The sequence below is a fragment of the Pseudorca crassidens genome, chromosome 10, assembly GCF_039906515.1.
Source record: "Pseudorca crassidens isolate mPseCra1 chromosome 10, mPseCra1.hap1, whole genome shotgun sequence".
NCBI classification, from domain to species: domain Eukaryota; kingdom Metazoa; phylum Chordata; class Mammalia; order Artiodactyla; family Delphinidae; genus Pseudorca; species Pseudorca crassidens.
In genome coordinates, this window is record NC_090305.1 from 73,674,734 (window position 1) to 73,818,912 (window position 144,179).

Consider the following 144,179-nt stretch of genomic DNA (forward strand, 5'->3'; position numbering starts at 1 on the left):
ATTTATTTCTGCTCTCATCTTTATGATTTCTTCTACTAACTTTGGGTTTTTTTTTTGTTGTGGTTTTTTTGGGTTTTTTTTTTGCTGTGTTGGGTCTTCGTTTCTATGCGAGGGTTTTCTCTAGTTGTGGCAAGTGGGGGCTGCTCTTCATCGCGGTGCATGGGCCTCTCACTATTGCGGCCTCTCTTGTTGTGTAGCACAGGCTCCAGACACGCAGGCTCAGTAGTTGCGGCTCACGGGCCTAGTTGCTCCGCGGCATGTGGGATCCTCCCAGACCAGGGCTCAAACCCGTGTCCCCTGCATTAGCAGGCAGATTCTCAACCACTGTGCCACCAGGGAAGCCCTAACTTTGGGTTTTGATTGTTCTTCTGTCTCCAGTTCCTTTAGGTGTAAGGTTAGATTGTTTATTTGAGATTTTTCTTGTTTCTTGAGGTAGGCTTGTATTGCTATAAACTTCCCTCTTAGAACTGCTTTTGTTGCATCCCATAGGTTTTGGATCATTGTGTTTTCGTTGTCATTTGTGTCTAGGTATTTTTGGTTTCCTCTTTGATTTCTTCAGTGATCTCTTTGTTATTTTTTAATGTATTGTTTAGCCTCCATGTGTTTGTGTTTTTTACATTTTTTTCCCTGTAATTCATTTCTAATTCATAGTGTTGTGGTCGGAAAAGATACTTGATATGATTTCAATTTTCTTAAATTTACTGAGGCTTGATTTGTGACCCAAGATGTGATCTATCCTGGAGAATGTTCCATGCACACTTGAGAAGAAAGTGTAATCTGCTGTTTTTGGATGGAATGTCCTATAAATATCAATTAAATCTATCTGGTCTATTATGTCATTTAAAGCTTGTGTGTCCTTATTAATTTTCTGTTTGGATGATCTGTCCATTGGTGTAAGTGAGGTGTTAAAGTCCCCCACTATTATTGTGTTACTGTCAATTTCCTCTTTTTTAGCTGTTAGCCGTTGCCTTATGTATTGAGGTGCTCCTATGTTGGGTGCATATATATTTGTAATTGTTATATCTTCTTCTTGGATTGATCCCCAATCAGTATGTAGTATCCTTCCTTGTCTCTTGTAACATTCTTTATTTTAAAGTCTATTTTATCTGGTATGATTATTGCTACGCCAGCTTTCTTTTGAATTCCATTTGCATGGAATATCTTTTTCCATCCCCTCACTTTCAGTCTGTATGTATCCCTAGGTCTGAAGTGGGTCTCTTGTAGACAGCATATATATGGGTCTTGTTTTTGTCTCCATTCAGCAAACCTGTGTCTTTTGGTTGGAGCATTTAATCCATTCACATTTAAGGTAATTATCAATATGTATGTTCCTATTACCATTTTCTTAATTGTTTTGGGTTTGTTTTTGTAGGTTCTTTTCTTCTCTGTGTTTCCCACTTAGAGAAGTTCCTTTAGCATTTGTTGTAGAGCTGGTTTGGTGGTGCTGAATTCTCTTAGCTTTTGCTTATCTGTAAAGCTTTTGATTTCTCTGTCGAATCTGAATGAGATCCTTGCCTGGTAGACTAAGCTGGGTTGTAGGTTCTTCCCTTTCATCACTTTAAATATATCATTGCCACTCCCTTCTGGCTTGTAGAGTTTCTGCTGAGAAATCAGCTGTTAACCTTATGGGAGTTCCCTTGTATGTTATTTGTCATTTTGCCCTTGTTGCTTTCAATAATTTTTCTTTGTGTTTAATTTTTTTCAATTTGATTACTATGTGTCTCAGCATGTTTCTCCTTGGGTTTATCCTGTCTGGGTCTCTCTGTGCTTCCTGAGCTTGGGTGGCTATTTCCTTTCCCATGTTAGGGAAGTTTTCGACTATAATCTCTTCAAATATTTTCTCGGGTCCTTTCTCTCTCTCTTCTCCTTCTGGGACCCCTATAATGCAAATGTTGTCACGTTTAACGTTGTCCCATAGATCTCTTAGGCTGTCTTCATTTCTTTTCGTTCTTTTTTCTCTATTCTGTTCTGTGGCAGTGAATTCCACCATTCTGTCTTACAGGTCAGTAATCTGTTGTTCTGCCTCAGTTATTCTGCTATTGATTCCTTCTAGTGTATTTTTCATTCCAGTTACTGTATTGTTCATCTCTGTTTGTTTGTTCTTTAATTCTTCTAGGTCTTTGTTAAACATTTCTTGCATCTTCTCTATCTTTGCCTTATTCTTTTTCTGAGGTCCTGGATCACGTTCACTCTCGTTATTCTCAATTCTTATTCTGGAAAGTTGCCTATCTCCATTTCATTTAGTTGTTTTTCTGGAGTTTTATCTTGTTCCTTCATCTGGTACATAGCCCTCTGCCTTTTCACATTGTCTATCTTTCTGTGAATGTGATTTTTGTTCCACAGGCTGCAGGATTGTAGTTCTTCTTGCTTCTGCTGTCTGCCCTCTGGTGGATGAGGCTATCTAAGAGGCTTGTGCAAGTTTCCTGATGGGAGGGACTGGTGGTGGGTAGAGCTGGGTGTTGGTCTGGTGGGCAGAGCTCAGTAAAACTTTAATCAGCTTGTTTGCTGATGGGTGGGGCTGGGTTCCCTCCCTGTTGGTTATGTTTGGCCTGAGGCGACCCAACACTGGAGCCTACCTGGGCTCTTTGGTAGGGCTAATGGTGGACTCTGGGGGGGGTCTTATGCCTAGGACTACTTCCCAGAACTTCTGCTGCCAGTGTCCTTGTCCCCACGGTGAGCCACAGCCACCCCCCACCTCTGCAGAACCTCCAACACTAGCAGGTAGGTCTGGTTCAGTCTCCTATGGAGTCAGTGCGCCTTTCCCTGGGTCCCGGTGCGCACACTGCTTTGTGTGTGCCCTCCAAGAGTGGAGTCTCTGTTTCCCCCAATCCTGTCGAAGTCCTGCAATCAAATCCCGCTAGCCTTCAAAGTCTGATTCTCTAGGAATTCCTCCTCCCGTTGCCGGACCCCCAGGTTCGGAAGCCTGATGTAGGGCTCAGAACCTTCACTCTGGTGGATGGACTTCTGTGGTATAAGTGTTCTCCAGTTTGCCTGTCACCCACCCAGCAGTTATGGGATTTGATTTTATTGTGATTGTGCCGCCCCTACCGTTTCATTGTGGCTTCTCCTTTGTCTTTGGATGTGCGGTATTTTTTTTGGTGAGTTCCAGTGTCTTCCTGTCGATTGCTCAGCAGTTAATTGTGATTCCGGTGCTCTCGCAAGAGGGAGTGAGCGCATGTCCTTCTACTCCGCCATCTTGAACCAATCCTCTTTCAAAATAAAAAAAATTTTAAGTCATGATTAGATGGCTACTACATTCAAGGTATTGCACTATATGCTCAAGGCCAAGGGACATTTGCAAAGATGGAGACTATCTGTTTCCTGTTCTCTAGGTGTCTTCAGTTGGGAAGAAGAAAGCCATAAACATGGAGAGAAAACCCTATCTATCAAAGTAAAATGTATTAATTATGCATTCCAAGAGAAATGCTTTAGAAAGGTCATAGCCACTAGACCAGTGCAATAAGACTATAAAACATATTCCTCCAGCCTCTTTCTTCTAACAAGACACATTCATCCCAGATTGAAAGATATGGCAGCAGGGTCTCCAGCTTGAAACTTTTCAATGTAGTCTGATCCAGAGAAGGTGGTCTCAAATTTTGGATTCTCCAAAAGTGGTTTTGGTATAGTTAATAGAGATGCTACCAAAAAACCTAAAATGGAAGATGTGCCCATTGTATCCTTTGTTTATTGACTATCTACTATGTGCCATGTACTGTGCAATTCGCTGGGAATATCTTTGTGCACACAACAGAGATGGCTGTTGCTTTTCTGCAGTTTCCAGGGGGTATATTCTGTAAATTGGCCTCCATTTTGGCACTAGTTAACCTTGTTTTCCATTTCCCTGATCTTTCATACTCGTGTTTTCTTTGTTTCATTTTTTTCCCATATTATATGTTTCTTTGTAAGATGCCATAAATTCCTAACACAAGCTGGTTATAAACAACAGAAGAATGTTTCTAGTTAGTCATGTGCCAGCATTTTTTGCCTTGTACTTGATTAGCTACTTGAGGACAGGGTTTCTGTCTCCCTAATTAGAACATGGTATTTCTTTTTGTATTTGTCTTAATACTCAGCATTGTATACAGTATACTTCCCAATAAATGTTTGTAGATATAATTTGTCCCTCTAAAATAGTTTCTATAAGCACTGCCCCTGATTAAAACAGCAGTTCTGCAATCACTCAGGCAAGAGGCTTTGAAATATCCAAAACAATGTATTTGCACAGGAAATCTTGGGTTTAAAAACTCTGCTGGATTGTGAATAGATAAGACTCACCCAAACCAGCTAGATTTTCAGGGAACAAACAGGTGGTTAATAGTTTATTACAATTACTGAGAACCAAGAAGAAAATGGTCTCACTCAAAGAAGAAGTTTTACAGACTCCAGCTGAAGTTCGGGATCAAGAGGAAAAGTAAGGCTGTTGAAGGAGTGAACTGGATGATATATCTTGCCCAGTTTCCATTTGACACCCAAAGGGAAGGAAATTAGAAATGAAAAGGTTTGGCTTTTCTTTGGAAATGATCCTTCCCTGGTTGGACTTTGCAGGGAGTGTTAATGAAGTGATTCCAAGTGGAAAACACAGGCGGCTGACCCAAGACCTGATCAACACAGTATGCATTCAGTTTGATGCAGTGAGCATTTCCCCCGTGTGTTCTGTATAAGACAGTGCCCCAGGCAAGATGAGAATGTGAGGGAGATAGAAGAATGTGGGGGAGGCAAAAATGAACAAATGCACAAAAGAGATGTATTCTGGCCCTAGGAATTGGGGAGGAGCTCGTGGAGAAGGCTTTGGAGGAGGGGTGTCAGAGAGCCAGGCAGAAATGGAAGGATGGGTATTATTCCAGGAGGAGGAAACGTTGAGTACAAAGGCATGGTGATGGAAAATGTGTTCTGTGTTTGGTAAGGGGGGTTGTATGGCTGGCCCATTGGGGTGATGTCAAATTACCAAAGTATTAAAATATTTGGAGGCATATGGGTGACTGAATTACATGCTCTGGTTCCACAGAGATGTTTGGAGTTCTGATACAGCGTGATCCAGACCAGGGAACCTTCTCTCATGCATTACATGTGGGTACTAGGGGACCACATGGAAGTTCATCCGTCTCCACTCCCTCCCCCTACCCTCAGCTAAGCCAGGACTGTTTCTACAAACCTCCTGGGAAGGAGAGAACTAAAACTGTGATGTCATCCATATGGATGAGTGGTTCTCAAGATACATTCAGTGAAATCCTAAGGTTCCTTTGGAAACATCTCAGGGTTCCCCTGGAATGCAGAGACATAAATAAGCAAAATGGGGGTGAAGTACAAGCAGGCACTTATCCTATTTCAAAGAGAGCAGATCTACATTGGTCTATTTTATATATTAGGCCGCTGCATAAGACTTCATTTGGAAAAAAAAGAATTCCATGCCAACAAAACAAACAACAACAATAAAATACTTTTATATCTGAATAATCAGAAAACCACAGCAAACCTGTGGAAATGGGAGGAGGCATGGTAGGTGTCAAGGGCGACGGACATAGAAAGGCAGGCAGTGATATTAATTATCAGAATAATTGCTTTTTTAAAATATCAGGCATTGATTTGAATTTGCTTGGAGGGGAGAAATTTCAAATCTATAGCTAAGTATAACTTGGAATTGTATGATTTTACCTTTCTGAAAGAAATGAAAGAACCCACTGCATGGAGAGAGAAGATATATTTCTCTTGGCATGGGCAAGCCATTATAGGCAAACTTCAGTAATAATATCTATATATATTGAGAGCTTACTCAATGCCAGCCACTATGCTAAGCATTTTTATGTCCATTCATATCTAGTCTTTACCTCAAATCTATAAAGTTGTCATTGTTTTTATCTATATTTCTTCATAATAAGGAAACAAGGCTCAGAAACTTCAGTAACATCCCTCAAATCGCACAGTTAATAATAATTAATAATGGGGTAATTAATAACAATAGGAGTAGCTGATGGAGACCATGTAAGGAGTTTCCAACTCATCCAAGTCCAATTTCAAAAGCAAACACTGACTATGGGACCCAAGATCACTTGGTTATACTGGAAAATTCCACAGGAAGAAATTCATCCATCTGCCAGAGCTACTGCAATCTTTGGATCTTTTGTTTTATGACTCTTTCTTATCTCTTGTCTCCTTTCCCCTCATGGACTATAATATAGTTTCTTAAGCAATGAGATGGATGAGATATACCGAGCTTTTATTTGCAAAATATGTGGTTTATGGGGTTGTAATTATATTTTAATTATTATCAAAAATTTCTTTCTTTATGACAATCACCCTCAAAGCTGCAAATAAATATATTAAAGTTTTTATCTTAATTCTAGTACAAATCAAATATTCCATTCCAGATATTTCAGGGCCAATATCTCTTTCTTTCTTTCTTGTGCCTAATCTCTTAGCTTCAGTAACTCATTGTTAAATGAAAATAATCAGGCCTGTCTTAAAGAGTGGCATGACAATGAAAGATAATGTCTATAAAATGTCTCCTTTAGGGCCTGATCCATGATAGGCACTTTGTGTTACAATGTTGATAATAATATTAATGCACGTGTCTTTCCTTTACTTGGAGAAGCTGTCCTGTTTAATTGAAAGTTATTTCACTGGATTGTGTCTGTTACTTTGCAGGTACTGTATACATTTGATGATCTAGGATTTAAGTCCATGGCCCTTCCATTACCGAGAAGTAGAACGGAGGCGGCATGGGGCTTGCTGGTGCAGACATCTCATAATTCCAAGCAGTGGTAGCCACCAAGAAGAAAGGAGATGAGAAGGTGAAGCAAAAAAGAAGGGAGGAAGGGAAAGAGGAAAGGTACAGATACACAAGAAGCTAAAGGGAAGAGCAGAGCCAACGAGGGCTTTCCACTCTTCACCGACAATGGCAAAATGCCTTCTCATCTGAATGGCTCCCACGCTTCACTCCATTGGAGAACTTCCCTTCTCTCACCCCTTCAGTCTACACTCGGGCTCTTTGCAGGTACCTCTTCTCCCACCTCCTCTGCCTGCCCCAGCTGAGCAGAGTGCCCCTCCTGTGCATTGTGCATTCTGCCATACTTTGTTCTGCCCACTAGGCTGGATCGTGTGGCAGAAGCCCCATCAGTGTCTGCTGAGCTGGACTGCTAAAAGGTTCTGCACCTCTCACAGATCCAGGGTGTAAACTGAAGAGTATATACTTCCTGGGGATGAGTTCACATCACCCAAGTCTATGCAACTGACACAAGCACACTGGTTGAAATACGTATTGGTGATATCTTTGGCATTGCTCAGAACAGGTACAGCAGTTGTTAAAAGCTGTCTTTTGCTTGCTGTGTTGTGAATTGGTTCGGTCAGGGCAGAACTGAAGCACACATCCCAGAGATGTTTGTGGAAAGCACCAGATCTCCTTATGAAGATCACCTTCTAGCTCCCAGGGCCCTTGTCCTGCTGATCTGCCAGGTCAGGAATTCTGCAAGTTGTCAAAAGTGAAACCTCAGTGGCCTGGAGCTGCAGTGCAGCTCTGGGTAGTAATCCTGGGTAGTAATCCCTTGTCAAAAGGCAGCAAGGTGGGCGGGGAGGGGAGCTAAGCACTGTTGAAGTGGACAGGCTTCTCATACAATGTACCTGCTGCCCTCTCACTGTCTGCCTTACCTCCACACCTTCCAGAGTAGGGACCAATCAGATCACGGCTCTCATTACCCGCCCAGTCTCAAATGCTTTACATTGTGACAATGTCCCAGGCTCAGCAACATCTAAGCAGTTAGCAGCATTAGGGCAGGGGACATAAAGAACTTGGCCTGAGCCTGCTTTGTTTATGGAGGAGGGGCTTATAACCTGTGTCCTGCAAATCTGCATGTACAGCAACAAGATATATTTCAAAGGTCCACGGGTCATCTGACCACATAGGTAATTGAGTCCAAAGGGTCTTTGAGCTGATAACTGTCAAAGGAAAGCCTCTAGGAATAACTTCTCTAGAGCTGCCCTTTAAATTAGGAAATCTGTCTATAGCAGGTTTTCTCAAACTCTCAGATAATGCTTCGTCACGGGGGCTGTCCCACGCATCGTAGGATGTTTGGCAGCCTCCCTGGCTTTTACCCACTAGATGCCAGTAGCCTCACCCTCTTCCTCCCAGCAGTGACAACCAAAAATGTCTCCAGACACTGCCAAGTGTTCCGTGGGGAGGAAGATTGCCCCCAGTGAAGAACCACTGGTGGTAACTCACATGTCTAGCTATGAAATGAAACCTCACTCAAATACAGTCTGAGCTACCCTGATAACCCTGAATCTAGTTGTGCTTTCAAATGACTTCAGATTGGTTACACTTCTCCCCAAGCCCGGTGCCAGTGCAGCAACTCATTCTAAACTATCCAAGCTCACTGAATCCAACCAGCCCAAGCTCTCCCTCGAGCCAGTGTTGACATACATGAGAACAGCTTCTTCAGGTTCATTCATTAAATCAACAAATATTTATCAAACAATATGCCAGGTTATAGAGTTTTGAAAAGATCCACCTGAAGTTTCTCATGAGGTAAAGTCCCTTTCCTGTCTCAAAGGAAAGAAAAACCATAACAATATTTTTAAGCTGCCAACTTCTGTGCTTCTGTACTGTTTCTGGACAATTTGATCACTTTTTATCCTTGGGCCCAATTATCCCTCTGCCTGTTTATGGCTTTGCTTCCCACCTCTGTAGTAACAGGAGCTCACCATGATGCTTTGCAGTTATCATCACTGACAGCCTTTCCCCAGATAGCGGCATCCAGAAAACCAGAAACAAGGGCAAACCAGTGATGGAAGGCCTATGGCTTGCCAGATGCTACTCTTCTGCAAGAGCAACACACCAGCAATGATTTTGATCCAAAGGTAGCATTAGACATAGACAAAGAAACTGTAAATGTAATCATACAAAATAGGAGAAAAATACATGCAGAACGAGATGGCCACCTGGGAAGGCAAAGGACGGATGTTAAATAGTCAAGGGAGGGCAGTAGATAAAATATTTAGAGGACACGCCTACAGTTTAGGGTGACAGTGTATTTCAATAATCTGGGAAGTGATCCTTTGCCCTTAAAAGTTACTCTTTTCTTCTGCTGCATCATCTTAGCACTTTAGGCGCAAGTCTGCTATGGCCTTTACCCATGTTGCCTTACCTTACCAAGAGCTTTTCTTTGTTTTCTTCCCCACCAGTCCAGAGCGGGCCGTTGCTTATCCATCTCTTCATGTCCCCAGGAGGCAGTTCTCTCTGCGCACCTCTGACACTTGGGACTAGAGCTGGCCTCCATTTGGCCAGTAGGTAAGACACATTTTACTCATTCTACTCACTGTGATTTCCCCACTGATAGTGTTTGACTCTCAGCTTCCATCCTAACTAGGGCTAGTTCCTCAACCATTCTCTCCAACTTGGTAAATCTGTGCCCTAGAGAGGAATACATTAGAATATATAAGCTTGACCATTATTTCTTAGTTCAGGGCCAGTATTAATCCTAATAGGCATTTCGTCATAACATGCTTCTCAAGCAGAGAGTCTGTTGGTGTGACTGGGAATCAGAGGGTCATCACAAAGTCCTCAAGAGAAGGATGATAAATAAAGTGATGGACAGAAGACAGAATGCTCACACCTGGTCCAGGCACCAGTCCGGTTAATATCCTGCCTCGTCTTTCACACCATGATTTGTACTCCCTATAGAGACATGAAACAGCATATGAGGGAAAGTACCTTGGGTCAAATAAAACAGCATGGATAAAAAGTCCTCCTGTGTGTAGAGCCATTCTCCTCTGAGCCTTGACTATAAATCCAAATAACAGCACCTGCATCTTTCCAATGCAAAAGGAAGTTGTGACGGTCAGGAATCAACCTGAGAGTTTTAACCTCAAGAGGCCAAAATGTTACTACTTGGAGTATTATTGTCTTACTCATATAGTCAACAGTTATTTCTCAGTAGATGGTATTCTGGGGGCATAGTGCTAGGTGGGCATTAAGGAGGACACACAGGTTAACGAGACCCTGCCCCTACTCCTGAAGGGCTTACCGTGAAGCTACTCAGAGGGGGCTGCATGGACTGTGCCTGGCCTGGGGGTTGTTTGTGACCCTCCACAATGGATAAGAAGAAAAACCGAGAGCAAGCGTTTAGAAACTTGTACAGCGAGTAATATCATGTGTGTTGAATCTGATAACAAAAATTCAAGTTTGCCTTTTATGTCTCATTTTTAATTCATTTTCAGTACTGATTATGTTTTATAAAGGTAAGGGTCTACAACAGATTGGAAACTGAAAAACAACTTGTCCTTAACTATTTCCTGTTTGAGAAGCACTGGTCAAACACACACATGACTAAACTATAAAACAGGCAAAGGATAAATGTATAATATTAAAAAGCTGAAATAGTTTAATGTTACAGAGGGGGAGGAAGATTCTGAAAGAGATGGGTCCAAAGGTACAGGAAGCCTAGGAAGTCACAAACTTCCCCTTTCCAAGCTGAACAAAAATTAATTAAAAGAAACAATTATTATTGACACGAGTAGGAAAAATAATCTCCTCATGATGAATGACATGATGAACTAAACTTTATGACACTTTAAATATACAGAAATATTTAGATGTGAAACTATTGGGACCAAATGTAAAGAAGATCCTGGAAATCTAAATAGAGTTTTTTTCTGGAAGAAATGAACAGAATGGTTGAAAACAAGCAAGGGGATTCTCAAAAATACCAATGTCTCAAGCTAGAGAAGTATTGGATCCGGGGACACTGGAGACCCCAGAGTAAGTTCCTCAGTGTGCCTTCCAGAGCCACCGTTCTTCTCTCCATAAACAGTATTCTGAGACCACAGGAGTGGACGTGGGGCAGATAAACTTAGTAATAGTTTTCTCTAGTCTAGCGGATGGCAGAAGGCAAGGAAGTAATAATATCCCAGCAGCAAGTGTTTCAACAAAGGCCTGGCAGCAAAAGAGGTGGATTCGAAGGAGGAACATGCCTGTAGCCACACCAAATCGAATGCTTGCTAGCTACAGGGCTTCTCTGTAACTTTACCTCTGTAAAGGAGTGTGCTCACACCACAGATGGGAAAAATTGAAATCTGAAGGATACCTTCCCTTTGGGATGGAATCCACTGCTTCTTCAGTGAGGGGTTTTCTGGTGTAGAAGTTCCAACAAAACCGGAGATTAATCAAACAGAAGCAAAATGACCAACGGCCTTGGCTGCCTTTCCTGGGAAGCTGAGAGATTATCAACATCTCACGCCGAATCTCATTATATAAGAGTTCACACATTTGGGGTAAACATTATTTTTCTGGCAAACAGGAAGACAGACTACCTGCCTTTTAAAAAGTGAACAAGAAAAAAAAAAAAAAAGCAAGAAAAATTGGCATGTTTCCAACATGAAAGTTCTGTCCCCAGTCCTCCCTTCCCCCACCACAAGAAGGAAAGGTTGAGAGAGAGGCTGAACAGGTATGGAAAAGAGGGAAAGAGGAGGGCTTCATTTTAGAAGAATTTCAGTTGAAAACAAACAAACATGACAACTTTTACTGAATTCTCAAATAAATTTTAAAGTACATGGATTGAAAAAAAGTGCCCAAAATATGGTAAGAAAGCATGATACAAGGAATAGGGATTTAGCAGAACTTAGGAAAGAAATTGAGGAGAAAAGCAATGCTTTAAGACATAAAACTGCAATGATCAAAGCAGGGAGCAGAACCATTGCCACAGGAAACAGGATTTGGGAAGTACAGGAAATGCAGCCTATCACGACAAACTAAAAATGTTAAAAGCAAGAATGGTAGGTGTGGAGGGAAAGGCAGTATATATAGATATGTGTATTCTGTATATTAAGTATATATGATAATATGTTATATACTTATAATCTGACAAATGGATAATTCATGATCATAAAGAAAAGTAAGAGTTCTACTACAATAAAACAAATATTTGGATAAGGAAGACTTGAGTCTACACACTGAAAGGGGTCACAGAGCCTGGAAAAATCGGTAAACATCAACCAATGCTGAGAAAAAATTCAGTAAAATTATTGTACTACAATGATGAAGAAACCATTATGCAAGCATCTATGTAGAATAAGCAAGTTACTTAAGAAAATAAAAGAGACCAGGTAGATTTCTCACAGAATTAGATACCAGAACATAATGATAGCAGCAGGTTAAGGCCATGGGCTTTGGGGACAGACACACCAGGCTTGTCCATTCACCTGCTGTGTGACCTTGCCCTTGTACCAGTTACTTAAAGTTTCTGATTCTCAGTTTCCTCATTTGTATGGAAAGATGACCCAATCATATAAAATTAGCCATTGCATGCTTTTCTAACTCCAGAGAGGTCATGAAGAGGAACGAGACAGACCATGTATCAAAATATAAAAGTCAAAGAAATAACCTCCAAGGCACCACAATATACAGAGTGAGAACTACTGGAGCTCTAGGAAGAAATCCTGAGAAGCATAATAGGGAGGGTGACTTGATAAATGTTTCTAGTCCTCATTAGGACAAATAGAAAACAAATCAATAAGGCAGAAGGGCTTTAAATTGTATAATCAGTTAAGTAAATATCTGTTTTATGTCTTACAACCGAGAATATATATTAGTGAATTCAAGAGGCATTTACAAAAATGTTCCAAACTACTTCCAAAATTATTCCTATATATATATATATATATATAAAATAGTATAGGCTGAACCCTTTAATCACATGCAACATGACACAAAATATATAAAAGAACAAACATTGGGACTTGCCTAGTGGTCCAGTGGTAAAGAATCTGCCTTACAATGCAGGAGACGCGGATTCGATCCCTGGTCAGGGAACTAGGATCCCATATGCCGTGGGGCAACTAAGCCCGCACACCACAAGTACTGAGCCCACACGCCACAACTAGAGCGCCTGCGTGCCGCAAACTACAGAGCAGACGCGCTAGAGAAGTGCCACAAGGAGGGAAGAGAAAACCCACCGCCACAACTAGAAAGAAGCCTGGGGCTTCCCTGGTGGCGCAGTGGTTGAGAGTCCGCCTGCCGATGCAGGGGACACGGGTTCGTGCCCCGGTCCGGGAAGATCCCGCATGCCGCGGAGCGGCTGGGCCCGTGAGCCATGGCCGCTGAGCCTGCGCGTCCGGAGCCTGTGCTCCGCAACGGGAGAGGCCACAACAGTGAGAGGCCCGCGTACCGCAAAAAAAAAAAAAAAAAAAAAAAAGGAAAAAAAAAGAAAGAAGCCTGCGCGCCACAAGGAAGAGCCGGCGCCACAGTGAAAGATCCCATATGCCACAACCAAGACCCGACACAGCCAAAAATAAATAATAAATAAATCTCTTTTTAAAAAAACAACAAACACTACCAACAAACTCCCTGCCCAACAAATGACAATTTTTAAAAAATCTCTACAACATCTCTAATGTTAAAGAGAACATCAAAACCACAAATGCAAAACATGGAAAACTAAATGAGAATATTTCACCCAAAAATCTCTAGGATATAGCAAAAATTAACAAGGTAAAGAGTCACCCTCGCACACATTTGTTATTAAAATGAAAATGTAGAAATAGTAAGATGAACATTATCCTCAAAAAATACAGCAAAAACACTACAAAAATAAATAAGGAAGCAGAAGAGAGGAAGTCATAAAGGTAAAATAGAGATTGATATAGTAGAAAACAGAAAAAAAAAACGAGGGACTTGCTAAATCCAAGAACTGGTTCTTTGAAAACCCAGTAAAACAGATAAATCAGTAGCTAGTCTAATCCATGACCAAAAGCGAGACTGCTCAATACTCAAAACTAGTAATGAGAAATAGAAATTGAACACAAATTTAGACTATTAAGAACCAATAAGTACATGAAAAGATGTTCATGCTCACAAATAATTACATTAATACAAATCAAACCAACATTGCAATAACATTTTTAGCCATAAGATTGGCAAAGATATGTCACCATCCAGCTTAGGGGAGGATGGTGGGTAATGATCCTTTTTTTCGAATTGATGAGTGTGAAACTTCGTATATACTTCCTGGAGAGCCCTTTGGTAATCTTTGTCAAACCTGTGAATGTGTATAGCCTTTGACCAAATAACTTCACTTAACGGCAATATGTTCTGAGAAGATAATCAGACACACACATGCACACGTGTGGCACAAACAGCAAAACAGTATTCTATGTCCAATAAAATGCATGCCTTTAAAAAATTATGTTATAGATTTACATTGATTGACTTGAAAAGATGTCTACAATATGTTAAGCAAAAAGGAACATGTTAATGGGAAATTATAAATTCAAAATCAAATATTCTGAATACCTATTCTATGCCAGACACTCACCTAGGCAATGTGGTAAGCAGCAGTAAATAAGATAGGAAAAGTTCCTGCCCTCATAGAGATTAGAACAAAAGATAAACCAACACTATTAGGTAACACACATCTGAGGAAAATGGTCACCATGTGTGAACAGTAGTTATCTGTGTTTAATGGGATTTAGGGTAATTTCTACTTTCTTCGTCATTTCTCTGTAGTGTTTGAAAATCTTTAAATGAACATATCTGATTATTTTAATCAGGAAAAATTATTTTCTGAGAGGTGTAGAAATTAGTTGTGGTTGAGGGCATGGTATATTTGGCGTTTAGGGGGTGCTAGAAAATAAAGGTAGCATTTGCATTATTCAGACTGCAGTAATATTTCCCATTATGATCAATATATATCATTATTTATCAAATTTAAAAATAAGAACATATGCCTATTCATATAAACACACAAAGACTCTCACACAAAATGACATGTCTAGATTTAACAAATCCAGAAGTCTTCTGAGTCCTCATCTTCCAAAGATGAATACAAAAATCAATTAACTACAGCTCTTGTGAGGCATTAAATGGTCAAAATTTCTCTGAGATGAAAGAGCCAATGGCAAACTCCTGTGTGGCTCCAGGTGGCGGTAACTCTACCACAATATTGGTAATTTGTTAGATTTTCCTAACCTCTTCCCATTTCAAACAGTGGTAAAATGTTTGAACAAGAAAAGAATGCATGTTTTAGTTCAACTTATTTTTCATGTTTGACTTTAATTTGGGGTCTACACACTCAGTATTTTGATATTGACATCTGTTTTATGTTTTGATTATTCTTAAATGTGCACTTCAGTTGATGTGAACTCCTCCACTTTTGGGTGGCGTCTGTCATTTGAACTGCAAAACTGTCTGTGGCTTCCCCAGGAGCCCATCACAGGAGTAAGGGGGTTCACTGCCTTCCCTGGTACCACATTCATTTGTCTTCTTTATAAGGTTGACATTAGTGCTGGAATGCCCTGCCTGCTACTGTCTTCTGGAAGCCGTCTGAATCTATTTGGCCTGGGTCAGCAGTTTAGCTCAGGGTAGACGAGTCTCAATGGCATCCATGTCCCTGTGCCCTACCAGAGCACCTCTGTTCTACCATTTGAAAGCAAGGGGCTCACATTCAACCCATCTGTCTGTTATGATAGAGCTTCCCCCATTCAGCCTTAGAAATAAAAAAGAGTGTGTGTAGGAGGGATGCCTCTCATAGACGCTTTGGAGTAAACTTTGAGAGAGGCATGAAGACATAAGCTTTAAAAACAATGAATTGTGTTCTAATATAACAGTGAAGCTTGACTAAAAGGAGCTTAAAAAGAAGGACGTTTTATTTTCAAATAGATAAGAAATTGGAAGCTAGAGAGTCTAGGCACCTAGACAAAGTCATCAGGCAATATTCCATCATTCCTAGGGTGGGCCCTTGTCCTCATGGTACAAGAGGGCTTCTGGAGTTCTAACCATCTCATTAGCATTCTAAAGAGCATTAAAGAGACCTTTTCTCCCTTTTTGGAGACTTCCTACAAATCCCACACAATACTGCTGTGTAAATCCCAGTTTAGTTGCTTGGCTGCCAATAGCTACAAGGTAAACTAGAGGAAGCAGGTTTGTTTTTCTGTTTGTTTGTTTTTTACCAGGTGGTAATGAGCAAGCTAAAACTCACGGTCCTTATTAATAGGAAGAATGGGAGAATGGATAGGATATTAGAAGGAAACATGTAAGCACACACCAGGACACGTGTACATAATTTTAATAACTGTTACCAAAATTCTTCTTAGAGAAGGGGCTGTTACTACCAAGTACCATGAGGTATTACTTGGGTATGAGAAGATAGAGCTTAAGTCAGGATCTGGAGAAAGGGGGCAGGTCTGAAGTAGGACTGAATTTCAAATGGGAAGATTCTGACTTTTGTAGTTGTGCCCAAGAAAGGACTGAGACAGTTAAGTGGAGAGAAGAGAAGGCACAAAGGATATGTGAAGGAGCCAGAGAACTTGGAGAGGTGGTGCAGTGAGTTTTTAAAAAAGAAGTGAAAGAAGGAGGGAAAAGGAGGAGAGGGGATGGAAGGATAGAAAAAATACATCAATGGTAGCCATAAAGTAGCCAAATGGATTTCTAGAACAGGAATGGCCAACATCCAAACCCACCTCCATCTGCCCAAACTTACTATATTCACAAAGGTCATGTGCTGTGGGAGGAGAGTGTACGTCTAGAAAAAAGGCTAGGAAGGATCCTTAGCCAGTCAGTGTACCCCACATGGGGCAGCAGACATGAGGTAACATTAAGTGGAAGCAGCAGTTTTGAGACAAATGTGATTGTGAACAAGAGACCTGCACTGGAAGTCACAAACATTTTGGGGGTCTGAAGAACAGACATGTAAGTCATGAGGTGGATGCTGAGCCAGTTCTCTCTGGAGCTTAAAGGCCACTTGCTTGTGAGTTAAGTTGCTATAAAACTTTGTCCCCTCGTGTCACTCTCCCAATGTAAGGAGGATGCAAAAATGTTTATTTGAGCTTTAGTAAAACATAAGCTTTATAATATAGAAAAATGAAGTTAAATGCCCTATAGCTGGTAAGTGGTTCAACCAGAACCAGAGCCTGTACTTCTCATGGCCTCCTGCCTTAGGAAGGAAACATGTGTCGTTATCTAGTCAGCTGAGAGAGAGTCTGGAGTGATGTGCTCAGATGCATGACTGAGTCTAGGCTTGGCAGAACTGGTGCCCTGATTCATTAGTAACGTCTGCTCTGTGCTTTGGATGTGGGGCGTCAGCTGCCATGCACTAGATCTGTTGTCCTCCTTTTAGACCATGATGACACTCTAAATTGCTGAGATTTGCAGTAAGGCCATTTGGTGTAATAGATGTAAGAAGTCATGACTGTTCAGACTTTCCAGGAAAAGGAATTTTTAAGTTGCATAATTTTTAGTTAACTTGTGACTAAAGTGAGACAGAAAAACCAGAGAGACATAGACTCTATGGGTTGAAGATACCCTAGTTTATCTAGTTCATCCTACGATGTGATACTTCAACTTCTTCTAAAACAGTCTGTATAAAATCCAGCCATCCTTGGGATTCCTCATGTAGCTGGAGTAATAATAAATATGGCAACAGTAAATAACATGGGCAAGTCTCCTACTATGTGCTGCATGTTATGCTAAGCCCTTCACAGAGCACTACCTTACCTAATTCTCTCAGCAACCTACCAGGTTCAAAGCTACCATTATCCTCATTTTCTAGATGAGAAAACTGACATCATAGGTTAAGAATTCCGCCCAAGGTCCTACAGCTGGTATGTGTTGAAATTCCTCCAAGCAGGAGGCCTCCTGCCATGGATTGAGCTGGTAACCCACATCTAGGAGTGAGCACAGGGAGGCCAAGCAGAACCTCACCAACTCCCAGGAACAAGAAAAGATTTTCATTCCATGTCTGAGTCCCAGAAACCAGCTCAGTGCCGGGATGAATTAATATCCTTAGAAGCAGCTGGGAGAGTAGTGAAATGTTTGTTCTCAGGCATCTTATTGATTTGGTTCCTATTAAGAAGGAAATCTCGTAAGTGAAATCTGGAAGAACAAATATTTTTCTGAAAATATTTCCTTCCCCACAGCACTCCAAGAAAGAGACCCAATGTCCTTAGACTAGAATTGGATTACAGTAATAAAGGCCTCTAAACAAACAACCAAGGTACTTTCTCTCCGAGAGACAAATTAGGAATTTACTGATGCTTCCCCTCACCAGTGTTTCAGTCAATGGGACACCATTTTGTCACTGGTGGAAATTTTCCAGAGTGATTAGTGCAGACAAATCCATGGACCCCAATCAATGGGAGGTGACTGGTCTTGGCCAAGGGGAGGCATGAAGTCTTAGGGTACATCCCTCTTCAACTCTAGACATGGTGGTGTAGGTAGATAGGAAGTGCCTGTCATCTATCCCCTACCGCTATGCCCTCACTCCTTCATTCATTCCTTCTCCCTCTCCCCTAATATGACAGATGGCGTATGATGTGCCAAGCTCTATTTTAGGCACTGGGGAGGCATCAGTGGATGAGCCAGGCTATCAGAGGCTCACACAGGTTCATTGAAGGAGATGCAGACAATACACAGTGACTAACGTCACTAAAAATAATTTCAGATGGTGAAATAGCCACAAAGTGGTAAAGTGACTCTCCGAGGAGCTCAGAGTACCTCTACAACACTCTATCCTCCCAACTGGAGCATTCCTCAGCATAAACTCCAACAAGGTCATGCAAAGCCCATGAATTGTGACACAACCCTCTTCCTCTTAAAAGTGAGTCGCACGCTATAGGATCCACGATCCACGGTTTCACACAGTCTCTTCTCCACCCCTGACCCAAAAGGAAGAAAGCCTCCATCTGGCCTGGCATTTTTAAAAAATGATGCAGTCATGAAGAATGAGAAGACAAAAATAATAAACTCCAGAGCCTGCCTTGAGAATAACGTTTTACCAACAGGATGTGTCATAAATATGAAATGGCAAAGAAAGATGTTCCAGGATTTGTCCTTTGTCCTTTTTTAGCCAGACAGATAATAAGTTACCATCATGGAATTTTTTTTCTCATTTGAACATGAGCTACATATAACTTCCATACTTCTGTAAAAAGGGAACCCATAAATCACAAGTTATTGTTTCCTAGAAACTGGGATTATACGAGGGAGAGCCAAACAAAAGCCTTTGTTTCATGAGCTTGCAACTTTTTAATTAAATACCGCTTTAAACTCACACATGCACAAGCCAAATGTTCCCAATCCTTTCTGCTTTCGAGCCTGGTGTCCAAGCTCCCCCTTCCATCACTGTTGCTGTGGTGGGAGCAGGATTCCTGCATTTATTGGTTTCTAATTTTTCCCTTTATCAATTTAGGTGGAATGAGAAACACGGATCACAGGACAAGGACTAGTTCTTTACGTTTCTTTTGTAGACATCATGACCAAGGACTGCGCTCTACACGTAAGACTATAAACAAATAAAAAGGGAGGGAAGTAGGGAGGGAAGGAGGAAAAGCAGGGAGGGAGGAAAGGAGAAAGGATGGAGACTCTGGCCCAGGAGCTTGTAAACTTCAAACACTTTATCTGATCCCCATAGATCATTAGGCAGAATCTGGTTGGTTCTTCACAATATCCCTCCTTCCTTCGTCTTTAGTACGCTTCTAAAGTGCATTTCCCAATTTCACAGAATGTGGGCAGAAGGGATGTGTGCCACTTCCAAAAATGCCCCCTAAAATCTCCTGCTCTGTTCCCCACGTTTCTTCCTCTGCTTCCTGCTGGCTGCCTGCATAGGACCCAGTCGAGGTCTCTGAGGCCCTGGAGGATGGTAGAGCCACACGATGAAAGCGACTAGGTCCGTGCATCACTCTGTGGAGCATAGTGCTTCCCCCACACTGGCCTGGGATGTGAGAAAGAAAGGTAAGAACCAATATATACGGGTTGTTTCTATACGGTTAACCAGGCCTGAATGACACACTCCTGTCTTGGTCTCTCCGGGCTGCTGTAACAAGATACCATAGACTGTGTGGATCAAACAACAAACATTTATTTCTCAAAGTTCTGGAGGGTGGGAAGTCCAAGGTCAAACTATGGCAGATTTTAGTGTCTGGTGAGAGCCCACTTGTTGGTTCATTGACGGCAGTCTTCTCACTGTGTCCTCACATGGCAGAGGGAGCTCTCTGGGGTCTCTTTTATAAGGGCACTGATCCCATTCATGCAGGCTCCTCTCTTGTGACCTAATCACCTCCCAAAGGCCTTGCCTCCAAACACCATCACACGGGGGATTAGGATTTCGTCGGGGATATAAACAGTCTGTAGCAACAGCCTTGCTCCCTTGTTCCATCCATGGCAGGTGACACTAGTAGATACCTTGTAGATAACTTCTCTCTTACGCTGTCCTCAAACGTGTATGTGGTGCCCCAGATATCCCTCACTTCATGTTCAGAGGACATCCAGAGATCTTATCCAGGTACTTTAAATACTAAATTTATATTTTTAGCCAGTATGTAATCTACCCCTCACTGTAATTCCTATTTTAAAAGGCCTTTAAAGAATGAGTCCACGATTCAAGTCAAGATGAGATGTTTTCTAAATCAGGGGTCAGCAGTTTTTCTTCTGTAAAGGGCCAGATAGTAAACTTTTTAGGCTGCTTGGGTCTCTGTTGCAACTACTCAGTTCTGACACTGAAGCACGAAAGCAGCTGTAGACACTACAAACGAATGGGCGTGGCTGTGTTCCAATAAGCTGTGATTTATAAAAACAGGCAGGAGGCCAGATTGGGCCCGTGGGCTGTAGTTTGCTGACCCCTGTTCTAAATCATTCTCGCATTTTCACTAAATGGGAAAGAGGCCACGTGTTAATTCCAGTATCCATTTCAATCCCTGAGACACTGGTTTATATTTATTTGTTTGTTTGTTTGTTTGTTTTAAACATCATGCCTTAAGTAACATCAGCTATGACAAGTGAAGTTGTAAGCAATATTTAATTCTTCTCTGAACCCCAGGACTGCACTGTGCTGGCACAACGTAAACTGCAATAAATTTTTGTTCCTTCTACTTTCCTTAAAGCTTGCCCTTGAAGGTTAGACTTGAAGTCAGACCTGAATTTAAGTCCTGTTTCTTAGTCTGTGGCTTTGGTCAAGTCACTTTCTTTTTGTAAGCCTGGGTCTCCAAAACTGTAAAATGAGGATAACATTATATAACACACAATATTTCTTGGAGGGGGAACCAAATAGAATAATGTATATATTTTGTGAGCCGCAGCGCACGGTACAGAGATAAGAGACTATTACTATAAGCTGCCTCTCCCTTCCTTGATTCTGAATTTATTTCTTCCTACTCCAAGAGTGGATTTTTTTTTTCCCTGACAGTTCCCAAGGAGGTCCACTAAACCCCTATTTAGCCCAGGCCAGGAGGCTGCTGGTGTCCACAGGCCAGCCCCACCTGTGTTCCGATTGACCAGAAACCTGAGCCTCCTTTACAGCCACTACCTGGATCCAGAGAAGGCAGCTCCAGCTGCCAAGAAGGGTTGCTGCTTTAAAGAGATAAAATGCAATAAAGGTCTTTCTGTAATGGGCACTCTCAGTTTGGTTTGACCAGCCAGTGACACAAGGCACTTGGCCTTGGACCCGATGTTATTTGAAACGAACTCTGGAATTGAGGTCCTGTTCTCATCAAAAGAGCCATACCCTTAGTAGTCCACAGCTAAGACCTTCAAAGAGTAAAAATCAAGACTTTTTTTTTTAGTCATATATTAAAATGGTGAAAAAAAATTGTGGATAGAATATTTATCCTCTTGTTGCAAATTTTCATGGCTGTCCCATTCAACTAGAAGTTGCCATGTGTATAAAACTTCAGATTCTAGAGTAAACCCTAGACTTCCCACCTGAGGACATCTGTATACCATCTAAGAAGAGGAGACATTCACTACTCTAAAAGAAACAAAATCCTTTTTTCTCCATTGAGGATGCTTGCATGAAAACTTGAAGGAAAACATTGCAATTGGTTCTTGTCAATTAGTCATTCAACATGCCTTGACAGTGTCTAGAACAGTACCTGGCAAGGGCTTCAACACAGATCTGCCAACAGGCTGAGCCCTGTGAGCTGGGCATTGTCCTATAACTGGTAAGGCAGGAATGGCAAATATCTAAAAACTGTGCCATAACTTCCCCAGCTGTGGTCATGGCAGGCATCAATAATCACTTAGGGTGGAATTTTCCTGATGACCCAAAACAGAGCAACAGTAACATCTTGGTGAGGGCAGCTTTTCTGCATAGTCATACCTCCAGGGTGATGGTTCCTCAGTTATTATTTTTCCTCTCCCCCCTCAAAACGAGGTCTTCCTGCAATCTTAGCTAACCTTAGTAAATTGATCTGCATATCCACTCAAGACCTCAAGCTAAAAACCTGGTAACATCCTTGAAAAACCCACTAATATCTAACCACTCAAGAAACTCTATGAACTCTAATGCCCAGAATTGCTTCTCTTCAGCTCCATCATTATGGACCTGGGCCATTGTTGGTCTCAACCCTTTCAGGAGCTTTTGAAGTGCTCCCTAAGCTCTGCCACCCATATAACCACCAGAGGGCTGCTGTTAAAACTTAAAACAAATCATGTCAATGTCTCACTGAAGGGCCACATAACCGGCGTGATCTAACCCTTCCCTTCCTTTCCAAAACCAGCTCAGTTCATTCTCCTCTCTGTCCCTGCAATGCACTGCAGCTTCACTGACCTTCTTTCAAGTCTTGGAAAACATCCAGGTCTTGGCCCCACTTAAGGCCTTCACACATTTTGTTGTCGACCTGTGAGTCTGCTGCCCATGACCCTCCTGACTAAGACCTGATTCTTCAGGTCACAACCAAACTGCCACCTCTTCAAAGAGATCTTCCTGGATCACTCACTCAACTACCTTCTTTTCTGTCAAACTGATGCCCCTATTCCTCTGAGCTTATTCTTTCTCTGAAGACTTGGACTTATTGGGAATTTTACATACACGGAAGTTGCAACTTTCAGTAAAAAAGGAAACATCCATGAAAACAGTATCATGGTCATTTCCTAGAAATTACCACATTTCGCAATGTTATTTTTTGTTTTTATGCCACTTCTCTTACCTAATGTGATATAAGCTCTACTGGGAGTAGGGACAATGTCTTGTCACTGCTAGAGAAAGAAAAGACACACACACAATTCTTTCTTTGTGGTGAGAAATTCTAAACCATATTCTTAGACACCTTTTGTGGCATCTACCTTGTCCCAATAACTCCCTTTTCCAGGAAATCCATGTACATGCAGAATGAACCCCCGTACACAAGGGTAGACCAGATATCCATGTTTGAAATGTGGGGCACTGGTCATCCTCACTGTCCATCAACTGTCTTATCCAAGACACTTTGAGGGCAGGGATCCCGCTTGACTTGCCCATTTTCGAATCCAGCAACTGTGACTAGTGACTGTTTTAAGTCTGTGAAAGTGCAGATCCAGGAAGTGACCCAGGCATCCACGTTGTGTTCTTTGGGTGGCCTGGGTTTGGTTTAGTCTCCAGGAATCTAATAAGGGGACACCCAGAAAGATGAAACTATATCCCTAAATGCCTATTCATTCAATAATCCTAAGGTAATTTCTAATAAAATTAGAAACAAAGGGCAATTGTGAAGGGTCTTTGTCTGTCTGCCCCCCTCCTCAGACAACCTCTAGGAGCAGTTTTCAGAGCTTTGGATGAGGTTTGGCCTGTGTAAATCGCATTGTCTGTGGTTCCACTGGGAGAGTGACTTTCTTCCTCCAGCCCCATGCAACTCTTTGAAAATGGCACTCAATGAAGGGTGATCCTTGCTGAGGAACTTTGCCCTTAGGGGAAAGTTCCAGGTGACAGATCATAAATTTGGAAGGCCCTGGTCTCAGAAGGTACTCTGAATGATTTCAATAAAGTGCAGAAGGAGAGGATTATTTTTTCAAAAGTTCTGCCAGAGATTTCAGAAAGCAGAGATCTGTGCAGGAATACCGACCCATTGACTTCCTAAAACACCCGTATATTTTCTGGTCACCCAAGTCGTATATTTTTTGCATCAGTAAAGAGGATATTTACCTACCTACTTGCCAGCTGGGCAAACTGAGTCTGGGAGTTGCTGAGTACAATGCTAGAAGAGTACTTTGCAGGGGAGATGCCCAATAGGCCAGGCTCCATGTACCCCAATATCTGTTCTTTCTCTTCATGCTTAGATTCTGAGCCTGGCCAACATCAAAGGTGCTCAGCCCAACAAATGGAGACCTCTTGTCTTAGATAAAGTAGATGCATTCAGGGTGACAGCAGATTAAGTTATGGCCACCATAATAAAGGGAAATAGTGAGACAGTGCAAGTACTTTGGGTAATTTGCATGAGTCTTGCTCTAGTTGACATTTGCATCCATCAGCTCAAACTTGAAGGCAGAGAAGTTATTTGACTTCCTTTTGTATCCAGGCCTGGCTGAAATCATCTTACTCGTTAAACTTTTTCCTCTTTGTGCCTCACTCTATTCATAGCGTTCAGGATAATTTCTGACACATAGTAAACACTCATTAAATACAGTCACCCCTTGTATCCATGAGGGATTGCTTCCAGGACCTGCCCTGGATACCAAAGTCCATGGATGCTGAAATCCCAGAGTCTGCCCTCTGTATGCGTGGGTCCCGCATCTGTGGATACGGAGAACTGTCTGTATTTGTTAAATTGCTGTTAATGAATATACCACTCCACTTTGGCCTCAGACACTCTCTGACTTTCTGGGATTCAAATCACTGTTCTAAAATAGGTTATTTTTCTTAAGCAATAAGTCAACTGTCATTTCTACCACTGAAGGAACGTGTTATGTGAGACCACCCTTGGTCCCAACCTGGAGAAGTCTCTTGGTCTCTCTGAGGTGCATGGCACAGAGACTGGACATCACAAGCTTCCCCCACACCAGGTCTAAAGGATGAAGGTACAAAGAGCTGAGAATACAACCCATGGACCAGAGCCCAGTGAAGTCACTACTTTAGGGGCCCAGAACTGTCATCACTGTCCTCACAAGTCCACGCTTCTGGACGCTTGTGTGGACTCTGCACACCTGCAGCATCTGGCTCATGGCTGAGCACTTTGAGTACAACGGGCCAGATTCAAATCCAGCTTGACCCTGGGACTGTGGGCAGTGCACTGAACTCCTCTGAAGCTCAGTTTCTTTGACTATGAAACGGGAGAGGCTATAACCACCTCAGGATGTAGCAGACAGCAAACTTAGATGTGCACACAAATTGCCTGGGATCTTGTTATGACGTGAGTTCAGACTTGGTAAGTCTGGGATGAGGCCTGAGATCCTGCATTTCTGACAAGCTACCAGGTGACACGATGCTGCTGTCTGGGGGCCACACTCAGAGCAGCAAGGTCATGGGGCATTACATGAGATAACAGTAGAAATAAAAGATGATTATTAACATTAATAAGCACTATAAAGAAAATTATTAATAATTATTATCAGTAGGAGCATTTCAATTAAAACTCATGAAATTACAACCAACTAGGTTTGAATTAGACTGTTTCTGGCCCTGAATCCTTTTAGGCAAGGTTTGTGATTACATCTGTAACCTCCTTCAGACCCTCCTCATAAGCCCTGACGTAACTACAGAAGTCAAGCGCACAGTGAGAAGATATTTTATTACCGATGTATTTATATATGGGTTTTTGGGGTTTTAAAACTGGCAATTAAAACCTTGTAAATTTGTATTATCAACAAAATAAATGTAGACGGATTAGTTACTCATTGCTAATAAATTTGATCATTCATTTATAAAACGAATGTTCGCCCAAGAATCACAGAGCACTCTATAAATATCGCTTCACTAAGCCACAAACCACCTCTACAAGGAAGGCACACAGCACCCCTGAGGGGTTAAACAAATCGTCTCGGGCCTGGGGGATGGGAGAACAGCCTGAGTTCCAGCCCTCTCATCCCCTTCCCACACTCAGGTTCAGCTCCTGCCCCACAGGGGCCAACTCTTTGAAGCATGATATCTGCTTGGAAGCATTTCAAATCAGCCTGCCTGGGGGCTCCATCCCCAGATAGCCCCAGGTGCCTGTCTGTGTGTGTCAGGAAAAACCATCTTTCTCTCATTTGGGAGGTTGAGGAGGACTTGCCTCCCTGCTTCCTCTTTCCCTATCATGTACTCTGGGCAGTTCAGCTACCGTGAAAGAAGGAACTCTCAAAAGCCACTGGCCCAGCTATGGAACTCAAACATGGAATAAATAAAACAAAATTACTTCACTGCAGATTTCCCATCCTAATATGCCCTCTTCAAGCCTTTCCCAGCTGAGGGTCCCCTTCACTTCTCCAGTATCAAAGAACTCAGTAAACCCTTCTGTCACCATGTCCCGGTGCCCTGGATGGAGTCGGGTTTTGGTGTCTGGCATCGCTGGGGGTGAATTCCAACCCATGGCTGTGGGAGACCAGGGATCTCATGTTTCTTAGTTGTGAATTGGGTTTTTACAGCCAGCATCGGCTGGTGGCTGTGAGGATGCTCAGAGATGATGTGTGGGAGGCACCGGGCTTTGGTGGCCCATTAGTGGAAGTTATCACTGTTAGTGGCAGGAGAGGCAGTTGTGATGTTGGTCACAGACGCAGCAGCAGCAGCAGAATCTCCAGCCACATCATGCTTCTTAGAAACCCTAAGCAATACAAAGGATATTATGGTGTTCCGTTGACACCCTCCACACACACACACGCACACGTCCTACACCTACACACACACCAACACATGTGCTCACATACACCTCTGCTCCCACAAAGACTGATTGGAAGAGGCCATATTCTTTTGTTCTCAGCCTCCGCCTACAGGTCCCACTGCTCCTCGCTCCACCTTTGCCTGCGCTCCTGGAACACCCACGTGACCTTCTGCCTGGAGCCCCCAAGAGACCTCAAGGATTGCAGGTTGGAGGTTTACTATCATTCATTATCTCTTCAGCTACCTTCCAATTTCTTTTCAACCGGTGGCTCTATCTGTGTTCTCTCTCTGGATTCAGTCTCTGAAAGAGCAGGACTCATCCTTACTTAATTCCTACTTTAATGAATGCCTTAATTTATTCTCTTATGTAGAGGTAGGAATTCAATGAGAATATGAGATATATTCTTCATCGCTGCCTTTAGTGAATCAACATAGAGACCCATACGATTTTTGAGCAGAGAACCAAAAGCAGAAAACGTATAGGACATTAGGCTTGCTGATACATGTTTGTAGAGAAGAGGGGATCTGAAAAGCTGTTTAATCTATCTCTCTATAAAAGGATGTCTGGTTTGCCCTGGGCTTGAAATGAGTCATCTCCACCGAAGGCTCTAAGACAGTCATCGTTCCGGCTACCTGCCGTGTGGAGGTTCTCCTCTGAGACCGTGAATGTCTACTACTAGAAACACTACCTGCCATTTTATTAGTCTGAGTCTGGCTGGCTTGTGACCACCCTGTACCAGCCATCCAACCAAAGAGAGAGACCAGATGATGGCTGAAAATGGGTGTGCTAGCATTAAATTTTCAGTTAATGTTTTAAAAAAAGTGTTACTAGCATCTCCAGATCCATGTTTAATTTCTTAATGGAAGCCATCCATGACCAATAGATTTTGCTTGCAAGAATAAAGGTTGCCGACCAGCATATCTTATAAAGTGAACCTCGATGAACTGTTTTGTATTTTTCCTTTTCACTTCCAATATAAGTTATCCAAAAATTATTTATATCTGTATTTGTTAGTATGGTTAAAAAAATACAGTAGGTTTTCTTTGTTTAATTCAAACGGTGTTGGTCAGTGTTTCCTGATTCTGCCTTTTCAGCTCTGGAGCTTCACTCACACTGTTCCTTTCATCTAGAACAGTAACCTTCCTACATATGCCGAGTCTATTTCATTTCTTAAGGCACAGTTGAAGGCTCCCAACCTTTCGGGCTCAAATGCCTCATTCTGTAGTCTTTACTGATTTCTCCACTGGAAGTCATCTCCCCCAGTTATGCACACTTTCACGTGAGAAATAGCAAATGTCAGGTGTTGGTTCATTTAGTTTTCAAAATCAGGGCATCTTGGCAGTCAGGCTTGCATTCTTTTTTTTTTTTAACAGTTTTATTAAGATGTGGTGCACATACCATAAAATTTACCCTTCTTAAATGAATAATTCAGTACTTTTTAGTGCACTCATGGTTGTCCAACCATCATCATAATATAATTTTAGAAGATTTCCATTACGCCGCAAAGAAACCCCATACACAGTACACATGAGCAGTCATGCCCGTGCCACCCATCCCCAGACCCTAGATACCCACGAATCTACTTTCAATCTCTATGGATTTGCCTGTTCTGGACATTTCACAGAAATATTATTGTACAATATGTGACCTTTTATGACTGGCTTCTTTTACTTAGCATAATACTTGCAAGTTCATCTACTTTGTAGCACGTATCAGTACTTCGTTCCTTTTCATCCATTGTATGGATATACCTCCTTCTGTTTCTCCATTTATCAGTTGTTGGACATTTGGGTTGTTTCTTTTTTTGACTATTATGAATAATGCTACTGTGAACATTCATGTACAAGTGTTTGCACAGTTGTGTGTTTTCATTTCTCTTGGGTACCTGGAGTGGAATTTCTGGGTCATATGGTAACTTTAACATCTTGAGGGACTGCCAAACTGTTTTCCAAAATGGCTGCACCATTACCACCAACAATGTAAAAAGGTTTCAATTTCTGCATGTGCCTGCCAACCCTTGTCATTGTCTGTCTTTCTGATTTTCAGGCTTTCATCCTTAGTCTGAAGCTTTATTTCAGAAAACAAGTTGGAAGAAAAGAAGGGTATCTGGAAAACTTACCTCAAGAAACATTTTTTCCATGAAACTCTCATTGAACCTTGGAGTCCTGAACAGGCATAGCACCTTGGAGGGCAGACGTTGCTGTGCCTGAGAACAAGAAAGCCCCTGTGGTTTCCTTCTCAGCTCCGTGCTTTACAAATGAGGCACCTTTGGTAGGTTATTGTCTGACCCTTGGTTGCCTTACAGGTAAAATGAAGATGGTATTTTCTTTATTCATTCAAATGGAATGAGGCATGTGTATGTGAACATGTCTGGAGGCTCACATGGAATTAAGGCAACGGGCTTTCTAGAAAGTTCTTTTTAAATGGTTCTCCCAGAAGTCTTGTACTTTTGTGGCAGTGCCTCTAGGTCCACCAACAGATAAAATGGAAATCTTGGTTAAGTTTTGTAAATATTCCATGCGTGTGACAAGAATGGGGGTACTCTGTTGAGTACAAGGATTTATATAACATGCACATCAAGCATGTTAAATATATGTCAAATCCAATTTATCTTCACCTATTTATTTTTCGGTCTCCCTGGTCGGTGGTTTCTGAGGAAGTTGCAGACACTTTCCCACACTGACTGTTTATTCACCCATTTTTGTAGTGTCTTTACAGCAGAGACTACGGTCTAGTCCTCTCCTGGGTGCTCTGGTCCATTGCCAAGTCCTCTAAAGCCTGATGGCACCTTCCTCGCAGCCTGAGAGCAAAATAACGTGGTGTTAAGGCCCAGGAAGCAAGTGAGTATTGTTGTTAAGAGTGGTAGCTTCAGAGACAGACAAACCTGAGTTCAAATCTCAGCACCATCGCTTCCTAGTTTATGAACTTGGAGAGCTAACTTAACTTCTCTGAGCCTCAGAGTTCTCGTCCGTGAAATGGGAAGATTATTAAGAGTAGCTTCCACTCTGGAAGAGTGAGCAAATTCAATGAGATCATGTGTCTAAAGCACTTATCACAGAGCCAGGATCAGGAAACTGGTAAGGGTTTAGTAAATGCCAACTTTTGTGGGTAACACTAAAGAACCTCAACAACAGCAGTAGCTGCTCACCTCCTGGAGTGCATAATATGTTCTGGGCGCTAAGCCAAGTGCCTCAGATGTATCAGCTCCTTTAAACCCTACAGGAAGCCTGAGACAGCAATGTGGTCACCATCACCATTTTATAGATGAGGCCACTGGGGTACAGAGCGATGAGGCAGCTGGCCCAACGTCACCAGCAAGCGCTGGTCTTGAACTGCACCTCCAGCCACGAGAGCCTGGGTTCATCTTTTGATTATAAAGTGGGTCATGCAACCAACAAAAAGACACACCACAAAAGGGCCTATTCGTCCCACATCCCTTCCTGTGGCCTCCCAGAAGTGCCCTGCAGCACCAGGCTCCACTCTGGGTGGCTACTGTGGTTCTTCTTTTGTGTCTGAGAAAGATGAGCATTCGATAGGATCCAGCTGCCAGCTCCCTGCAGCCCTACTTGTGTGTTTCCAGAGCAGCTCCTGGGTCTGGGACAACAGAGCCCTTACAGCCCCCTTGTTCCAAGCATAGTCACAAACATTTGAGAAAAAACTGGGTTGGAAAACCAAGCAAACCTTTAAAATGTGGACAATGAAAAGGCACTGTTGGGACATATTTATGGATAACATGCTACACTTTCAAAGCTAACACTCTTGGACACAGCCCTGGTTTCCCAGTCCAAGTCCTATTTTAAAAACAAATGTACAATACACAAATATATTCCCACTGTAAAAAAAAAAAAAAAGAATAAGTATGATGAATAAAATGAGAAAGTTGATCATTATTCCCCACCTCCACCCCGAACCCACATCTCTTTCCAGTGGTAACCACCATCAATGGGTTGGATGTGTCTCTGCCCAAGTCTTTTCCTTTGTATTTGAATGCATATATATATATATATATATATATATATATATATATATATATAGACATAAACATGTTTAATTTTGGAAAAATATTCTATTTCTATACAAATGGTGTCACATTTGTTTGCAGAATAACCTTGCTTGCTTTATTCACTTAACAATAGGTTTGAGAAGAGCCTCCAAGTCCGTGCACACACATGTCCACATCATTCTTTATTAACTGCTGAGATGCTTCCCATGTGTGGTGATACCATAAATTATACATTTGGGTCGCCATGGCTGGCTGGCTCTAAGATGGTCCCCAGTGATCTCTACCCCCTGGTATTTGTGCCCCTGTGTAATTGCCTCCCCTTCATCGTGGGCTGGCTTATGATTCGCTTCTAATCAAAAGAATAAAGCAAAGGGGATGAGATGTCACTTCTGTGATTAGCTTCAAGGGAGTGTGACTTGCCTCTTGCTAGCGGATTCTGTCTCTGGCTGGCTTATAGAGAGGCTCACGTGGCAAGGAACTAAGGGCAGCGTCTGACCAACAGCCCACGATTAATGGAATCCTGACAGCAACGATGTGAGTTTGGAAGTGGATCCTTCTCCACTGGAGTCTCAGATGAGCCTCCAGTCCTGGCCAACACCTTAACTGCAGCTCATGAGAGACCCTGAAACAGAGGCCCCAGCTAAGCTGTGCCTCGATTCCAGATTCGCAGAAATAGGCTGTTACATTTACAGTAATTTGAGATGCAGAAAAGGATAACCAGTTGTTACGATAAGCAGTTGTTAATTGCTTTCTATCCTAAGCATCACTGGAACAAAGATTCTTCTGCATATGATTAGTGGAGTATTCTAGGATCAAGTCTTAGATCTGAGATTGCTCAATCTAAAGGAAAGGATATTTAACATAGATAAATAACACTAAATTAACCTCTAAAAATATGTGGCAAGTTTACATATGCATGCAAACAGTATGAAAGTTTCTACTTCTCTAATGCCCTTGGCAAAGCATCGATCATTTAAATAATATCAGTCTGATAAAATCAATACTGCTTTGCTTTGATTCCATTTTCCTGATTGATAGGGTGAGTTTCTTTCTTTTTTTTTTAATAAATCCACTGGCCATTTTTTCCCTCTTCATCTGAGACTTACCTTTTGGTATCCTCTGCTTTAATCCTGTTTCAATTCCACAACTGGAAGTACGGATATGAATATTACATCTGGAGACGTACAATGGCCATCCTCCCCACTGGTGATGGTGACGTTACCCAGTTTCTCCACTGTTTAGTTACTACTTTGTCCCTTGCAACTAATAGGCAATTTATGGGATGATTCTCTGAGATCACTCAAATATCCTGCTCCTCATTAAACTATCCCCATGGATTTAGCTGGGGTTTAGAACATATTATAATGTTTTATAATACTATATCATATTTTATATTAATATTTATATTATTATTAATAATATTATTATCCACCATTTATTATGGTGGATGCAAAACGATAATTTTCCAAAATGATAGTTTTCCAAGTGTGCAGCACTCCCTCCACATTTACCAGTCGACATTCAGCCTCCGTTTATAGAAGAAGGAAGATCTCCTCTCCTCCCCTATTTATTTATTATTAGTATAGACTCATAATTTCTTGTTTTTCCTCAATGATTTATAATTTATTACTGTCTTTTTGGTACCCCAGTTTTCCCAGATCTGGCCAATGGGAGCCCCTTCGAGTTGGCTATCACTTCCTTGTGATAATGCTTGTCTTTTTGTAAAATTATTATTCTTTTCTTTATTCATATTTATATTTCTTATAATGTTTTCTTATTTATTTTCTGGCTCCACAAAATGTTCCAGGCTCATCTTGTACAAACCTGTTCCAGCCCCAGAAGCAACCATTTCTTTGAGGAGCCCTAGTTCTTTGGTGGGCGAAGGTACTAGAGATAAAGATCTGGGCACCAGGTATGCTTATTAAAATGGACCCATTTTAAATGCAGTTCGGTGAGTTTTGATGAATGTATGAACTCTTTTAACTACCAGCGCACTCAAGATATAGAGTTTCCTTCACCCTGCAAAGTCCTCTCATCTTGTTCACTTTTATACAACTTCCTCTGTCCAAAATGTCACTATTTCCTGTGCCCCACACATTCTTCAAAACCCAGATCAAATTTTCTTTCCTTCTTAGAATTATGTTCAGTTTCCTCAACCAAGGTTTCTGGTTCCTTCTTTGTTCTCCTAAAACAGAGGGTAAAAGTGCTGGCTCAGCACTCAAAGAGCTCTAAGGAAGATGGCTTCTCTTACCCGCCGTGAGTCCTTGGGAGAGTTACTCATCCTCTCTCTGACCATTGTTTTTCCATCTGTAAAAGGGGGCACCCTTGAATCATTCCCATATCCACCACATGCAATCCTGTCAGCTTAACCCCTGAAGTAGCTCTTGATCGTTGCCTTTCTGTGTATCTCCACAGCCACCCCTCTAGTATCTCCCTCCTGGAAATCTAATCTTTCACCTTCCACCTCTGGGCCCATTATAATGTATTCCCTACAAAGCAGCCAAAGTCATCTTAAGAAATGCCTATCAGCACCATGACCCACCAGGTGCTACACACTCCGGTAGCTTCTCAGTGTCATGGTGAGGATGGCCTTCCTCCCCACATGGTCTGTAAGGACCTTCTGGGTCTGACCTCTCCTTGCTCATATCGCACTGCATTCTCCTGACTTCCTTTCAGTGAGTTCGTCCAATTCTCCACATGCCATCCTGCTGCCCTTTGCTGGAGTACTTTCCCCATCTTACCTGCTTAATTCCGCTTCATCCTCATGGGGCTACATCCTCGAGAAGCCTCTCCTGACTTCCTCGATGAGGTCAAATCCCCTCACTGTTCACTCCTCTAGCTCTGTGTCACTTTTTAAAACCGCTTACCGTAGTTGCACCATCTCACCCACAGTTTGTGATAGTTTTAATGAATGTCAGCCTCATTGAATCTAATCTCATAACAGTGGGCACTGTACCTCTCCGAGGATTGACACTCAGTGGGTATTAGCTGAAGAAATGAATACACCATAGGATTGGTGTCTGAGTGCAATGAGATAATGCTGTGTGAGAGAGGGCTATTTATACGTAGTTTTATCACTCTACTTACCATTTTCTATTGTGGGTTCTTATTTAGATGTCTGTCTTCTCGACCATTCCAAAAATGCCTTGAAAGCGGGGTCTATGCCAAGTCCTCTTGTGCCTCTAGCTTCTGGGACAGTGTCTGTACTTCATAAGGGCTTGATATAAGTGTGTGGTGAGTCAGTGAAAAGTTAAATGGATGAATGAAGTTATCTCACCTCCAGATGCTTCTAGTTCCCCATGTGAAAAGGACAAAATATGAGGGTCTAACTCATGGGTTAGTCATGAGGATTTAGCTGGCTTGATATTTGGAAAGTGCTTAGAATAGTATCTGGCAAATCGTTTAAGTTCTCTGACTGTTAAATGAATATATACAAATGTGCAATGTGCTAGACAAATGTAAAGAATCTGAGTTATCAGGTTCATCACTGAAAGTTTGCATGTAGGGTACAGGGGAATTGTCAAGGGGTCATATCTCTCTCCACACACACAAAACATCATCTGTCTCTGTTTTAGAAAACTCTAAAGTGTTCATCATCAACCTCTTTTTTAAGTTCACATCATGCTGTCCTAATCACCCTTTATGCATTTTTTTTAAAGCCTATAGTTAACTGTGGGATAAAATGGATTTTCCCTTAAACTGTTCTCTACTGTTCTTTAAAGCCATTGCTATGCAGTCTTGTTCATCTAACCAAACCTAAATTGGGTTATGCAATATTAAAAGCAAACCAGACCAGAAAATGATCGATTTGGACCTTTTTTCCCCAATTATTCATGATTATTTGTTCTAACCACATGTGTAGATTTTAAAAATTCCTCCCCAAAGAACTCCACAGCCCTGATACATCCTCTTCTTAAAACTTCAACTTACGTGAAGACAAAATCCTGTTGATTTTTTGACTTCTAATAGAAGTCTGACAGATGCCACATTTTCCCAACAAATCCAGTGAACAACTTAGTTGCCCTGGTCATTTTGCACCGTGACAACCAGAGTGCCTGAGTCCCTTGTGTCCGAGAGGCTTGCCTCTGAAGATACGGTGCTCTTAAATGAGTCAGGACAGGACAATAAGACCCTCTCAGACTATATGCTTGAGGCGACCTTTCCAGTTCTGAATGAGAAACCGAAAGTTGGCAGCTGTCTCTTTAATATTCAGTTCTTAGTTATGAAGTTCTTGACATTTTCCATTTAAACATTGTTGGTGTGAATCTCCTTTAGGAAACTGAATCAGGCTTTCTATTACTTACACCCCAGAACATAATCTTTTTTTTCTTCAGAAGTAAATAGGGCAGTATCTTGGGCTTTTTCTGAACGTCTTGTCAAGGCACAAAACCTTTTCTTTAGGGCCAGCATTCATCAGCTGTGCCTGTCTTTTACTCTGACTGAAAAAGAAAATTGTCCAGTCTTCCAACTGGCTATTCTCTTGTTGCCTTAATTCATGGGAAGCCAAGAAGGGAAAAATTGGTAGGTTCAACAGTGTTGGACAAGGATAAACAGAATCATATCACATTAACTGTAATTTACAACATTTCAACACATCCCTGCTTCTGCCAAAGCCAGCAAGATCAGCCCCCACTGGAAAAAAAGGGAGAATGGGGTGGGGTTGGGAGGTGGAATAGGAAATTCAAATTTCTATTTTCTAAGCTGGAGTTTGAGAATTAGAGACCCATCAGCACTTTCTTGAATGTTTTGCTCATTCATGCTATAAAAATAAATATCACAAAATATTTTCTGGACTCAGCCTCGTCTGTTGCTAAAACCAAAGCCAGTGTGCTTCCAAACACACTCATGAGGCTAGTTTCACAAGGACGGACATTGTCAGGCTGGCAGGCGGCCACTGGAGGAGTTACTGAAATTCAATTCAAAATGATGTACTCTGCATGAAAATGCCCATTTATGAGCATTCAAAAGGATGAAGAATTTCACAGGAAGATGACAGCAATGACAACTTCTATGACCGACCGGGGTTGCCTGGAGATGATTACCCCGAAACACACACGCACTCGCAGAGCTTTGCTGGAGAGTCTTCTAAAGACTGGGACTGTTTGTGTTCAGATGGAATCTCCGTATATGCAGCTATTTATTACAGGCTGAGTAAACAAATATATGCAACAGGGAGTTGGTGGAATTTGTAGCTAAAATATCCACAGCAGGGTAGACATCATGGATCCCAACCACCAGGCTCAGAATGGAGCCCAGGGCTTAGGGGACCCCCTTTTCTAACATGAGTGCTCCCCAACACGCTCAGTGAAAGAACATCTGGAAGTTATGTTCTCTCTGGAGAACCCCAGGAAACACTGATGTCGTTTTTTCCAGCACATGACCTAGGAACAATTCTTCTAACTAAAACTGGCTATGTAAGGATATGAGATTTAACAACTCAACCCTAAATATTATCTTCTTTTTTAAACTTTTTCTCAAACAAGATTGAAGCCATCTCTGCAAGGGCAGGGACTTGATCTTATCCATGGCTGCCTTCCCAGGACCTGAACAAGCATCCTCAGAAACATCAGGTAGTCAAAACGCATGTGCCTGGTCACTTCAGAGTTCTTCCAGCAAATTCCTTTGCTACTATTGAATCTGTTAGTGGGATAGGCAGCACCACAGATTTTAAAAGGAAAATTCTGGGAGAGGGGAATGCACAGCACAGCAGTTAAGAAAAGTCTATTTAGCAATATCATTTAATCCTCTGTGTTGGAAGAAGACCACCAATGTAGCACTTTAGAGGTAGTCATTTCTTAGGCATTTCTTAGGTCTACCTCTCACACCAGCAATTGTTAGAAGCAAAGTTTGAGAATCATCAGCATAACCTATCCTGACGTTGCTGGGAACAGATGTTTAGAATGCAAGTCAGAGTAGGGACCTGATCCTCAGCTTGACTAGCAAATTTTCAACGAATGACCACAGTATAAAGTTACTGCATGAAGTGATTCTTTATGGTTGTTCAATGCCCTGTGTCTGTGCATGGAGTTTCTGCATTCTCAAAGAAAACCAACTCCAACTAACTGGTGACAGCTCCAACCCAAATTAGTGACATTAGAATCCACAGATTATTTTGAGAAGCTTAACCTTTCATAATGTGTAAACCAACCTTCTAATTAAAATGAAAACAACCTAGTACTGCCTAGAAAGGATGAACTTAATTGGTTCATATAAATGGATGTAAAACAATTATTTTTGTTCAGTTAAACATTCATCCACTCTGCATCCATCTATACATCCATTCAACCAAGAGATATTTACTGAGTGTTTTCTGTGTTCCAGGCACTGGTTTACCTGGCTGGGATTCAGCAATAAACCAGACCACGTGGGTGCTGACTTCATGGAACCCATATTCCAGTGCAGAAGACAGATAAACACAATTAGTGAATGGATTCATGAGTAATTTGAGGTATCGGCCAGTACTATGAAGACATTTTATTCAGGAGAAGTGGAGAACAAGTGATAGCACAGTGGAGGTAGGATGGGGTCTTAAATAGGGTGGTCATGACCGCCTCTCTGAGGAGGTTTCACGTGAATCAAGATGAAATGAAAGGGTGGGTTATGTAAGGATCTGGAGGAAGAGCTTTCTAGGCAGAGGGATCAGCAAGTTCTAGGCCGCGGAGGCAAGAAGGAACTAGACGCTTTCCAATCCTAATGAGAGGGTGGTTGTAGCTGGAGCAGTGGGCAAGGGGGAGAGTGGTAGGAAATGAGATTCAAGAGCGGGGAGGGCCAGGTCACCAAGGGCCTCATAGATCATAGTAAGGTTTTTATAATATATTCTAAGTATGAGAGAAAGCCTTTGAATTTTGTTTGTTTCTTAACAAGGAAATGATTTGATCTGCTTTTTTAAAATGACTCTAATTGTTATGAGAGAGACAAAATCTGTGTGCCCTGTTGCAGGAGATGGCAGGGTCTCGAGATGGAGAAGGGAGAGGAGGGAAAAAAAGGAAAACCAGACAGATCCATTAGGAAGTTACTACAGTAATACCCTTGAAAGAAATGGCAGGGTCTTAGACCAGAGAAGTAGTAGGGGGGATGTGAGAAACAGTCAGATTAGGACATATTTTAAAATAGAGGGAACAGAACCTCCAGGTGGAAAAGATGTGAATATGAGGAAAAGAGAGAAATCGGGGGCAACTTCTAATATTTTCAGCATGAGCACTGGGGTGCACTTACTGAGATGAAGGGATGGAAAAAGGAACAGATTTGAAGGGGGAAATCAGGAGTTCCTTTCAGGACATATTAATTTGAAATACTCCTTACACATCCAGATAGAGATGCTGAGTAGTCAGATGGAAGTGAGACAAATACTCATAATTCATTGTTGAGGGGTTAAATGTCAAAATTCCAGGAGTAAGCACTTAGTAAATGTGGTTCTCTTACCCCTTAAACTTTGGAAAGTACTTCATTTTATACTCTGAAGAACTAATTTCTTACTAACATGACTAATCGAACATATCTAGAATTCTACACTCCATAGTTACTGAATACAGATTTTTTTAAAAGTATATGTGGAACATTTACCAAAAGAGACCATGTGCTAGACCAATAAGCAAACCTCAACAAATTTTAAAGGAGTATGTTTTTCAACTCAGTGGAATCAAAGTAGAAATCAATAATAGAAAAATAACTAGAAAATGAAATGCTTGGAAATTAAACAACCCAATTCTACATAACCTATGAGTTGAAGAAGTAATTAAGTGGAAAATATAAAATATTTTGAACCGAACAAAAAATGAGACATGACGTATCAAAATGTGTGGGATGCAGCTCAAGCAATTTTGGAGGCAAATTTGTAGCTTTAAATACATATGTGAGAAGAGGAGAAAGAGGAGAAAAAATATTTAAACTTCCACTTAATAAACTATAGATTAGCAAATTAAACTTAAAGTAAAAGAAAGGAAATGATACAGGTTAGCATAGAAAGCAAAGAAATAGACAGCAGAAATACAATGGGGAAAAGTAACAAAGCCAAAAGTTGATTCTTTGAAAAGATGATTAAATTGACAAACCCTTAGCAAAACTGATCAAGAAAAAAAGAAGAGAGAGAACATAAATTACCAATATCATGATTTTAACAGGCCATATCACTGTAGATTATATAGACATTAAATGAATCACAATGGAGAGAACAAAATAAATTTTTAAAAAACTAAAAATTAAAAAAAAGTTAAATAGAATCACAATGGGTTATGTTGAATATTTTTATGCAATAAATTAAACAAAATAAATTTTTTTTAAATTGAAAAATTTTAAAAAGAATCACAATGGGTTATGTTGAATATCTTTCTTCAATAAATTAATAAATTAAATAATGAATATCTTTATGCAATAAATTAAACTTAGATGAAATGGATAAATCCTTTGTAAAAGACAACTTTTTAAAACAAACACAAGAAGAAATAAGAAATCTGTTTAAAAAATGAAATCTTGGGCTTCCCTGGTGGCGCAGTGGTTGAGAATCTGCCTGCTAATGCAGGGGACACGGGTTCGAGCCCTGGTCTGGGAGGATCCCACATGCTGCGGAGCAGCTAGGCCTGTGAGCCACAACTATTGAGCCTGAGCGTCTGGAGCCTGTGCTCTGTAACAAGAGAGGCCGCGATAGTGAGAGGCCCGCGCACCGCAATGAAGAGTGGCTCCCACTTGCCACAACTAGAGAAAGCCCTCGCACAGAAACAAAGACCCAACACAGCCAAAAATAAATAAATAAATAAATAAAATAAAGGGCCACCCTGGCTACTCTTTAAAAAAAAAAAAAAAAGAAATCTTTAACTAAAAACCTTCCCACAAAGAAAACTCATCCCAAATGCTTTCATAGGTGAAGTCTTCTAAACATTTAAGAAGAAATAATAGCAATTTTACATAAACTCTTTCAGAGCTTAAAGAAAGGGAAAAATTTTAAACTCATTTTATGAGGTCAGCATAACCCTGACACCAAAAAATGACAAAACTGCTATGAGAAAAGAAAACTGCAGGCCAATCTCTCTCATAAACAAAAAGTGATAATTATTATTTCTTTAAAAAAGCAAACTTTTCTTAAGATATTTCTTGGCGTCCCTTCTATTTTGTTCAGTTAGACTAACTTGTAAGTATATTTTATGACTCTAAGAAATATTTCAGTTTTTTTTTGTTTTGTTTTGTTTTTTTTAATATTTCAGTTTTTTAAACTGAAATCTTGCATATGAAAATAAGTGTCTACAGTTTACCCGATACCACCAAAGAATATATTTGTGACCCCAAAACAAAATGAATCATAATTCCTCTTTGTGGAGCAAACCCATCTTTTGGTCCATTTAAAGAAAATAATTAAAATTAAGAGAGTAAAATGACATCAGCCCAGCTCCCCAAAACTCATTTGCATGACAAACATCTGCTGACATAAATGATGATGACATTGAGATCATTCCTCATTGTATGCTTGTGATGAGTTGCAGGTGAAAGCAAGCACGTAATCACTTATTGGGGCGTGCTCTTACCGCTTGGCAACAAATTATAGTGATGAAGAGCTGTGATGTTTCTAGACAACAAATAATAACACACCACCTCAAGTAATTTTTATATAAGAAGTTATTAAATAAAAAGATTGTAGTTTAACATTTTCTTCTTGTAAAAACTTTGGAATATTTTTGTGTGCCATTTTATTAATCTCAGTGCCCCTGAAATATACTCACCTTGATTTGGCCATTTTGGAACATAGGGCTCTCAGGCTAATCTATCAGCTGTGTAACTAAATCATCAAATTGGTTGATTTAATTTACTGAATTGACTGAATGCTTCACAGGTGCTTACAAACCAGTTGGCTGCAATGGTTCAAAGTGAGGCACCGAGACCAGAACATGAGCATCACCTGTGAACTTGTTCGAAATGCACGTTCTCTTGTTCGGACCCATCAAATCAGAAACCAAATCAGAAACAGCAATCTGGGCTTTACCAAGCTCTCCAGGTGGCTTTGATGCCCCCTCCAATCTGAGGACCACTGAGAGAGCCCCTAAGGATCCAAAGGTTATCAATTTCATTCGTTCATGCATATATTTTTGCTCTTCTTGCAATATATATGCCATATGGTCCTCACTTGTACAACACATTCCCCTAAGATGCAAGTTTCAAGGAAACAAAGGAAAAATTATGGGGAAATAAAGGGCTACAATAATTTGAAATGTAACCATCAGAGGAGATCAGCAATTGTCACTCTGTTTTGGCTGTGGCGTGAATAAAATCGTTTATAGACTTAGGCATAAACTCTAAACACATTGGCTTTAACTCTACTTTCTCACCCAAGAACATTTATCAGAATCACCGCTTGGTGGGAGTGATGGTGCTGTCTACCATCATGAGTCACATACAGGAAGAATAAGGGGTCATTAAAAGACTGGGCTCTGGGGCCTGGGTTTAGCTGTGAGATTTTGGACAAGTCTCTTTACCTTTCTGTGCCTCAATTTTCTTATCTGTAAAACGGGAACAATAATTGCTCCTGTCTCATGGGGTTGTGAGGATTAAATGAAAGAAACTATATACAGAACATTCTTAGGATAGGGCATGGCACATAGTAAATCCTAAATAAATGTTATCAATTGTTATTATTAGCATCAATTCCATTAGATCAAACAAAAGTAAACCTTTTATAAATTTCATTTTATGACTGATGTATCAGACTGAGCCCCTTTGATAGCAAGTGACAGAAACTCAGGGCTACATGAAGCAAAAAGAGAGAAATTACTGGTCTGTGGAACCAGACTGTGGAAAAGGTAGCATGAATTGGCTTTGAGAATGATAGCAACCAGGGACTCAAATGCACTCAGGACCCTTTCTCTCTCTCTCTCTCTCTCTCTCTCCACCCCCACCCCCGCACCACCCCCCACCCCCCGCACCACCCCCCACCCCCCGCATCACCCCCCACCCCCCGCATCACCTGCATTCTCTTAGCCAACAAGATGAGCTTATTTCATTGGTCAGGGAACACAGTCACCAAGTGTTTCTAGTTTTACAGCTTCACCACTTTGTAACCAGAGAGATGATTCGCTTAAAATACTCCACGGATGGCCAAGGCCCAGCCTGCATCGTTGCCTTTCTTGGGACCAATTTCTCTGGCCAGAGAAGGACTCCTTCCCACTCTACCCACCACACTTGGCCGCAGCACCAATCCACCACGAGTTTAGCTGAGGATTTGTTTCCCTTTAAGGTAAGCCTTGAGCAGACTCCTTGAGCCATCTGGTTTGAGAGAAGTAACCAACCATTTTATTCCTTCTTCCTGTTGTTGCTGTCATCCTGACCATTTCACAACCTGGTTCTTGACGAGTGTCCCATCTTTCATGGCTTTTGTTGAGTTTGACCCCAGGCTGAAAACAGGACGTGTGTTTATTTTACCTGACAAAGTACCCATGGCTGAAAGGTTTGGAGCTCTCACGAACTGTACTTTCTCCCCCTCCAGATGGGGCTGTAATTATAATTTAACTGTCTGGGTCCAACTTAAGGTGAGGAAAAGATATATTAAGTTTGCACACATGTTATTCTCCTACCCTCACCCACATCCCTTCGGCTCTCCACGTTTCATATGCAACCACCTTTGGGGGGAGGTGCGTGTGTATGTGTACAGACAGTCGTGTTACAATTCTCATTTTGCAAAGTTTATGCAAAAACCAAGCACCTAGGTTCAGAGTTTCCTAAAGGAGTCCCATCTGAAGTAGGTGCTTTACGCCAAAACGTCAGGAAGATTTATGTGCTTTCATTTGTGCATTAAATTGAGGACAGGTGGGAGAATGCTCAAGCCTGAGAAAAACTGATAGCTCATTTCTCCCTTAGAGGAGAGAGATGGCTGTTAGGACTACTGCTGGTTCAGATACGATAGATACAGACTCTGTTTTTTTTAAAAAAAAAAAGGGGGGGAGGGAGGGCTTGTGTTTGAAAAGCAATATTTCAGCAGTCAAATCATTACCACTGCAATCATGTTTCTCACAAATGGGAACCCTGGACTGAGATCCCAAGGTGAGTCCTGCCCCCAATTCAAACAGAGCAGGCAATACCCTACCCGAACAGCCAGGAAAATGGCCCAGCCTCCGTTCAAGCTCACAGAGAAAGAGTCTCTGGAATGGAGGGAAATGGCGTCCTCGACACATTCCACTTTAATGGCTTGCAACAGGGTCGGTTACACATATGTAACCACTCATTTTTTAATTTGATTCTTGTTTCAAACACCTTTTCAGGACCCAATACATCTAAAAAACGTCGTCACTTGATAGGTCGCTACTCTATGCCTGGCCTTGAAACCAGCGATTCGATGTGCTGAGTATTCACCTGGATTTGAAATAGTGTGAATTTGCATTTCAGAATAAAAATACTATGTGGCAAACACAGGCAAGCCAGATTTTTCACAAAGAGAAATGAGAGCTGCACTTGGCAAGCCTGGTGGTCAGCCTCCCCTGGGAGGGACACTGCTTGTCCCTGGGGTGACCTGGAGGCATATTGGGTAAATCAAAATTATTTGGTACACTCAATCCCTTTGAGGTTGAAGCTGAGCTTCTGAATCAAATATTTATCAAACCATTGACTTGCTTCTGAAGCAAGAATTTTCTATTTGGAAATCAGAGCTGTGTTCACACGGAGGGGCAAAGGACATACAATTAGTCTCTGTTTCTGTATGACTTCATTCAGTTACATGGATACAAATGAAATTTGAAACCTCCTAATGATTTCTGATTTTTTTCTTGTGTAGGCAATTACTACAATTCTAGTGATCTGTCATTTTAGACGACCACTAAATATAATCACCAGATAGTAAGAAATGCTCAACAAGCAATAGGGAAAGCGTTCAGATAAAATACCCTATAACTCCCAGACATTTTTCTCTCACTGTATTTAGCAGCTCAGCTTGTGATATGTATGTGTTCGTGGGGTGATAACTATGACTGTTAAAGGCAGGTAGATAAAGGAAGACATTTGGAGATATATGGTGTTAATAGTTCAGTAAGATAAATGCTTGTCTTTTAAAGCTGAATTCCAGAAGAAATTGCAGTGAAAGAACTGACACATTTTTTTCTATGCCAGAAAAACATACTATCTTGCACCTAGATTGAAGACTGGTGTATGATATGCTGAACAATATTGGGATGACACTATTTAATTTCTAAAATATGTACATTTTTTTCTTGTATCACTTTTTAGCAAAAAAATGTGGGACTCTGGGGAGTTTTGGGGTTTTTAAAATTTTTATTGAAATATAGTTGATTTACAATGTTAGTTTTAGGTATACAGCAAAGTGATTCAACTATACATATATATATATATATATGTAAGATTATATATATTCTTTTTTTACGTTCTCTTCCATTATAGGTTATTATAAGATATTGAGTATAGTTCCCTGTGCTATACAGTAGGTGCTTGTTGGTTATCTATTTTGTCAATATATATAGTAGTGTGTATATTTTAATCCCCAACTCCTAATTTATCCCTTCCCCCCACCCTTTGGTAACCATAAGTTTGTTTTCTATGTCCGTGAGTCTATTTCTGTTTTGTAAATAAGTTCATTTGTATCCTTTCTTTAGATTCCAAATATAAGTGATATCCCATGATATTTGTCTTTCTCTGTCTGGCTTATTTCACTTAGTATGATCATCTCTAGGTCCATCCATGTTGCTGCAAATGGCATTACTTCATTCTTTTTTATGGCTGAGTAGTATTTCATTGTATATATGTACCACATCTTCTTTATCCATTCATCTGTCGATGGACATTTAGGTTGTTTCCATGTTTTGGCTATCATAAATAGTGCTGCTATGAACATTGGGGTGCGTGTATCTTTTCAAATTATGGTTTTCTCCAGTTATATGCCCAGAAGTGGGATTGCTGGATCATATGGTAATTCTATTTTTACTTTTTTAAGGAACCTCCATACTGTTCTCCCTAGTGGCTGTACCAATTTACATTCCCACCAACAGTGTAGGAGGCTTCCTTTTTCTCCACACCCTCTCCAGCACTTATTGTTTGTAGGCTTTTTTTTTTTTAATTTTTTTTTTTTAAAATTTTTGGCTGTGTTGGGTCTTTATTGCTGTGTGTGGGCTTTCTCTAGTTGCGGCGAGCGGGGGTTACTCTTTGTTTAGGTGCAAGGGCTTCTCATTGCGGTGGCTTCTGTTGTTGCAGAGCACAGGCTCTAGGCACACGGGCTTCAATAGTTGTGGCTTGTGGGCTCTAGAGCTCAGGCTCAGCAGCTGCGGTGCTCGGACTGAGTTGCTCCGTGGCATGTGGTATCCTCCCGGACCAGGGCTTGAACCCCTGTCCCCTGAATTGGCAGGCGGATTTTCAACCACTGTGCCACCAGGGAAGCCCTGTTTGTAGACTTTTAGACATTGGCCATTCTGACAGGTGTGAGGTGATACTTCACTGCAGTTTTGATTTGCATTTCTCTAATATTTAGCAACGTTTAGCATCTTTCATGTGCCTTTTGGCCATCTGTATGTCTTCTTTGGAGAAATGTCTATTTATGTCTTCTGCCCATCTTTGGATTGGGTTATTTGTTTTTTTGTTATTGAGCTGCATGAGTTGTTTGTATATTTTAGAGATTAATCCTTTGTCAGTAGCTTAGTTTGCAAATATTTTCTCCCATTCTGAGGGTTGTCTTTTCATCTTGTTTATGGTTTCCTTTGCTGTGCAAAAGCTTTTAAGTTTCATTAGATCCCATTTGTTTATTTTTGTTTTTATTTTCATTGCTCTAGGAGGTGGATCCCACAAGATATTGCTGCAATTTATGTCAGAGAGTGTTCTGCCTATGATTTCCTCTAAGAGTTTTATAGTATCTGGCCTTACATTTAGGACATTTAATGCATTTTGAGTTTATTACATTTAATGCATTTTGAGTTTATTTTTGTGTATGGTGTTAGAGACTGTTCTACTTTCATTCTTTTATATGTAGCTGTCCAGTTTTCCCAGTGCCACATATTGGATAGACTTTTCTCCATTGTATATTCTTGCCTCCTTTGTCATAGATTAATTGACCATATGTGTGTGGGTTTATTTCTGGGCTTTCTATCCTGTTCCATTGAGCTATATTTCTGTTTTTGTGCCAGTACCATACTGTTTTGATTATTGTAACTTTGTAGTATAGTCTGAAGTCAGGGAGCCTGATTGCTCCAGCTCCATTTTTTTTTTCTCAAGATTGCTTTGGCTATTCAGTGTCTTTTGTGTTTCCATGCAAAATTTAAAATTTCACTGCTTGTTGAAACTATTCCAAGGTATTTTATAATTTAAGAATAAAGAAACAAATTCTAGTCTTTATGGTTTAAAAAGCATGCCTTGAAAGAGAGCCCTACCTTAAATTTGCAGTTTTTCATAACAATGGATCTTAACCATTTTTGAGATACACAACCCAAGCATACAAATAAGTTGCTTACAATGTCAGTGAATCCACAGACTGTCTAATGCCCATTCCCAGGTGCTGTACAGGGTTATGGAGTCGGATTACCATCCCCAGCTCTGTGCTTGGCACTTTCATCGACTGTCTCTCACTTGATCCAAATAACAGTCCTCAGAGGTTCCTATCCCTCTGTCTAGGTCATGCTCACCTCAAGCCAGGGTCTCTGGCCAGGCCTGAGAACCCAGATCTGACCACTGCCAACTCATACAGAAGGTCTTACTTTCTTTACTTCCTCCACCCTGATCTGGGTCTCTAGAAACAACTTCCCAGGTAGGATCATAGTTAAGGTTACACTATGTCTTCCTTGGTAGTCTGATTGGGCAGAGTGTGAAATACATTTTTCCAGGAAAAATGGCAGGGTTGTTTGGGTTCCCAGTCTATATCCTCACAAAGTCTGGTGGGTGGAGAGTGCTAGCACTTAACCTCCATGCATCACAAGGTCTCCATGAGAAAATTCACTGTGGCTTCTTTGGAGTGAATTTCTCCTTGTCACAACAATACCAGAAACATGCTGTCCCAAACCTCTGGCACAAATGACTCCCCTATTTCCCAGTCTTTGGCAATGAACCCCACCATGACTTAAAATAATAGAAACAAGAGCTAATTGTCAGCACTGGCTTTGCACCAGGCACTTAATACATAGTGATTTATTTAATCCGTTTAATAATCCTATTAGGTAGGTACTATAATTCTACACTTTTCATCATTGAGGAACCTGGGACACAGAAGTGTTTTTTTAGTTTGCTTGTGATCACAGCCAGTAAAGGTTGGAACCAGGACTCAAATCCCAGCTCTGAGTCCAAGCTCTTACCACTTGACTCCACTTAGCAATGAAAAAAGAAATGCACACACTTACAATCAAAAAAATGTACATATGTTGGGGGTCTTGACCAACATTTTAAATTTCTTTGACTGCTGTCAATATGCAGTCAAGGTGGTTGGGAATACCCCATTCAGTTGATGGGATGTGGAGTTTGAGAAGGCAGCTATAAGGTGTAGAAGTGAGGCAAGCTGTGAACTCAGCCCTGAAGGAAAACCATAGAAGGTCAACTTCTCCTTTTTGTCCACCACCAACATGGCAAGGTATTGTGGAGTCACAGAAGGAGGAAGGTCTGGGTAGAAGTGAAGGTGTAGTTCCGGGGGTAAGGAATAAGAAGACAAAAGGAAAACACCGTGTGATTCCACTCAGCTGAAGCCAGTGTCCAGAATGGCTCACAACCAGTGGGGGACATAAGTTGGAGATCGTTCCTTTGTACATACTCATGACCTCTTGTTATTCTACCTGCATGCCTGTGTGTGACCATGTACAGTAAAGCTTACATCAGGGGGGCTTAGTTCTAAAGTCACAAGGCAAAACTTGACAAGACTTGACCTTTCCCTGTACATCCTGAAGTATACATAGACATACCTCTGTCAGTGAGGGAAATGCAGCCAATCTGTCCCCCAGTAAGGAAAGAAATGTCCGTTCCTTCAATGGGGCACCCCAGCAAGTAGTTTATTTGAATTTAAGGGCCATGTTGTTCAAACGATACAGATTTTTAAATAGCAGAATTGCCCTATTTTTAAATAGGCAAATGCTTGTGCTAGGAGATACACTAGGGAACCAGGACAGAAAAAGGAAACACCAGATTCCTATTTCCCAACTCGTGACCATCCTAGGCATAACCCAATTGAAGGAAATGATGTCCAGAATTGATCTGGGTGGGCATGGTTCCATCTGACTAAGCTGAGCATGTACAAGGGGGATCCCACTGCTATTCTCATAGGCAAGGCTGGTGCTTTGTCGTTACACATTGGTGTTCTGGACTGGCCACTGAAAGTTCTAACTGGTCAGTGCCCAAAGTGCCTTGCTGTACCAGTTTAGAGTTTTGACTGTCACTCTCTCTGAATACACATGTGAACCTGTGCGTGCACACACGCCTACCCATGCTTATCTCTCCATCACAGCAGCATCGGTATTATGTCTGGACTCCTTAGCTTTAAGGGTGTGTTTTATGTATCTTCCAAAGCCTGGCTCAGATGCTCCCTCCTCTGGGCAGCCTTCCTTGCTTCTCTACAACTGGGCAGGATCTCTCCTTCCTTTTACTTCTTTTGCCATTTCTTCCACTCTGCCTTTTAGTACAGTGATTGGAGGTCTGACGTCCCATGTAGGACATGAGCTCATGGATCCTTAGTGACCCCCTTTTCAAGAACATTAGAAGATTGCCTTTTACAGAGTAAGTGTTCAGCAAATCTTTCGTAGAAAATAAAATAACAAGTGAATGAATGAGAGATTTCATTTATGTGTATGAACCAGAGATCCGTGAGAAAAAATAAGTGTGAAAACACTAGTTATATTAGCCTGAAATACATTACCTTTTGTGGGTTTAATGTGACCAACCATTGTTGTCTGTGTCCCCCAGTCTCTCCTTTCTATCTCCTAATTCCAGCTGCCACTATGACAAAGGTAGAATAGAAAACCACTGAATGACAAAGGAATTATGAAACTTGGAATTTGGAATCTATCCTGGTAGAGATGGGAGGTGTTGAGTCAAGACAGCTTCTACCTATTAGTTTTTCCCTTAATAGAAAAGACTGTACAGAAGGCCTCCCCTTCTCTCTCCCTCTCCTTCTCTCCCTCTCCCTCTCTCTGTCTCTCTTTCTCTCCCTCTCCCTCTCCCTCTCTCTCTCTGTCCATCTGTCTCTCTCTGTCTCTGTCTCTCTCTCTCTCTCTTCCTGCTTACTCACCATCTGTTTTCTCCCTGATTTACAAATTACCCTAATGTCCTACCAGGAAGTATCTTCACCCCATGGCCCCATCATGGTACGTAGAAGTGAGTGAAATTCCAGTACCACCTTCCTCCGTGGAAGTCAACGTCTGCAAGAGCCAGCCCCACCTTTCTCAGATCCAACATAGACAGGGCAGGTCTGTCTCCTGGGTCCTTGAACCTTGGTCTCAGAACTCAAGGGCGGGAGGTCAAGACCCAGGCTAGCAGCCCTGTTCAAGCAGGCTGACCTGGCTGTGGCTTTGCTTCCATTCCTGCTCGCATCTTCCTGGCCCTCCCACCAGCCCTTGGTGCCTGCCCACCTTTACAGCTTCTCAGTCTTCTCTCTGTGAGTCCCCAGGAGCCTCCAAATAAATTCCCCAAGGTTTCAATTAGCCCAAACCAGTTTACGTTGCTAGCAACCAATACTTCTAACCAAGAGGCTTCAGGAAGAAATGTTCTGTACATGCTCGGATTCCACATGCACTGAGATAGTTTCAACCACTGCATACAGAGCGTGGAGCTGATAACTAATCTTGTCAGTGGCAGAAAACAGGTGATGGGTCGTGCCTTTTAGGAAAACTTGCCCTCCTGCCAGCCTGGATCTAGTTGCCCCTCAACATCACCTGCCTGTTTTGTGGGATGTCTCCTTGCAAACAGTTTAAAAAGATGACTCAAATGAAAATATCCCCCTGTGCACCCCCCCAACACACACACAGCAGCTACTTCTGCTGTTGTATCAAAAATGAAAGTTTTCTGCGTCATCCTGTCGTGGACCAATCCATTCACCAAAGGTAATGAGTTTGTTTTCTTAATGAACTGACTCTCTCACTAGATCCCCTTGGGAAAGCCCCATTACTGTTACTTAACTACCTTTAGGGGATATTGAAAATGACTCCGTTCAGTTGGATCTAACTGGTTAAAGTAACCAAATCAAAGCTTCAGAGCTCCAACCCAAATATCTCTTTTTTAGTTCTTATACACATAATTACATATGATTTACAGTGACGCACAAAATTTCCGGAAATAAAAGCAGGACTCTTTGTTCAAAATTTTATCCAATCCAGAAACAATATACCCAGGCAACAGAAGACAGATGTCCTGATTATGGGACACGTGAGGCTGGAAAGTGTTTGCTGAATGTATCTTCACTACCCCCTGAAATCCCATAAAGGCAGGAAAGGAAGATCTTGGTGGCATCCAGGGGAAAACTGAAGTTCTCAGCAGCTCTGAAACCTTTTGTGTTGCTCTGAAAACTTCCCTGCAAGTGGTCCAGTGGTTAGAAACATTTCCCTACAGCATGAAGCTACCGGTGGAAGAGCAAGCTCAGAGGGAGGGGTGTGTGCGTGAGGGTGGCAGGGAGAGGACCAAATGATGCGGGGTCTTAGAGAAGCACTCATGGTAAACGACTCAGTGGAAAACGTACTAGAGCTATGCGGTGAAACTCCAGTGGCCACATCAATGTCCAGACGCCGGGGGATTTGCAGCTCAGGCCCTGGCCTCTAGGGAAGGTGGGAAGGTATCATGTTGACTCATGAGGGAAGGTTAGGCAACCAACTATTAAACTGCTTATCTGAGCTGAACTTGTGAACTACAGAGGTTTCCCTATCCTGGGTAATAATTAGCTGTGCACAATTATCAGCTCTAAATAATAGCCGTTGTTGAAAGGAAACTGGGCCAAAACACCGATTGGGGTTTTGCAAGGATTTATCGGCGAAATCAAGTGCATGTAGTTGACCCTGGGCCTCCTCTTCCCCATCATCCCCCTCTCAAAAAGTAAAGGAGATGCCCCTCCCACCACAGACAGACACACTGGCTTCTTTGGGTTGTGTGCGACCCCCGCTCTAGAAGGGGATGTTCACACCCCATCTCCCAATCTACATAGACAGCTGAGAGGTCTCTGCCTTTGATGTAGGGCCTGTTCTTGGGTCCTTGCATGTCTCTTCAGTCACTTCACACCTCTCTTTCTCTCACACCTGTGGTACACCTGTTGCTCAGCCTTTAGTCACTCTCTAGACCTTTTTCCCTTTCCCACCTCAGCATCTTTGTGTTTGCTGTTCCTCTGCCTGGAATGTTCTCTCTCATGACCAGCTTCACTCTTAGCGCTCCATTTAAATGGCAACCTCCACAGAGAAGACCTCCCTGGAGACTGCCTTGAGTAGTGCCCACCTTGCTATCTTCTAGAGTAGGGTCAGCAAATCATGGCCTGAGGGTCAAACCTGGTGGGCCACCTGCTTTTGTAAACAAAGTTTTATTGGAACACAGCCATGCCTATTATACATAGTCTGTGGTTGCTTTCACCCGACAGTGGCAGAGCTGAGTGGTTGTGACAGAGACCATATGGCCTCCAAAGTCAAAAATATTTACTACCTGGCCCTTTACAGGAGAAGTTTGCTGCCCCCTCTTCCATAGATTGGACACATTCTATAATTATTTTTCTCTACTACTCATTTATTATTATTTTCACTCAAAGCTGTAAGTCCAGCTACTCAGGATCGTGTCTGTTTTATCCCCAGCACCCGGCACGTTGCCTGGCACAAAGATGATATACAACGCTCAAACTAAGCAGGGATTACTACTCCTGTCTTTGAGATGGAAATGTTGAGGGTGAAAGAGAGGAAATGTATCCTGCACTGGAGTGGTTTCACTGGAAGTGGCTAGTGTCCTTTTACTTTAGTTTTCTTTATGGCCCTTTTCTATATTGGTTGGTTTAGAGTCTGTTCCCCCAACTAGAACATGAGCCCCAAGAGGCCAGTTGCCATTTTTTTCCTGTCTTGATCACCGTGGTGTCAACAGCACCCTGAGCAATGCCTGCCACTTAATGAGAGTTCAAGGAAATGTGTTGAGTGACTGAGTGAATGGATATCCTTGGCCTTAGAAGGAGGTGTTTCTGACTCTGCCCCAGAGCTGGAGGAATAGTGATGTGCATACTGAACATGGCTACAGTCATAAGGAAGCAACATGCGTATTATTTCTCAAAACCATGTGGCCATATTCCAATTATTCTCATCAGTGGAGGGCTGCCCTTGCTCTGCAAATCCTGAATGCAGATGGTTCAGACCCCCATTCTGTTTGGATGGAAAACACCTCCTCTTATGTAGCTGTGACCAATGAACTTTGCCAGTGTGGGTTGGTTTCATTTTTACTAAATCAGTCAATTTTCCCTTTTAAAGGAGAGGAGAGGAAGTAGGCATGGTAGGGGGAAAATTACACACATTGTGAATCTCAGACCCAGGCTTGAACCTACCACTTACAGCTTATATAACCTGGGAATAAATCCAGTAATTTCCCCAAGCCTAAGTGTGCCCATTCATTAAAAAGCGACACAAATACCCACCTTCCTGGATTGTTTTGAGACTACCGTGGGATAATGTGTGCCGGAATGTGTAGAGTGTGACACACTGTAGGTCCGTAAGGAGCTGTTTATATCGTCATTAGCATCATCAATAATAATAACTTCAGAACAGAGCTGGTGTTCAAATAACTAGCAGGATATAGAACTAGTATAGAATAGTAGTTAAGACTGTGAACTTTGGAGCTAAACTACCAAAGCACAAATCCCAGTTCTGCCATTTGCGAGCTATCTGACCTTAGGTAAGTTGTTATTGTTATTATTATTGTCAATAGTTTTACTCCTCAAAAATCCCTCCAGCCCCTGAGAGCTTTCTCTGCAAATTCCACACATAACCTCATAGCTGAAATAGGGATGGTACTGGGAATAAAATATGGGTCAGACTCTGATTAAATATCTCAGGACCTTTTCTCTAAACCATCCTCAGCCTGGAGTTGGTTCTCTACCACTTTCTGCACAACTGTTTTTTTCAATGATTGTTAGGAACATGACCAAAATATATGAAAAGGGCCTAAGTACAAAAGGAGCTTGAAGCATCAGCAGTTGGTCTGTGGAAGCATAGAGAAGGTAGTCAAAGGATACACACCTTTTTTAAGGTGGCGGTGCCCCCACCAATCACTGACACAGACCCCACTCCCTCCCCAAGGTTAAACCAGAAGTTAGAACCTGGCTGACCCTTACTTGAAAAGGGAGCATGAGGGAGCAGGCTTACATGGCTCTTCTTTGAATGGCTTCTTTCTTTCCATCCTTAAAGTCAAGGCCAGTGACTAGATTCTCTTAAGGAACAAAATCCAACGTTGAGACTCTTATCCAAGTTTTGACCCAGCCAGGGATAGACCTTCCATACTGGGTACTCACCTGTCTTTAATCAACCTCACCACTATAACCTTGGCCATAGCGAGCTGACCTTATGAATTTTTCTCCATTCTTTCGGGATCCACTTAAATCTTTTCAGCTTGAGTGACACTCTGGGCAAGTTTTCATGAATGGGATAGACGGGAAATGTGCCTGAATCACATGCCTAATCAGAGTATGTATTTTTCTCGTTCATGCTGCCATAAGCCTTTTTTATTAATATATTTCATCAGTATGAGGATTATTATTAGATATTACTGTTTCTAAACTTTATCCTAAGGATAAGGCAAGCAGGAATTTGCTTCCAAAGCAACTTACTGTTTCTACCTTTTAATAATTGAAGGTTTTAGTATGGTGACTTATTCTTAAGCCTCTTGATAATCCTGGCAACTCTAGGTGTCAGAAAATGGAAGGCAACCCTCCTGCATTTTGCCATGTATCCAAGTCATAGCATTAATGGAGTCTAGCTAAAGTAAAGACCATTTCAAAACAGGAGAATAAGACGTGGGCAAACCAAGGATCCCACATAAATCCTTCTGTGGAACCAGGAAATGAGCATCTAGTTGAAAAATGTGCCTGCTTTTCTCTCTCCACACCCCTTCCTACCGTCTCAATGTTGCTTTAAGATTTAGCCCTAAATAACTGAAGCATGGGATAGAGCCACAAAATATAGGCAGCGAAAAATCTTTACTGGAGCGCCCGGGTCAAGCTAATCCCTTTAATGCTGACGAGGGCACCATTTTCGTCACCAACCCCTCACAGCCGGACAGAGATGGGGAGAGAGTGGGAATTTCAAGAGCAAATAAAGACCCCTCTTGGGTGTAAAAAAAAAAAAAAAAAAAAAAGATTCAGCAGCACCAGGCATTTCTGAAGCCCCATCCCCAGGCAGGCTGGGAGAGACAGTGTACACTTTTTAGATGGGGTACTGCTCTCGTAGGCAGTCAGATCATAGCTGTCTGTTGCAAGAAACCATTCATCAGACTCTGCAAAAAAAGGCTGTCAGCTCAGCCTACAGGCCTCAAGCCAGCCTGTCAGGATCCAGGCTAACAGCCAGAGTGTCAGGGGCTGCGGCTGGTAGCCAACCAGAACTTTGATGTCGAAGGGTTGGCCAGCTCGTATGTGAGGGTGGCCGATGGGCTCTGAAACCGTATACTCTGCTCAGAGGTCACGAGTTCTGAGAGTGAGCTGGCCGTTAGAGTGTCTCTAATAGCGATGGTAGTAGACATTTTATATTGTTAAAAAAAAAATTGTTCAAATTATTTCAATATTTGTTTTGATTTAAATTTCCATTACACATGCTTTTCATTATGCAACTCAATTAGTATATAAAAGATTTTTCTGTTTAAAATGTTTAAATGAACATAATTGTTCAATTTGGAAAGATTACAATGCTTTTATTTAATTAACACTGCAATAAATACGTTGCTCCGTAATGAACCCCATACTTTTAGGCCATTAACCATTCAATAAATTTGCAATATGGAAGGTTCTTTATGGAGAAGAAGATAAATAAAGCTATTTAAATGAATGTACAACAGCTATGATGCTAAGCGGCAAATTATAGCTTTTTGCTTCTCATCCACTAGCGTTGTACCTTGATTACAAACATATGCGTGTGTAATAAACAGCATACATTTCAATTACTATTTTGAACATGAGGTACGCTGGATGTTAAAGAAAAATTCTGTACCATTGGTGCCGGCTGTACTCCACGGCATCTTCTCAGTGAGAAGCTCTTTCAGAATTCATCCAAAGGCTTATCTGTCATTTGCCTTCTCAATCCAGGCCTGGGACTTCCAGAACAAAAATAATCTACATCCAGCAGGCAGCCTCTCAGAACCAGCTGGTTCTACCGTTGATCATAAAATTAAAGTCAGTCCTCTCATGCAGTGCTCCCTGACACACAGGACCCTTCCCATGGCGACAGACCCCGACAGGTCTCAAAGCAGCCGAGGGCATGTCTGACAAGGTAAAGGGTTGCTGGGCCCTGCCCTCCCGTGCCTTCTCCCCGTCTTACACATCAACTACAGTAAAAAGAACAAACTTTCCATGTCTATCACCCTCTACCCTCATCTAAATACCTTCAGCTCCTTCTAACGCAAAGTCCTGCAAGGTTGGCCTACACAGCGGGTGCCGATTAGCCCAGATTTCAGACAAAGCCTCTTAGGCTTTGAGAGGTTAAGTGTTGGCATAAAGTCCCAGGGCCAAGATGAGAATTTAATTTTGTCTCTTATCCAGTGCTCCTTATTAATATTGGTAGGTATATTGTTGATCATAGCAATAGCAAAAATAGCATATTAACACTGAAAATAAGGACTGCTATTGAGTGATTATCATGTAGGAGGGATTATTATGCTGCATTGTATAGATGAGGAACCTGAAGCTTAGAAGTGTAGGGTTCCTGGCCCAAGTTCACAGGAGCAAAATGGTGAAGTCAAGCCCCAGCTATCCAGCTCCTGCAAAGTTTCTCCCTTCAAATGGTACCTGGGAAGATTTCCCAAAGTCCATCCTTTGGCTTACTTAGTGTCCTTGCCTTTGCTCTCTTTCTTATTCTATTCCTGTGGTTTGGGCCTCTTACAGGGATGTCCTAGAATGATCACACTGGGAACTCTTCTTTAACCGTCTTCTCCCCACACATCAGGAAAGAAGGCAGCCCGCAAACTGTGCAGTGGGAACCTCCCTTGGTATTCAGCTGGCCCCATGTGGCTCACAAGACAAAGAGCTTTCAGGAACAGAAGCCAAAGTCCATGTCTGTGGGGAACAGACAGGCCTGTCTTATGCCCCCATCTCTGCTACTTCCTAACTATGTGACTTTGACCACATTACTTATCCTCTCTGTGTCTCATTTTCCTCAAATATAAAATGTGAAGCATAACTCCTATCTTCATAGGGTTATCATGAGCTACAAATTAGATAAGGAAAGTTATCTAAATTGGGTTAGTAGGTAGCATGCAGTAAATGCACAGTGCCTAGCATATAATAAATGCTTAGTAAAGGACTTCAGGTTCCACATTACAGGGTTAGAGGAAATCTAAACCATCCAACTGATCAGCAAATATTTATTGAGCACCTATTATTTCTGGATACTTCTCCAGGCATTTGGGATAGACAGATGGAGTTTCTGCTCTGGTACTTACTTTGTGTGTAGGGGGGAGTAGGGGGATTGAGGAGGGAGACATAAACCAGTAAATAAAAATATATATAATATTTCAAGTTGTGACAAAAATAAGGAGAGATGAAAGAATCGAGTGATGATGGTGAAGTGAGGGCTATTCAAAGAAATGACGTTTAAATAAAGGCCTGAATGAAGATTCAGATAATGGGGCATGTACCATGGTGCCTGAGACACTGCAGGAAGTCATCAAACACGCGGTGGAGATTACCAGTGGTCCTGTCTGGAGCCAGATTTGTTCCTTTCAGCATACAAACATTTAGGAGGACCTGCTGTGTGATAGGCACTAGGGGAGACAGAGAAATTGCCTTTGGGTTCAAATCAGCTTGAGGTCATGATGATGCTGCTGATAAAAGATTGGCATGGTGGCTTTTTAAAAAAAAATTTTATTGATGTATAGCTGATTTACAATATTGTGTTAATTTCCGCTGTACAACAAAGTGATTCACTTATATATATATATGTATTCTTTTCCATTATGGTTTATCACAGGATATTGAATATAATTCCCTGTGCTATACAGTAGGGCCTTGTTGTTCATCCGTTCTACATATAATGGTTTGCATCTGCTAATCCCAAACTCCCAATCCATTCCTCCCACCCCCCTCCCCCTGGCAACCACAAGTCTGTTCTCTGTATCTGTGGGTCTGTTTCTCTTTTGTAGATAGGTTCATTTGTGTTGTATTTTAGATTCCACATATAAGTGATATCATATGATATTTGTCTTTCTCTTTCTGACTTGCTTCACTTAGGATGATAATCTCTAGTTGCATCCATGTTGCTGTAAATGGCATTATTTCATTCTTTTTTATGGCTGAGTAGTCTTCCATTGTATATATGTACCACATCTTCTTTATGCATTCATCCGTCGATGGACATTTGGGTTATTTCCTTGTCTTGGCTGTTGAAATAGTGCTGCTGTGAACATAGGGTTGCATGTATCTTTTTGAATTCTAGTTTTGTCTGGACATATGCCCAGGAGTGGGATTGCTGGATCATGTGGCAACTCTGTTTTTAGTTTTGTGAGGAACCTCCATACTGTTTTCCATAATGCCTGCACCAATTTACATGTGGTGGCCTTTTCTAAGCTCCAGAACATTCCAGGACCCATATTTCTCTTCTGAGAAGATGAGTGTGGAGTAAGAGAGGGAAAAGGAAGTCAGGCTTGGAGCCAGGTGGCAGATGTGGCAAAAGGAGCACTGGCCAGGGGTGGAATCTATGTTTGGTCATATTCAATGAGAGGCAATATTCCATATGGAGAGTGCATGGTCAGGAGTTGAAGAAACCTGGGTTCAAGTCCCCCTTATGCAACTTACAGTGATGTGAACTTTTTTTTTTTGCTGAGTCTCTATTTCCCCATATGTGAAATGGGAATAATAGTCTCTACCACACAACGAATTATTACAATGATTAAAAATGACATGTATAACATAAACAAAGTTAAGCACGACCTCTCTTACCAGTTATTTATCTTAAGCAGTGACAATATGTTGATCACTATAGTATGTTTTTAAAATTCCCTCACATTTGAAAAGTTCCCTAAATAAAATATTGGAAATAATATTATGAAAAATGATATATGCAAAATACCTAGGATGGAGGAGGCTTTTGACAGATTATAGTTATTTTAATTTTTTCACTTAGAAATAAATTCTCAGTTTCCACAGGACACCAGGCTCTGGCTAGGAATTAAGATGAAAAGGTACCTTTCTTGTCCTTGATGAGTTCAGTCTCCTATACACTTAACCATCATCGTTTATCTCTTCAGATTTTTCCTGGACCTGATTCCCTATTTTTGCTTTTATTTTATAATTAGTTCCTTGTATGTGTTTATGTATTAAGCCACAAATAATTTGAAGAATCAACCAGGATATAACTGGTTGGTTGGGTGGACAGATGGAGGGATGGACTGGTCATCCAAGGGAAATGTAAAACTCTGCTCAAAAACCCAAGTCACTGGTCCATTAAAAGCAAAGTGGGATAGTTCAACATTTCAGGGCCTGGGCTAGGCTTCTCTTTCTTGAAAGCTCCACCAATGGCTATCACTTCATGCTGCCCAGTGCCTCTTCCTCTGGGAACAGAACCTACCTCCTTGCCAACAGAGGTGGGGTCACAACCCAGGCTGAACCGATCATATCACACCATCATTCCAACTGCAATGATTGGTTTTTCAGTTGTCACATGACCCAAGTCAGGCTAGAGATAGTTCCCAGGATTTTCTCCCTGTTCATAGAGCTGTTAGGATGCTTTGTTAACACAGGAAAATAAGCACCATATCTTTCCATCCCTCCTTCCTCTAAATTGTCTGAAGGAGGAAGTCAACAGGCAGAGTGAAGAAAAAAGATCAGACAGTTCTAGGTCATCTGAATCCTTGACTCCAATAGTCTCTGAGGCCAGCCTGCTCCATCCCTGCCCCTAGTACAGTATGGCCACCTAAACTAATACCCTGTTTGTTTAAAAAGTTGTAGGCAAGTCCCATCACATACAACTGACAGAGTCTGGGTTAATACACTCGTATTTCACTCTGTTTATGGATACGGCGCTCTCTCTCTCTCTCTCTCTCTCTCATCTTCTCTCAATGTAATTCTTTCTAATCATTAGCCATAGGGGCCTCCAAAGGGCCTGGGCCTATGTTAGAATCCATAAAGTTTGAAAAAATTATCTTTTATTCTAGCTGTGATGACTATGGAAGGCAGCAAGACAGAAAGTAATGAAAGATTAAATTGTTAGACAAAGATTTCTTAAACTGGTCACAAAAAGCACTAATTGTAAAATAAAAACATTGATACACTGGATTTCACTGAAATTAAGAATGTTCATCAAAAATACCAACAAGATGGTGAAAAAACTGGGAAATAAATACAAAATATAGAAATCTAAAAGAGGACTTACGTTTAGCATGTAGAATAACTCCTACAAATCAATAAGAAAAAGTCAGAGAGCACAATAAGGAAAAATGGGCAAGAGTTGAACAGGGACTTCCCAGAAAATGACATCCAAATGGCCAATAAAGCATATGAAAAGAAGCCCAACGTCATTTCTGTTCAGGAAAATGCAAAATAAAACTCCTGCTGGATATTACCAGCCTACCAGAATGGCTAAAAATAAAAGCCTGACAATACCAAATGTTGATGATGACAGGGAACAAGTAAGACCCATACAGCACTGATGAAAGCATAAACTGATAAGCTATTTTAGAAAAAAATATTTCGCAATTCCTACTAAATCTAAATCTAACCTATGGCTCAACAGTTCTATTCCTAGGTATATTATCAAAGAGAAATAAAAGTATATGTCCACCAAAATCATGTACCAGAATATTCACAACTGCTTTATTCATAATTGCCCCACACTGGAAACAGCTTAAATGACCACCAACAGGAGAATAAATTTTGTCATACGTTCATACAACATAGTACTGCACAGCAATAAAAAAAAAAAAAAGAACAAAGTACTATTTTACATAACAAAACGGGTGATGTTGAGCAAAAGCCAGACACAAGAGAGTACCTGTTGGATTGCTCCATTTGTAAGAAGTTCAAGTTCAAGCAAAATTGATCAGTGGTGATAAAAACTAGAAGAGTGGTTACTAGGAAGAGTACTGATTGGGAAATGGGCCCAGTGGAACCATCCAGGGTGCTGGAAATATTCTGTATCTATTACACACCTTTTGAGTCTTGATGAGAGGTGTGGGTGCTGCAAAAATAATAAGTTTAGTATCACTGATCCTAGCACTGTTGTTAATGATATCAATAGTTGGTTGCTCAATATATGCCCATCACTTTAATAAGTACTTTGCAGGCACCCTCCCACTTGTTTTCCAAAGCCACTCCAGCAGTGGGTACCATCATTATGTTCAATTTACAAATGAAGAAATTGGGGCTCAGATGTAAAGAGAACTTTCCCAAGGAAGAAAATGTGAGAAAACGTGAGTCGAGATTCAAAGCCAGGTCTTCTGGCTGCAGAGCCTGTAGGGCCCATGCTCTTAATCACTGAATCATAGGAGTAGCAGTTGGGGACTGTCTTAAAGTCCTGGAAAGCCAAATACCACAGCAACATGAATCCCTGGGAAGCTTCGTCAATGTTTTCTTAACAATCCTGCAATCCTAACTGCACCTGAAAACAAGTAAACATTAAAAACAGAGTTTTTTACACACCAGGAAGTCTAGACACCTGCTTTTGTATATTTTCTGGAGGGGAAAACATAGACTCATTGTATGAAATTTGTTTCAACCATTTGGAGAGGTTTTAGTAGAGATGGGTAATGTTTGCGATTCAGCAGTGAGACATAAATGTTTAACACAGGGTCTTCCTCCTCCCCCGCCCTTCCCCTACGGATGCTTTGAATAGTGCGAAGTCTGTTTTAAGCTCTGCTGATTTACTCAAGAAAAGGATCAGCATATTTTGAAATATTGGCCATATGGTCTGGGGGACGGGAGCATCAAAACACAGCAAAACTCAACAAGCTACTTCCTGTCAGCTGCTTCTCAAGACTTCATGGGCTCATAACACTTAATAAAAAAACATGAGCTGTAAATAATACCTGATTTCAACTGCATTTTTCATCGAACGAACGAGACATTGGGAAGACAGTTTTGTTCTCACTGAGGAGTACATAACCCCCATATGCATGAGATGTTCATTTCCTACCCCTTCATTGACGACCCACTATGTGCTGAAATTTTACTTTTGGCTTCATTCATAGAAAATGGTTGCTACCCAAATAGCTTTGACCTACAAAAAAGGCAATTTCATATGGCTCAGCCTAACAGATACTTTACACTTACTGTCTGTGAGGTAGGTTTTCTTATTATTCTTAGTTCATTAGGATGTTAGTTCCATGAGGACAGAAACTCATCAGCTTAATCTCCTCCAAGTCCTCAGTGCCTAAAACAAGGCCCATCGTAGGTGGTCATTACTTATTCGATGGATGGATGAGTGGATGGATGGATGGGAAGCTAAGGCTTAGGAAGGCCATCCAGCAAGGAAGTCAAGCCAGGCTTTGAGCCCAGGTCTGCTGCAAAGCCCCGCATTCACCAAGCCACAGTCGGTTAAAGGGACAATGCACCAACCGCAATCTTTATTTCTAGTCCCAGGAGTCGTCACCAGTGGCCTTTCTCTAAAAGTCCCACTCTATCCATGGGCAGAGGGGGAACCTGGGGCACCCTGTGGCCACAGCCTTCTCAGGCCTTCCCAGGCCCTATGTGTCTGGGGCAAAGGGACAGAGCAAAGGGCAACCTTGCTAAAAAGCATCTCAGATGCCCTTGAAGAACAGGAGGCGAGGGGTGAGCCAGAGGTTGCACGGAAGGACAGAAGTCACATGGGAGGAGACGAGACAGAGGACCAAGGTGCAGAGGAGGACCGCGGGTTGATGTGAAGGCGTGTGGAGCTGTGTCCACATTGCCCACATCAGGCTGCACGGCCTCGTTAATTAACCAGGAAGGTGGAGGGGGCACAAGGGCGGGGGGCGGGTGGAAAATAAACCTCAACGAGGAGGAAGACAGGGAAGCAACTCGGGCTGGAATCATTTTGTTTTATGAATAGTTTATGAGGCGTATCAGGAGTCACACTAACGGGCAAGGGCTGGAATGTTTTCTAACTTTAAAGTGAAAGCCGCCCACCAGGCCGCGGCGAGTGTGGGAGAGGCGAAATAGGAAAAACACGGAGGCCCCTCTCGGCGCAGCTCGGTCTTGTAAAACGCGGATCTCGGGCTGTGCGCACCAGCAAACGCAGCCCCCTTTGCCGGCTGACACCACCTTGGAGTTTTCACAACCCTGTGTTCAGGCCGCTTATCTCAGCACCTGGGAATGTATCACGGATGGCCCCTGGGGCCGAGGACGAATCTGGGGAGAAGGAGCATGGAGCCTGTGGGGTGCCCAGCTCAACAGCAAGCGCTTTCTGTGCTCAGACTCTGCGCTGGTCGCCATGGTGCGAGGAGGAGGCCCCCCCGGGGGAAGTGGTCTTGCTGGGGGCAAAGAACACCCAAGGAGCCTCAGAAAGGAATCTTTATTTGTCCAGATCAGCTCAGTGCTTTTAACGGCTCCCTCTGCACCCACAAGCGAAGCCACGGGCGCCCCATAAACTGACCCCTGCGCCCCAGGCCTTGGGGAAACCTCCTCCTTGCTCCCCCCCCCCCACTGGGCGCCATCTCTTAGAATGGAGCCCCCGCCTCCACGGTTGACCCTTCTGTGTCGAGGTAGTTCCTAGGCTGCACCCACCCCTGGAACGTATCCCAGCACCATCCCTCGGGTTCTCCAGGCCAATGTCCAAGATTCCCCTTTGCCCCATTTCCCACAGTCACAGCCTGTGCCCAAACTGGCTTCTGGATCCAAGCCAGGGTCTGATTCTGGGCCTCTTGCTTGGAATGTAAATTCAGACTTCAGTCAGCAAGCTCGTGCAAGGGACGGTGCTGTCACACAGGCTGCATGTGAAGTCCGGGGAGACCTCCCCACACTGGGGGCACTTTTCCAGCCTCTGCCTTGTATTCCTCTTCCATTCATGAGCTCTGAAAATCTCGCTCTCCAGGACATCCCACTGTCAAACCTGCTCTCCGTCTCCTGTACCCCAGTGGAAATTGGAGTCTGTAGAGTTTCTTCCTGATAAGGTTTTCTCTCAGTCTGAATTGAAAGGATTTCCCCTTTCCAGAAAGTTTGGGAAGTTATCCTGGAGATCAGATATATTTCTTGGTGTTCCTCCAATCACACCCGCTCTGCCCCGAGCACACTCTTCTTTCTGTTAGGGGGAAGTTGGTATATCTACCTGGGAAGACTCTGGTATCCTCACAGCTCATTCTGGGATGTTGTTTGCATAAAATCCCTGTAGGAAAGGGATATTAGGATATTAGTCAAGATATTAAACATGGCATCTGCCCGGGAATTGATAGATGTCTAATCCTGCTCTCTTGCTTCATCCATTTATTCAAAATTAATAAGTTAAAGAACAAATAAGTGCCTGTCATGTGTCCTGTCCAGTTCTGTGCAGTAAAACGCAATAAACGACAAGGTAAAACTTCTCTTGGAGCTCAGAGCTTCGTGAGGCGAGAGAGGCACTAAACAAGTATACAAATAAACGAGCATGATCATTTCAGATAGTAACAGGCTATGAAGACAATAATGAAACGGAAAGTGAAAGGCAGAGGTAGGAGGCTGGAACGTGGAGGTTTACTTGTAACCACGAGAGCAAAGCAAGGAGAATCAGCCCTGCTTTTTGGACTCTTTGGTCTCCAAATTCAATACAGAGTCCTAGAGAGTTAGTCTGAGCTCTGAGAAAAACCCCTTTCCCTAAAGTGGATCTGTCTGAATGGGCAAACAACATTCTACCGGAAAGGCTGAACCCTGGGACCGATGTTGGCATTTCAGGGAAAGAAAGAGTGCGGGTGCCACTAACAAAGGACAGAGAAACTAAATGAGGGAGAGTGTGTGGGCATGAATGTCCCCATCAACTGGGCACCCATGTGTGGAAGCTGAGGAGGGTGAGAGAGCACCCTTCCCAACCAGCTGTTGGCCTGGACAGTGGGACCACCCACAGCAGCTGTCAGGCACCTTCCTTAGATGGAGAAACTAACAACTCCCCCTAGAAGCCAACAGATTGAGGCAGGGGGTGCTTTGGAATTTGGAGATGTCATCAAGTCTCTTAAGCTATTCCCGTTTGCGTCCTAATTTACGTAGCTGTGGACACAGTCACACACTGCAGGCAATGGGGATTGGAGCATAGCAGTAGATGCCCGGGCAATGTGAAGATCAGTCTTTGGCTTGAGTCAGGGGCATAGGCCTGGCCTCAGGTGAGGGAGGCTGAGAGGTTGTCTGGCTCATAGTTCTGTGTATATTACACAAGCCTGTGCCCCTAATGAAAATGTCATCGGAGAGCCAACCGCTGTTCTAGAAAGGGCTCAATGAAGGTACAGCTGTGATCAACCTTTTAGAGTTGGAGCAGAGAGATGTACAGGGAACCCAATCAAAAATAACAGGTAGCAAGGCTATTTTAAGAAGGAGGTAACAGTAAGGGAACCTACAGAAGCAGAAGAAAATAAAGGAATGCTATGAACAAGAAGGAGTGGGTTTTCAAATTATGGTGATCTAGGGCTGAGAGGAAGCAATGAAAAGATCTGCTCGTCGATATAGTAATGTTACTGATGCAGCCTCTGCCATGCCTTTAGCATTGACTAGGTGCTAGTTACCGTGCTAAGGGTTTAATACACATTACATCATTTAATGCTCACGGCAGTCCTTGAAGAGAGACATTATGATTTTCATGATGTCATGGTTTTTATGACCCACCCAGCGGGATCTGGTGACCGCTTGCACAGGAATCCCTGCAGGACCTAAGGGATTCGAGGTTCCCAGACCCTGCCAGACATGCAGAATCAAAATCTTTGTGTGGAGCCTGGAGATCTGCATTTCAAGCGCTCCTTGGCTGATTTGTAAACCACACTGGGTTATCTTGGATTGGTTGGAATAGAGGAAGTTTAGTGACTGCTAGGAATCCAAGAGACTGAGTCCAGCAGTATCATTATCTTTCCTTCCTTTTGGTGGACGATTTTATTTATTTTTGAAATTTTGTATTGAAATATGGTTGATTTATAATGTGTTTGTTTCAGGTGTACACCAAAGTGACTCAGTTATACATATATATAAATATATATATTCATTTTCTATATTCTCTATTATAGGTTATACAAGATATTGAGTATAGTACCCTGTGCTATACAGTAGGTCCTTTTTGGTTATCTATTTTATATATAGTAGTGTGTATATGTTAATCCCAAACTCATAATTTATCCCTCCCCCTCCTCTGCTTTGGTAGCCATAGATTTTATCTATCTATCTATCTATCTATCTATATCTACCTGCCTACCTACTCTGGGTCTTAGTAGCGGCACATAGGATCTTCGTTGCTGCGTGCAGGATCTTTCAGTCGCAGCATGCGGGACCTTTAGTTGTGGCATCTGGGATCTTTAGTTACGGCACGCGAACTCTTAGTTGCGGCATGTGGGATCTAGTTCCCTGACCAGGGATCGAACCTGGACCCCTTGAATTGGGAGCGTGGAGTCCCAGCCACTGGACCACCAGGGGAGTCCCGATAAGTTTGTTTTCTATGTCTGTGAATCTTTTTCTGTTTTGTAAATAAGTTCATTTGTATCCTTTTTTTAGATTCCAAATATAAGTGATATCCCATGATATTTGTCTTTCTCTGTCTGGCTTATTTCACTTAGTATGATAATCTCTAGGTCTATCCATGTTGCTGCAAATGGCATTGTTTCATTCTTTTTTATGGCTGAGTAGTATTCCATTGTATATATGCACCAATTTATGCATTCATCTGTCGGTGGACATTTAGGTTGCTTTCATGCCTTGGCTATTGTAAGTAGTGCTGCTATGAACATTGGGGTGCGTGTACCTCTTCGAATTATGTTTTTCTCCAGATATATGCCCAAGAGTGAGATTGCAGGATCATGTGGTAGTTCTGTTTTATTTTTTATAAGTTTATTTATTTATTTTATTTTTTGGCTGGGATGGGTCTTCATTGCTGTGCGCGGCCTTTCTCTAGTTGCAGTGAGCAGGGGCTACTCTTCATTGTGGTGCGCGGGCTTCTCATTGTGGTGGCTTCTCTTGTTGCAGAGCACAGGCTCTAGGTGCGTGGGCTTCAGTAGTTGTGGCTCGCAGGCTCAGTAGTTGTGGCACACGGTCTTAGTTGCTCTGCAGCATATGGGATCTTCCAGGGCTTGAACCCGTGTCCCCTGCATTGGCAGACGGATTCTTAACCACTCTGCCACCAGAGAAGCCCTCATGTGGTAGTTCTATTTTTAGTTTTTTGAGGAACCTCCATACTGTTTTCCATAGTGGCTGCACCAATTTACATTCCCACCAACAGTGTAGGAGGCTTCCCTTTTCTCCATACCCTCTCCAGCGTTTAGTATTTGTAGAGTTTTTGGTGTTGGCCATTCTGACCGGTGTGAGGTGATGCCTCATGGTAGTTTTGATTAACATTTCTCTAATAATTAGCTATGTTGAGCAACTTTTCCTGTGCCTGTTGGCCATCTGCATGTCTTCTTTGGAGAAATGTCTTTTTAGATCTTCTTCCCATTTTTTGATTGGGTTGTTTGTTTTTTTTGATATTGAGCTGTATGAGCTGTTTGTATATTTTGAAAAAAGCCTTTGATAAAATTCAACATCCATTATGATTAAAACAACAGCAACAACAAAAAAAAACTCTCCAGAAAGTGGGCATGGGGGAACGTACCTCAGCAGTATCATTTAAAAAAAAAAAAATCAGCATTTCCAGCAGAGATGAAGCATGATACCTGCTTTTGGAGATGCTGAAAGGACCCCATTTACAAAACGATGCTAATGGTGTTTATCTGGATGGGACTAAGGTATACAAAGGCTGTTCCCTCCCACCTTCCCCAGAGACCTGGCTTTGCACACTGGACTCAGGAGGGAGGGAGGAAAAGAAGTGTGTCCAGATGAAAGCAGAAGACACAGACTTCTCAGAACTAAGGTCCTGAACTCAGCAGAGTTTAGCCTCCGGGAACAGGAGACAGAGAGATGGAGATGGGGCAGGGGCCCCAAGGAGGCCTACTGTGAAGGTTAGCTGGGCTCCTCTTGTATCCCCTGCAAGGCTGAGGGCTAAATCCATCACTGTGTGGATGAAGCAACACAGCTTTCTTTCTCAGGAGGAGACACCCTAATGTTTACCGTGGTCCTGAGGACTTATTCTGAGAAGGCAAGCTACCGAAAGGGCCTTCCCAGTTTCCAATGTTTTCCTATTCCCAGGCTCTCATGTTAGAGGGGTCTCGGTCCTCAGTGTGCCTCTGTGAGCCCTGTACAATGTCTTTTGTGCCACTGGCTTCATCAAAGAACAGAGCGTCCTGGTGTGACTTTAGTGTGAATGCAGGAGGTGCCGTCGGGGTGGCGAGTGAGGGGCTTTCATCTTCCTACGGAGGGGCTGCCTTTGCTCTGCCTATGCTTGCCTTCCTGGGGACTTTGGAGGGAATAGTGGGCCATTGTCGGGGGAGTTCCCCTATCACCCAGCCCCCAGAGGCTAAGGCTGTTAGGCTTCGGCACATGGACACTTTGGGACAAGGGGACCGACTCTTCGAAGGCCGCTATAGCCCCGCAAGAGGCAGGAGGCTGAAGTGGCAGGGCAGATCCCTTTCTGGAGATGGAGGAAACAAGACCTGCAGACCCACACCCCTGCCCTGGGGACACTGGGGCTCTTTCCTACTCTCACCAAGTTTGAAGGGCACATCCCAGTTAAAGGAGAGAGAGTTCGGCCAAGGACAGATTTTTACACCTGGCTAGGGTGAGACCTGCCATGGTGCAGAGCTATTCAGTCCAGAGCACTTCAGTTACACACTAGCGCGTGGACACGAGCACACCCAGGCACACTCACACACGCACCAAGCCCTCCAGGTGCAGAGCACACGCCGCAGACAGCTACACCCAGGACAAGCAGGCACGCGGAGCACAGACTCATCAATGAGATTGGGTGCCCATTGTTGGGATGGGCAGGTGCAGGGTCACTGGGCAGGGAGCAAGCCTTAGTGTGCACGTTGAGTGGAAGAGCCTGTGTCAGGAGTGAGCAGATTTGCCCAGCAGTGTCCCCAGCTCCCGCTGCCACACTCCAGCTGTCATGTGCCAACCGAGGAGAATCTTGTCCACTCCTCAAGTGACTCTGCCAAAACACCTCAGCCCATGATTTAGCTCAAATATTTGTCCACTTGGACTCAATTAATTCTCTAGTGCAGCACAGAGGGCCCAGCAGGCTCTTTTTAGATGCAACATCCTCGTTGTATAGGATGCTTTATGTCTCCCCTAAGAGGCTGAAACTGTCCTTAAAAATAAGTGTGTGTGTGTGAGAGAGAGAGAGACAGAGAGAGACAGAGCAGGGGAGGGTGGTGGTCAGGAAGGGGAGACAGACAGAGAGAGAGGGGGAGAGAGGCAGAGAGAGAAACAGAGGCCAAAGACAGACAGAGGGATGGCCGCTGACCACGCTGACCTTTCCAGAAGAGGCTCACACTCTGAAAAACCCAACACAACAAATCAAACCAAATCCAGGCGTGTCCAAGGAGAGCAGCACACGTGGTCGCCACGGGAGCAAGGCTGTACGCAGCACAATGAATCCTCTTCCCACAGCACACCTGCAGCTCTTCCATAGTGTGTGTTGTTTGGTTTTACACCCCACCCTCAACAAGCATTTGAATTAATATAAACATCTCTTAGCCGGTCCTTACGACGACAGCAGCATTAGGGTGGGAGGGACCTACTCAGACAAAGATTGGCACAATGCCTTCTTTGTGTCATCCTTCCCGATGGAATAGGGACGGCGGCAAGACTGTGCGGGAGGGTTCTGGGTGGTCCATCGGTTCATCAGTGGCCTGGACTCGTGAGAGATTGGGGCAGGGGACAGGGATGTGTTTGATGACTCTGTGTGTCTGTAACATATGCAAGGCGAGCTTTGGAGTGATGGGAATCTGAGGACAGCCAGAAGGAGCCTTGCTTTTGCCAAAAACGTTGCTTTCAAATGACAGCAGGAAATGCGGCCCCGAGGGAGGCTGTTGGAGGTATGGGCGCTGGGCAGAGTTGGTATAGGAGTGGAGGGAAGACTCAGGAGAAAAGGACGAGTTTCCATCAGCAGGAATGGGGAGGAAAACTCAGCACTGGAGAATACAAGCCTAGTGATAACCAGCTTAGGGGTTTTTGCTGTGGCTGGTAGGGGCAGAAATATCCCCTGCAGAAGAATGATCGTAGGTAAGACCACAGAACTGAAACATCTGCCTATGACGCTGAGGATGGCTGAGCTCCCCGTACAGCTGAACTCGTCCCTTCTACACGTGCTGTCACTGTTGGTCACTGAAGGTGCTACGTAGACACAGTGAATAAGAGAGACGTGGAATCTGTCCTCTCTGTCACTCTCGGTTTTGTTTTGTTTTGTTTTTTCAGACAAGTGAGAAAGCTTTTTTGAAGTACACATATAATTCAGGGGGTGGGAAACAAACAAAAAAAGCAAGCCACATCCCAGGAACCCAAGTTATGCCCTTTATTTTAACATATTTCTCTGTTCAGTTCGCACATATGATAGAAACCACTGCAGTTTGCCCTCAACCGAGGGGCCTTATAGGAAAGGCCAGGTAGTTAACTCCTCAGTGGTGTTATAGGAGAGACTTCCTCTCAAGTAGAGGCTCTTTTCGCAAACAAATTTGTACAGGTACACTTGTAAGAATAAAAAGGTCAGGGAGCATCAGAAGAGGGTCAAATAGTCAAACAGTGTGGTAAGCCCTATAATTTTAGTAAAATGTACAGAGGAATTGGGAAGATGAGTTGGGAGTGCATTTACTCCAGGCAAGGGTATTTGAGAAGGTTGTAGCCAGTCCAGAGTTCCTGTAGGAAGTGCGCTGTATCTCAGTCCTAAAGGATGACTTCCTGTTACCCAATAAAGGGATGAGGTGCGGGGTACAGTTTTGACATGGGAAGAAACTGCTCCAGGTGGGGAAATGATACAGTCAGAGCCTCAGAGGTTGGGGAGATTACAGTATGTTGATGGAACTGAAAGAAGTCCAACAGAGAGAATAGTTACAAGATGGTACCAACGGTGAGAGCTGTACACAGGCCCGGTTATAAAGGGCCCTGACGGCCCAGGTGTCTGGGCCTGGTTCTAAGAGAAGGAAACTACTTTTCCAACTTCACTGGTAGGATGGAGACTAGACTGCTCCAATTGGGCTGCAGAAGTGGCCTTGTAGTGAAGTTTGCAAAGCTAGAAAGAAGGTGGGATTATCTAAAATCATGATCTCCTCTGCTCTTTCCACATTGGCTCCTGAGAGGTAGAAACTTCAGGCCGAAGAGAAACAGACCAATTGTGTGCAGGGCTGTTAGGTTACTGGCGTTTTTTCCCCATTTCATTTTTGATAGCACTGTGGGAGAAGGAAACAGCTTATGCTGGAGGGGAAGAATGTGGGTCCTATGTGATCCATTTGGAAACCACCTTGCGTAATAATGCAGAATACCTGGTAGGCATAGGCAGAAGATGTGTTTGATCAGTTGATTGATTGGAGAGGCAGCTCATGGGCAGCCAGGCAGGCTCTGTTCCATCTCACTTTGGCAGGTTCCAAGGGGGAGCCATACTGAAGTTGGATGCCTTGTTGACTGATTTCTTAACTCCTCCTCTCCCATTCCCTCTACTGACCCAGATCCAGTGGGAGCTGATGGTGGGGAGTGAGGGCTGCCCCAAAGCATGTGCCTCCCCATTAACAAGCCATGGACGAAGAGTGAGAAATTATAGCTCGAAATCTGGAATCCGAGATATCTGGATCGCAATCTCAGCATCACCCCTTCCAGACTAAGTGACCTTGGCTCATTTACTTCACCTCCTAACAGTCAGCCTCCTCATCTGCTAAGTGCAGGTTGTCGTCGTGTTCCTTCAAAGGGACACATACAGCGAGGGCTGAATTTGATTATGACATGAAGTGCTTAGCATGGGGCCCAGCACCGTCAACACTCAACAGAAATAGCTCAACGATTACTATTCTTAGTAGTAGCAGTTTTAGCATTAAATTAGTATTATTTTACATCTTTCTAAGGCCAAGAAGACCCACGTTTATTCATACATAGATGCTTAGCTGCACAAGCAAATGCTGATATGAGCCATCACACTGTTTGCCCACAAGATGCCAAGAGAGCTGAGAAAGTCACTGTAAAACCAGACGCCAGTGACATCAGCAGTCAGTACCATTGGGAAGGGGTAAGGATGCCAAAGATTGAGTTAAGGTTTCACTTTCTAAGTGGCAGTAGTGGTATTCAGGGACAACGTGAGATAGAAAGAGTTGTGTGAAGGGATAAAACGTGCAATACGTCTTTTCAGAAATCCTGGGCAACCACGTGCCGTGGTGAGTGGCAGAGTAAAAGAAGCCACACAGGGAGCTGGGGAGCTGTCTTCCCAAACACATGAAGCACTTTCCACACCTCTCAGTGCCTGATGAGTTGCTGATGGTGCTGGGAGCTCCACACGTGATGTATGTCGTGAGGTAGAGAGTGAAGATCGGACGTTTAGAGGCTTTGGCTCCCTGAGTGATTATGGTGTTGTGCAGATAAGAGCCCCTGAGAAACTAAAATCATGAAGCAATCCACGTGAGAATCGGGGCCCTGGGAACAGCACTGAGACAAGATGCCAAGGGAGGGGAGGGGAGTCATGTGGTCCATGTTTAGATGCAGGAGGCACCTACAGTCCACTTGTCTAGATTTACCAAAGGGGGACCATGTCATGCATGGATTTTCTACTTGAAAATATATTTTGGAGAACCTTACACATCAATAAATGTGCAACTATCTCCTAATTTTACAGCCACATAGGGTCCTACTGTAGGATGCAAATACCTTTTGCCTAAATGTCAATCATTATCTACTGTTTCAGTCAGGATGGGGTAAATAACGCTGCAGTAACAAATGACTCCAAAACCCTAGTGGTTTATGATAGTCAACAGTAGGCACTCAGCAAAGATTGTGCCATTTTACCAGTGTGCCCTCCAGAGAGACTATACCAGTTTATAATCCCAGTGGTGATATAGGAAAACTGCCCATTTCCCCCCCACTCCTATGCTTTAGGAAAGAACATGACCAGAGCAGGTTAATAAAAAGCACGGCCTTGGCAAAATCATTAGGTTGATGCCCCTTCCTCTTCACCCTCAGCCTGCTGTCCTGTCTTCTTCCCACCCAAAGAATCCTAGACATTCTTTAAGGAAAGCCTATATGCAGACACCAATGTGCCTATTAATTATACTGTGTCGTGTTGGTTCCAAACCCTTGGACTAGAGAAGAATGATTCCCAGAAGGGCTGTCTTCCCGGCAGAAGGCAAACTCTCCAACTCAGTCCTCCCCGCCACGCAAATATGTGCCTCTTCTAGCCAACGAGACTTTTATTTGCATCCCTTTGTCATTAGCTCTGTGCAAAACTATGAGTGGGGAAGATGAAGAAGAAGGAGGAGGAAACAATGACACAGAACATTCTTCAGAAGTCACTTTCTTTTTATTTTGAAGTTTTAACCACGACTGATGACTTTTATCTCCAAGGAAACTGCCTCAGTTCCAGGAGGAGATGCTCCAAGCTTCCTTTGACCTGTACATGGCCATGAAATAAGACAAAGTGCAGGACCTAGGTTCCTGAAGAGCCAGAGGAAAATCATGCCACTAGTAGTTGGCATCTGTCCACACAAGTGCTGGGGATGCCCCAGCTTCAGTGACATTTTCCAGGAACCGGACAGACACAGGCTCACGTTTTCCAGTCCTCATGGCACCTGGTATCCTCCACTGTGTTTCTCCCAGTGGTCGCTGAAGGTCCCCTCACTAGAACTGGCAGGAAGCCCACTCCCTACGATGTGCTGCCAACCTCCCTCACGGTGGCTTTGACCTTCCCCTTTAGTCACAATGCATACGTTTGAATCCCGATTTATCAGAAGCCAAGGAGCACAGACTCAGGAAAACTAGAGTTCCAGCTTCATCTGTTCTGCCTCCTAATGGTGAACTCAATGAGTTATTCTTTCTGAATCACACACTGTAAAACATGGGTGACAGCATTTCTCCTGTTGAGTTGTTATACAGGTTAAATGGAGCAATGATGCAGAACTCACACAGAACTTGATGCGTAGGTAAGCATTGACTCATTACCACAATGTCTTACTTTCTATATTCACCATCTTTACTCTAAGCTTCATCACCTCTCCCCAGAATTAGTATAATTGACCCCTGCTGGCTTCCTCTGCATTGACTGTTGCCTTTTGAATTCCACAGTGAGCATCCAGGGGCGAGATCTGTCCTTCACTCATTCATTCATTCATCAAGGTGTTCAGTTTTGCTATATGGGAGGAGCCCACCTGGCCTACTGGTTCATTCTGACATCCGGCAGACCTAACTTTGTGCCTTAGACCAGTTATCTAATGCACAACCTTGGGGAAGTTACTGAAACTTACCAGCCTCTGTTGCCTCATCTATAAAATAGGAATAGTAAGATCTGCCGCACCAGGAAGTGGTTCTGAAATTTGAGTTTCTATAGAATCCAGCTGGGAAGCCTGTTTAAACAAAGATCTGGGGTACAGCCTAGGTAACCTTATATGTAATCAACTCTCCATGTGAAGTACCTATCGTAATTTGAGAAGCCCCCTGTGAAGATTGATAGATACTTCCTGTCAAGGACTTAGTCCAGTGCCTTGCGCATGGTAGGTACTCTTACTATTAATTATAGCATTCATCAGACCTTTGGACCCATCAAAAAATGTTTTGAGCCCCTCTTATGTGCTAGGCGTAGAATACATCAATAACCCAGAGAGACGCTGTCAAGCCATTGATTCTAAAAGGGCAGGCAGACATTGAACAAACATTCTAAGTATTATACAAAAAAAAAGAAACATAGGGCGCTCTAAATCATTGGGAAGATGGTTCAGACATTAGTCTCCCCCTGTGCCCCCACCCCAGTCTTCTGATGTCCACTTCCTGCACCGTGCACGTGCTGCTCCGCCGGAGCCAGCTCATACCAGCTAGGGAGAATTGATTGTTACATTTTCAAGAATTTTGTGAGCCAAGCGACTTCCCACTGATAACTTGAAATTGCTCTTGCTGGATGTATTTACGCCATGGAAATCCAGAAACGTCACAAATCAGGGCTCTCCACCCCCAACCCCAAGAGCCGGTTGTTAAACATTTACTAGCACACCACGGCACGCGGGTCACCTTCCCAGCCCCCCACCTCTGTTCTTTGCCTTCTTCCCACAGTCCTTGTACTGGTTTGACCCCTACCCCCAACTCTGGATCCAACTGACTGTCTCAGAACAGCCCAGATGAAATCTCATGCCATGTTTAGATTTTTTTCCCTGGGAGAGTGGTTGAATGCCAGGTCACCAATCCTGCTGGCAAGGATGCTAGTGTTCGTAATGAATTCCACCTGCTGGGCACACCCTATGCTTCTTCGTGGATAAAAGAAGGAAATTTCCCTCCGGTAACAATGACATCTGATGGAATTTTTCTTGTCATCCCTACCCACCTCCACCACGACATTGCTCTCCGCGGTCATGTTGGCAGAACACGATGTTTTGGAGAGTCCCTTCCGTGGGGTGGGGGCATTCAGGTGCTGTCACCAGCCAGCTGTCTCGCCATGCGCTGGGACAGAGGAGAGCCCAACCCTGGCAGGCCCCTGCAGGAGGTCCCCTCATCAGATCACTGGTTGGCCCCTCTATGGGAAATTCCTTTCTCTTGTACAGAACATTCTCTCCACCCCAGATTCCCTCTGATAGAAACTCAAAAGGAGAAATGCCAGGCCATAGAATTTAAACAGAAGGGCCTTAGACAACTTATCTCACTTCAGCAACTTTGCAGTTTGTATTTGTAAACCTCACTTATTTACTTGTCCTGTTTTTGTTAAAGTAAACTCATTTGGAGCCGTCACATAAAAGGGTTTTGTTTACATGGCCTCTGCTTTCAGTTTAGATTCCTGGTTCAGTCTATTCACGTGAGCCCCATTTTTTTTCTCCCAAAGAATAAAAAAAACTTTAAATAAAGTTCGGAGCCTCTCAGACAGGAATAACAGGCCACGATTTTGTACAAAAGGCTCAAAGCATGGCAAGAGAAGGCGCGGGGAGGCAGAGAAGGAATTTGAGTCTTCACAGATCAGGTTTGCCCGGGTACCAGAGTTTGGGGCTTGGGGCTTGCCAAGGTTTTCTGGCCTGGAAACCATGATCGGGTTCCATCAGGACAGAGCTGAGAGCTTGTAGCTCGTGTTGGCTCAGTGGGGCTCACAGGAGGATTCCCAGAGTCTCACTGACACCCTCTTACACCCGAGGCCCCTCAGAATCAACACTTCATTATGTGCCTGTGGGATGCCTTTCCACCCACTCATCATGAGAGATGGTCTTATTACTTGCAGAGGAGCCAAAGGAAGGCTGATTGGCATTCTGTCACCTGTTCCTATGTCTGTGTGTGTGTGTGTGTGTGTGTGTGTGTTTAGGGAATCTTTCTGGAGCACTGGGGGTAGAAATCACTGCCATGGGATTTACACACTAACAGCAGTGGGACACTGGAAAAACATTCATTTTTCTCCTCCCCCCACACAGCTTCATTCATGTTTCTAGGTGATGGGAAGACAAGTTACCTCCTAGCAAGGGAGTTAAGCAGGAGACTCAAGAACCATAAGAACTTGTTCATGTGCTTTGCTTAAAGATTTGAGACTCCCCTGTGGACTCTTTTTGGGGCACCCTCTCCCCAGTATCTGCTTTCCTGGCTCTGACTAAGTACAGCTCATGGATGCGGGCCTCTCTGCGAAGGAGCCTGTGAAAGATGTCGCCCTGTAAGCAGCCTCTCAAAGGGAGGGGAAAGAACTCATAGGCAACAATCAATAGGGGAATTATGAAAGTATGATGAAACTGCTCTATGGACTATCATATGACAGTTAGAAAGGATTAGTTATATTGGAATATCCTGAAAGGGAAACGTCTGGGACACATCGTCCAGTTAAAAAGCAAATGTGCAACGTGGTGTCATTTATGTTAAAAAAAAAAAAACACTTAATTTCAAAGGCACTATGTTGAGTGAAAAAACAATCTCAGAGGGTCAAATACTATATGATTCCATTTATATAATTTATAATTCCATTTAATAATTCTGTCTCAAAATGACAGAATTATAGATATGGAGAAAAGATTAGTGGTTGGAAGGGGTTAGGGAACAGTAGAGGGGGGAGAGGAGGTATGACTATAAAGGAGTAGTTGATGGAATAATTAGAATAATTTATTGAAGAAATAATTCCATATCTTGGTGGTTGCGGACACACAAATCTACATGTGATAAAATGGCATAGAACTATATACCTGCTTTGTGCCAATGTCATTTCCTGGTTTTGATATTGTAGTATTGTTATATAAGATGTAACTGCTGCAGGAAACTGGGTGGAACTGGGTACAAGTCTCAAAACAATACCATATATTTCCATACATCTATGTGTAAGTAAACCTCACTTACAAACAAACAAAAAGCTAAAAGGATGTATGTCATTGTGGTTGCCGTCGTCACTTGGCCAGAAGGGAAATATGTGCGATTAGGGATTGGTCAGAGGATGCTTAGCCTTTTCTGTAACGTTAGAATATTTCTCCAACTGATACACATTTGTGGAATTTAAAAAAGCATCGTCAACTTTGTAGAGTGAGCCAAAATCAACAAGTGTTGATTGAACATTATATGGTTCTAACAGTGAAAACCCTGATACAATCTCTGTCCTCGTGGGGGGCTGGGTCCAGCCATACAAACTGCCATTAAACAGATGGTCACACATATGGTGGTTGCCAGAGCCAAGAGGCACCATGGGCGGTGAAAATGTGGAACAGAGAACCTGGGATTCGTCTCCGTAGCGTCTGCAACCACCCCGTACCCAGTATGTTCACTCACTCACACACTTACTTATTCACTCATCAAACATTCACTATGCCTTTCTTGACTACCCCGAGGAGATGGAGAAGAGCAACTGGGCTTCCTGCATCAGTTACAGAGAGCACAGCCCAGAGACTGACCAATAACAAGTCTAGGCAACGGGTTTGATCAGGCTGGATTTGCTCTAGTTGAAATGGGGCTTGGGCAAGTGGGCTGTTCACACAGCCTCTACAACATGAATAGTGCCCCCCACTCCCCACGGGAAGTTGTATGAGCCAATGGTCCTTAACTTGGGGCTCTGGGTCCCACTGAGTCCTCTCCATCCTGCTTCAACCTCTCAGAGCCCTCCAAGGGATGCCCCAGAGCCCCATATGGGAGCGTCCTTCTGTTTCGACTACTCAGCATCCCTTTCCCCATCTCCTTGATTCAGCAGTTTGATTGTTCTTGGGGAAACCATCTTGCTTTCTCTTTCAATTTTACGTGATTTCATGTAGACAGACTTCCAACCAAGGCTCTAGGCGTGGGATCATCAGAGGCAGGGAGAGATTCAACTCCAAAATTTTTGTGAGAATTATCGAAAAGAGGCCTTGTTTCCACAGGAGCTGAGGTAAGCCTGAAGCCGCCAGCAGCCATCTTGTCTGAAAATGGAATCAACGGGAGCAAAACAGAGGTGAGAGAAAGTCTGAGTCCTAAAGATATCTTTTGAGCACTTGGATCCAGCTCTAGGCAGAAGGCTTGAAGCTAGAAATTCCTGTACTTCAGGTGTATGAGCCAGTAAATCCTTCTTTTTGTCCTAAACCAGTTTGAGTTGGGTTTCTACACAGTGTGAAAACTGCTGGGGAGTGGAAGGAACTTTGAATCTCAGAATGTTAATGCTAAAAGACATTACATGTATGCATAGCCTCTTCAAGGAGCCCCTTCACTTCTTACCACCAATGGATCCTTTTTGTTAATCCTTCTCTACTGCTATCTTGTTTTGATAGATTCTGTGAACCAAAAACACACCATACATTGTTAATCGATAAGGACATTGTTTCTCACTTTTACTGAACACAGTGATAATAGCCATCATTTATATGGCTCTGTTGTAAATACCGTACACTTGGACGTGAATTTTGCCTGCTTTCCCCACTGTGTACTGGGTCACTTTGGGTGAGTAACCTCACCCCTCTAAGTCTCCTTTCCTCATCTGTAAGATGAGACATGAACATCACCCACTTCATAGGGCTGTTGTGTGGAATATTTAAGAGAATGCATGTGAAGTGCATGCCAAGGTGTGAGAACTAGTAGCTGTTAATTAGTATTAAAATTGTCATTATCATGATGTCTAACCTTCACAGTAATTCTGCGTGTGGTGTTATTATTCTAACCTTATGGAGGAGAAAGGTGAGCCTCAGGGAGGTCATAGAACTTGCTTGGCTTATGGTAGGGTCAAGATTGGAACCTAGGTGTCCTTGAACTGTAAGTCCATGCTTTCTCGCCATACTCACTACCCCAGTCCCTCCCTCCCTCCCTCCCTCCCTCTCTCTCTCTCTCTCTCTCTCTCTCTCTCTCTCTGTCTCTCTCTCTCTCTCTGTCTCTCTCTCTCACACACACACATTATTAGAGCAATTAAAGAACAGCATCAAATTTCTATAATATGTATTCTCCAAGTATTAATTGAGCACTTACTAGGTTCCAGGCATTATTCTAGACACTGGATGATGCTAATTAGCCTAGTATTTCCAATAGCCTACTTGGTATTAGGTTGGACAGCCAACAACTTGTTTTCTTTTTTTTTTTTCCCATTCTTTTTCAGATTCTTTTCCCATGTAAGTTATTACAGAATATTGAGTAGAGTTCCCTGTGCTATACAGTAGGTCCTCGTTGATTATCTATTTTATACATAGTAGTGTGTATATGTAGTGTGTTAACCCCAAACTCCTAATTTATCCCTCCCCCCATGTTGCCTTTTTGGTAACTGTAAGTTTGTTTTCAATTTCTATGAGTCTGTTTCTGTTATGTAAATAAGTTCATTTGTATCATTTTTTTAAGTTCCACATATAAGCAACGTCATATGATATTTATCTTTTTCGATCTGACTTCGCTTAGTATGATAATGTCTAGGTCCATCCATGTTGCTGCAAATGGCATTATTTCATTCTTTTTATGCCTGAGTAATATTCCGTTGTGTGTATATATATATATATATATATATATATATATATATATATATATATATATACACCACATCTTGTTTATCCTTTCCTCTGTCGAGGGAAATTTAGTTGCTCCATGTCTTGGCTATTGTAAATAGTGCTGCAATGAACATTGGGATGCATGTATCTTTTTGAATTATGGTTTTCTCTGGATATATGCCCAGGAATGGGATTGCTGGACCATATGGAAACTCTATTTTTAGTTTTTTAAGGAACCTCCGTACTGTTCTCCATAGTGGCTGTATCAATTTACATTCCCACCAACAGTGTTGGAGTGTTCCCTTTTCTCCACACCGTCTCCAGCATTTATTGTTTGTAGACATTTTGATGATGGCCATTCTGACTAACGTGAGGTGATAACTCGTTGTAGTGTTGATTTGCATTTCTCTAATAATTAGCAATGTTGAGCATCAACTTCTGATGGAGTTTTATAAAAATACTTAAAGTAGCTCAAAATACTTAAAATAGCTCTTTTAAACACAAGGACCTAAGCACACGCTCATTTATTTCCATGCCCTCCTTCCCAACCAAACCCTTTCAAAATGGCAGTGAAAGATCCAAAGTCATAAACCTGCAGGACAATGAGAACAAGGTATCTGATGAAGGCAAACAAGTGATGTGAACAGAATTGAATGACGTGAGGTTCTAGCTGAAAGGATCCACAGGGTATACAAATCAGTGAACGATAAAGGACTCACCCTAAGACAAGGAGAAGATCCTAACAGCTGTCAGAGAGAGAGAGAGAGAGAAGAAAAGAATAGCTCACATTACAAAGAGAGACAAACTGAATGGCAAATACTAATAGAATACCAATGGATTTATTTTTAGCAAAATTTGGAAGTAAAACAAAGTAAAAGGAGTTTCAGAAACTCCGATAAGCCTGTTTCATCCTCAGTAAATTAGTGATAAAATGTCAGAGGGGGGATGAAAGGAATTTATGTTTATCAAACGGCAAGCAAGGCAGAAGTATTCAGTAATGTAATGAATGAAGAGCTTCTCTAATTACTCATCAAAACCCACCTTGGTCAGAACGTAGCTCTCACAGCAGCCTGCTCCCCTTTGGGCGGGGCCCACGACTCAGAACAGCTCAGAATCTCCTCCTTGATGTAATTAGAAGCTAGATCTCCAAAGTTTTCAGTGCCACCCTCCCACAGAAGGTACCAGACCTCGGGTTGGACCCAGGTGAAAAATCCTATTGTACAATATTGCTTCATCCCTGAGATGTCTCAGCTGCCCACGGCCTTCAAGGGGAGTTTATGGGGAAGGCCTGCTAGGGCTCCAAAGGCCCTCAGGAACCGTTCCTCACAAATCATGGCTTGAGATGGACAAGTAGAGATTCTAGACCATGGCACGGACATCAGCAGCTTATTCGTCACCTCAACCAAAGCCTCCTGCCCCGCCGTGGCCCCGCATCAGCTTGTGCAATCCCTTGCTGCCTCGAGTGCTGTCAAGGTAATTTTGCCCAGAGTAATACAGGCACTCTGAACAGCCCACCTGCTCCCTGCCTCTCTTTGTGTCAGTTCACCTTCCACACTTTACACTGGTTTTCTTTCCCAAAACACAGATCTGATCTTATCATTTGCAGGCTCAGGAACCTTCTAAGGCTCCCCATTGCAAAGTCAATAAAATATCAACTTCCCAACCTGCCACGTTGGCCCCCCCTGCGGGCCTCCTAACATCCTTCGGCCCAGGCACCTCCTCCCACCTCCAGACCTGTGCTTGAGCTGTGACCTCTGCCTCCCGGGCCTTTTCCTCCTATCCTGTAGTCGAAGTCCTACCATCCTCCTGCACTTCGTGTGTGCACTGCTCCTGCTTCCTCAGAGTCCAGACTTTATGTGAGTTAACTGTGAATGTCTCTCTCCAAGGGAGACCAACAAGGCAGAATGACCACAGTGTATTTAAGTCGGAATCCCTTGGAACACTCAGCTCAGAGGTGAGCGTTTAATACCAGTCCAGAGATGAGCAGTAAAGTCTAAGTTGTGATGATAAAATCCTGAGCGCTTAGATGCTCTTCCCCTAGCCTGCAGGGCCTGGTGTGTTCTTCACGGGTCAAGGTCACTGTGGGGAAGATGCTGTATTAATCAAATATGCCTTAATCTGCTCTTGATCACATTGTCCCACTTGTAGTTAAAACTCTGTCCTATTTCTTTCTAGTAGAAAAATGAACACTATCATGCCCCATCTAGGATGTCAGGAGCACCGGTTAGCGAGAGAGGAGGAGATCTGGGGAATCAGAAGGTCCTCGAATGCAGTTCAGGGACCCTTACTCCTTCTGGACTAGCAGTAACTCTGTTAATGAACTGCATTTGGAGAGTATTTCTCCACCACCATTGCCGTCACCACCGCCTTGCTCCCCCCATGGAACAGGGGGCTGGCACTGAGCACCCTCATGTAAAATGTGTGGGGCTCACATTATTTGGATTCAGTTTTTTCAGAATGTACATACCTCTCTCCCCCGAATCTCCAGCGTGAAATGGACACTGCTTGAGTGGAGACGTAAATGAACCAATCCCTGCTTTGTGAGTTCTCTTTTAAGGGTCACCATCATTGTTCGTTCCTCTCACAACAAAATTAGCGATATTAATACATGAGAAACAATTAAAATGGAATCCCAGTACACCTGGAAGACCCATCAGAGAGCCCTGTGTGACCAAAGCTTAAGAACAACACAGGGAGAAACCAGCAAGAACCCGGCTTTTATCGTCGGAAGGTACCACGTGCCTGTGTGTTTGTACCTGCTGCCTCACTCGGGGTTCAGCGCTTCTAAAGGGAAATCTGTTCGAGTGTCAGGGCCCAGACAGCCCTCTTGCTTTTCTCAGTCTGCTTTTCGGGTCTTGATGGCGTCAGGGGAAGGTTTCCGGAGAGTGTGCCTTTTCTCTTCCGGAATGTGAAGTTGTTTGGATGAAGCAGGAGGTGACCCCAGTGGAAAGGCTTGACTCCCCACGACTGGTTTTTGATGTGCATGGAGCAGAGATCTGGTGTTTGCCGCAGGCCGGCCAGGAAGCTGCCTCTCATCACAACCTGGGCTGGACTCGCAGAGGCTCTGGAAGGCTGACGTTCCGCCTTGTCAGCGTCTCCTGATGCGTTCATACCTCTGCGCTCTCACGGTTTACCTGGGAGACTGTGGGTTCTGTGGCCACCCGGGAGGCCCCGGTTCCAGCTCCTTCAAGACAGAGCGCCGTTACTCTCAGCAGACATGTCCAGGCTCCCCTGCCCTCCCGGAGACACGCCTTTGCAGAGGAGTCGAAAGACCTCTGCTCGGGATGGCTGGAGGGGTCGCCCTGCTGACAGAGAGGGCTGTGGTCATGCGGAAACGATGTGCGCAGGGCCGGAGGAAAGGTTTGACACACTTGAAGCGTCGGGCCGACTGGAGAATTCTCTCCCTACCCTTCTCCTAAAGAGAATACCCTGCCAATACCACCACCAAACCAAATTCAGAGAGACCGAGAACAAAGAAAGCAAGATACGTCCCCCAGATGTTGGCAAGATGAGCAGCGTGTGAGGGGCCAGAAGCCTTCAGCCTGATTCAGACAACGCCAGGGTTATTTTGAGACCTGAATGTGGATGTGAAGGTTTGTCGCAGTGCCTGCCCGTGTCCCTCAGGGGCTCCACCTCACCGAGCACCTTCCACGCTCACTGAGCATCATTGCACTGGCTGCCTTTCCCCATCAGAGCTCCCGCAGGACCAGGGAGACTATCTCCTAGCCACTTATACAGATGTCAACACAGTAAGGACACAAAGATATGGATAAAGCACCCTTCCCTTTCATGTGCTCACCCACTGACACGCGTCTCTACCATCTCATGTGCCGTGGGGCAGAGGTGTCAGGGCAGAGCGCTGACCAGCACAGCTTGTCCCCTCGTTAAGTCGTAAACTTCAACCCAATTAAGGCAAGACCATCACTCTACTATGCAGAGCAGGGGGGTCTCAAACTTGGGCAGAATTAGACTCACCTAGAGGGGTTATTCCAACACGCTGGCCACACCTCCGGAGTTTTTGATTCAGTTGAGCTGGGGGTAGGGTGCTAAAAAACGGGCATGTCTAACAGATTCCTCAGTGATGTCGAAGCTGCTGCTCCGGCGCTCACCCTGAGAGCCCCTGTACAGGTGAAACACTGAGGCCCATCAGCAGCCAGTAATTAATCATCGTGGCCCAGGTCTCACAGAAAGTAGTTAATCCGAAATTCAGACTCAGGTCTGATTCCGAAGCTTTGCTCGTAATGGCGACAGTATTCTGCCAGCCCTATGACACTCCATTCACAAATCCATCAGTTAAATAACATGGCTATTCAGTGAAGGGGAAATTCAAATTTAGAGTTTTAAAAAATAAATTGGGCATATGGATGAGGTGAATGAATTCAGACAAAGGGTGGCCTGGGTGGGACACTAGAGCTAGGGTGACCCCTGTTCTCATTTTCCCCCAGAGAGCCCCAGGTGGTACATTGGTTTACATGATGTTTTATGATGACCCTAACTATAGATGCTACATTTCCTCAATTGATTAGAGTTTTTAACTTGAATTTTAAAAGGCAAGAAAGGAAGGTAACAATCTGAACAAATTTCCCCTGGATCCTCCCCGCGTGCATTTACAGCCTCCCTCTTGTAAAGAACCGTGTGGGGTTGGCTGTTTAATGAGGTATTTCCCACTCGGAGCTACAAAGTGATGATTCCAAATCCTGAGAGAAGCCCAGGGGTGGCTTCCAGCCTTAAGTGCCAAATGAAATGCCACCACGGGGCCTCATGTGAATCTGCGGGACTCCCAAGCTACCCAAGAGATGGTCATTGTACCTTATAAAGGAATGTCATGGACCTATCCCAAAGGCATCGGGCACCAATGCCAAAAGGCAATGAACTTGAACTAAGTAAGCCTCCTGATTGGCCGTTGCTGTTGATGCTGTAGAAGACTCTGCCCGATGGCATTGGGCCTGAGTAAATGCTGGCTTGGCTGACCCAATCCAGTAAAATGAATTGGGCATGACTAACGTGCAGGGATGCCAGGCCTTCCATTAACAGAGAAGGCATGCAGGGGCAGCAGTGAGGGTCAGCATACAAAGCTTGCAAACAAAGATTCCTTTCCAAAGGGTGAGTTACAGGAGGAAGGAAGGAAAGAGAAGACAAACCTTGATGTCCTTGGGGAATGGGCTGCTTAACAAATCCATCCTTACAATTGCAATGCAGCCTGAGGCAAGAGCCCTTGCCGCCACCAAGCAGACGTGAGCACGTGGACGCATCTGTAACATCCACGAGCCTCAGCCTTCCCCTCCGTAAAATGGGGTTCACACTCCACTCTGCTCCTAGTAACTGCAAGGAATTGCCATATGGATCAAATGACAGGAGATGGGAGAAAAGAAAGAAGAAAACTTTACATAGTTAAATGCTTTATAGGAATATAAGGTATCCTCTCACAGCATGGGTTGGGGCGGGGCAGTGAAGAAGGAGGGGAAAATCAAAGGGGGCTTTGGCTTTAAGAACAATGTTTCATTTTGTTTGAGGGTGGCAAATTCGCATATAATTTCTAAAGACGGGTAGATATGTGCTATATCTACAAGTCAGTATATTCAGAAAGACTTGCAGCTCAATTAGATGGCAACACACAACTCTATTTTTTTCCTCATTTGCCCATTCGAATCCACGTTTGGGGGCCAGTTCTTTCCCACCTCTTGGAAAAAGTCTAGAGATGGTCCCATAAAATTTCTGGTCTGCCTGAGACCACAAAATGCCCTCTTGTTAGTTACAGTCTCAGAAATTGTGTCAATTTGATAAATAATGTACAGTTTCATATAAAGGTCAAAATTCAAGTTAAAGCTTCGCCTCTCGCCCACTCAGGCTGCCTCAGGCTGAGACCTCTCATGGGGGGAAGACGCACAAGGATCTTTCTTTATTTCCCTGTCTTTCTCATATCTTCCTGGCCCCAGTCACTGGATTTCTGACTCCTCCAGGCCTGGGAGAGTTAAAAGGCAGGAAAGGTCCTGGGGATCAACACTACAGTGTAACCTGACGATGGTTTTCTCTGGCCACAGCTGATGCTTAAGGCCAGGCATTTTGGGCTGGCAGCGGGGAGTCCGGTTGGTCTGACTTTTCCTCCATCACTGGAGATCTCTCCTCCCCAGTTCCTTTATGCAGACCAAGGTCTCCCCACTGGCTGTTCCACACTTTCCCCTGAGCCCCTGGTGAGGTCCACCCCATGCGGAGTCTCCCCGACATCCCGCGGACTGGGACTCTTCCTGTGTGGCCTGCGTCTGGTCCAAAGGAAACATTTGGAAGTGAGGGCTGTGCGCGAGCAGTCACCCTTCCCCATGCCTACCGGGCAGCAGCCCGCCACGGCCACGTGGAGCCCAGGCCTGCATGGTCCCAGAGTCTCCAGGAAGTCTGTGCAACTCCTTGAAGGGTGAGTTTGAAACCTCACTCGTGTGCCTTGGGGTTAAGAGGAAGGAACACCGTGCGCACACGGCGGGTGGAGGCCGTGGGTGAGGTGAGAAGCACAGCACGCTCACAGCTGTCTCCAAAGGATTCTTCTCTCGATTTCCACCTCTCAGCTTCTTCAATTTTCAATGCAGCTTTTCAACTTTCTCACCCTTTTATAGCCTCCAGTGAGGGGCTAAAAGGTTGCAAAACATCCTCAGCTACCTAGTTTGCATGTCCCACAGAGATGGTCCAATAAATTTTTTCTAAATATTCTGAGATACTAAAATGCAGCTCTTTCTGCCCGTTGTCCACAGTGACCCCCAATCAACAGGCATTAAATACTACTGGACTCTTCGCTAAACAAGACAGAAAGGGTTCTCTCCTAACATCCCACTGTAGAAAAAAGACTGGAAGCAGATATGCTACATGTTAATAGTAGTTAATTCCAAGGCCTGGAACTATGGGTAATTTATTTTCATTGTACTTCTCTATATTAAAAAAAAATTAACAGAAAATAAGATATTCTTAGTAAAAGATGAAAAATTCTAGTAAAGGGGAGACTATGTTAAAGAATAAAAGAAAGAAGGGAGGAGAGAGGCAAGAAGAAAGGGCAGGGTTCTCTTTTCTGCATACTCTCTCCAGCATTTATTGTTTGTAGATTTTTTGATGATGGCCATTCTGACTGGTGTGAAGTGATACCTCATTGTAGTTTGATCTCCATTTCTGTACTAATTAGTGAGGTTGAACATCTTTTCACGTGCCTCTTGGCCATCTGTATGTCTTCTTTGGAGAAATGTCTATTTAGGTCTTCTGCCCTTTTTTTTTTTTTCCTTCCCTTGAGTATTTAAAAAAATTTTTTTAAAACATCTTTGTTGGAGTAGGTGTGTTAGTTTCTGCTTTACAACAAAATGAATCAGTTATATATATACATATGTTCCCATATCTCTTCCCTCTTGCGTCTCCCTCCCTCCCACCCTCCCTATCCCACCCCTCCAGGCGGTCACAAAGCACCGAGCTGATCTCCTTGTGCTATGTGGCTGCTTCCCACTAGCTATCTACCGTACGTTTGGTAAAACAGTGTATATATGTCCATGCCTCTCTCTCGCTTTGTCACAGCTCACCCTTCCCCCTCCCCATATCCTCAAGTCCATTCTCTAGTAGGTCTGTATCTTTATTCCTGTTTTACCCCTAGGTTCTTCATGACATTTTTTTCCTTAAATTCCATATATATGTGTTAGCATACAGTATTTGTCTCTCTCTTTCTGACTTACTTCACTCTGTATGACAGACTCTAGGTCTATCCACCTTATTACAAATAGCTCAGTTTTGTTTCTTTTTATGGCTGAGTAATATTCCATTGTATGTATGTGCCACATCTTCTTTATCCATTCATCCGATGATGGATATTGAGCTTCATGGCTGTTTGTATATTTGGAGATTAATCCTTTGTCAGTAGCCCTCTTGCACTGTTGGTGGGAATGTAAATTGATACAGCCAGTATGGAGAACAGTATGGAGGTTCCTTATAAAACTAGAAATAGAACTACCATATGACCCAGCAGTCCCACTACTGGGCATACACCCTGAGAAAACTGTAGTTCAAAAAGATACATGCACCCCAATGTTCATAGCAGCACTATTTACAATGGCTAGGACATGGAAGCAACCTAAATGTCCATCAGCAGATGAATGGATAAAGAAGATGTGGCACACATATACAATGGAATACTACTCAGCCATAAAAAGGAACAAAATTGGATCATTTGTAGAGATGTGGATGGACCAGAGTCTGTCATACAGAGTGAAGTAAGTCAGAAAGAGAAAAACAAATATCGTATATTGACACGTGTATGTGGAATCTACCACATGTATGTGGTATAGATGAACCTATTTGCAGGGCAGGAATAGAGACTCAGACGTAGAAAATGGACATGTGGACACAGTGGGGGGAGGGAGTTGATGAATTGGGAGATTAGGATTGACATATATACACTACCATGTGTAAAACAGATAGCTAGTGGGAACTGGCTGTATAGAGCAGGGAGCTCGGCCCGGTGTTCTGTGATGACCTAGATGGATGGGATGGGGGCAGGGTGGGAGGGAGATCCAAGAGGGAGGGGATATATGTATACTTATAGCTGATTCACTTGGTTGTACAACAGAAACTAACACAACATTGTAAAGCAGTTATACTCCAATAAAAAAAAATGTTTTTAAGTAGAAAATTAAAAAAAAAAAAGAAAGGGCAGGAAAGGAGGGTAAAAAGAAGACAAAGAACAAAGCCATGGCATAAAATAGATGACAGAAACAGAGATCATTATTTTCTTTCAAAGTATGTGTTTAAAGTGAAGTCTGCTTTTGCATAGTAAATGCACTCATTAATGTAGAACTAGTATTGCAAACATCTACCTTTTCGTATAGGCTAAGAAAATACGCTAGACCAGACTATTACCCATGTTTGTTTTGTGTGAACAGACTTGATTCATCTTTACATGAATCCCAGGGACAGGCCAACTCCGTTGATGGAAAGAAACTCAGAATCAGGATCATTCCATGGGACTGGTGTGACATTTGCATTTTGCACAGGCCATAATGGAAGAAATGTGGGGGAAGTTACGAGAAAGTAGCTACATAAATAAGACTGCAGAGACCACCTACAAGCTCTTTAAATAACATTAATTTAACAGCATCCATTTGAACAATGTGCTAATCTCAGAAAATCTTCTCGTAAAACAGGTCTTGGCATCAGCTTCTTCTTATAGCTAGGAAAAGTAAGAAAACACCAATTCCTTTTTCTTTAATTCCAAGACTTCGACTTCTCACTGTTTGAGATGGGATGGCAGGCATCGGGCCTAAGCACTTTGGGGTGCCATTGGAAGGATCTTAGGCGGAGGAGCTGTGTGTGGGGTAATTTCTGTGTGCCTCCAGATGCCCTCTCTGCCGTTCTCCATCCTGCTCTCTACCCCAGGAAGGCTGACCTCGGCAAAGTTCACCCCCTGGGCCTTCCTGCTCTCTATTTTTGAGTTGGGTTTAGTCAGTGGAAGGTGCTGGAGGATATGGAAACATGAGAGGAGAGAGAGATTGGGATATTTATTCATTCATTCATTCTACTGAAGGCTGCAGCTCCTCGCAGATAGCACTCTCCTCCAGCTATAGGTCTTGCCGAGGTCTGGCTGTAGAAGAAAATGTTCGAACCAAGGAGGGCAAGAGTGGACTTCAGGAGATTAGTTGATTATTCTGCGTCCAGGAGGAAGGTGATGATGGTTTAGTCTATGGTATGTAGTGTAGAGAGGTAGATAGATTCTGAAAGCATTAAGGAGATAAACTTAATGCAACCCATGGTCATGGATTGGTCATGGATTGGACATGAGGGTGAAGGAGAAGACTTCTAGGTTGTAGGTCTAAGAAATCTGACGGTTGACGGGCCATTTGCAGTGGTAAGGAACACTTGGATTCAATAATCTCTCTCGGGGAAACTCACTGTGTGAGTTACTCCATTGGAGGTGGAGGTTGGGAAAGGTCCTTTCTCTCTGCCATTCACTGAGAGCCTGCTGAGGAAGCAGCACCCAGTCCCTCAGCAGTGGAGAGTGTTTTAGGGCATGTGGCTCTGTGTGGTTGAGGGGCCTTACCATGCATTTGGAGAGCCAGTTCTTTTCTCGAATTCTAATTTGCATCTACAGAAACTCATACTGTTTCTCTTACAACACCTAATGAAGACAGATTAGGCAAAACAACTTTAAAACTTTACTTCTTCTAGCTCTCTAAGTACCAGAAAAATTGAATGTTAGATTTACAATCACTGTGCGTTTTGTTTGAGAGAGAAAGAAAAAACTCATACGCAAAGAACATTTTCATAAATCATGTCTATGATTAAAAAAATATGGTTCAAACAGACACAACTGCACTTTGCCCTGCATCTGTTTCACATACACAAATGTGTCAGGTTTACATAAACCACACTGATACAGATGAAAAATAAGGGAAGAACAAGATAAAAATAGCTCTTACAGTATCAGGGTATCAGTAACACATCTTTTATTATAATTATATATGATACCATTGCAATCAATCACGTTCTTATATTGCATTGACTAGTGACCTCCAGCCCCATGAAGGAAGAGCTAGCCAACATCCAGGAATCGATTCTTGTAGCTTTTTAAAAAAGAAATCTTCAATGTCATATGTTTGGATTTCTGGTGACAATTTCAAAAATAGTGAAATGAAGCAACTTCACCCCCCAGGTGGTGTCCACGTCCTGATTTCGGATGTGTTCCTTTACATGATACCGTCGCAAGGCAGGAGCAGCTAGGGGCAGTGCCCCGTTTCAGGTGCTACTATAGATGGATCATCTGTGAATGGAACCACCCAACCAGCCACTAGTAGCTTCCCAGGCCTGAGAGATAACACTGTTGATTTGAGCTTTTATCAACCCTCTCTCCTACTGTCCCTGACTATCTGAGCAAACATGCAGCTGGAAAACTCAACTCATTTTTCCCCCTCAACTAAAATATTTAGCTTTTATACTATAATTATAAAAATTGCTGAAGTCTCAAGGGAGGATTTTTTTTTTTAATGCATGTAAGCTTGACCCTAGTAAGTAACACTCTGCTTTCTCATTCATTGACTAAACACACTTTTTTCTCACAAACTTGCATTATTTCAATGTCTCTTAATGCTTTAGCTGTACTTTTTGTCCCCTCATCAGCCCTAACCTTGAAGTCCACGGATCTATAAGCAGACACTTTAGTGTTCTACCGGGGGCAATTCTATTTAAGGGTAAGGAATCGTTCTGCCATGCAAATATTTATCCCAGATATAATATTTTACCAGTTTTAATCTTCAAATATTGAGGTTGCTTAAAATTCTACTTCGACCCTGGTATCCCATTTGAAAGCATTTGGACATAGGTATCAGAAGACTCTTTTTATTCCCCCTTTTTCTGGGTACAACACCCAAATTTCCATTTATGAAATTGTATTTCCCAGTAGGGGCTGGGGAGGGGGGGATGAATTGGGAGATTGGGATCGACATGTATACACTAATATGTATAAAATAGGTAACTAATAAGAACCTGCTGTATAAAAAATAAATAAAATTCAAAAATAAATAAATAAATAATAAATAAATAGTAATGAAGTCTCATTTTCTTCTAACTTCGAGGAGATAAAAAAATAGATGCAAGGAGACACTTTAATATTCTCTTCCCATCATCAAAAGAAATGGCTGGCATGCAATCTGCTTTGGAAACCACAGGTTTAGACTATTCACAAGCAACCCCAAAAGTTTAAAAAAGAAAAAAAGGAATGGCGCTTCCCCTCCTCTCTCAGGCCACGTGGATTAAATAGGGCTGACGCCATCCCTCACTTCCATGAGTGAAAAGAAGACCCAAGTCCACTTAACGAGAGTGAGCCTTGAGATGTTTGCTGGGATTATTGGGAGAGAGGATTTCTTTTTCTGTTCGGGTTGCTGAGTTGGTAGAATGAGGCCCAGAGTGGTTGATATCCATCTTGCTTCCATGTGGGAAAAGCCTACCAGACACTGATGGCAACACAAAGGAGGGCAGAGCCAGGAGCTGGAGGGATGTGGACTCATAACAGCTCCGTATGGGCAGGTTGATTCAGCTTAATCTAAAGCACTTCTAGCCTTGATCGTGAACTTTTCAATTACTTTCCTAACTTTCAGTTATAAAACCCTCATTTGTTTAGTTTGGTTGGACTTGGATTTTTATCACTTAGAATCCCCTCTCACATCTCTTTGTTCCATTTTATGCAATATGTGTGTGTGTGTGTGGCGGGGTGTCAAGGACAGGACCCCAGTCAAGGGATCTTAATTAGACTCCCCTTCAGCTGTTGCTCCTTCCTTATAAAGCCAAATGGGAATTGACCACGTGGCATCTAGACCTATGATGGCCCACTCCCTAGGAAATTTCATCATTAGATGGCCTCTCCCTTCATGACACCGGGACCTCAGAGGTATGGAAAATATGGGCTCACCCAGAAGAGAAGTGTTATCCTCTCTCAGAACTCATGACCGTCTATCGGGGTAATGATCTTCAACTCTGCTGTGATGAAACATTTACAGACGGCCCCTCCAAAATCTACTTTGCCAGACATTCCTGGTCAGGGAAGAAACTAGAGAATCTCTTTCCTACAGGGCTTTTACATTCTTTCAGTTCTGAAATATAATGCTTACAAAATTTTAATTTCATCCCTAAATTCCTAAATCTCTGTGATGCAGACCCACTGGGCTGACTCCTCATGAGTGGTGCTGGCCCATCCGTAAGAGCTTAGGCACCTCTAGGTGAGGTTGCTGCCTCCATGAAAACTATGGATGTTGTACTTGGATGGGAAGCTCTGGGAGATTATAAAACTCAGTGAGGAGGTAACCACACCCCTAATTCCATAGACCCACAACAATCCATTTGGCAGAAAGACACCTACATGAGGAATTAGAAAAGGAAAATTTTCCAGTAGTCTGCTAAACCTATGAAAACCTAGCTCAATTCCAAAGGGTCCCATAAATACAGTGACACACTTTTGTACACAGACACAGACACACACAGACACACACACACACACACACACACACACACACAGAATCTCAACAAAAGAGCAGAAAATGGCAAAATGAACTTTTCTGGCCTGGTTCTTTTTACAGAAGTTCTTACAAAGATGTAAAAATTAAATCCCATTCAGTTAAACTCATCAGGAGTTACCTTTATTAAAAAGAAGAAAATTATATGCAATTAGGACTGTGCGAGAAGGCCGTGGGATACACGATAATTATTATCTCTGGGTATTGTATCCAGCATGAGAAAAGGGAAAGGCATAATAATGGACCCAGGGCTTGGGCCCTATCCACTTAAATACAAACAGCATTAGATTATTAACTACCTATAATTCATTAATGGCTTATTTATGCCACAAAATGCCTTGATCTTCTGTAAGGTTATTAGCAAAGTTAATGCCCCACCACTGGGACACCCAGTATGCATAATGATCTTCTCTTAATAACCTATAAGACACCTTTGGAGTGTCATGGACTGAATATTTACATCCCCCCAAATTTACATGTTGAAGCCCTAACCCCCAAGTGGCCATATTTGGGGATGGGACCTCTAAGAAAATAATTAAGGTTAAATGAAGTCATAAGGCTAGGACTTTTATCTGATAGGATTAGTGTCCTTATAGGAAGCGACACCAGAGCATTTTCTCTCTCTCTCTCTCTTTCTCTCTCTATGCATCTCTCTGCATGCATGCACAGAGGAAAGGCCATCTGACACCTCAATAAGAAGGCAGCAGTCTACAAACTAGGAAGACAGCTTTCTCCAGAAACCAACTTTGCCAGCACCTTGATCATGGACTTCCAGTCTCTGGAACTGTGGGAAAACAAATTTTTGTTGTTTAAGCCACCTAATCTGGTATTTTGTTATAGCAGCCCGAGCTGACTAATTCAAAGAGGAGACAAATAAATGCAGTCATTAATTACTCCACACTTAAGTCCCTCCTCCTCCTTCCATGGGGCCACTGGGGTCATATGTATAATCAAACCATACTAGCTCTATGCCCAGGAGCTCATGGCCTGGCAGTACTGCCTAGTGGTTAGGAGCCTAGTCCTTGGAATGAGCAAACATAGATTTGAATCCAGCTCCATCATTCTGCTACTTGTGTGGTGTCTGGAAAGTCACTTAACTTCCCTGAGCCTCAGCTTTCTTATTGGCAAGACAGTGATGTTGTTAATAATAGCACCTGCCCATTGGGATTGATGGCAGTGTTGAGTGAGATCATGTCTACGACATTATCGTTCAGCTTCCATGAGGTGGCTTTGTTGAGAAGCATCTTCTTGGAACTGATGGCCCTGTGGATACTGGGGGAACAGGTGTGCCTTAACCACCTGATGTTCTCTGCCAAGTGTAGGAGTGGTGACATTTTTAGGCGGAAGTTCTGGTGATAGGTTCATTGGGCTGGAATGGAATATACCTGAATATGGTTTCTTTGAAGATGACAAATCAGGAGTAAAAAGAGACATTGTAAGGAGCTGTAAGCCATCAGGGCTGCTCTCAATGAAGCATAAACTCAGTGAGGACAAGGGCTTTGATCTCTGCTTTGATCACTACTGTTTATGTGGTACCTAGCGTAGGGCCTATCACAGATAGGGGCTTGATCAAGATTTGTTGAGCAAGGGGGAAGAAAAACCAAGCAAGTGATTACTGACCAAATGCTACTTGGCAAGTCCTGGTCAGTGTCACATCATAGATAGTCTTGGTGATGCCACCAATGAAAAAGGTAAGGTTAAACATCAGCTTGTTTCAGAATCGCGGGTTGACTTCAGTGGTGATGAGTGGTCTTGTTCGTTAGAGTCCCACTCCTTGTCCTGACTGTGTGAAACATAAAGCAACAAGGACTTTAATAAATAAACTCATTGCAAGTCCTAAAACTGGCATGACCTAGCATAATTGTCACTCTCTGCATGTTTTAATTTGTAATCGGTTTCGCTGGCTAATGCCTAAATAAATGAGAACAGATATCTGGTACCCAACGGTTTTCTGAGCACATAGCAGATATTTCTAATCAGTCATGACACCTTTTCTTCCTTGGCTTGGTCTCAGACTATTTCTCAACATGGCATTCCAGAGAACCACTGATAGTCAACTGGAGTTGGCTTTCGAGGTGGAACCATTCTGTCTGCCTGCTCTACATGGGTTTCGTTTTACACTACTGGCATAGTCGTTTGTTGTTTTTCCTCCCAGGCATCCACTCTTCCTTCCTATGATAATATTCTCGTTTTCACTTGAGGATCCGCTTCTCTTCTACTCTTAATTTATTGGCATCCAGGGACACTGCCTCCATCCCTGGATCTCGGATAGAGCACATGACCAGTTGGCTCTCCCTCCCTTCCCCTGACCACAGAGATTTGTTCAGAGTGGTATAAGTCAAGTGATATCATTTAAACCCCTGGATTCAATCAGATACTCCTAGAGTGTTACAAGTAACTTCTCGCTCTGTGCATCTATTCTTTTCCTGAGTTCTTGGATCATCTTTACAATCACTACTCTGAACTCTTTCTCGGGTAGATTGTCTAGCTCCACATCACTTAGTTGTTCTTCTGGGGTTTTATCTTGTTCCTTCATCTGAAACATATTCCTCTGCCATCTCATTTTGTCTAAATGTTTATTAGTATTTTTATGTATGTAGAAAGTTAGTTATGTTTCTTGACCTTGGAGAAGTGGCCCTCTGTAGGGGATGTCCTATGTGTCCCAGCAGTACACTCCCCTCTCATCACTCAAGGGCCAGGGCCCAGCTGGTCCCAGGGTAGGTTCTGGTCTGTGTTTGTGGACTCAATTCCGCAGGCTGCTGGATGGTGATTTTCTTCTGGTGTCTGCCCTTTGGTGGGTGGAGCTGGGTCCTGGCCCTCTGGTGGGCAGGGCCATGTCAAGGGGCATGTTTAGAGGTGGCTGTGGGCTCAGCAAGTCTTTAGGCAGCCTGTCTGCTGATGCATGGGGCTGTGTTCCCACCATGTTGGTTGTTTGGCCTGAGGCGTCCCAGCACTGGAGCCTGCAGGCTGTTGGGTGGGGCCAGGTCTTGGTGCCAAAACGGTGACCTCCAGGAGAGCTCACGCCGATGATTACTCCCTGGTACGTCGCCACCAGTGTCCTAGTCCCCACAGCGAGCCACAGCCGCCCTGCTGCCCACGCCTCTCCAGAGACCCTCCGAGACTAGCAGGTAGGTCTGCCTCAGGCTCCTATGGAGTCACTGCTTTTTCCCTGGGTCCCGTAATGCATAAGACCTTGTGTGCGCCCTCCAAGAGTTGAGTCTCTGTTTCCACCAGTCCTGTAGAGCTGTTGTAATCAAGCCCCACTGGCCTTCAAAGCCAAATGTTTTGGGGGCTCCTCCTCCAGACTGGGGAGATTGTGTGCGACTCGGAGCTCTCACTTCTGTGGGAGAATTTCTGCAATATAATTGTTCTCCAGTTTGTGGGTCGCCCACCCAGGGGGCATGGGATTTGATTATATTGTGAGTGCACCTTTCCTACCATCTCGCTGTGGTTTCCTTTTTATGTCTGTGGATGTAGAATATCTTTTTTAGAAGGCTCCAGTCTCTTTTATCAATGGTTGTTCAGCAGTGAGTTGTGATTTTGGTGTGCTCGTGAGAGCAGGTGAGCTCAAGGTCCTTCCACTCCACTTGTCCCACTCTGTTACAATTCCTTTTTTTTGTGAAAATTCCTTTTTTTTTTTTTTTTTTATTATACTGGTATGATTTGGGTATTCTGCTACTTACAAGAATAAGACTTAAAGCAACACATGCTCTGGTGCATTCCTCCAACTCTTCAAGGTCATGGATCTCATGAAAAGACCTTCCAGGCCCACCACATTGCCAACCTTGCCTTGGCCTGGTTTTGGAAACTTACAGAGCTGCCATCTCTCTCTGGAACAGGGGAAAGCACCTGCTTAAGCAACGAAAGTCTTGATCCGTCCACCGAGGTGGATGGGGCTTTAAAGGGCTTAGAGACCGGCTGGGCATCTGGAGTTTGGAATTGTTCTCCTTCTACCTCACCATGTGAATGTCCCCAGTGCTGGGGTGCTTGCCGTCTTCCAGGAATATCATTTCCAAATCTGCTGGCTCTGATTATTCAAAATTTTTCAACCTTTTGAGGAGAGAGAGGAGAGCTAAGCCTGAACCCTCCATTCTAAACTACACCTTTCAGTAAGCATTCTTCGCCCACTTATTTGTTCACACATTCATTTCTTCACACATTCAGTAAATATTTGCTAGTGGCTTCCATGTGTCAGGCACTGGTCCAGGTATTTGGGATACATAAGTGAACAAAATAGATTAAACCCCTGACTCATGGAGCTTACATTCTAGAGACAGAAGACAGGCCGTCAGCAATAAGCATGATGATAATAAGTTATGTGGAGCATTAGAAGGTGACAAGTGCCGTGGGAAAAAACAGAGCAGTCTAAGAGCCATCAGGGGCTCAGTTTCACTGTTATAAACAGGTGGTCCAGGTGGGCCTACCTGGTGATGGGAGAGTGAACTGTAACTTGAAGGAGGGGAGGCGTGATCCATGCAGAAAGGTAGGGGTCATAGGACCGGTTTATTAACATTGTTGTCCAAGTTCTCGAACTTCTGAGCTATTTACTCTGTTTCCAACCACCAGTATTTGTTGGTAGTTCAGGGCTGTATTTCTACACAGACCACTTCAACTGAATTTCTCTCTTTTTTGTTTAAGTGTTTAGGGTGGTAAAGGGTGGACAGCTGTCAGATTTTGGCAGCGAGAAGCTGAGGAGTAATGCTGGTGGGAGGCATGCCAACCTCACAGTTTGCCTGAACACTGCCCTGCTAGGGCATCAATTCCAGAAATATCTAGGAAACTGAGTCAGTACCAGAGGACTCAGACAGATGCGTGAGCTGCAGCAGCACCTGACAGGGCTTTTTCTCTTTTTTGAACAGCAGCTGGAGGTGCTGCCTCTGTCGGGGCTGGTGACCTGCTGACCCTGGAGACCAGGGCCTGGGGAGTGGCCACCGGGAGGTGGCCCCCTTGGCCTTGGGCTGCCCCAAGTGGGGGTTATGTGAACCGGCCGCCCTTCGCATGTGTGTTGGGGCTTTCTCTTTCCTGACCCGTGCTCCCACTGGCTCTCCTACTTGATAGAGATTTATGTGCCGACGTCACGCTCACCCTGGATCCGTTGAGGAAAACATAAAACAAATCCATAGGATTTGGGAGGGAGGGGCCAGTCATCGGTTACTTTGAGGAAAGTCAGAGACAGCTGCACACGGCCTCCATCACTTCAAGGTGCATCTTGAGGCTGGAGCCCAAATCCCTTCCCTGCCAGTGATGGCAGGGTGCCTGCCTGAGCCTGGTCCCAGGGGCGGCTGTTCTGTGTTTCCCAATGAGAGGCTAACTAAAGGCACTACATACATCCCTCCCTCCCAAGTCTTTCATTTCTCCTCTTCAGATGTCACCAAGGATTGTCTTATTACTGTAACAAACATTTTCTAATTTTCTAATGCGTTAATCTTACCTCCCTAGTGAGATTATAAATGCTGATGGACAAGAAGCATGTTTACTACTCCTTTGTATTTCTTTCTCACCCTCTCCAACATACTAAAACCCCCCCTTACCACTCCCACACCTACTCCCAAACACTGGGCACAGTAGCCAAAATTAACATACCTACCATTTATTGAGTGCTTACTATGTGCCACCTCTGATTCTAAAGGCATTTTAAATGCTTAACAACTAACAAATCTAAACACTTAACATCTGAACACTTAACACCTCTCACCTCAATCCAAACCACCATTTTGATTAGGGGATTGTCATTCCCATTTTACAGATGAGGAAACTGTAACTCACTAAAATTAAATAAGCATACAACATGCCCCAGCTGGGAATATTTTAGGATTTGAACTCACCTCTGCCTGTTTCTCAAGCACATGTTCTTTCTTTTCCTTTCTTTTTTCTAAGTTTGTAGTAATTTTCTTTTTAACATCTTTATTGGAGTATAATTGCTTTACATTGTTGTATTAGTTTCTGCTCTATAACAAAGTAAGTCAGCTATACGTATACATATATACCCATATCACCTCCCTCTTGAGTCTCCCTGCAACCCTCCCTATCCCACCCCTCTAGGTGGTCACAAATCACCGAGCTGATCTCCCTGTGCTATGCGGCTGCTTCCCACTAGCTATCTATTTCACATTTGATAGTGTATATATGTCAATGCCACTCTCTCACTTCTTCCCAGCTTACCCTTCCTCTCCCCATGTCTTCAAGTCCATTCCCTACGTCTGCATCTTTATTCCTGTCCTGCCCCATCGTCCTTCAGAAGCTTTTTTTTTTAGATTCCATATATATGCGTTAGCATATGGTATTTGTTTTCCTCTTTCTGACTTACTTCACCCTGTATGACAGACTCTAGGTCCATCCACCTCACTACAAATAACTCAGTTTCGTTTCTTTATATGGCTGAGTAATATTCCATTGTATATATGTGCCACATCTTCTTTAACCGTTCATCTGTTGATGGACACTTAGGTTGCTTCCATGTCCTGGCTATTGTAAATAGTGCTGCAATGAACATTGGGGTACAGGACTCTTTTTTTTTTTTTTTTTTTTTTGCGGTACACGGGCCTCTCACCGTTGTGGCCTCTCCCGCTGCGAAGCACAGGCTCCGGACGCGCAGGCCCAGCGGCCATGGCTCACGGGCCCAGCCGCTCCGCGGCACGTGGGATCCTCCCGGACCGGGGCACGAACCCGCGTCCCCCGCATCGGCAGGCGAACTCTCAACCACTGCGCCACCAGGGAAGCCCAGGACTCTTTTTGAATTACGGTTTTCTCAGGGTATATGCCCAGTAGTGGGATTGCTGGGTCATATGGTAGTTCTATTTTTAGTTTTTTAAGGAAACTCCATACTGTTCCCTATAGTGGCTGTATCAATTTACATTCCCACCAACAGTGCAAGAGAGTTCCCTTTTCTCCACACCCTCTCCAGCATTTATTGTTTGTACACATTTTGATGATGGCCATTCTGACTGGTGTGAGGTGATACCTCATTGTAGTTTTGATGTGCATTTCTCTAATGATTAGTGATGTTGAGCATCCTTTCATGTGTTTGTTGGCAACCTGTATATCTTCTTTGGAGAAAGGTCTATTTAGGTCTTCTGCCCATTTTTGGATTGGGCTGTTTGTTTTTTTGATGTTGAGCTGCATGAGCTGCTTGCATATTTTGGAGATTAATGTTTTGTCAGTTTCTTTGTTTGCAAATGTTTTCTCCCATTCTGAGGGTTGTCTTTTCCTTGTTTATGGTTTCCTTTGCTATGCAAAAGCTTTGAAGTTTCATTAGATCCCATTTGTTTATTTTGTTTTTGTTTCCATTTCTCTAGGAGGTGGGTCAAAAAGGATCTTGCTGTGATTTATGTCATAGAGTGTTCTCCCTGTTTTCCTCTAAGAGATTTATAGTGTCTGGCCTTACATTTAGGTCTTTCATCCATTTTGAGTTTATTATTGTATATGGTATTAGGGAGTGTTCTGATTTCATTCTTTGACATGTAGCTGTCCAATTTTGCCAGTACCACTCACTGAAGAGGCTGTCTTTTCTCCATTGCATATTCTTGCCTTCTTTATCAAAGATAAGGTGACCATATGTGCATGGGCTTATCTCTGGGCCTTCTCTCCTGTTCCATTGATCTATATTTCTGTTTTTGTGCTGGTACCGTACTGTCTTCATTACTGTAGCTTTGTAGTATAGTCTAACATCTGGGAGCCTGATTCCTGCAGCTCTGTTTTTCTTTCACAAGATTGCTTTGGATCTTCAGGATCTTTTGTGTTTCCATACAAATTGTGATTTTTTTTGTTCTAGTTCTATGAAAAATGCCATTGGTAGTTTGAGGCGGATTGCATTGAATCTGTAGATTGCTTTGGGTAGTAGAGTCCCTTTCACAATGTTGATTCTTCCAATCCAAGAACATGGTATATCTCTCCATCTGTTTGTATCATCTTTAATTTCTTTCATCAGTGTCTTATAGTTTTCTGCATACAGGTCTTTTGTCTCCTTAGGAAGGTTTATTCCTAGGTATTTTATTATTTTTGTTGCAGTGGTACATGGGAGTATTTCCTTAATTTCTCTTTCAGATTTTTCATCATTAGTGTATAGGAATGCAAGAGATTTCTGTGCATTAATTTTGTATCCTGCTACTTTACCAAATTCATTGATTAGCTCTAGTAGTTTTCTGGTAGCATCTTTAGGATTCTCTGTGTATAGTATCATGTCACCTGCAAACAGTGATGGCTTTACTTCTTTTCTGATTTGGATTTCTTTTTCTTCTCTGATTGCTGTGGCTAAAACTTGTAAAACTATGTTGAATAATAGTGGTGAGAGTGGGCAACCTTGTCTTGTTCCTGATCTTAGTGGAAATGGTTTCACTTTTTCACCATTGAGAACGATGTTGTCTGTGGGTTTGTCATATATGGCCTTTATTATGTTGAGGTAAGTTCCCTCTATGCCTACTTTCTGGAAGGTTTTTATTATAACTGTGTGTTGAATTTTGTCAAAAGCTTTTCCTGCATCTATTGAGATGATCATATGGTTTTTATCCTTCAGTTTGTTAATATGGTGTATCACATTGATTGATTTACTTGTATTGAAGAATCCTTGCATTCCTGGGATAAACCCCACTTGATCATGGTGTATGATCTTTTTAATGTGCTGTTGGATTCTGTTTGCCAGTATTTTGTTGAGGATTTTCGCATCTATGTTGATCAGTGATATTGGCCTGTAGTTTCCTTTTTTGTGACATCTTTGTCTGGTGTTGGTATCAGGGTCATGGTGGCCTTGTAGAATGAGTTTGGGAGTGTTCCTCCCTCTGATATATTTTGGAAGAGTTTGAGAAGGATAGGTGTTAGCTCTTCTCTAAATGTTTGATAGAATTTTCCTGTGAGTCCACCTGGTAATAGCGTTTTGTTTGTTGGAAGATTTTTTTTATCACGGATTTAATTCTAGTGCTTGTGATTGATCTGTTTATATTTTCTGTTTCCTCCTGGTTCAGTCTCAGAAGGTTGTGGTTTTCTAAGAATTTGTCTATTTCTTCCAGGTTGTCCATTTTATTGGCGTATCGTTGCTTGTAGTAATCTCTCATGATCCTTTGTATTTCTGAAGTGTCAGTTGTTACTTCTCCATTTTCATTTCTAATTCTGTTGATTTGAGTCTTCTCCCTTTTTTTTCTTGATGAGTCTGGCTAGTGGTTTATCAGTTTTGTTTATCTTCTCAGAGAACCAACTTTTACTTTTATTGATCTTTGCTATCATTTCCTTCATTTCTATTTTCATTTTTTTCTGATCTGATCTTTATGATTTCTTTCCTTCTGCTAACTTTGTGGTTTTTCTGTTCTTCTTTCTCTAATTGCTTTAGGTGCAAGGTTAGGTTGTTTATGTGAGATTTTTTTTGTTTCTTTAGGTAGGATTGTATTGCTATAAACTTCCCTCTTAGAAGTGCTTTTGCTGCATCCCATAGCTTTTGGGCCATCCTTTTTTCATTGTCTTTTGTTTCTCGGTATTTTTTGATTTCCTCTTTGATTTCTTCAGTGGTCTCTTGGTTATTTAGTAACATATTGTTTAACCTCCATGTGTTTGTATATTTTACAGTTTTTTTCCTGTAATTGATATCTAGTCTCATAACATTGTGGTTGGAAAAGATACTTGGTATGATTTCAATTTTCTTAAACCTTCCAAGACTTGATTTGTGAGCCAAAATATGATTTCTCCTGTAGAATGTTCCATGAGCACTTGAGAAGAAAGTGTATTCTGTTGTTTTTGGATGGAATGTCCTATAAATATCAATTAAGTCCATCTTATTTACTGTGTCATTTAAAGCTTGTGTTTCCTTATTTATTTTCGTTTTGGATTATCTGTCCATTGGTGAAAGTGGGGTGTGAAAGTCACCTACTATGATTGTGTTACTGTCAATTTCCCTATTTTATGGCTGTTAGCATTTGCCTTATTTATTGAGGTGCTCCTATGTTAGGTGCATAAATATTTACAACCGTTATATCTGCTTCTTGGATTGATCATTATATAGTGTCCTTCTTTCTCCCTTATAATAGTCTTTATTTTAAAGTCTCTTTTGTCTTATATGAGATTTGCTACTCCAGCTTTCTTTTGATTTCCATTTGCATGGAATATCTTTTTCCATCCCTTCACTTTCAGTCTGTATGTGTCCCTAGGTCTGAAGTTGGTCTCTTGTAGACAGCATATATACGGGTCTTGTTTTTGTATCCATTCAGCTAGTTTGTTTCTTTGGTTGGAGCATTTAATCCGTTTACCTTTAAGCTAATTATCTATATGTATGTTCCTATTCCCATCTTCTTAATTGTTTTGGGTTTGTTATTGTAGGTCTTTTCCTTCTCTTGTGTTTCTTGCCTAAAGAAGTTCCTTTAGCATTTGTTGTAAAGCTGGTTTTGTCGTGCTGAATTCTCTTAGCTTTTGCTTGTCTGTAAAGGTTTTAATTTCTCTGTCGAATCTGAATGAGATCCTTGCTGGGTAGAGTAATCTTGGTTGTAGGGTTTTCCCTTTCATCACTTTAAATATGTCCTGCCACTCCCTTCTGGCTTGCAGAGTGTCTGCTGAAAGATCAGCTGTTAACCTTATGGGGAATCCCTTGTATGTTATTTATTGCTTTTCCCTTGCTGCTTTTAATATTTTTTGTTTGTATTTAATTTTTGATAGTTTGATTAATATATGTCTTGGCCTGTTTCTCCTTGGATTTATCCTGTATGGGACTCTGCACTTCCTGGACTTGATTAACTATTTCCTTTCCCATATTAGGGAAGTTTTCAACTATAATCTCTTCAAGTATTTTCTCAGTCCTTTTCTTTTTCTCTTCTTCGGGGACCCCTATAATTCACATGTTGGTGTGTTTACTGTTGTCCCAGATGTCTCTGAGACTGTCCTCAGTTCTTTGCATTCTTTTTTCTTTATTCTGCTCTGCAGTAGTTATTTCTACTATTTTATCTTCCAGGTCACTTATCCGTTCTTCTGCCTCAGTTTATTCTGCTATTGATTCCTTCTAGAGAATTTTTAGTTTCATTTGTTGTGCTCTTCACCATTGTTTGTTTGTTCTTTAGTTCTTTTATGTTGTTTGTTAGACATTTCTTGTATTTTCTCCATTCTATTTCCAAGATTTGGATCATCTTTACTATCATTACTCTGAATTCTTTTTCAGGTAGGCTGCCTATTTCCTCCTCATTTGTTTGGTCTGGTGGGTTTTTTCCTTGCTCCTTCATCTGCTGCATAGTTCTCTGTCTTCTTGTTTTGCTTGTTACTGTGTTTGGGGTCTCCTTTTTGCAGGCTACATGTTCATAGTTCCTGTTGTTTTTGCCATCTGCCCCCAGTGGGTAAGGTTGGTTCAGTGGGTTGTGTAGGCTTCCTGGTGGAGGGGAATGGTGCCTGTGTTCTCATGGATGTGGCTGGATCTTGTTTCTCTGGTGGGCAGAACGGAGTCCAGTGGTGTGTTTTGGGGTGTCTGTGACCTTATTATGATTTTAGGCAGCCTCTCTGGTAATGGGTGGGGTTGTGTTCCTGTCTTGCTAGTTGTTTGGCATGGGTGTCCAGCACTGGACTTTTCTGGTTGTTGAGTGGAGCTGGGTCTTAGTGTTGAGACGGAGATCTCTGGGAGAGGTCTCACTGATTGATATTACATGGGGCCAGGAGGTCTCTGGTGGTCCAGTGTACTGAACTTGGCTCTCCCACCTCCGAGGCTCAGGCCTGACACCTGGCCAGAACTCCAAGACCCTGTCAGTCACACGGTTCAGAAGAAAAGGGAGGGAAAAAAAAGAATGAATGAAAAAGCAAAATAAAATAAAGTTATTAAAATCAAAAAAAATTTAAATGTATTATTGAAATAAAAAATTTTAAAAGTAATTTAAAAAAAAGAGAGAGCAAGAAAACCAATAAACAAATCCACCAATGACAACAAGCGCTAAAAAGGAAACTATGATAAACATATAAATCAGAGTCTAGTCAGTCGCATACAGCAAACCCCAAGTCTACAGTTGCTCCCAAAGTCCACAGCCTCAATTTTGGGATGAATCATTGTCTCTTCAGGTATTCCACAGATGCAGGGTACATCAAGTTGATTGTTGAGATTTAATCTGCTGCTCCTGAGGCTGCACGAAGAGATTTCCCTTTCTCTTCTTTGTTCACACAGCTACTGGTGTTCAACTTTGGATTTGGCCCCGCCTCTGCGTGTAGGTTGCCCTCTGGCATCTGTTCTTCACCTAGACAGGAGGGGATTAAAGGATCAGCTGATTAGGGGGCTCTGGCTCATTCAGGCCCGGGGGGAGGGAGGGGTACAGAACGTGGGGTGAACCTGTGGCGGCAGAGGCTGGCGTGTCATTGCACCAGCCTGAGGCGTGCCATGTGTTCTCCCTGGGAAACTGTCCTTGGATCGTGGGACCCTGGCAGTGGTGGGCTGCACAGGCTCCCAGGAGGGGAGGTGTTGCACACAGGATTCTTGGTGGCTGCAGCAGCAGCCTTTGCATTTCATGCCCATCTCTGGGGTCCGCACTGATAGCCTCAGCTTGCATCCATCTCTGGAGCTCGTTTAGATGATTTTCTGCCTTCTGTGGGCAGACAGGGAAGGAATCTCCTCTTCTCGTGCACCCCAAAACAATGGTCTCTTGCCTCTTAGGCAGTTCCAGACTTTTTCCCGGCTCTGTGGCGCACTAGCCCCCTTCAGGCTGTGTTCACGCAGCCAACCCCAGTCCTCTCCCTGCACTCCGACCTCCGAAGCCTGAGCCTTAGCTCCCAGCCCCCACCTGCCCCAGCGGGTGAGCAGACAAGCTTCTCAGTCCAGTGAGTGCTGGTCAGCACCGATCCTCTGTGTGGGAATCTCTCTGCTTTGCCCTCTGCACCCCTGTTGCTTTGCTCTCCCCCCCCCACCCACCCACAGTCTCCACCAGTGAAGGGGCTTCTAGTGTGTAGAAACCTTTCCTCCTTCACAGCTCCCTCCCACTGGTGCAGGTCCCATCCCTATTCTTTTGTCTCTGTTTTTTCTTTTTTCTTTTGCCCTAGCCAGGTATGTGGGGATTTTCTTGCCTTTTGGGAAGTCTGAGGTCTTCTGCCAGTGTTTAGTAGGTGTTCTGTAGGAGTTATTCCACATGTAGATGTATTTTTGATGTATCTGTGGGGAGGAAGGTGATCTCCACACCTCACTCCTCCACCATCTTGAAGGTCCCCCCCCCCCCACCATGTTCTTTCTGATGAATAGCACAGTCCCTTTATAAATATTTAGCACAGGTTGTGCCTGGATGTTTGTCAGTATCCACTAGTCATTTCCAGTACAGGCCTGGTTTGCTGTCTTGCTTCAGTTGGAGGGCAAAGGCAGGAGAGTGTTGGGTGCAACAGTGGTTCTCAGTGTGGGTGGTTGCCCTCCAGGAGACACTTGATCTTTGGAGATATTTTTGCTTGTCAGAACCAAGGCAGGGGATGCTACTGGTCTCTTGTGAGTAGAAGCTGCAGATGATGTTGAACATCCTAAGATCCACAGGGCAGAGAATTATTCCAGCTCGGTGTCATTAATACTGGGGTCAAGAGCCAGAGAATTGGAGCGAGACCCCATCCTATCTCCAAGTTAGGTCCAGAGCTTTCCTTGCAAACACCTAGCTGGGATCAGCTCACAGTCATCTTCCTGTCAGCAATTAAGTCTTTACTTTGTTCCCAGAACTCTGGCATGCTCCATCAATAATGAGACCCATATAGTTTCCATAGTATTTGTTAAGGACAATCTTCCAAGTAATTACTAACTTTCTCTTTCTCTTATTTAAGGTAAAATTAGAGTCTTTGCTGGGATGAGTGGATCCACAGGGCTATCACAGTTTATATTCACCCCAAAGCCTTCTGACTTCCTGCCAGAAAGAGTATTTTAATACTGACCAAGAATAATAGCACTTAGGGAATGTAAACCGCCTCTTGCTACTCAAAATATACCCTTCATTTTTTATTTGAATCATTTTCTCCAATTAATTCACAAGCATGTGATACACTCAAAACAGGGGATCATCTTCGAACGAGGACAGTGTTTGAGTAGATCACCAAGTCTGTAGATCACCTAAGGCTAATACTATTGTTAGATAAAAGTTAAGCAGTTGTGCTATCAGAGCTCTCCAGAGAAACATAACCAATAGGATATATAGATGTATAGATGTAGTTATAGGTGTAGATGTAGATGTAGATGTAAATGTAGAGGGATAGAGACAGAGACAGAGATAGAAATAGATAAGAGGAGATTTATGTTAGGAATCGGCTCCCATGATTAGGAGGCTGAGAAGGGCCAGGATATGCTGTCTGCCAGCTGGAGAACCAGGAATGCTGGTGGTGTAATTCAGTCCAAGTCAAAAGGCTTGAGAATCAGGGGGCTGATCGTGCAAGTCCCAATCTGAGTTCAAAGGCTTGAGAATCAGGAGCACAGACGTCCAAGGGCAGGAAAAAAACAGATATTCCAGTGCAAACAAAGAGAACACATTTGCTTTTCCTCTGCCTTTTTGTTTTAGTCAGGCCTTTAACAGATTGAATCATGCCCACCTGCGTTGGTGAGGGTCATCTTCCTTATTCAGTCCACTGATTCAGATGCTAATCTCTTCCAGAAACACCCTCACAGACACACCCAGAAACAATGTTTACCGGCCATATGAGCATCCCCAAGTCCAGTCAAGTTGACATATAAAATGAACCATTACAGCAGTTAATCCTTGACAAAGTTTCTAAGAACTGGGGTCATGTGGTCCCTTGATTAGAATCTAGAGATGGCTTGATCAAAACATATCAGGACTAAGGCATGGTTTGACTGAGTTGTAAAACTGAAAAGACCAGAGGAAAGGTGACTTCAGGTGTGCCTGAATCCAGGTACACAGAAAGCATCACCAGTATCTGTTGTCTCTATTTATCTGCCCTCCTCCCTCCGTGTTGGCTCCATTTTCACAAGGATTTTACCCTCATGGAAGCAAGACGGCCACTTCAGTTTCTGCCTTTATCCTTGTAGGTTCTAGTCCAATGGAAAAGAGGATGTCTTTTCTGACATTCCCCCAAAACGTCACAGTGTGTTTCTGATTGGATTATGTGCCATTCCTTAGCCAATCACTGAGGCCACAGGAACACGACCCTCCACTTGGCTAGGGCTGCTTCATTGCTGTTAGGGGAGGGATGGAGACAGGAAAGTGGATCGTGCCAGCCAAATCCACAGTGACCATTTGAGGACAAAATCAGTCCTGCCCAGAATCAGTACTGCTCCAGAAGGCTTGAGCCTGAAGAATCAAGCGCATCACAGGAGTCCTCACTGGGAGTGATAAGTCTATCCCTGACTGGCTGAGTGACCCTGAGCAGGGTACCTGTCCTCTCTAAAGACCTCCAAAGTCCCAACCACTTTAGAATATTTTCCTCTGCAGATGACTTCACCAGTTGCTTCAGAATGTCTACCCCAAGCCATCTGTTCCGTGAAAGCAAATGCTCCACCAAACACAGCAAAAGAAGAAAAATGGGACAAGCGTCTGCAGAGCTCTACTGCTGCTTCGTGTCTTTTCTGGCAGTTACAAAACAAACCAGCTAATCACTTACGATAATCTACTTGGTTTACAAATTTCATGGTAGCACAAACCACTCAGTAGGTTCTGATGAATACCTTTTAGCACCAAAAGGGTAATGTGCCAAGGACAGCAGCCTGAAGAAGACCTCCAGCATCTGACAAAGATGGACAGGAAGAAGGAACAGAGATGAACATGCCTTCTGGTCCAAACACCTCACCTCTTTCCCTTGGGGGAAAATCATTTTCTAGTGGTCAAATCAGGTGGAGTGTGGAACTGATATCAATATTATGATAAAATTACATTCTTTGCTGGAAGCATGAAGCCTGTAATGGTTGATTTCATCCGCTGATGTGGCCACATATGGATACAGATGTTGGTAGTAACTCAGCGGGGATCTTGGCATCACCTACCAAAGCATTGGCTAGCAATACTCGGGAGTCTATTAGGAAAGTAGCATAAGCATGAAATGGTGTGGTAACTGATCCATCGAGGCTGTAACTGTATTACGAAGCAGAGTCTGTGTTTCTCTTAGTAAATCTATTGTCTCTAGGTCTAAAATGGAAAAACCTGCTCTTCCTCTAGAGAATGGTTAAGAGGCCCATGATGACTCAACAATTAAAGGTAGCAGCATGAGTTCACATTGGAGCCAGAGCCTCAGAGCTGTAGAGGGAATTAGTAAAACGGAAGGCAGAGTGCATTCCAAATGTAGTGAGAAGATGAAAAGATGGATGATACACCCAAGAGGTTAAGACATAGAGAAGGTGGTGGGAGAAGGTTTAACACAAATCTAATCCAAGTTCTGGAAGGTGGTAAAAGACAAAACAAGGGAGAAGTACTATCAAAGAGATAATGTTACCAATTTTCAGATTTAGGATTTAACATAGAGGCATCATAGTGAAACTGATGAAAACCAAAGAAAATGAATCGCTCTTTAAAGCAGGCAATGATAAGACACAGATTGCCTACCAGGAAACAGCCTTTAGAAGGGCTGCTGGTTTCTTAACTACAAGGGAGCCCAGAGGAGTGGAATCTGAGAGAAGAAGGCTGAGAAAAGTTACTGTCAACCTAGAGCTCAGTGAGACTCTTTCAACAATGGTGATCAAATACAGACACGGACAAAAACTGAGTATTTATCCACAAATTAGTAAGCTATAAAATGTCCTTAAGACTCAATTTCTAAAGGATATATATTAGATAGAAAAAAAAATTAGTCCAGATGAAAATCTGACGTAAGTAGAAAGAATAAGCAAATACATTGGTAAATAAGTGGACTAAGTGAATGATTGTATAAAGCAATAATAAAACTAAAACCAAATGGGATGTGGCAAAGCAAGATAATAGCTGAAATAAAAATGCTGGCTTATAATAGTGAAAGAACTCCAGCTGAGACAATAATAATGGACAATAACAGTTGGAAGGAAGGTGATCTGGGAGTGAGATTATCCTAAGCTTTGTGGATTGTTCAGGAGGATGGGAACTATGTTAATTCAATTTGGACTTTGCTAAACTAAGTATGCTTATTAAAACTACCAGTATACTACTAAAAGAATAAGCATGGAATCTATGTCCATCAAAGAAGTAAATAGCAGGGAAAAATTAAATAGAAAAACAAAATCCAAAAGAAGGACAAGAGAAGAATCAGAAGAAGTAGGACAAACGCAAAGCACATGACAAGATAGAAGAAATAAATTTAAATATATCAACATTCACAATGAATATAAATGGATTAATGTCTACAGATAAAAGACAAAAACTACCAGGCAGAGTTGGAATTTTAAAAGTTCAATTATATTCTGTATATAAAACCAAAAAGTAACAGACCTGCAAGAACTAGGTAAATCTATCTATATAACAGAAATTGCTTTAACATACCTCTCTCAATAACTGTCAGATCAAGCAAACCAAGAAACCATTAAAAATTGTAAAGGACAATTAACAATCCTGATTTAATGGGTTACATAGAACACTGAGCCCAGCAACTGGAGAATACACACTCCTTTCAAGCACAAAATCTGGCCATGGATTATACCATAAAGCTAGCCTCAGGAAGTTCAGAAACTTGGTGTCATCTGTGCTGCATTCTCTGACCTATATGCACTGAAGTGAGAAAATGTGCAGCAGAAAAGATAAACAGAAAAACTGCACATATTTGGAAATTAAGAAAAAAAAGAACTAATGTGTCAAAGAAAAATAATAATGAAATCAGAAAATACTTATGTGGGAAGGTCTAAAATAGTATTACAGGGGAATTATACTGTCAGTACTCCATTAGAAAACAAGAAGGTCTCCAAATTAATGAACTAAGCATTCAACAGACAGATTTAGGGAGGAAAATGCAGAATAAAAACAAAGAAAAGAGAAGGAAAGCAATAATAAGGTTAAAAGCAAAAATTAATAAAACAGAAAACAAATACACAAGAGTACAGATCAACAAACCCAGACATTGATTCTTTGAAAAGACTAATATCAATAGAAAATTATCATCAATACTAGCAGAGATTAAAAAAATCATTCAAATCAGAGATAATATGCAAATAAGCAATATTAGGAGTGAAAGAAAAGATATAACTGCAGATCCTGCAGAGATTATTAGTTAATAACAGGTTATTATGGACAACCTTATGCTAATAAACTTATAAATTTTGTAGAATGGATAAATCCCTGGAAAAACAAACTGTTAAAATTGACTCTCAAGAAAGAAGAGAATGTAAGAATAATCCTATAACTGTTTTAAAAATAATATCAAAAGCTTGAAATGTTACAAAAAGAAAACACTGGTCTCAGGTGGCTTTATAGGCATGTTCCACCAAACAGGAACAGATAATTCTGAATTTACATAAACTCTTCCAGAGAATTATTTTATTAGGCCAACCTAACCTTGATTCCAAACAAGACAGGGACAGTATAACAGTCCAATGTCACTCGTGAGCATAAATGAAAAAAGTGTAAATAAAATATTGGCAAACCAAATTCAGCAATACATAAAAACAATAAAATAACATTACCAATTTGGGTTTGGTCAAGAAATGTAATATTGATTTAATATAGAAAATAGATTAATGCAATTCTTCATATTAACAAATTAGACCAAAAAATCCCACATGATTATCCTAGGAAACGCAAAAGAAACTTTCCATAAAATTCAACCCAGTCAAGTGAACCTATAACAAGACCACTGCAAATAAGATCCTTAGTGACAAAAGTCAAAAATATTCCATCTCTAAATATTTTTAGAAATCAATATAGAAGAATAAACTTATTACTTCTGTAAGGAAAGCATTTTTAAATAAGACATAGCACAAACAATAAAGGAAATAATTGGAAGTTTTGACAATTTTAAAATTGTTTAAAAAAACTTTTTCATAAAAAACAGCAAACTGGGAGAAAATTTTGCAACCCATAACCAACAGAGGATTAGTATCAAGGATAAGATTTTCCTATAAAAAGTCATAACTCAACAGAAAAAAAAAATCACAAATAGACATTTAATAGGGAGGAAATAAACAGACCATATGCCTCTTCAAAGTTGATCTCAACTGGTAATTAGATAAATGTGAATTAAAACTACATGGAGATATAATTTTGAACTGGGAATAATCAAAAAAATCTGACAGTACTAGATGTAGGCAAGAATGTGGAGTATGGAGATTCTCATTACATTGTTAATGGAATATGGATTGGAGCACTTAGAAAAATATTTTGGCATTACTCCAGTAAAGTGACAGTGCACCAGCACCAAGACCCAGCAATTCCAATATCGGGTTGGAAAACTCTTACAAGAAACTCTCTAACAGAAAACTTACACATGTGTGCCAGGGAACATATACAAAATGATATGGCAAGATCGTTCATAAAAGTGAAAAACTGGAAACAATTCAAATGTCCATCCACGCTAGAATGGATAGCTAAGTTGTGGTACACTTCTACAATGAGTAGTATATAACAGTCCAAACGAATGAACTAGAGGAAGTTACAAAAGCATGCAAACAATATAATCCATTTATATCAAGTTCAAGTTCAGGCAGATTAATGGATTCATTGTTTAAGGGTTTGTAAATAGTGACACAACCATAAAGAGAAGAAAAGAAATGAGAAAAATTTTTGAATATTAGTTATCCTAGGTAGAGGGAGGGAGGGAGATGAAATTAGGGAAGTATCAAAATAGAGTTTGGAAGGTAGTGGAAGTGTGTGTGTGTGTGTGTGTGTGTGTGTGTGTGTGTGTGTGTGTGTTAATGTGGGTAGTCAGTACTTGGGGCTTATGTGATTATTTTTCTTTAAACTGTAAATACATTTTATAAACTTTTGTATATATGAATATTTTACAATTGAAAGAGCGTTTAATAATATTATGGTGTCTTTTTCTCAACTTTAGAAAGACTCTAAAATGAAGCCAGATACTTTTTAAATATGTATGTTTTAAATTTCTTAAATCAACCAGCAGTACTGTGCTCTTTGATGAAATGCTCTAATTCCCAATGAAATTAAGAACAGGTTAGTAATATCATTACTATTATTTAACATTCTTTACAATATAGCCATGAAATTGGATGATAGCATTACATAAAAAGTAAAAGTATTAGAAAGGGAGAACATAGCTATTATTTCTTGCGGGTTATATTTTTAGCCCAGAAAATCCAAGAGAATCAGTTAAAAAAAAAAAAAAAAAAAAAACTAATGGAGTCAGAAAGAATTAAATAAGTTACTCTGGATCAAAATACATATGCAAGAGTAAATAAAATTTTATATAATACCCTATTTTAAGAACATCAGATTTGAAAAATAACTTAAAAACATAAGATACTTAGAAATAAATAAGACATATTCAGGACCTACCCAAATAAGATAATAAAATTATACTGGGGTACAAAATAAAGACAAATAAATCAAGAGATGTACCACAGATGTCGTTAGGTAGGAAGACATAATATTATATCAATTTTCTTGAAAACTAGTCTGTAAAATACATACCATCTCACTACTTTGGGACTTGATGAAATTGTTCTAGAATTAGTTTGAAGAATAATCAGTGAAAATTGAAAGGAAAATATTTTTTAAAAGGAGAGTAATGCTATAGCAGAGCTTTATCAAACTCCTTGATATTGAAATGCATCATAAAGCCTTGGTGACTAAAACAATATGACATCCACTCAAGTACAAGGACACCATACCAGAACGTTTGCTGGAGCACTTTTGATATAATAAAAGAGGAGCATCTACATGTCTATTGTCATGAACCCATTTAATAAATTATGTGACAGTAGACATTGAAATACACAAATAGTAAAAACCTAAATAAAAGTTAATCTGCATCGAGATACTTCACATTAAATCTACAGGACACAAAAGACAATGCGAAAAATTTTAGAAGCAGGTGGGCAGAAGGTTCTATATTATGAACCAAAATATGGCACTTTAAAGGGCAGGAAACTTCTCAAAAACAACAGTCTAGGTCAGAAGAAGATTGAAGAATATACCAAAAATAGCAAAAATAAATAGTAAGCCTAGAATTTTCCTGTCAGCTAAATTACCATTCCAGAGTGGGAGCATAGAATAAAATAAATATAGTTTCACACAAAGTCTACAGGAATTTACCACTTGAAGTCCCTTCTGAAAGAACCATTAAAGAATGGATGACAAGAGAGAAGGAATCTGAAACTCTCTAGGAGAGGATGGGATGAGAGAAGTAATGTGAGCAAATTGGGAAAATCTAAAGCAAGGACTGGGTGTATGAATTATGAGAAAAAAGCATGATATCACAATAATCTGTCAATAAAGAAGGCGTAATGAGAGTTAAAACATTACATATACTGTGATTTGAAGTTAAGCAACCATGTTAAAAATATTGTGTTGACTCTTAAAAAAATATAAAAGAAGCACATAACTTGCAAACCAGTGGAGGAATAAGAGTTGGAAAGAAAAGAAATCACGCAATTCAACAAAAGAAAGAAAGGAGGAAAAAAATCCATAAAGAATAAACAAGGTAAAGAAAATACCCAAACATAGACAACTTTTGCACCTTAGGATGTAGAAGGATCTGATGGACCACTTCTCTTGTGTTAACAACAAGACACCAGACAAAATAAAAATCATAATGAGCTAGTAAAGAGCAGTTAGAGCCTTGAATAACTGAATTACAGAGAGAAAAAAGACCATTATAAAGTGAGTAGAACCTCAGCTTCAGTTTGGATACAGATGGACAGGAGTGGGCTTCAACCATAAACAGAGATAATTTGTGCAGATAAGAAATCAGGCAAACCTCAGATGAAAGCCTGGACCAGCAGGACTAAATCCAAATGCAAAAACAAATGACTCATCCCAACAAGGCTCACCCCTCTTCCACACCCTCAAGTTCTGCCAAGAAAGCATCAATACAGGAGGGGAAAAAAATAGGGTTCAAGGGTCTTGCTGGAGTTGAATTCAAAGATAAAGCAAAACGACAGCCCAACCTCCTCCCAGCTCAAAAACTGACATAATCCAATGGGGAGTGGTTGGGGGAATGAGAAGGACATGTTACCTCTGTGGTTTTCTCTCCCAATTCAAATCCAGTCGTGAGCATGGCATCAAACAAATCCCAAATGAAGGGAATTCTACAGAATACCTGACCACCCCACCCCACCCCCCGCCAAATTGTCAGGGTCATAAAAACAAGGGAAGTCTGAGAAACTGCCATAACCAGAAGAGTCTAAGGAGACATGATGACTAAATGTAATGTGGTCTCTTGGATGGAATCCTGGAACTGAAATGGGACATTAGTGGAAAAACTGGTGACATCTGAAAAAAGTTGGAGCTTAGTTAATAGTAATGTACCAGTGATGGTTTCCGAGTTATGACAAATGCGTAACAGTCATATAAGATGTTAATATATGGGAAAACTGGGTGAGGGATATACATGGCATCTTTGTACTATCCTTCCAACTTTCCTGTAAATCGAAAACTATTCTAAAATAAAAAGATTACTTTTTTATAAATATATCTTCATTGGAGAATAATTGCTTTACAGTGCTGTGTTACTTTCTGCTGTACAACAAAGTGAATCAGCTATATGTATACATATATCCCCATATCCCCTCCCTCTTGAGCCTCCCTCCCACCCTCCCTATCCCACCCCTGTAGATCGTCACAAAGCATCGGGCTGATCTCCCTGCGCTATGCAGCAGCTTCCCACTAGCCATCCACTTTACATCTAGTAGTGTATATATGTCAGCGCTACTCTCTCACTTCGTCCCAGCTTCCCCTTCCTGCCCTGTGTCCTCAGGTCTGTTTTCTACATCTGTGTCTTCATTCCGGCCCTGCCACTAGGTTCATCAGTACCATTTTTTCAGATTCCATATATGTGTGTTAGCATACGGTATTTGTTTTCTCTTTGTGACTGACTTCACTCTGTATGACAGACACTAGGTCCATCCACCTCACTACGAATAACTCAATTTTCTTCCTTTTTAGGGCTGAGTAATATTCCGTTATATATGTATGCCACATCTTCTTTATCCATTCATCTGTTGATGGACATCTAGCTTGCTTCCATGTCCTGGCTATTGTAAATGGTGCTGCAATGAACGTTCTGGTACATGACTCGTTTTGAATTATGGTTTTTTTCAGGGTATATGTCCAGCAGTGGGATTCCTGGGTTATATGGTAGTTCTCTAGTTTTTCAAGGAACCTCCATACTGTTCTCCATACTGGCTGTATCAATCTACATTCCCACCAACAGTGCAAGAGGGTTCCCTTTTCCCCACACCCTCTCGAGCATTTATTGTTTGTAGACCTTTTGATGATGGCCATCCTGACCAGTGTGAGGTGATACCTCATTGTGATTTTGATTTGCATTTCTCTAATGATTAGTGATGTTGAGCATCTTTCGATGTGTTTGTTGGCAATCTGTATGTCTTCTTTGGCGAAATGTCTCTTTAGGTCTTTTGCCCATTTTTGGATTAGGTTGTTTGTTTTTTTGATATTGAGCTGCATGAGCTGCTTGTATATTTCGGAGATTAATCTTTGACAGTTGCTTCATTTGCAAATATTTTCTCCCATTCTGAGGGTTGTCTTTTCATGTTGTTTATAGTTTCCTTTGCTGTGCAAAAGCTTTTAAGTTTAATTAGATCCCATTTGTTTATTTTTGTTTTTATTTCCATTATTGTAGGAGGTGGATCAAAAAGGATCTTGCTGTGATTTATGTCATAGAGCATTCTGCCTATGTTTTCCTCTAAGAGTTTTATAGTGTCTGACCTTACATTTAGGTCTTTAATCCATTTTGAGTTTATTTTTGTGTGTGGTGTTAGGAAGTGTTCTAATTGCATTCTTTTACATGTAGCTGTCCAGTTTTCCCAGCATGACTTATTGAAGAGACTCTCTTTTCTCCATTGTATATTCTGGCCTCCTTTGTCAAAGATAAGGTGACCATATGTGCGTGGGTTTATCTCTGGGCTTTCTATCCTGTTCCATTGATCTATATTTCTGTTTTTGTGCCAGTACCATTCTCTCTTGTTTACTGTAGCTTTGTAGTATAGTCTGAAGTCAGGGAGTCTGATTCCACCAGCTCCGTTTTTCTTTCACAAGATTGCTTTGGCTATTCGGGGTCTTTTGTGTTTCCATACAAATTGTGAATTTTTTTGTTCTAGTTCTATGAAAAATGCCATTGGTAGTTTGAGATGGATTGCATTGAATCTGTAGATTGCTTTGGGTAGTATAGTCCTTTTCACAATACCGATTCTTCCAATCCAAGAACATGGTATATCTTTCCTTCTGTTTGTATCATCTTTGATTTCTTTCATCAGTATCTTATAGTTTTCTGCATACAGGTCTTTTGTCTCCTTAGGTAGATTTATTCCTAGGTATTTTATTCTTTTTGTTGCAGTGCTACATGGGAGTGTTTCCTTAATTTCTCTTTCAGATTTTTCATTGTTAGTGTATAGGAATGCAAGAGATTTCTGTGCATTAATTTTGTATCCTGCTACTTTACCAAATTCATTAATTAGCTCTAGGAGTTTTCTGGTGGCATCTTTAGGATTTTCTATGTATAGTATCGTGTCATCTGCAAACAGTGACAGTTTTACTTCTTCTTTTCCCATTTGGATTCCTTTTATTTCTTTTTCTTCTCTGATTACTGTGGCTAAAACTTCCAAAACTATGTTGGATAATAGTGGTGAGAGTGGGCACCATTGTCTTGTTCCTGATCTTAGTGGAAATGCTTTCAGTTTTTCACCATTGAGGACAATGTTGGCTGTGGGTTTGTCATATATGACCTTTAGTTTGTTGAGGTAGATTCCCTCTTTGCCCACTTTCTGGAGAGTTTTTATCATAAATGGGTGTTGAATTTTGTCAAAAGCTTTTTCTGCATCTATTTAGATTATCATATGGTTTTTATCCTTCAGTTTGTTAGTATGGTGTGTCACATTGATTGATTTGCCTATATTGAAGAACCCTTGCATTCCTGGGATAAATCCCAAATGATCGTGGTGTATGATCCTTTTAATATGCTGTTGGACTCTGTTTGCTAGTATTTTGTTGAGGATTTTTGCATCTATATTCATCAGTTATATTAGCCTGTAATTTTCTTTTTTTGTGACATCTTTTCTGGCTTTGGTATCATGGTGATGGTGGCCTCATAGAATGAGTTTGGGAATTTTCCTTCCTCTGCAATTTTTGGGAAGAGTTTGAGAAGGGTAGGTGTTAGGTCTTCCTTAAATGTTTGGAAGAATTCACCTCTGAAGCCATCTGGTCTTGGACTTCTGTTTGTCGGAAGATTTTTAGTCACAGTTTCAATTTCAGTACTTGTGACTGGCTGTACTTGTGACTTCTATTTCTTCCTGGTTCAGTCTTGAAACATTGTACTTTTCTAAGAATTTGTCCATTTCTTCCAGGTTGTCCATTTTATTGGCATACAGTTGCTTGTAGTAATCTCTCATGATCCTTTGTATTTCTGCAGTGTCAGTTGTTACTTCTCCTTTTTCATTTCTAATTCTGTTTGTTTGGGTCTTCTCCCTTCCTGATCGTCTGGCTAATGGTTTATCAATTTTGTTTATCTTCTCAAAGAACCAGATTTTAGTTTTATTGATCTTTGCTACTGTTTCCTTCGTTTCTTTTTCATTTATTTCTGCTCTGATCTTTATGATTCCTTTCTTTCTGCTAACTTTGGGGTTTTTTTGTTCTTCTTTCTCTAATTGCTTTAGGTGTAAGGTTAGGTTGTTTATTTGAGATTTTTCTTGTTTCTTGAGGTAGGATTGTATTGCTATATACTTCCCTTTTAGAACTGCTTTTGCTGCATCCCAAAGGTTTGGGATCGTGTTTTCATTGTGACACGTCTCTAAGTATTTCTTGATTTCCTCTTTGATTTCTTCAGTGATCTCTTGGTTGTTTAGTAGTGTATTGTTTAGCCTCCATGTGTTTGTATTTTTTACAGTTTTTTTTTTCCTGTAATTAATATCTAGTCTCATAGTGCTGTGGTACAAAGAGATGCTTGATATGGTTTCAATTTTCTTAAAAAGTTTACTTTTTGAAGGAGAAAAGAAACCCTATCCATTTACAAAGTGCAAAACATTTGCGAATAAATTTAATAAAAGATGAGCAAAACTGGCATGCTGAAAACTAAAACATACATCTCACAACAATTTTTAAAACAGCTAACTAAGTGGAGAGGTGCCATGTTCATAGACTGAAAGCCTTGACAGTGTTAAGATGTCATTTATCCCCCAGATACATCAGTTGATTCAGTGTAATACCAATCTAAATCCCAGTATGCTTTTTCTTGTAGAAATTGACAGGCTGATTCTAAAATTTAAAAGAATAGCCAAAACTACTTTGATAAAGAGGAACAAAGTTGGAGAGTTAATACTTCCTGATTTAAAGTCTTACTAATAAGTGGAAGGAATCAAAACAGTGCAATAAGGGCATAGCTATCAACATGGAACTAGTACAGCAATAGACACATATGTGTATGGTCAGTCGATTTACAGCAGAAGAATCAGGGTGAATGACTGGGTAAAGGGTGGTCTTTTCAACAAATAGTGCTCACATAATGATATTTTTATTTTAAAACAATGAACATCTACTTCTACATCATACCATGAACAAAGATTAATTCAAAATGGCTCATAGACTTAATGGAAGCTAAAATTATAAAACTTAATTTAGGAAACGATTTTCATAAGTTTGGGCTAGGTAAAGATTATTTGATTGGAGAGGGCGGGGAAGATGGTGGAAGCGTAAGATGCGGAGATCACCTTCCTCCCCACAGATACATCAGAAATACATCTACACGTGGAACAACTCCTACAGAACACCTACTGAACGCAGGCAGAAGACCTCAGACCTCCCAAAAGGCAAGAAACTCCCCACGTACCTGGGTAGGGCAAAATAAAAAAGAATAAACAGAGACAAAAGAATAGGGACTGAACCTGCACCAGTGGGAGGGAGCCGTGAAGGAGGAAAGGTTTCCACACGCTAGGAAGCCCCTTCGCAGGCGGAGACTGCGGGTGGCACAGGGGTAAAGCTTCAGAGCCACGGAGGAGAGCGCAGCCACAGGGGTGCGGAGGGCAAAGCGGAGATTCCCGCACAGAGGATCGGTGCCGACCGGCACTCACCAGCCCGAGAGGCTTGTCTGCTCACCCGCCAGGGCGGGCAGGGCTGGGAGCTGAGGCTCGGGCTTCAGTCGGAGCGCAGGGAGAGTACTGGGGTTGGCGGCGTGAACACAGCCTGCAGGGGGTTAGTGCACCACGGCTAGCCGGGAGGGAGTCCAGGAAAAAGTCTGGAGCTGCCGAAGAGGCAAGAGACTTTTCTTCCCTCTTTGTTTCCTGGTGTGTGAGGAGAGGGGATTAAGAGCACTGCTCAAAGGAGCTCCAGAGACGGGTGCGAGCCGCGGGTAAAATCTCGGACCCCAGAGACAGGCATGAGATGCTAAGGCTGCTGCTGCCGCCACCAAGAACCCTGTCTGCGAGCACAGGTCACTCTCCACACCTCCTTTCCGGGGAGCCTGTGCAGCCCGCCACTGCCAGGGTCCCGGGATCCAGGGACAACTTCCCTGGGAGAACGCACGGCGCGCCTCAGGCTGGTGCAATGTCACACCAGCTTCTGCCGCCTCAGGCTCACCCCGCATCGTGCCCCTCCTTCCCCCCGGCCTGAGTGAGCCAGATCCCCCGATCAGCGGCTCCTTTAACCCCGTCCTGTCTGAGCGAAGAAGAGACGCCCTCCAGGGACCTACACGCAGAGGCAGGGCCAAATCCAAAGCTGAGCCCCGGGAGCTGTGCGAACAAAGAAGAGAAAGGGAAATCTCTCCCAGCAGCCTCAGGAGCAGCGGATTAAATCTCCACAATCAACTTGATGTACCCTGCAACTGAGGAATACCTGAATAGGCAACGAATCATCCCAAATTGAGGAGGTGGACTTTGAGAGCAAGATTTATTATTTTTTCCCCTTTTCCTCTTTTTCTGAGCGTGTATGTGTATGACTCTGTGTGAGATTTTCTCTGTATAGCTTTGCTTTCACCATTTATCCTAGGGTTCTATCCATCCTTTTTTTTTTTAACTTAAAAAAATTTTTTTTCTTAATAATTATTTTTTATTTTAATAACTTTATTTTATTTTATCTTAATTTATTTTCTTTTCTTTTATCCCCTTCCTTCCTTCCTTCCTTCCTTCCTTCCTTCCTTCCTTCCTTCCTTCCTTCCTTCCTTTCCTTCCTTCCTTCCTTCCTCCCTTCCTTCTACTTTTTCCCCCTTTTATTCTGAGCTGTGTGGATGAAAGGCTCTTGGTACTGCAGCCAGGAGTCAGTGCTGTGCCTCTGAGGTGGGAGAGCCAACTTCAGGACACTGGTCCACAAGAGACCTCCCAGCTCCACGTAATATCAAACGATGAAAATCTCCCAGGGATCTCCATCTCAACACCAACACCCAGCTTCACTCAACGACAAGCAAGCTACAGTGCTGAATACCCTATGCCAAGCAACTAGCAAGACAGGAACACAACCCCACCCATTAGCAGAGAGGCTGCCTAAAATCATAATAAGCCCACAGACACCCCAAAACACACCACCAGACGTGGACCTGCCCACCAGAAAGACAAGATCCAGCCTCATCCACCAGAACACAGGCACTAGTCCCCTCCACCAGGAAGCCTACACAACCCACTGAACCAAGTTTAGCCACTGGGGACAGACACCAAAATCAATGGGAACTACGAACCTGCAGCCTGCAAAAAGGAGACCCCAAACACAGTAAGATAAGCAAAATGAGAAGACAGAAAAACACACAGCAGATGAAGGAGCAAGATAAAAACCCACCAGACCTAACAAATGAAGAGGAAATAGGCAGTCTACCTGATAAAGAATTCAGAATAATGATAGTAAAGATGATCCAAAATCTGGGAAATAGAATAGACAAAATGCAAGAAACATTTAACAAGGACCTAGAAGAACTAAAGATGAAACAAGCAATGATGAACAACACAATAAATGAAATTCAAAATACTCTAGAAGGGATCAATAGCAGAATAACTGAGGCAGAAGAACGGATAAGTGACCTGGAAGATAAAATAGTGGAAATAACTACTGCAGAGCAGAATAAAGAAAAAACAATGAAAAGAACTGAGGACAGTCTCAGAGACATCTGGGATGACATTAAACACACCAACATTCGAATCATAGGGGTTCCAGAAGAAGAGAAAAAGAAATGGACTGAGAAAATATTTGAAGAGATTATAGTCGAAAACTTCCCTAATATGGGAAAGGAAATAGTTAATCAAGTCCAGGAAGCGCAGAGATTCCCATACAGGATAAATCTAAGGAGAAACACGCCAAGACACATATTAATCAAGCTGTCAAAAATTAAATACAAAGAAAACATATTAAAAGCAGCAAGGGAAAAACAACAAATAACACACAAGGGAATCCCCATAAGGTTAACAGCTGATCTTTCAGCAGGAACTCTGCAAGCCAGAAGGGAGTGGCAGGACATATTTAAAGTGATGAAAGGGAAGAACCTACAACCAAGATTACTCTACCCAGCAAGGATCTCATTCAGATTTGATAGAGAAATTAAAACCTTTACAGACAAGCAAAAGCTGAGAGAGTTTAGCACTACAAAACCAGCTTTACAACAAATGCTAAAGGATCTTCTCTAGGCAAGAAACACAAGAGAAGGAAAAGACCTACAATGACAAACCCAAAACAATTAAGAAAATGGGAATAGGAACATACATATCGATAATTACCTTAAATGTAAATGGACTAAATGCTCCCACCAAAAGACACAGACTGGCTGAATGGATACAAAAACAAGACCCATATATATGCTGTCTACAAGAGACCCACTTCAGACCTAAAGACACATACAGACTGAAAGTAAGGGGATGGAAAAAGATATTCCATGCAAATGGAAACCAAAAGAAAGCTGGAGTAGCAATTCTCATATCAGACAAAATAGACTTTAAAATAAAGACTATTACAAGAGACAAAGAAGGGCACTACGTAATGACCAAGGGATTGATCCAAGAAGAAGATATAAAAATTGTAAATATTTATGCACCCAACATAGGAGCACCTCAATACATAAGGCAAATGCTAACAGCCATAAAAGGAGAAATCGACAGTAACACATTCATAGTAGGGGACTTTCACACCCCACTTTCACCAATGGACAGATCATCCACGATGAAAATAAATAAGGAAACACAAGTTTTAAATGATACAATAAACAAGATGGACTTAATTGATATTTTTAGGACATTCCATCGAAAAACAACAGAATACACATTTTTCTCAAGTGCTCATGGAACATTCTCCAGGATAGATCATATCTTGGGTCACAAATCAAGCCTTGGTAAATTTAAGAAAATTGAAATTGTTTCAAGTATCTTTTCCAACCACAATGCTATGAGACTAGATATCAACTACAGGAAGAGATCTGTAAAAAGTACAAACACATGGAGGCTAAACAATACACTACTTAATATTGAAGTGATCACTGGAGAAATCAAAGAGGAAATCAAAAAATACATACAAACAAATGACAATGGAGACACAATGACCCAAAACCTATGGGATGCAGCGAAAGCAGTTCTAAGAGGGAAGTTTATAGCAATACAATCCTACCTTAAGAAACAGGAAACATCTTGAATAAACAACCTAACTTTGCACCTAAATCAATTAGTGAAAGAAGAACAAAAAAACCCCAAAGTTAGCAGAAGGAAAGAAATCATAAAGATCAGATCAGAAAGAAATTAAACAGAAATGAAGGAAATGATAGCAAAGATCAATAAAAATAAAAGCTGGTTCTTTGAGAAGATAAACAAAATTGATAAACCATTAGCCAGACTCATCAAGAAAAAACGGGAGAAGATTCAAATCAATAGAATTAGAAATGAAAAAGGAGAAATAACAACTGACACTGCAGAAATACTAAAGATCATGAGAGATTACTACAGGCAACCCTGTGCCAATAAAATGGACAACCTGGAAGAAATGGACAAGTTCTTAGAAATGCACAACCTGCCAAGACTGACTCAGGAAGAAATAGAAAATATGAACAGACCAATCACAAGCACTGAAATGGAAACTGTGATTTAAAATCTTCCAACAAACAAAGGCCCAGGACCAGATGGCTTCACAGGCGAATTCTATCAAACATTTAGAGAAGAGCTAACACCTATCCTTCTCAAACTCTTCCAAAATATAGCAGAGGGAGGAACACTCCCAAACTCATTCTTCAAGGCCACCATCACCCTGATACCAAAACCAGACACGGATGTCACAAAGAAAGAAAACTGCAGGCCAATATCACTGATGAACATAGATGCAAAAATCCTTAACAAAATACTAGCAAACAGAATCCAACAGCACATTAAGAGGATCATACACCGTGATCAGGTGGGGTTTATTCCAGGAATGCAAGGATTCTTCAATATACGCAAATCAATCAATGTGATACACCGTATTAACAAATTGAAGGAGAAAAACCATATGGTCATCTCAATAGATGCAGAGAAAGCTTTTGACAAAATTCAACACCCATTTATGATAAAAACCGTCCAGAAAGTAGGCATAGAGGGAACTTTCCTCAACATAATAAAGGCCATATATGACAAACCCACAGCCAACATCATCCTCAATGGTGAAAAACTGAAAGCATTTCCACTAAGATCAGGAAGAAGACAAGGTTGCCCACTCTCACCACTCTTATTCAACATTGTTTTGGAAGTTTTAGCCACAGTAATCAGAGAAGAAAAGGAAATAAAAGGAATCCAAATAGGAGAAGAAGTAGTAAAGCCATCACTGTTTGCAGATGACATGGTACTATACATAGAGAATCCTAAAGATGCTACCAGAAAACTACTAGGGCTAATCAATGAATTTGGTAAAGTAGCAGGATACAAAATTAATGCACAGAAATCTCTGGCATTCCTATACACTATTGATGAAAAATGTGAAAGTGAAATCAAGAAACACTCCCATTTACCACTGCAACAAAAAGAATAAAATATCTAGGAATAAACCTACCTAAGGAGACAAAAGACCTGTATGCAGAAAATTATAAGACACTGATGAAAGAAATTAAAGATGATACAAACAGATGGAGAGCTATACCATGTTCTTGGATAGGAAGAATCAACATTGTGAAAATGACTCTACTACCTAAAGCAATCTACAGATTCAATGCAATCCCTATCAAACTACCACTGGCATTTTTCACAGAACTAGAACGAAAAATTTCACAATTTGTATGGAAACAAAAGACCCTGAATAGCCAAAGCAATATTGAGAATGAAAAACGGAGCTGGAGGAATCAGGTTCCCTGTCTTCAGACTATACTACAAATCTACAGTAATCAAGACAGTATGGTACTGGCACAAAAACAGAAATATAGATCAATGGAACAGGATAGAAAGCCCAGAGGTAAACCCACGCACATATGGTCACCTTATCTTTGATAAAGGAGGCAGAAATGTACAGTGGAGAAAGGACAGCCTATTCAATAAGTGGTGCTGGGAAAACTGGACAGGTACATGTAAAAGAATGAGATTAGATCACTCCCTAACACCATACACAAAAATAAGCTCAAAATGGATTAAAGACCTAAATGTAAGACCAAAAACTATCAAACTCTTAGAGGAAAACATAGGCAGAACACTCTATGACATAAATCACAGCAAGATCCTTTTTGACCCACCTCCTAGAGAAATGGAAATAAAAACAAAAATAAACAAATGGGATCTAATGAAACTTCAAAGCTTTTTCACAGCAAAGGAAACCATAAACAAGTCCAAAAGACAACCCTCAGAATGGGAGAAAATATTTGCAAATGAAGCAACTGACAAAGGATTAACTCCAAAATTTACAAGCAGCTCATGCAACTCAATAACATAAAAACAAGCAACCCAATCCAAAAATGGGCAGAAGACCTAAATAGACCTTTCTCCAAAGAAGATATACAGAGTGCCAACAAACACATGAAAGAATGCTCAACATCATTAATTATTATAGAAATGCAAATCAAAACTACAATGAGATATCATCTCACACTGGTTAGAATGGCCATCATCAAAAAATCTAGAAACAATAAATGCTGGAGAGGGTGTGGAGAAAAGGGAACCTTCTCACACTGTTGGTGGGAATGTAAATTGATACAGCCACTGTGGAGAACAGTATGGAGGTTCCTTAAAAATCTACCAATAGAACTACCATACGACCCAGCAATCCCACTACTGGGCATATACCCTGAGAAAACCATAATTCAAAAAGAGTCATGTACCAAAATGTTCATTGCAGCGCTATTTACAATGGCCAGAAGATGGAAACAACCTAAGTGTCCATCGTCAGATGAATGGATAAAGTAGATGTGGCACATATATACAATGGAATTTTACTCAGCCATAAAAAGAAACGAAATTGAGTTATTTGTAGTGAGGTGGATGGACCTAGAGTCTGTCATACAGAGTGAAGTAAGTCAGAAAGAGAAAGAAAAATACTGTATGGTAACACATATATATGGAACCTAAGGAAAAAAAAATGTCATGAAGAACTTAGGGTATCACAGGAATAAAGACACAGACCTACTAGAGAATTAGTTGAGGATCTGGAGAGGGTGAAGGGTAGGCTGTGACAAAGTCAGAGAGTGGCATGGACATATATACAGTACCAAACCTAAAACAGATAGCTAGTGGGAATCAGCCGCATAGCACAGGGAGATCAACTCGCTGCTTTGTGACCACCCAGAGGGGTGGGATAGGGAGGGTGGGAGGGAGGGAGACGCAAGAGGGAAGAGATATGGGAACATATGTATATGTATAACTGATTCACTTTGTTATAAAGCAGAAACTAACACACCATTGTAAAGCAATTATACTCCATTAAAGATGTAAAAAAAAATAACCTTTGAAAATATTTTTTTAAAAAAAGATGATTTGATTGGATAACACGAGTATGAATTATGGGAAAAACTGTTAAAGTGGAGTTCATAAAAATTAAAAACATCTGCTCTTTAAAATTTATCAGTAGTAAAAAATAGACTACATACTGAGGGAAATATTATATATATATAATATGTATTTGCATCCAAAACATATAGAAAGCACATACATTTCAATAATGATAACATTAATAATCCAATAAAAATGAGTAAAAAATTTAAATATATAATTCCCAAAGTAGATATGCAAATGGCCAATTAGGACATAAATCCTTACTCTTCGTCATTAAAGAAATTCAAATTAAAACCACAGTGAGCTAGCACAGCCTACTCCAGCATGGCTAAATGTTTTAAATTGACAATACTCACTCTTGGCAACAGTGTGGAGCAGCTGTAACTGCTGATGGCGCCATAAAAGGATGAGACAACTTTGGAAAACGGTTTGGGCGTTGCTTATAAAGGTAAACATCCACTCGTCATCTGACCCAGAAGTTCTACTCCTGAATAGTTACCTGAGAGAAAGGAAAATATGTCCACAAAAAGTCGTGCACACCAATTCCCAAAGAGGCTTCATTCAAAGAAGTCAAAACCTAGAAGCAACTCTACTGTGCGTCAATCAACAGAAAGAATGAACTGTTGTATATTCATACAATGAAACGCTACTCATCAAGAAAAGGATATAACTCCAAATCATGTAACGATGGTATAGATTTCAAAAATAGGATTTTCTGCCAAAGAGGGAGACACAGAAGAGTACATGTGGTAGGATTCTGCCTATGCAAAGCTCGAGAACAGGTCAGACTTATCTATGGGATAGAAATCAGAGCAGTGGACGCCTCTAGATGGAGGACTGACTACACAGAAGGATGAGGAAAATTTCTGGGGTTATGGAACTATTCTGTATCTTGATTGGAGTATAGATTACACGGGTGTATATATTTGTTAAAGTTCATCTGTCTCCAGATGTAGTAAGCTGTCATCTGTGGTCCATGGGCATTTATTAAGCCCCTGCAGAGTGCAGATATTAATATATGCACCATGGTGAGCTAGGAGCTCTATAGTCTGCCCTTAGGTGTCCTCTCATCTTGCTGAGAAGCTAGACTATCCACTTAATCAGGAAGCCAAGCACTCAAGGCATGTGAGCACCAAATGGGAAGAGGCAGGCAGAGAGAGAACAAGAATGTGGATACCAGAACTTTCCCCCAGGTGCCCATGTGCAGCCTTATTTTCAGGGACCCTTTCGACTGCCATATGTAGCAGGGGCTTCTCCCAAGCTGCTTCCCAGCAATCCCTGTACATCCTAAGGTCCCTGCAGGAAACTCACAGGCTCACAGCTGATCGACACACCTTCCTTTCATCTCTAAGTGAAGTGCAGCTTTCAAGTTCAAGAGTTCATACACCAAAGCCCTCCAGGGGTGTTACCCCACCCTTTGCTCTGTGAAGACAGCACCATGGCCCGTCATGGCAGGAAGCTAGCAGCAAGGTGCTGGACTTGGGGCCTTAAAGTTTGGGAGGCCGATGTATACTCTTCTGAGGTGCTCTGCTGAGAGATTCTGTGTGACTGAGTCTCTCCTGGCAGCAAGATACCGCAAAGGGGAAGGCTGAGTGAGCACCAAATGCTTGAGATACAGTTCATCTTTTGTGGCCTCAATTCCCTAAATCTTGTAGCTGCCGAATGGTTCTTGTTAGATTTCTCTCTTCCTGCCCCTATTCCTACGCCTTCCTGGTAGAAAGATGGTGAGTTTGTGAGGGCAAAGCTTGGTCTTAGGGAACCAAGCAGGAGCAATGGCTTCTAGGCATAAAAACCTAGTGCTGGTCCAGAGGAGCAATCAGTCTGGTTCCGACATCAGCAACAAAGGCCTCAAACGATGCTCAGCAACCCCCAGATGACCCTCTAGCTCAGCATCTGTGAAACTGAAACTTAGGTAGTGTCTTAGATAGTGTCCATGCTGGCTGCCTTAACAAAATCCCACAGACCAAGTGGCTTATAAACAATAGAAAATTATTTCTCCCAGGTCTCGAGGCTGGAAGTCTGTGATCTGCATTCCCTTATCCCACAGCTATTTATGGAGGACTGGACACTCTCCTAGGTGCTACGGATACAACACTGAACAAACTAGTTCAAAACCCCTGCTCTCACAGAGTGCACACTCTAGTGAAGGGACCAATGAACACAGCAACTTCAGGCTGTGAGAAAGGCAGAGGTGGAAACGTGGTGAGGGAAGGAACTTAGTGGGACTTGGCGGAGAGACACTTCCTTTGCTAGGAAAGCTGAGGGGTTGGAAGATCCTCTTGGTTCAAGCATATTAAGGCCCTTCATTTCTCCTCCTCTTTCATCACGTATTTTCTTAACTACACAGCCAATACCACAGCCCTCACAAGATTTATATCCTTGTTATCTCAGTTCTTTATTTATAAAGAACGGCCTTTTAGTATGTTTAGGAATGTGAAACTCCTCTCTCTCTTAATTGCTTATTCACTCCCCTAATTATAGAGTTCCCATTTGGTGCCAGGCCTGAGGGAGGATGAGAGACCTCCTGATGCTTCACCTGTGGGAAAGATTAAATGCAATGCTAAGAGATCAACCCCTTAGTACTCCACTAGCGGATATTAGAAGCAGGCACCCCTTCCCTCAAAATTCTTTACTTCCACTTGTCTAAAAGTTGTCATAATCAAATAATCACCACATTTTGGGGGAACATAGCATTCTATTGATACCTTCCAGAAAACGCATGTAATAAATATCCTAGTAGCCAATATTTGTGATATAAACGGTATTTCTTAGAGATGGAACACTTGTGCAGTGCACCACCTGCACAACCATACATGGTGGCCCTAGGAAAAACAAAATCCTACATTTCTAGGGAAAGAGCACTGATGTGGGTGGTTGTTCCAGATTTGACCTAATTTTCTGTGTAACTTTGGAGTTCTGAATAGCCTAAGCTAATCATGATAAAATATTAGGGTTTTTTTTTTTTTTTGGTACATAACTTATATTGAGTAAATGTGAGTGAGGGTTAGCTCTACCCCACAACCTTCCTACTGAAAATGAGTTTCAGCCTAAATCTGCCCCACTGGAGGACCTTTTATAAACGGACGTTAATTGGCAGGGAGGCACCAAACAGTTCACACAGCCTGCACTGGAAAATTGCCTGCACTGGAATTTTGTGCACTGGAATTTTCCAGTGCACACAGCCTGCACTGGAAAATTGATGAGACCCCAGCTCTCTGAGTTCTCAGCAGCAGTGACCATAGCTTGTGTGAAAGGTTGACTTGAAGCAGACATTCCGATAATCTACAGTCAGGTTTGTGTGACCTGTATGGTCTGCCTCAGACAAACAGAAATATGTGCCCCAGTGGCTGAGCGTAGGCTCATTTAATGTCATGCTTCAGAGTCTAGCCCCAAACGAACAGGCCACAGATGGGTTTTCACAACTTGTTTAATGCGAGGATGAGAAGTTGTCCCTAGTATATTTCAACCAATCCACATATATTAAATACACTAGTTTCACCAGTGAGAGCCCATTTCTAACACTCACCGCGTTAATGGACAAGCCACTCATTTCACCAAGGAAAACCCATTTCTAGCATTCTTTCTGTAAACCTCCAGAGCCCATGGTATGGAGAGAAGAGCTAGAGAAAGCCAAATAGGCTTTCTGATCAAAATATTGGCTCGCTAACCGTGGGTCTGACTTCCTGATTAGGGAATTAGCTGCCTGAGGGTGTTACAGCTAACAGCACATTCTTTTTTTTTTTTTTTTCATTTAAATTGGAGTATAGTTGATGTACAATATTATATGTCACAGGTGTACAACATAGTGATTCACAATTTTTAAAGGTTCCATTTATAGTTACTAAAAAATACTACATCCCCTGTGTTGTACAATCCATCCTTGTAGCTTATGTATTTTATGCATAATAGTTCGCACCTCTTAATCCCCTACTGCTATCTAGCCCCTCCCCCTTCCCTCTCCCCACTGGTAAGCGCTAGTTTGTTCTCCATATCTGTGAGTCTGTTTCTTTTTTAACAGCACATCCTTAATATCCCACTGCCTAACGTGCATTGTAAAATATAGACTTCCCTACCACGAGAACATCACCTAACCTGCCTTGCCTGTTTCCTCAGTCACTCAGTCCACCCCATTAAACATTTGTTCATGCATGCTGTGATGGAGACTAGAGATACATTCTGCCCTAAGGAGCTCAAAAGTCTAGACAAATCATTTCCTATTGCCAACCCATTGCTAGGAGCTCTGTGGAGTACTGGCTCAAGAAGAATCCAAGCTCAGCAAGAAAAGAAATTTAGGAATGACTAATGTCTGCCATGGCATGAAATGGAAGATGGCCGTACATATTTATGTGCTATTCCCACACGTTCCGTAATGAAAAGAAGACAGTCTTACCAACCTCTCCAGACACTTAAAATTATAAAGTAGACTAATTAATTGTAAAAGTACATTGAAAAAAAATCTTAAAGCACTATGCCAATGTGAAGCATTGTTGCTACCAGAAGCAGCTGCCAGTTCAAGCAGAAAGATGGTATCACATGCCCATCTTCAGGGATTCAAGCACACAAGAGATGAAAAGAAGATGAAAAGAGAGAAACGAAAGTGCTGGCAAGCTTTACTTCTGGCAATTTCCTGTGAAGAAAGGTCAGTACATTCCAGACTATGCCAACCATAGCTTCCAGTTAGCTTCTCCGAGAAACCAGGGAAGGATCCAGCTGGCGACGGTCTGGCTGTACTCTGCACAGCACACCTGTTCTGAAGTTAAACCATTAGTGTTTGGGGCTTGGATGCCAATGATCCGAATCAAACCTTACTGGCACAAGACCCCCGACTTAACTGCAACCCCCCCCGCTTTGAGAAACAGGGTCAGAGTTTTCCACAGGACTTATGAGGGGAAAAGGTGTTGAAGCACAACATTCAAAATCTTCATCAAGGATGCATTTTTTAAAAAGATAGGAACCTCATAAAAATGGCGGCACCTTTTTACACGTGTTAAACGGTTGAGAAATGCATAGTACTGTAATAAATACGGCAGTTTACCTTGAAAAAGTCCTGATGTTCCCTCATGGAAGTGGGCATGGGAAGGGTTGCAGCCTGTGAGGTCTTCTTGGGCAGTGGCAGAAGGAGATTATCTGAAATCAGACGGCAAGTTGGAGCAGTAGATGGGGCTGATGTGGCCCGTAACACCCGTGGTGACCTGAGGCGGACGGTGGGTGTTTGAGGGGTGTGCGTTTCGTGTATTCCTACATGTCTTTGTTCAGCTGGGTTGCAGTCTCCGGAGTTCACCAGGTGTTTCTTCTGGACAAAATTCAGCATACCCATGTAATACTCGTGTTATGCTCAAATTGTTCCCTAATATTTTAATATCTCATTGAAATAAATGGGAATTTATAAGACAAGCATCATAGCAGAACTGACTGTATAAAAGTCTAGTCTGGAGCACAGAGGGACTAATGAATAATAGTTATCACTTATTGAGAACTCAGTAAACCCTTACGCAAACTTTCTTAGTCAAGCATCACAACCAACTCATAAAGAAGTTAATATTTGCAACTGAGGAAACTTGGGACACAGAATTTAAATATTTGCCCCCATTGATTCATGCTATACATGGTAAAGAAAATTTTGAATCAAGCTGGCAAGAAATGCAACACCCATGCTCTTCACCACTGCGTCTACTGCCTCCCCAAGGAATTGTTAGATGTGAGGGATAATTTATCCACTCATTGATTCATTATCTGAGATATCAGGGTGAAACAGGGTTATTGTTATGATTAAATTAAATAACAGATATAAAACTCTTAACATAGCAAGTGCGGAATAGATAATAGTTCTCACCTCAACCATGTTCATCGCTGTTCTCATTATCACGGATGTCTTCAGTCAGAAAAGGGCTGGATACAGTGAAAGAGGAATCCCAACCCACCTTGCGTGGGGTCATTGTGAGAACTTCTCATGCAATAAGAAACTGGAGAAAGCCTTTCCAAGGAGGAGACAACGAGGAGAATTTTCATTGGTATAAAAGGACTGGTTTTAAAATGCAGTTCAATCCTTCTCATTAATGCTGGCCTTCTGAAAACCCTGACTCTTATTTCCTCAACTTTGAGGAAGCCACGTGCCATCAAAACGCAGGCAGCCAATTCCAAAACGACTCAAAGAGCCAAGGAGACCAGAGAAACTAAGTTAGCTGCAGTCCTGACAAAACTTGAAAGCAGCAACTGTGGCCTGTTCAGTCATATCCTGTCCCTCATATTATAAAAAAACAAAGTACTCTTAGGGGACGAAGGGGCCTATGATTTGCCATGAAGTAAATCCAGTATTATTCATTTTCACCAAGACAAATACTTCCAATTGTTCATTTTTTAATGTAAAAGGGTACAGAGAATTAAACTCAGTATCTTCAAGGTATGTCGTAGATTTCCCGATTTTCAGGTTGTTGTAAATCAGGTATCAGATTCAAGAGGATAAACCTGAGAGATGAAAAGAAGGATTCTCCATAGGGATCCTGTGCTGTTCTGCCACTGGCAGCATCAGGTCCATTTTGCACTGGGGGATCCACCCTTCCCCAACTTAGGTCAACCAACTATTACCTGGGACAATCATATCTTACTCCCCTGGCCAGAGTGGGTGGCTCAGGGATAGGCACAAGATCCAATCAAAGTCGGTGAGACCCAATCAGACCTTGGTCTGCATTGTTGGGATAAAGACCAAAGTCTCTCCCCAACTCCGCTGGAACCAGAAAGAATGAAGGCAGTGCTTCTGCAGCTATCAGTATTTTGCCACCTGGAAAGGCAATTCCTTGTAAGAAGTGACCTCTATCAGAGAGCCAGAGTTAGAGAGGACAGAAACTGGAGCCTGGTAGACTCTTTAGAATATGTAGATCTATCCATGCCTGCAGCTATACATTCTCATAGAACACATTTACATGTGCCACTAAATTTACTTCTTGCCTACACCCAAACCTTGCCCATGCCCACCTGCATCTGGTAATTTCCTATCTGGAATGCCTTCATTATTCCTCTCCACCTGTATGAAGTCTAAAAATCTTTCAAGACCAAGATTCTTTTATCAGCAAACTCTCCCCTGACCACACCAGCCCTGGCCACTGCTCCCTCCTCTGGGCTGCCAAACACTGGTTATTGGAGCCATTGCCCTACAACGTGACACATCAGAAAGCATGCTGGGTACTCACCATCATCCCCAATTACTCTGGAAGCATACTGGGGTCCCATGAAGCACCTCACAGAGCCTAGCTCAGCTCCTGACACATAGGTGATCTCAGAAAGTGTTTACTTGACTGTTGAAGTTGATAAAAGTGAGTTTCTGAAATCCAGAGAATGATATTTAGTAAAAGAAATATTTTCTTATCACACAAATTAAAGAGACCAAAGCAATTCATTTCTATTACAGATTCCACATCCTTTATAGTTTTTAACAAAGCACCACCACCACAGCGATGCCAACTGTAATAAACAGGTGCTATTTTTTGAGTGCTTATGGTAGGTCAGTGCTTTGCATAATATTTTATTTCATCTTCATCACAAACTCATGAACTTATCCCATTATAAACCCCACTTTATAAATGAGAAAACCGAGGCTCAGAGACACACAATGACTTGTTTGGAGTCACGAGGTTAGCAAACAGCTGAGCCATGTTTGCTAGGGCTCTGCCAGGGCTCTGAATCCTGGCAGTCCAGCTCCAAGGTACTTTAGTCACTGCACGGCACTAGCTCTCAAAATCACAGCCTCTCTGCTAACGTGTGCTGTGATTTCACCTCTAGAAGTCACGGTCGATGTATCTTGCTAAATGCTTTTCATGTAAATAGTTTATAATTGCTAAGAATAATTTTTATAATATTACTATAATTATAAAAATTATAATTGCTAACAATAATTTTTATCAGTTTGATGAAATTCTCTTTTAAAACACTTCAAAATAATAGAGATTTAGGCTAGTTTTAATTTCCATTAAAGGGCTGCATCAATAGTGCAATGATGACTCTAATGTAAATGGCCACTTGACTAATGTACTATCCATCACTTTCACAAGTGCTGCACAAGGAGTCTATTAAATCCATGGTCCAAGGATAAAGATGAGAGGCCTCCTTTATGACACAATTTTCTTTTAAATACAACCAAATAGATGTCTGATAAAACTGCGTTTGTTGCTCTCTGGAAAGAAGTGCCTGAGATTTGTACAAGAACTGAAGAACCCCCTACATGGAGGGATGGGATGGAAGCGTTACTGGTTGAAGCCAGTTCTGCAAGTCAATTCACTCCTACTGGTGGGGACCACTTAACACACTTGTCTTATTATGGTTACAGCCTCTGAGGCTGGCGGCTCTGAGTCTGCAGTTTAGATCTAAAATTCCACATCTCTAAGCATAGCCCAGGGGAGTTGCACACATAAACACTCAGCTTCAGAGACTTCAACTACGATTGCTCAGCAGAACATGGGTGATTTTCCTTTTTGCTTTATTTTTACCATTCTTTTTAAAACTTAAAAAAGAAAAAAAGGGAAAAAAAAGCAACTCATGGTTTCTGCTGGCATGCCAGTGTGTATACACCCTGAGTAAGTACAAGACAAAAGGTGTGAGGTTGCTCCTTGCATGTCTGGTCTAGGCTTTACACCTTTATAAAGGAAAGGGGAGGAAGTGGGGAGGCAAGGAATCATCAAAGTGAGGATGATTCTAACATTGGACCTATAGTTCTTAAAGACCAGTCTCTAAAGGCAAGCCAGTACTTCATTCAGTGTTCTACCAAAGAAACAATCATCTGTCCAGCATGGAGGGTAACGATGACTACTTTAGATTTTTACCTTACTCGCTTCCCTTAGGACATAACTCCTGTGTCCAATATGACTCGCCTGTGTAGAAAACATGTCCAGTATCCAGCCAAGAGGAGGTGGCCCTGGTGACAGTTTACTATCTTCTGGCTCTTGGTGTGCGCAGCACCTCACCCTTGGCCCACCTGTCCCGTAAGCTATCACTTATCCATCTGGTAGGCAGAGTTCCCCAAAGCTGGAGATGGCCAACCAGATAACCACTTGGATTGAAGAAGTGGAACTCTTGGGCATGAACCCAGGTGACCATCAGAGCCATACTCAAGAGTCCAAGATTCAGTTCCTACACAAATATCGACTATGAGAATTCTGTCACTGGGTCATCCAGAAGTTCCACAAATAGCTCCTTACCTTGACCCTAAAGACTTTCCCACACACTGTTCTCTCTGACATCATCTTCAAAGGTTTATGGGTGTTCATAAAAAAAATAATTTCAAGGAAATATACAAAAACATACAGAATGTGTGAAGACAAGTACATTTATAAACATGTTAAGAGAGGATGTCTCCAGGTTAAAGGCTTATGGATAATTTTTGTTTTCTTTTATGGCGCTCTCTCTTTTTTTTCCCTTAAACTATGTTTCAGATTTGTAATTTTATTTTTTTTGTGTGTTGCCTGCTATGAATCTTTTTTTTATTGAAGCATAGTTGATTTACAATGTTGTGCTATTTTCAGGTGTACAGCAAAGATATATATATATATAGAAATATATATAGATAGATAGATATTCTTTTTCAGATTCTTCTCCCTTATAGGATAATACAAAATATCGAGTACAGTTCCCTGTGCTATACAATAGGTCCTAGTTGGTTATCTATTTTATATACAGTAGTGTGTATATGTTAATCTCAAACTCCTAATTTATCCCTTATCCACCCCCCTTTTCCCCATGGTAACCATAAGTTTGTTTTTGATGTCTGTGTGTATATTTCTGTTTTGTATATAAGTTCATTCGTATCATTTTTTTTTTTTCTAGATTTTACATATAAGCAGTATCACATGATATTGGGTTGGCCAAAATGGAAAAACACAAACGAACTTTTTGGCCAACCCAATATTTGTCTTTCTCTGTCTGACTTGCTTCACTTAGTATGAAAATCTGTAGGTCCATCCATGTTGTGGCAAATGGCATTATTTCATTCTCTTTTATGGCTAATATTCTATTGTATGCATACACCACATCTTCTTTATCCATTCATCTGTTGATGGACATTTAGGTTGCTTCCATGTCTTGGCTATTGTGAATAGTGCTGGTATGAACATAGGGGTGCCTGTATCTTTTTGAATTCTGGGTTTCTCCAGATATATGCCCATGAGTGGGATTGCTGGGTCGTATGGTAGTTCTATTTTTAGCTTTTTAAGGAACCTCTATACTGTTCTCCCTAGTGGCTGCACCAATTTACATTTCCATCAACAGTGTAGGAGGGTTCCCTTTTCTCCACACCCTCTCCAGCGTTTATTATTTGTAGACATTTTAGTGATGGCCATTCTGACTGGTGTGAGATGATACCTCATTGTAGTTTTGACTTGCATTTCTCTAATAATCAGTGATGCTGAGCATCTTTTCATGTGCCTTTTGGCTATCTAGTTGTTTATCTAAGGCATGGGACGATAACAATGATGGTGAAATTTATCAGTTAGAAATTAATTCAGCAATATAATTAATACATAGCTTGGGTAACAAGGGCACTACTTAACTTTAAAAGTTAGATGGATAGATAGGTAGATAGATAATAGAAAGATAGATGATTGATAGATAGATAGATAGATAGATAGATAGATAGATATTCTTTCGCTCCCTGGGCAGCAGAAACCATTTAAAACTTCAGCCACTTTCAGTCCTTGACTCTCTTGGCTCCCGTGTCAAATCCCAGGAGAGACAATTTATTGATCTATTTTAGGCCGCCTTCCCACTCCCTTCTCTGTTGCTGGAAGGTCCCCTAAATTGACAATCCCAGCATGACTCCATGAGGTTAGGGAAGAGGAGCTCCCCAAAGGAAAATCAAGTGCTATTAGTAAGGAAAGGGCTATGGAGGCAAAGGAGAAAAAGCAACCAACATCCACCATAATGAAGACACTGAATATCTGTCAGGTCCCTACTATGTGCTATACACCCAGCTAAATACACACTTAACATAGATCACCCCACTTAATAATAACAGATAGGCTCTATGATTATTTCCATTTTACAGCTGATGAAACTATGATTGAAAAAGATTACCTAGCTTACTTATGTAACAGGGTGAGTGGGAGGGTTGGACTAACCCCAATCCATTTGACTCTAAATCCCACACTCTTAGCCACTGTACTTACAACCCACCAAAACCTCCCCATCACTGCCCTGTTATTGATGTTACATATGCATCCTTTAGGTTGGAATAGCAAAGATAATGGACACAGCCAAGTTACACACCATCACCCCGTCCCCCCGTGCCTGATTAAATGGCTACCCGTTGAAGCCAGGGATAACACCATTCAATAGAGTAAGGGTTAAACACAGCCCTATTCACAGATGCATACTGGAAAGGCACAAAGAAATAGACTCAGGAATAAGACCAGATTTCATCTCCCTTCCATTATCAGAAAGAGAAGCGAGGCCAAGATGTGTGCGCGCCAGAGTCCACGAAACCCTCAATGCGTTTCTGTGAGTGCTTCTCCTTCTGGGTCTGGCCTGGGTGTATTTCATGAAAAGACAATCTGTCTGTTTTTAATCCGCTTACATTTAATTTATTAAAACGTTTTGGGCCAGAGTTGAGTCTCAAAAAGCATTATGGGTCTATTTTACAAGACTTTAAAATAACTATTTCCTTTGAACAAAGAAGTTCTATTTTGCCTCATATGGTTTGACCAAAACCTCAAAAAAAGTAAAATTGCTTCTAAATTCAGGACCAAAATGCTTAAGTCTATTCTAAAGTCTATTATCAGGCACCTTAAACACACTCAGGCTACCTAATGGTAATGGGGGTCATCTGGTCTCCTCAAATGTTGACCATCAAAACAAAAGAAGAGATAGTATGATCCATGAAGGAGGGGTGGTGGTGATTTAAAGCTAGAAGGCAGAGGAACTGGTGGCTTCAGCTGTGTGGCCTCCACTGATCCATTTTCCCTCTCTGGGTCTTGCATTCCTTTCTTTTAAAATAGAAGGGGTATTTATGTTCTTAGTCTACAGGGTGTCCAAGGATCAAGAGAGAATATATGTAAAGGCTTGACCACATATAAAGGATAACCTTCATTATTATCATCACTACTAACTCTACAATAAGTAGAAATAATCACGTTGGTATGACCAGCAGCTTAACCAAAGCTAAGAAGATGAATTTTCACAGCTCAGGGCAAAGATTTGCTCAAAGGTCTCAGCTTATAAATGTCAGCAAAACCCAACTCTCAGAGGGTAGTTGTTGTGCCCATCACTACGGCAATGGGTTGACATGAGAGCATGTGTTTGTGTGGTCTAAAATCTAAACTAGTCACAGCATAAATTGTGAACAAATTATCAAAATCAATCTGACTCCTGAGCCTCTAGCCCAGTAATAAATATCTGTGTTAGACCTGGCTTACACAAAACCTTTCCTTGAATTTGATCGTGATATAATTTTTATTGCCAGCTCAAAAATGGAAGTTAATGATAGAGCAAATGTGAAGGGAAAGAAGCTCATATGGGTGAAACATTAACTTGTTCAACTTTCAGACCACAGCAGAAAATATGATGGTTCATTTCATGTCTTTGTAGGGAGTAATACACAGAACTGTAATGGTTTCAAAATTAACTAGCAAATGAAAAATTAAGTCTTCCAAATACTCAGAAACAATTTGTTCATTTTATTAAAAATATATAGCAACATATATTATTCTTTGACTCAAGTGACATATTTTCCTGTCGGGAGAACCAAATTGTAGGAATTACATTTGTTTCCCAATGTATTCCATGGGACAATGCCAAAATACAGGCTTATGGGCAGGAAACTTCACATCCACAGTAGATTTTCCACATGTAACTGCTAGTCGAAAGCAGCTCCCCAGAGACAACGTCTGCTCCCGGGGATCACTAAGGGCAATGGTTGTGCTGAAGGGGATTTTTATTAGGGAGATTCTCCCGCATCGACTTTTCCGAACATTTTTCCTTTTCAACCGACCTGGAACTGAGATCAGCTGGTGAGGGCAGAGCAGTGAATGCTATTTTATTTTAAAGAGTTGGAATGTGGATAAGAAAATGTAAACCAGGAATCCCTTTCCCCTGTAGCCACAGAGAACTGAGAGAAAATATTCCCCCTTCCACTCACTGCTCTAAACCAGGGTCCGTAAGCTTTTCTTAGAAAGTTGGGTAATTACTATTTTTGAATTTATGGGCCAAGAAGCAAATAGAGGATATTCTATAGTTACCTCATGACAATTTTAATTGTAACTATTTAAGGAAAGGCCTCAGGAGGTGGATGGCAAGCCTGAACGTGGACACGGGGATACCTGGCTATCTGCGCACCATTAGAAAGGGGACCCAAGACCATCCTAGGCTGAGTGCCAGCAGAGGGAGAAAGACCTCAGGTCCCCAGGCTGATGTATAGTGTCTGAGCATAGATGAATCTTGGGCCACAGATGCTGAGTGGAGTTCCCCCGCCCAAAACAACAGGATGCCAGAGAAAATGTGTCTTCTTGATGGGCTGGGCAAATCAAGCCTAAGACAACCTCACAGAATACTTCCCTCCCAGAAGGACACACAAACAGAAATATGCCACATCCTTGGAGAGTAACAAGGACACAGGACCAGTGGCTGAAGGAGAGAGAGTTGGATGTGAAGGGACCTTGCCGACGGCAATCCTGAATGACTTAGCAGCAGCTCTGAGTTCCAGGCCAATGATCAGACGAGATGAGGGACACATACTTGGGCACCAGCATGCCAGCAGAAGGGTGATGACTGAAAACCAGAGGATGGGAGAGCACCAGTAGATGCCAGCACAGAGAGCTGGGACCAAGGTGGGACCATACAGGCACTCATGACTTGGCCCTCTGCTGTCACCCAGAATTTGGCACAGCTCCAAAGGGAGCATCGGATGCTATGTTCCTGCCACCAGGCAGAAATGGCTTGATTCAGAAGCTGAGCATGGTTGATAGTTGTTTATAGCTATATATCTTATATACCTGAGTCTGAAGGATGAGATTCCTAAACCCCTGAAGTGGCTAGTAAAAAACAAAAAAAGAAAAGCAGTGGTCTGGTATGAGATCCAGCTCTGCTACTAACTTACTGTGTGTCTTTGATAAACTGAGCCCTGGCTTTCTGATGTGTTAAGAAGGAATGGTCCACGTAATAGATGGCAAATAGGTTTCTTCTCTGTGGGCCACACTGAATGAATCAGTAGCTATTAACTAGCGCGTTGAGTTAAGAGGGCTCTGAGGTTGCATCTAGGTTCTTTTTTTTTTTTTTTTTTTTTTTGCGGTACGCAGGCCTCTCACTGTTGTGGCCTCTCCCGTCGCGGAGCACAGGCTCCGGACGCGCAGGCTCAGCGGCCATGGCTCATGGGCCCAGCCGCTCCGTGGCATGTGGGATCTTCCCGGACCGGAGCACGAACCCGTGTCCCCTGCATCGGCAGGCAGACTCTCAACCACTGCGCCACCACGGAAGCCCACATCTAGGTTCTTTAAGAAAGGATGCCGCCATCCGTTACGGATGGTTCCCCTGGGTACAGAGGTGAGAAGGCTGGTGGCAGACGCAGCACATTTTATCTACTCCTGAGCAGCTACATGATACCCGAGGTCCCTTTTAATTCAGGAAGTCAGCAGTTGTTCAAAACGCCTAACACCCAGCAGTTGTTCCAGAAACTTTTCTTGGGAAAATTTTTCACCAAGGGTCTAGCTAGCCTTGGCAGAGGCTGGGCTCAGAGAGGTGAAGGTGCTAGCCCTGGAGAGGAGGGTGACTGAGCAGACCCACCCACGCGCTTCTCCACACCCAAAACTCCGAGTGAAGCGGGCTGAGCACTAAACGTGGAGTCAACTCCTTTGAAGCCCTGAGCAGCAGCCTCTCTGTTTATTCGACACTGAGCCCCAGACAGTGTCAGGGAGATCAGACAAGACGGTGAATGGGGAATGTGCCCAGCACACAGCAGGCACTCAGTAATTGCCCACTGCCCTCTTTCTTGCACGGGGGATTGTGTTTGCCAACAAGATGGCAGTCTACAGGAAAATTCTTTCTGGAATGTGAAAACGGCTTGTCCTCAGAATAATTCCTTTTTTAGGCTTTCAAAGTACAGAAAGTTCAAAGTAATATACATTTAAAAAAAATTCGTTTACAACCCTTGCGTCAGAATTGCATAGGGGCTTTCTAGAAAGCAGATTGCCAGGCCTTGTCTTAGACCTAATGAGTCAGAATCTCGGGGGCTGGGGCCTGGGAGCCTTTTGTTACCACACTTCTGACACCCACTAGCATTCAAGACCATCAGTTTAGCAGCCACTTGTAACCTCTCCCTCCAGCCCAAACCACAAGGTTCATCCCCTTCCCCTCTTCTGGGAGGCCTTCCCTGACCACCCTACCCCCACCCAGCCCTCCTTATCTCCGTTTCATTTTTTCCCATAACTCTTTCCATTCACAATGCCATCCATATATTTGATGTGTCTTTTCTTATCCCACCTGACCCTGAATGTCAACTCTACAAAGGCAGGCCTCATTATTTTGTCCACTGCCATGTCCCCAGAGCCTAGACTAGGGCCTGACACACGTGGACACTTGGTAAATATTAGTAGAGTGGTCTTTGCTGCATCCCATGCTCTCATTTGACCTCAGAGGGCCCCAAGAGGGAAGGTCAAAAAGCTGAGAAAGGTAGTCTGTGAAGGGTTCTATCATGACATGATTGAAAAAACACTTATATAGAAACGTTAAGTACTGAGTCCCAGTGACCTTTTTTTTTTTTTTTTTTTTTTTTGCGTTATGTGGGCCTCTCACTGTCGTGGCCTCTCTCGTTGCGGAGCACAGGCTCCGGACGCGCAGGCTCAGCAGCCATGGCCCACGGGCCCAGCTGCTCCGCGGCATGTGGGATCTTCCTGGACCAGGGCACGAACCCGTGTCCCCTGCATCGGCAGGCGGACTCTCAACCACTGCGCCACCAGGGAAGCCCCCCAGTGACCTTTTAAGATAAAAAGGAAACAGATGATCGCCTCAAACCTTGTCCAACCTTGATAATTTTCTCAACTAAATGGCTAACCGATAGCTTTGGTTTTCAGCTGCTTGGTTGGGCAGGGCTGAGACCTGGCCTAAATCCAGGAGCAGAGGGAAGGCGGAAGATCCCGTCTCCAGTCACTCAGTGTCCTTGGTGTCCGCTCACTCTCCAGCTCCAAGCTCCACTTCCCACTGCAGTGGTCTGCCCGTTCCCTGGCCAATGCCCTTGATAGCCAGGACCAAGCCTGGCACCACCCTCTCTTGCCTCTGAAAAATGAGGGTGTGGTTCCAAGCATCTGGAGATGAAGGGGGAGACTGTTATTTAGCAAAAGAGACACATCATTATTTTCTTGCACCAGGATCATGGTTCATTTAGCTAACTTGGCTCCACATTTAAACAGCATCCCCCAGGCAAGTAATACAATTAAGCAAATAGGAGATTTAGTAACAATAAATTCCACAGAACTGGTCATTCTTTTGCATGCAGTTTTAAAAGGAGCAGAACATTTAGAAGGATCAATCACCCTGAATTTCATGGACTTAAACATTATATAGAAACTGCTAGCAAAAACTGATGGGGATTTGAAACATACATACACACCCACACACACACACACCCCCCCCCCACAGAAATACACTCATGGGTTAGGCCTAGACATACTTTCTTTTTTTTTTTTTAACAATCCAATAACTAAAAGACAATTATAAAAGTAGGCTTAGGGGCTTCCCTGGTGGCGCAGTGGTTGAGAGTCCACCTGCCGATGCAGGGGACACAGGTTCATGCCCCGGTCTGGGAAGATCCCACATGCTGCGGAGCGGCTGCGCCCGTGAGCCATGGCCGCTGAGCCTGCGCATCCGGAGCCTGTGCTCCGCAACGGGAGAGGCCACGGCAGTGAGAGGCCCACATAACGCAAAAAAAAAAAAAAAAAAAAAAAAAAAAATAGGCTTAGGATACACATGGAAGAATTTAGGCCAAAATGGAAAATAAACTACAAAAATAAAATCTCTGAGAGCCAGTCAGGGAGGGAGAAGTGCCCCTAGGAACTATGTTAGAGCAGATAAAGGATTACTCTGGGCACCAAGAGACCTGAATCATCATATCAGCTCTACCATGCATATTCTGTGTAATTTTAGGCAAGACAATGACATTTGTGAGTTTCCATTTCTCTCTATATAAAACAACTTTTTTGAACCCCATCACCGCCATTTTTACCATCCCCAAGCACCATCAGTATTGCTATTTACATCTTTCATTTAAGTCAACTCTTCTTTATTTGAATATGGTTACGTGCTGGGGAGGGACATGAGTATTCATTATACTATTCGTTGCGTTTTGCTACAACTTGTACATTTCTTGTAATAAATACATTTATTTAGAAAGGAAATTATTTCACTAATATAAAAAGAAAGCCAGAATCACTGGTCTTAAAATAGAAGGTAATGACAAAAATAAGTACAATGAACTCCTGCTTTTAGCCATGACAGACTAGTTTGCTTCAGACCAATCCCTTTGCCAAGAACAACTTAAAAATCTGGATAAAATATATAAAATGTAAAACTGAAAACAAAGAACTTCTGTTTGAAGACATTGGGGAGATACTAAGGCAGCTAGGACCTCAAGAGCCAAGAGCCAGGAGACAAGGAGAGAACATTGAAATAAGTCCAGTATTTAAAGCACTGTTTTCCTCCAGGCATTTGCTGATTTGTAAACTTCATAGGACGCAGAGGCTCAAAAGTCTACAGCCAGTCTCACGATAAAAATTTATGTTTGGGGTCCACCAAAGAGAAGGGCCCTGGTAAACACTTCAGACTTCCAACTGGAACCGTGAAAGGGCTACACATTTGAAGTGAGAGTAAAGCAGAAATAGCTCAACCCTCCCAAAGACTAAAACCCAATTTTGAGCTCATTCAAACCCAGATAAGAAAAGTTGATCTACCAGTACTCAAAAGGCCTGACAGAAGCAAAAGAAAATGTAGTTTTCTCTGGAAGAAGGCAACATAATCCAGAATTTCAAATTGGCTCTACAGTTTGTCACAGAGTATGTCCAGCATTTACCAAAAATTATCAGGCATGCCAGGAGACATAAACAAATTACTAAAAACAAAGAAAAAAAGCAGATCCATATGTGAGTAAGATATTGGAGTTATCAGGTACAGACTTCAAAATATCCACAGTTGATAAGCTCAATAAAGTTGGTGACAAGATGGAGAATTTCAAGAGAACTATAATCTTTGTAAAATGAAAAATGCAACTCTGGAATTGAAATATGCACTAACCAAAAATAAGAATTCACCAGATGGGGTTTATTGGCAGATTAGACAATGCAGGAAAGAGAATCTGTAAACTGGAATATATGACAGCAGAAAATATTCAGACTGAGAATGGAAAGCAGAAAAAACCCCCAAAAGATATGGGACTTGGTGAAAAATTCTAACATGTATGTATTTGGAGATACTGAAGGAGAGACAAGAGAATATTGAGCAGATGTGATACTTGAATAGACGATAGCTGAAAATTTTCCCAAATTTACCAAAGACATCAAGCTAAAGATTTTTAAATCTTTACAGTTTCAAACAAGATAAAGAAAATCACAAATAGGCATATCATAGTGAAACTACTTAA

The 144,179-nt window shown here is 42.2% G+C and overlaps 1 long non-coding RNA gene across 1 annotated transcript; it reads left to right on the forward strand.

The window, feature by feature from the left end:
• The first annotated feature begins 7,091 nt into the window (after positions 1-7,091).
• Positions 7,092-77,180, forward strand: LOC137233116 (uncharacterized). The gene is made up of 12 exons (XR_010947302.1): positions 7,092-7,286; positions 9,175-9,280; positions 19,170-19,256; positions 19,586-19,711; positions 26,620-26,725; positions 28,567-28,791; positions 29,228-29,360; positions 32,331-32,435; positions 36,007-36,093; positions 36,845-37,038; positions 41,550-41,741; positions 77,090-77,180. It is a non-coding gene; the product is annotated as an uncharacterized lncRNA (long non-coding RNA).
• The last annotated feature ends 66,999 nt before the right edge of the window (positions 77,181-144,179 follow it).